We start from the raw sequence: 141,508 nt of genomic DNA on the forward strand, positions 1-141,508 counted from the left end.
TCATGCGCCTTGACCGACTCGACGCAGCGGAGATTCGAGTCCTGCCAAATCTTCAGGCTTGACGCAGTGGAGATCCAGAGGCATTTCTTGTGGTTGACAGCGAGGCAGGTGATTGAAAGGGAGGGGTGGCGAGGCGGGAGAGTGGTGAAGCAGAGGTGGGAGACGGAGAGGTCGAGGGGCTCTAGATGGGAGAGTTTTTGGAGGGAGAGCTTGCGCAGAGAAGATAGGAGCGGAGGGAAGAAAGGGTGAGGGGAAGGAAGGTTGAAGGGGATGCATGGGAAAGGTAGGAAGGTTTTGGGGATGCAGGTGGGTGTCCAGAGAGAGAGAAGATAGGCGAGAGAGAGAGAGGAGAGAGATGGTGGATCCACACTTTTATATATATAAAAAAATTATTTTTAATTTTTAAAATTTTAATTATTAAAAAATATATTTAATTATATTTTAATCCAGTTGGATTAGTGAGTGGCCCTAGTATCTAGCCATGTCAGCACTTAACAGAAAAATTAACAGAAAAACTGACAGATGTATGACATTGGCACAAATTCGTAAGATGAGGTATGACATTGTCATTTTAAAAAAATGAGGTATGAAAGTGTCGTGACACCAATAATTGAGGTAATTTTTTGTACTTTACCCATTATTTTAAATACTTTATTCAAAATTAAACATGAACAATATCTGACGAAAACTAGTTATAAGATGTACGATGAACATACATGTTTTGAGGATCTAGAGAGGATCCTCATTCTTTAGCTACAACAATGCACGAGTTGTTATGCACAACAAAAGGTTCAATAAAACCCTTAATGAATGTATCTCGATATTGAGTTGACCTAACTCTGAACAAGTCTCCTGCTTAGACTAATAGATTTAACACTATGTTTGGATGAAGACATTTAAAATTATTAAGGAGTTTTAAAATGACGGAAATTAAAATGACAAGATTTTATTTTCTAGAATTTGTGAATTTTTTTGTTTGGTTAACCTAAAAGAACAACAATCATATAAATTGAGAAATGACACATATTTACATGGAATTCAAACTTGAGAATTGGAGGTTCCAAATTCCAAGTTTTTTTTCACACATAAATTCTAAATCTCTATGTTTATGAATCCAAATAAGGGAATTGGTGCATGTTAATTTATAAATTTTAACTTTTACCCAAATTCTAAATTTATTTTCAAACATAATGTAAGAGAAATCAGTATATTATCTCTACGAGACACTTTGAGTTAGCAAGGCGTTGTATGGCCCAATCACATGATAGCTCTCAACTGTTGGCATGGCCCAATCACGCATAGGGCGTACTGATGCCTAATGCAAGAGAAGAAAGTCAAGAAGCAGCGTTGCGAGAGACTAATTAACCTGAAAATTTTATTATTTTGACAGTAAGAGCTAACACGTTATTTTGAGAAAAAAAAAAAGATAAAAATCCTCTTACTTAAATATTAAAAACAGATAAAAATCTAATTAAATATTAAATTTGTTATTAATGTGGATCAAATCTAAACCCTCCTACTTAAAAATGTTGTACGGAGAAAAAAATTAGCATTTTGCATTATTCTAAAATATATATCTTATAGTAGTATCCTTTTAAATTTCGTAACACTACGTCAAAAGCTCGAACAAACAATGGCTTGAAGGTAAAGAATTGGTAGGCGAAGACACGTATGGACGACACTGTCGGCCAAACGAACCAGTTCAATTTTAGGCAAGCAGCTTCTCCAACGTTGACCAAACCAGCTATACACTTCCCTGACTCTCTCTCTCTCTCTCTCTAAAACTTCCATTCTCTCTCTCATCATCTCCCTCTCCACTTCCCACATCCTTCATCTCTCAAACCAATCGATCTTTCGACTCTTTCAATGGCGGGGGAGCCACCGTCATCGGGGGCCCAAATGAGAGTGAACTCACGGCGGCACTACAACGTAGTCCACCCAGTAGACATCGAGACGCCGCCGCTAGCCTCCCCAGCTCCGGCCGCGTCTCCACCCGTGTACAGAGAGATCAAGCATTTCAAGAAATGGGTTGTCTGGCTGATTCCTGTCTTTGTTGCTGCCAACGTTGTTATGTTCATCATCACCATGTATGTCAACAACTGCCCCAAGAACTCAGTCTCTTGCATTGCCACGTTCTTGGGGAGGTTCTCCTTCCAGCCTTTTAAGGAGAACCCACTTCTTGGACCGTCCTCATCGACGTGAGTTCGTAATTTCTGCTGTTAAATTTGAATGATTCTGGTTGTTTTCGCTTCGATTTTCCTTTTTAAGCAAAATTGGCAAACGATAGGATAATGTACGCTAAATTCATCTAAACTACGGCCAGTGCGGAAGGGTTTGAACCCGAACACGCAGTGGGTTGAAGAGAAAGGCCCTGTCCACCACTTGCAAACCCTTTGTTTTCAAAATTTCTTACTTTACTTTTCATTGTTCTGTGTTGGGAACATGTGTTCAAGTTTAGAACTTTATTCGAAATCATTTGGTGGGTATTTGGAACTTTGGAATCAGTTTTTCAATTGGTTTGTGAAGTACTAACTTTTAATCTCATTTGGGTCTGACCCTTTAGCTGTTTTTGTTATGAAATTGTTAATTGATTGCATATCGTTAATTTGATACATTTTGTTTGAGTTAGCTCCAATTTTGTGCTTTAAGAAAACCACTTGGTTCTAAGTTTTGCATACTTTCCGTTGTTCTGTTTCCATAAAAAGATGTTTTACAAGTGGGGATTGATCCGAAATCATTTGGTGGGTGTTTGTAATCAGAGTTTTCAATCAATTGGGGTGGGCCCTTTTTGCTCTAAAGGCTGTTAATTGATAGAGATTGTAAGTATAACATGGTATTATGTTGGATTTTCGTTGGTTTAGGTTGCAGAAGATGGGGGCTTTGGATGTAAATAAGGTGGTTGACAGACACCAGGGGTGGCTTCTCATCACTTGCAATTGGTTACATGGGGGTGTTTTCCATTTATTGGCTAATATGTTGAGCCTTTTAGTCATCGGATACCGGTTAGAGCAAGAGTTCGGCTTCGGTATGTATTCGAAAATTAGTTTTTTTAGTCCAATTCCGTGGTATATATCATCTGCAAATTCAAAGAACTTTGTGATCATAAGCATTTTCATCATTCAAGGGAATCGACTGATGATTCTTTGCACTGCAACCTAGTCAAGTTAGGCTTTTATTATCATCGAGTCAAGTCGATTTGGTGATGTAGGTTTTGCTTATTTTACTTCATCTCAGTAAACTTAGCTTGCTCATGTTGTTTGTGCTATTCTCGTGTGTTTCTATTGCAGTCCGGATTGGGTTGCTATATGTCATCTCTGGACTTGGTGGGAGTTTGTTGTCTTCACTTTTTATCCAAACAAACATCTCTGTTGGTGCTTCTGGTGCACTTTTCGGGTTGCTGGGAGCCATGCTTTCTGAACTTATCACTAATTGGACAATTTATGCTAGTAAGGTAATTGTTGAACTACTTTAAAGGAGCTTCATACTTCAGAAAACAAAAATTTGGTGACATTCAGGAACCCGTATCTCATTCGTTATTCTTGTTCAGTTTGGAGCACTTTTCACCCTCCTGATCATCATAGTAATCAATTTGGCAGTGGGGACACTCCCACACGTTGACAACTTTGCTCATATTGGAGGATTCCTTTCGGGATTTTTTCTTGGGTTTGTGTTTCTTATCCGCCCCCAGTTCGGATGGGTTAACCAAAGATATACTTCTCCAGGTCCAGGATATGCCTCATCTCAAACAAAATCAAAGTTCAAGACCTATCAGTGCGTTTTGTGGGTCCTCTCTGTGATCGTTTTAATTGTTGGGTAAGCCAATTTGTTTCTGTGCTTCTGTGCACTTCATGTTTCCATATTTAGGTTGCCATAGTACTAGTAAAAGTATATCAAAGACAAGATTACTACTAACTAAAAATATAACATGCTGACTTGTTTCTACCCAATTAACATTTTTAATAAGTTCTTTTTAGGCGATATACAGCTCCTTTAGGACTTCAGGTTTTGCTAACTTACCAGCTTCAGCCTGGAATTTTTTTTTGTACTTGTATTGAAAGCGAGTTTCTAAAGTTCTTGTACCAAATAAAAAGAGAAACACGCACTTGCCTACATGTTGAAATCTAGCTTTTGGAGTTCAATGTAATCATGAAACAGAACTTTCTCTATTTCAAATACCAGATTAGTGTAGAGTTTCCCATTCCTGGCTGAAGCTTTTTCTTGGTTTCTTCTATCTAGGAATAAGCCTCAAAACGTCGGAAACTAATAATAGAAACTTTGCCAATTTTGGAGATGCTTACATTTAGACTGGCAGAGAACCTTTTCGAAACATGGTAGCAGCTGGAGTAATAATTAGATTGGAGACATGGGTTCTGACCGAGGAGAGCTCTATATCAGTATATTTCTTCGGCGTGATCTTTGTTTCTCTAGAAGTGAAACATGTATACTTGGAGAGGCTTTGCAACACTCAGCACCCTCGTTTTTGTTCTTGCTTTTCTTCTTGGTTGTATGTTCTTCTTCTATTAGTTCATGTCAAAATTGGTGCAGCCGGGGGATATCATATATAGTAAACTTAGGTAGTTAGGATTCATGCCTGGCTGGGAAAGTTTGTGTAATTTGAAAATTTAGTTGTCAATTACGCAGCATAAATTTACAACCTAAACTGATTTTTGCTGATATGACAGGTTTACAGTTGGCCTCGTTATGCTTCTTCGGGGAGTCGATGCCAATAAGCATTGTTCTTGGTGTCATTATTTATCTTGTGTTCCTACTTCAAGATGGAGCTGCAACTCGGAGCCTGCATACTGCACGGTACCTAACACTCTACACCTGCTCCTCTTGTGCGTATAATTTAAGACGCGCAATCAGTTTTACAATCCAAACCATTTTTCTAAAACTGGATCAACTTCTTAAGTTATTAGTAGACGCATATTGTCCAATTCCCTGTGCGTTAAATGGAATTGTTCATTAGAAAGAGTCGGTTTATTTACTATGAAATAATGTTTTGAGGCAATGTACGTATGGCACTTGTGAGCAAAAACAGTCTGTCCAGTACTTATCGTGTGATAACTGCATCGATCTGACTCCTGTGCGCGATGATCTCATTGCAGACAAACCAGATGGGTGATCAAATCTATTTAACATGCTCGAGCAATGGTAAGAACGGGACGTATACGGTTCCAAATGCAAGCAGTTCTCAGATCCAGGGGTTATGTTCTCAGCTTTGCAGTTGATTTTTGCAGTCAAGAGGTTCCATGAGTTGCTCAGATGTATAACTTTGTTATTATATGTATTCATATCATCGTGTAATCTTGACTCTTGATCTTTACTATCAATAGGAATTTGACTTGTGTACACTTTTAAATAGAAGCATTATGTTTGACTCTCATAAATTGCGAGTTTGATATCAAATTTTTACTTCCGCGGCTTAATCCAACTATTGCCACCCATTGTATGACTTATTCCAACCCCCAACTTAATATCATTGCGTAACAAGAATTTATTTTCAATTTTTTATTTTCATTTTGTGTCTTTATACACTTTTATTTCGCTTTCTTCTCCATTCTTAGTTCTTCCCTTCTCCCGGACTTTTCCTCTAACTACAACAGAAAAACTCAAAACGAAATAGTTATCAAACCGATCAAAATTCTTTTTACCTTTGAGAGGTCGTTTGATAATCATTTTGTTTTTAATTTTCACCTTTTTATTTTAAAATTGAAAAAAAAATGGAAATTGTTATAAATAAACAAAAGTTAGAGAGATAACCTTTGCTGGGGATAGGAGAGAAGTGGGTGCAAAATATCACATTGCTTAGTTTTGTAACTATAACACAAAAGAATTGCAGGTAAAAAGAGGAAGGGAGGGATACTGATATTATTGCTTTCACTTATTTTCTTCGCTGTGTATTGTAATCACACACGGAGTGCTCTTTATATAGAGCAACATCCGTGACAAACAAAAATGTGAAATGATAGCCCTTTTTGAAAACATCACACAACAACAATTACATTACTATTGCCCTTTTGAAAACATCACATAACAACAATTACATTACTCTTCTCAAGTCTTCCTCGCTTAAAGCATGTGATCATTTATCCTCACAATTTTACAACAGAAATAGTTATTAAACGGTTTTTTAGTATTCATGTACATATTAACAAACCGAAAAACTGCAAATGACCTCACACTAAAAAAAAAAAAAAAAAAAAAAACAACGAAATGATTATGAATCCAATCGTTTCATTTCAATACAAGAGTTGGGTGTGACAAAACTCAAACAAAAGGGCGAGTGTAAGAACAAACATTTCGCAGTTACGAAGTGGAAATTTTTTTAATTATGACTGGAATATAAATAATATACAACGTGTTTTAATACAAGTAGTGAAAAATTTTATATTTTAAGTTGCTAACTTTTTAGCATGATGTCTCATCGTTAAAACATTTAGACGGTAAAACATGTACCACCTCAACCGGTCACATTGAAATCCCTCCACGAAGTGATAGCCCATTTTATCAAGAAGAAGAAGAACCAGAGCAACCCAAAAATTCGCTCGCATTTCACCAAACCTTTCATCGGCCATGGCGGTTCGAGCCACTGTGGGCAGCTGCTCAATCTTCCGCTCCGCCTCCTCTTCCGCTTCCTCCCCCACTCTCCTTCCCTTCCGCTGCTGCCCTTGCCATTTCACTACTCTCCAGTTCCGCCGACTCTCCAAATTAGGCATTCGCTTCCCGATATTTCGGTCCGGTAAGCTAGCTCCCGGCCATGGCGGCGGCGTTCAAAGCACCTCCGTCCACAGCCTCGTCGATAGCGTCATGGAAGAGCTCGGCGCCCTGCGCAGACGGAGACTAGTTCCCGCTGCCGCCAAGTACCTTCTCTCTCTCCCTCACAAAATTATCACGTTTCTCCTAATTTTCTTCTAATTATCGTTAATTATGAACTTAGAGAACTTGGACTTCGTTTGGCAAAGAGAACTGGATTGGATTGGATATGTGAAAGGACTAAATGTGGCGGGAGATGGATTACTCGAAGAAAACTAATTCATTGTAGGATTAGACGGGAGAACAATCCCATTCTAATCCCCTCGAAATGATCTTCGATAAACCTTTTCAGGTTATCCATTCCAATCCAGTCCAATCCTAGACACCAAACGAAGCCTAGAGTAAAGTAATTATGCGATGTTTGGTTGAATAGAAAGAAAAGGCATATCTTTAATGCATAAATGATATACTGTTGTGAAGGGTGGAGCTGACAAGTAGTGGTGGGATTGTAGAAGATAAGCTTGTGAGCCGGACGCTGCAGCAAGGGTTGCTGCTTGAATTCAAGAAGGATGCAGAGAGAGTGTTGCTGGCCGTTGCGCAGAAGCCCGATGGCAAGAAGAACTGGATGGTGTCCGATCAGGTTCTACTAGAAACACAAAACAACTAATGCGGCATATTAATAGGTTGCTAGGTGTTGGAAAACTCACTGTTCGTTGTTTTTAACTTTAATAAACGCAAAGATTATAGCTTGTTTGCTTTGCTGGTATTCTGAAGTTTGTGTTTTGATTGTTGTACTTATGTCAGAATGGTGTTACATCATCGATTAAACCACAACAGATTACGTACATTGTTCCCGGTGTTGAGAATTTTGACCACACAGAGATATCAGAATTTATTCAGAAAGCTCAAGCTAACTCGGTTGGTGATTTGGTTCCTGCCCAAAAGTAGTTGCGGATAAAATGTTTTTGTTTTCCCTTCTTGTGGTTTGTGTTTTGGTGAAGGATATTAGTTGATTTGGTGCAGGATCCAGCACTGCTTGAATTTGCTTGGGTTGAGCTCCTTGAAAAGAATAAGCGGGTGATGGCAGAAGAATTAGCTGAGGTACTGTGCATTCCAGTTAAAGTTTTTATGTACTACTGCTCCTTCCAGTGACACTATCTCATTCATACAGATGATATTTGGTAGTGTGGAGCCTCTTGAATGCTACTGTGCTCATCTGTTGCTTTCAGAAGATGAAGTATACTTCACTGTTCTGGAGACAAAAGGTTCTCGCTCTATATATGGACCTCGACCTGCTGTACAGGTACGTTATACATTGGTTCAACATCTTGCCCAAGAAAATGGTTCATGTGGGTCGAGAGGCCAATTAGATATGTTGCCTTGGCTTGAACATGTCTATCTTTAGGGCTCCTCATGTTAGATGTGTTTCAAGAAAGAGTGATTCTAGATAGATGTATGCTTGAAGGAGTGATTCTTGTCATATGCTATTTCATAAGAGGGAATCTGCTTCATTGTTCATGGAGAGGGATAGGATGGTGCCCTTGTATTGACCATTTCGCGACCAAGTATTGACCGTAGTGATTTTTAGAGTAAGGTGCTTTTGCCCTGTTTTTGGCCTCACAAGAAAAAAAAAGCCAGTTATTCTTGACACCTGTTAGAAGTAAATGCAAGATTATTGGGTTGAGTTATCTTTGATAACCTTCATCTTGATTACTTGTTTGCTTTTCCAATAATTTTAACATGAAAGTCCCTTTAGGTTGAGGAACTTCTGCGTAGGAAGCTCGCAAAGGAGGCTGCTGAGAAAGAACTGCAGGAGTTTAAACAATTACTGAAATCTGCTAAGGCAATGCCTTTAAATGCTAAACCTCCCAAATCTTCTTGGTTGGCTGAAGAGAAAATCAGACACAAAATTGAGTCTCTTGAAGCTTATGCTATTGATGCTTGCACAAATGATGACCAAAGGAAAACAGCCGGAACAGTAAGTCTGACTTAAACGACAGTGTTTTAGTTTACTGTTGTAATAGGTACTTACTTCTAAGCTCTGAAAATGTATGGGTTTCCAAGAGAACATCCTCATATGATATTTCAGGAGCTAAAGATCTTGAATGATATTATGCCCTATTTCTCTTTAATGCTCTTTGTGTGATAATACATGATGCTCTGTTCCTGATCTGTATCTTATTGTATATACATTTTTGTCAGATCCTAAGAACAATGGGGATGGTAAAAACAGCCTCATCAGCTTTGAATCTCCTCATAGACATTGGGTATTTTCCTGTACACGTGAATCTTGACCTGTTGAAGTTGAACATCCGTACTGATCATTCAGATGAAGTTATATCAGCTGCAGAACATCTTCTGTCAGATTCATCTGATTTAGATGTGGTTAGCCTGTTTCTTTTATAAATGTAGTAAATTAGTAATACTCATGGGGGAAGATATTATACAGTATTACATTTTTCATTTCACATACTTAGTTCTACATGGAATCATTTTGTGTGTGTGTGTGTGTGTGAATAATTAGTTAAATAATTAGACTAATTCTGTAAATGTTCTTACTATAGATTGAAAGGAGAGATCTCACTCACTTGAAGGTCTATGCTATTGATGTGGACGAGGCTGATGAGGTATGTTTTTCACATGCCTAACAATGATATCATACCTCTGCTGTCAAAAAAGTAAAATTTGCTGCATCAAAATTTGACCTCTCTTGTGAAATTTTTTTTTTTTGTAATATGTTAGCTCGATGATGCCCTGAGTGCAACGAGGCTACAAGATGGACGCATTAAAATATGGATTCATGTTGCAGATGCAACTAGGTTTGTCCAACCTGGGAGCATGGTAGACAGGTAGCTCTTGAACAGTACAAGAAAAAATGGATAAATGTTCGTGTTGCACTCATTTCTTATTAATTTATATAGGGAGGCAATGAGAAGAGGAACTTCTGTATTCTTGCCCACTGCTACTTATCCTATGTTCCCGGAGAAACTTGCCATGGAGGGAATGAGTTTGCAACAAGGAGAGATTTGCAATGCAGTTACTGTATCTGTGGTGCTGCACTCCGATGGAAGGTAAAACTTCGCTTTTTGCAATTGGCCCCCCTCTTTGAGATCTCATCCCAATTGATGCTGTATTTTAGTTTAATGGAGTTACACAGAGGGCTTGGGAACCATTACTACTTAAAGGTTGTTGATTACCATGGAATTGGGATTGGAGGTGGTGGTTAGATATATTTTAAATTTGAGTGAATCCTTATTCTACAGAGCGTGAAATGAATAAATCATTCTTGTTGTCAATAAGATAATTCCAAAATCCATATTACGTCCCACCTGGATATGTGTATTATGACCTGAGCTTTATGCCACTACCATATTTATGTCTCTTAGCCAAAATGAATGGCAACCTGTATGTTAAACTTATGTCTGGAAGTTTATAGGAGTTTAAGACATCCAACTTAATCTAGGAGTCTTCTATTACCAACTACATATGTAGAATGTTCCCACCGTTAAGGCTTTTTACACCGCAAGGATTATATAATCATTCGGAACAAGTTGGGTCGATATTTCTTTAAAGCATTATAGCTTTTGCTAATTTGAAGGGTAGTTTTCTTTTTGCCAACTAAATTTTACTAATGAACTAACTCCACCTTCTTTGGGGTTCGACAGTATTGCAGAATATTCAGTGGACAACTCAATCATTAAACCAACATACATGTTGACATATGAGAGTGCATCTGAGCTTCTTCATTTGAACCTGCAAGAAGAGGCTGAACTGAAAATCCTGTCTGAGGCTGCAACTCTCCGGTCAATATGGAGACGAGAACAGGTTGAACTTAAAGAACCAGAGCCAATTTAACTCCGAACCTTTGTAGTGTGATTCAAAGTTCCAATGTATATTTTTGGTGTCTCATGATCCTCGTGATCATGGTTGTACTATCCATAATAACATGGACCCTATAGAGATTCTACTATAAATATTAATACTGTGCAAAATCGTAAGATCACGACATATTGGGAAAAAAATCGGAAACCTGTCAGGAAAAAAGAACATATCTAAAACTCATTTCAAACAGTTTCATCGATAAAACAAACATGCATTTACATTTGTTAATGGAAAATGTTGATTTAAGATCTCAGCAAGGATTGTTTTGTAGGCATGATATGTATCGGTAACCCTCCAATTCTTTTGATAATAACTATATGTGCATTTTTCAGGGCGCAATTGACACAGCCACATTGGAAGCACGCATCAAAGTGGTTAATCCAGAGGATCCAGAGCCTGTGATTAATTTGTATGTAGAAAACCAGGCAGATCCTGCAATGCGACTTGTCACTGAGATGATGGTACTCTGCGGAGAGGTTATAGCCACTTTTGGTTCTAGAAATAACATTCCTTTACCCTACAGAGGACAACCCCAGTCCAACATCGACACCTCTGTATATGCACATCTTCCAGAAGGACCTGTTAGAAGCTCTGCTCTTGTTAAACTAATGCGTGCTGCTGAAATTGATTTCAGAAAACCTATACGTCATGGAATTTTAGGACTTCCGGGTTATGTTCAGTTTACATCTCCCATCCGTAGATATATGGATCTACTAGCTCACTATCAGGTGAGTTTCTTTCATGCAAGTATAGTTCTTAATAATCTACAATGTTAAATGTGGACCTTGGCCTTAATGGGTCTGCTATCAACAAAATCATGTAGTGTTTTTGATCTCTTGTTTGCCTTTTGCAAGTAGACAAACTTTTAAGTGTCACTGCTATGTCGAGTCTATTGTTCAAACCAGACTTACGAAGGTAATCAAATCATATTTCTGTCTATATTCCCTCTGTGGGACAGATTTGGCACGCAGAATGAAAATGCAGGTATTTTATGTATCTACCCTTTTTTAAACTGGTCTTTAGCCATATTCTTCACACGGGGAAGCTTGAACAGTTTTATATGTAATATCGTGCTAGTTGAGCACACATTTATTTAACCTTACTAATTAAATCTTATAAATTCGACAAAGCCAAGGTCAGAGAGTTTAGTGAAAGTGGTGGGGCCAACTGCTATGACTTCTTCATGTTTTATGAAAAAATTTACAATGTATTCAGCCACACTGTTGAGCTAATGTTGTTAATCATTGATGAATCCATTTGTTATGTAGGTGAAAGCATTTCTCGCAGGGGAATCTCTTCCTTTCTCAGCTGGTCAGTTGGAGGGGATGGCATCTATTGTGAACATGAATGTTAGAGTAGCAAGGAGGCTCTTTAGCAGCAGTCTTCGCTACTGGATATTAGAATATCTGAGAAGGCAGCCAAAAGAAAAAAAATATTGTGCGCTGATTCTTAGATTCATTAAGGATCGGATTGCGGCCATATTGTTAGTTGAGGTAGCATCCCATTGCATCTTTTAATTGTAAATGCAGATATTCGTGTCGTGTTATTTGTAGTTTGAAACTTCCAGCACCGTATTAGAATTACATGCTAGGACAGTTTCCAAATAATTAGGTGTACAGTTTCATGATAGATTATATCAACGACTCTTATGGAATATCCTGTATACTCTGCAGATCGAGTGTGGACATATATGGTATATGTCAACTGAGATTATTATCTTTTTTGTGTTTTCCCTTCTATCTTTCCTTCAACTGTTCTTTTATTTGTGAGTGTGATATTCTTAAGCTTTAATTGATCGTGGTCACTTGCAAATCATTGCTGATTTGTTGCACTTATGTCAATTGTGTCCAACTTGAAATTTTGCAGGTGGGACTTCAATCTTCCGTGTGGGTATCCGTGGGAGCCCAAATTGGAGATGAAGTTCTTGTTCGGATAGAAGAAGCTCATCCACGGGATGATGTGCTTTTACTTAAAGAGGTGGTCATTTGAGAGACAAAGAGCCATTCGTTTCACTGGATTTTGTCATCAAAGAGACATATAGTCGCTGATATGACAATGATCTTTATGGGCAAGCAATGTTCTCTTGTTGCACCATCTGTGAGGAGTTATTGTAAGCATCGTCATCTGCAGCAGATGATGCCCAAGAATTATTGGAAAACCGTCAAATATGAGGAACAGGAATTCGCTTCAAGACCTTAGCTCCACATGTGCCCCGTACTCTGCTTGTTTTTCTGTGGGCGTGCTATTGGCATCCAATCGATTGGGATGTATAGCTCAATACATGGCAGAAATCGTAGGTCAGCATTTCCTAACAAGTTTTGTGTATTTCTGGTGTCGAATTTTGGTTGTTTTAGAAGTAAGCATATCTAAATCAGCTGTTCAATTCGTAACTAGCCGAAGTTTGAGAAATAGTATATGAATCAGAAAATTTGAAGATGTCAGGACAGACAGTGGTGTAAGTTTGCATTGCCGAAGTTTTGAGAAAACTGGAGATACTTCCGAATCCTTGTAATAATGAATGTCTTTGTTACTTTTCCGTTCTCAGTCGACCTTCATTGTTTGTGGATTGGTGAAGGCTTGTCAATTTGCACAAGGTTGTAGAAAAATGGATCTGATTGTTTCAGTTTGATACTTGATAGTACCATCTTTTAATAGACCGATAGCATTAATGGGTTAAAAAGTTAGTTGTTAGGGGGAGGAGAAACGGTGGGGATCGAACTTGCACCAGTGTGCATGAGGATGGATGTTTTTCGCCACTCAATTTAACATATGCTTCTAAAATTTTAGAGATGTTAGTGTAGCTAAGCAGGTTTATGTGAGGATAACAGACTTAGGTATAGGTGTCTTAACAATATTATTGGCATGCATTTCTTGCTAAAGAATGACTCATATATTACTCACATACATTTTTTACTAAAGAATGATTCATTTTATATTTTAATCTTATCCGATTCCGTGTAATTTTACTTGAAGTTATTTTAACCAAGCATTCCTACGAAATACCGGCAAAATCAGACAACCTTACCAAATGTCTCATGATGTTTTAGTTTTTTTCGTCTTTTTTTCCCCTCTATTTTTATTTTGGGAAGATCTCGCATCATGCATGTTTAGCTTTTATGGTCAGTAACGTGAGAGGATAAAGGTAAGTAATAATTACCTTCAAACTGCGTACGGCAAGGGAGACATGCTTTTAAACTTGTGTGCTGCTTCATATTTAATTCAAAGAATAATTATATCGGGAAATTCACCCCACAGGGATGAGGGATCCTCCATCATCAGATCGCAAAGCTGCTTTGTCTAGGTTTTCACATGTTTTAGAGGCTAAATTAAGAACAATAGTTCGGGGTTGAAAATTCAACAGTTAGTCTTATTTTTATCTAATTAGATTTGAACACGTGTTTAAATAATTAAAAGTGTAAACACAAACTCGATACATATTTAGATTTGATTAGATGAAGGCAGGAGTGGCCGTTGAAAATTCAATGATCAATTATTGTTCCTAAATTAAAGTGCTAAAAGGTGCATGATATATGGTGAAGAATTAGGGTTTCTTTGTGCTCATATCATGCAGTCATGTGTGGTAGTACTGCACAAACATTGACACAGGATCTCAATGGCCACCAAAGACAAACTTTTCTTGTTTTGTCCCCCATTTGTGGGGCCATACCTAATTGCTTTGACCCCTTTAGGGCATAAATGTGATGGGTTGTTATCTAGGGTTGGTTTCCGTTTGGTCCTCAAATGATCATGCACGATGAGGTAGCTAGCTAGCAACCAAATGAGAGGGTGTGAGCACTTAACAGGTGAAGGACCCTCTCAATTTGCTCATTTATTATCGAATGCCCTAGATTTTTTACTAGTAAATGAAGACAGATGGTGAACCGTATATTACATTGCTCAAAATCGACGTTGCTTTTCTTAATACCCAAGATCATAGCTGATCTAGATCAAGCTCAAAACTTGGTATATACTATTATAGAAGCATGAACAATGTGGTCTAGTAGGACTATAGTAGTTCTCTTCTCAATGTTAGACGAGGTTCTGAGTTCGGTCTTCATTTCTCGATAATAAAAGAAAGGGATTCTTTTGCGCAGCCAAGAGCTATAGCAAGTGAAACCAACTCCAACACAAGGGTTGAGTTGATATCGGCTGATGGGTTCATGCACCGATCCAAAAGAAAACAAAGGGCTTTACAACATGTTTGATGGATTGACATATGTGGGACTTGATAGTGGTGGTAGGGGCAGGCTAGAAACACCGAGATCGAGCCTGTGTTTGGTTCATTGAATTGAAGTTTCATCATCTGTATTACTTCCAGCCTAAGATTCCTTTTGGTTACTAATTTAACGGGGTAATTAGTTGGCCAAGTTGGCCAACATATTTTTTTAGGCTAACTACATTTAACACCCTCAAAATTTGATTGAGATGATTTTTAAATTGGGTCACGAGTTTTTAATTTTGTCACATTGCCCCTAAAATTTTGAAATTGCATCAATTTACACCTTATATATTTGAACGTCTTAGTATCCATTATTTATGAGATTTTAGGCTACGTGGTGAAAATGTAGTTTACATGTCAACTAAGTTATTATTTATGAGTTGTAGGCTATGTGATGCAAATGTAGTTTACATGTCAACCAAGTTACGGGTTTCATACTCACCATATCATCAGTTTATTAAAGATTTAAACAATTCATTGGACAAAATGTTTAAATTAATACAGTTTCAAAACCTTATATAGGGGGCAATGTGAGAAAAATGAAACATCCTGGCCTATTTTAAAAATTGCTCCAAACATAAAAAGTGGAAAATGTAGTTAGCCTTTTTTTTTTTCTTTCAAAAAGGCCAACATTATTGTTCAAAATATTCGGAGTTTATTTGTGGTCCGATCCAAGTTAGAAGTTTGATGGGTACTCTACTCATGTCCTTTTATTTAGCCAGCCTCTCTGCAGGTGTCCCATACTCTGTGCCAACATTACATGCTAATCTGACATGCAAGCACATGTTTTAATTTGTTTGTAAATCATATCAGAAGATGATGCACTCATAATAAAACGACCATACAAGAAATTTAACTCGTATATTCTTTGGGAAAAAAGATGATATTTACCTCAATTTTCTGTTTCTGTCAATAATTCATTTCAATAACTGTCTTCTCAACTTAGAACACTCTATTCAAAGGGGTAACAACCACAGAGCAAGTATAATTGTTGATGGCATAGTTATTGTTAAATGCGTGATAAACAGTCCAATGTATGATAATTTTTTTTTTTTTTTTACTTTTTGTCTGATTCTTTACCATGCTTTTAGTAATAACTACTCCAACAACAGCCGTGCTTGGTTCGTGATTGTTGCTCCATTTTCTTGTAGTGGGTAGAAAATCACACTGAATATAACACACATGCAACTATTAGATTGGCGAGATAACTCTCCTCTAAATACAGGCGCATTGACATCATAAGACTGATGCAATTCGCTCTTCTCTATTAGGGTATAGATTAATCAGAACAACCAAATTGTGTTAACATTCACTACAAACTCACATTGTACATTGTTGGTTCCGTATGCAGCGTAGAACCCTAATTTGAACTAAAAATGATAACAAACTACATATGCATGCACATACAAAAGGAAATAATAAATATGATAAGGTTCGTGCTGTGCGTGTCCGATCGAGAGAGGTCGCAACCGCTCTGGTTAGGTAGAAAACCTATTTGTGCTTGGACAAATTAACGGTTGCAGAGGAGTGAGAGATCACATGGAAAGAGCAGAAATCTGCAAGAGTTCTGTTGATGGATGATAGGTCAGGGAAAAGTGGTCCTTAGAGGACCCCTTGCATACTATCCATTGGTCCTTATTATCCCTCCCTCTGATCGATCATAAGTTTTTTTACACACATGGCATGCTGCTGCCGATCATTCTTGTCACACCATCCACTCCACCCTTTGTTCTTAGTTAAATTTTCATGGCATATTCACGCACCTAGCTCTACCATGTGGGATAGTTTATATAGACTGTTATTCCTGTACTATTTTCCAATGTATTTTTTGAAACTTGAAAGTAGATAATATTATTGGCAAATATAAATTGCGACAACTCTTGAATAGTATTGATTATTTAGTTGACGTTAATTCGGGTTTGAATCTAGACAACAAAATATGATTTTATTTTTAACAATGTATTTGTTATAAGTAGGTGTATTTATATATAGGTTATAGTTTTAAGCACCAAAATCCGTTGGAGCACAACTTGATGAATTCGAGTCAATCCCCATCATTAGAATAAATTTTATGGTTTAAATGTACATTTGCTGAATGGGTAATGCTAGGAGACCATCAATTTAAACCATATTTGTAAACCATATGATATGATTGTTAATGATTGAATTATTACTTAAGTGTTGACTAATGTGCTTAATTCATATTAGTAACACATCACATTGACTCGCAAATGTGGTCCAAAAAATTTGTCTACATAGCATTACTCTTACTGAATTGAGCTAATAATATTAACTATATTAGGATGATTAAAAGTGCCACAATTCTATATTTTCATGAGGATCCCTATGTTAAGGGTTACATATATAAATCAGTTGGCAAAGACTTTGTCATAAACTAGTTAGCTAGTTCGATAAGAAAGGCATAGTTTCCATTAAAAATTACAAATGCTTTTAACAACGTGCAACCGAGAAAGAGTGGTCAATAAGAAATCTGAGTTCTCTTTTATAGATATATAAAGTATTATTATAACTCGCAATATAATTAGCCGTACACATTATCTGTTTCTACAAAGTGTACATTCTTTTTCTTGTTAATTAAAAGTCCAAGGTGGTGTCAAACAAGAAATTATATAACTTAGAATACCGTTACCATTTAGAAATACAAAGTCAAAAATTCGACACTGCATTTATAAATACAAAGTCAATACATGCACCCAAATAATGTATAATTTAGAACACCATTAGCACGTTACTGTGTTCTGCAGATAAGAAAATACTAATATCAATGCTGTTTAATGAAAAGGTTTGTATTATATATGAACAAATGTATGTTAATTAGAGTAATCGATAAGTATAATCACATAATTTAATGATAAGCAGATGATAGCTAACATGAAAGTACGTTTGCTTATAATAGGGTACGGAATAATTTGGAGTACTGTCCCTTGATTAGAAAACAGCAGAATTAATTTGAACATGGTCACTTCCTGCTCCTGATCATACCTAAAATATTAAACAATGGTCAAACCTCAAATAATATACGTTAATACTTTAGCTATATATCATATATGGCCCTTGGCTAACTCACCTCTCATACTATACATAAACGGAACACTTTTGGGTTGCGCTATTCACACACACATTTTTATTTCTTATACACATTCTTTTAATTTTCGATTGTCAGATCAAATAAATTGAAAATTAATGACTAAAAATTAATGTCAACTAGCAGGCCCTTCACGTCTCTGCCAGTCATGCATGGCTGTGTTTAAAAATATTTTTTTATTTTTTAATTAGGATAAAATGTATATTGAATTGGTTTTTTTTTGCATATATAAAGTTTTTTTTTATTTTTATAAGGATCAAAATATGTTAGTTGCATGCATTTAGAATTCTCATTACTCATTATTTCTTGTTGATCATCAACTGCTGTATTTCGAAATGGACAGCAAGCCCCCCTTTTTTATGAATTAGGTAGGCCTAAACATTCCAAATATAAAGTAAATAAAAGAGAATCGATTCTCTTATTGATTATATTAACCAATTTATATATTACATTTGGTGTCTACTTATCAATAAACAAGCTTAGTGTTATTATTTTGAATTTGTGAGACACTTCTTTAACATAGGTCTTACAGGCTGCCTGCCTAAGGATTGGTTCTGCTAAACTTTATAGACCCAGTATGGTCTAGATCAATACCGATATTGTCTCAACTTAATTATATATAGCTAGGTGGTGTTGAGTTTTATCACAAAAAGTCCCAGTGATATTAGGGGTTAAGACTCCCAAATATTAATTATATATATTTTTGTCATATGACCGGTATGAAATCCCATCCTCCAACACGCTCCATCACAAGTGGCCCTACAAGGGGTCACAAGGGAAATCAATTCCCACATCGGGAGGTCAAATCATTATAGTAAAGTTAATGCAACTTTTTGAGAGTCTGGTCAATGGTCATCATTTAGAGACTAGAATCAACACAATTTTCCGAGGGCCCAATCATTCAATATCCTTAAGTTGAAGCTTACACAACTTTTCAAAAACCCAACTTAAGGAGGCAAACTCAAGCTCATTAAACCACACCCAGATTGTGTTGAAAGAATAGTCTGCTGTGATACCATGATAAACTTTATAGGTACAACATGACCCACAACCAATATCAGGATGTTGTCTCAACTTTACCACCTACTACTAGGTCTTGGTTTTTATCACAAAATTCCTCGGTGATATTAGGAGTGAAAACTCTCATATATTAATTGTATATTATTTTGTCATATAACCGATGTAGAATTCTATTCTCCAGCAGAATCAACATGAGATTGAACCGTCTATTCACAACAAAACCCATTAAAACCCAAAACAAAGTTGAAAAAAGAAGAAGAAAATGAACCCAATTAAGCATTATAATGCATACAGGACAATTGGTCAGAGCAAAATACCAAACCTTTATTCCAACGCGTACTTCGTATATTAAAGTGATTTAGGCTCATTTAATAAATGTTTCAATTTTTAATTATCATGGTAATAAAAATTTGAAAACTACAAACTTGTTTAATCATTGTTATCAGCCTTCGTTTAAAAAAAATTGATAAGCAAAGGCTGAAACCTAATACGGTGAATTATCAAATTTTGGCTTAATTTTGAAAGAAAAAAAAAATAGTTATCAAACTACTTCTTTGAATATCATTTTGTTAAAAAACATAAACTAACCCATTTTATTAGCATTGGTTTATTGTTTTGTTTGACTTTGACATATAGTGGGATTTAACTCATATAAAAAATTCATCAAACTAACTTTTGAAGCAAAGTTGATACAAGCTCCCATTAATCGATATGCGATAGACATGATTGGAATCGGAGGCAAATACATATAATCCCCTAAAGGATAATACTTGTGGTTCCCTTTTGGAGGAATGAGTTTATTTTTTCACTTATAAATAATGTATCTTTATTATAAAAATTTCATATTTAGGATGTTAAATTTCTTTTAATCTTCATTTGGAGATCATCCTTATAAAAAAATTATTTGAATCGAAATTCGTTTAGTCATTCAAATGTAGTAGATAAATATACGGTTTGTCATAAATATGTTACTTAGTAACTATATATTATTGATTTATTTGATCAATTTGGATGAGTAAACGAACTTCGATCTAATTTTTTTTTTTATAAGGATGATCTTTAAATGAATATTAAGAAATTGAGTGGCTCCGATGGTGAAATTTCTACAATTAAACTACAATATTGCAAGTGGAGAAATAAGTTCATCCTCCAAAGTGGGAATACAAGTAAGACTCACCAACTCATGTAGGTTCCATCTCTATTGGAGAGATGGTACAAATAGATGATAAGAATATCATTTTTGTATGGAGAAAAGCTAAGAAGACTCTTTGACATCTCACACTTTAATCTCAATTTTCGTACCAATATTATAGAACATAATGCTAAAAATATGAGGTTACAGAAAATTTATAAAAAATCTCACTTTTGACGGAGTCTTCTAATTAGCATTTCTCTTATATATACAAGTGGGAGGCATAGCTAGCGAGAGCAAACTTTTAAAATGTTGATGCGCAGTACGTACAGAGAGCTCATGATTAGGGCTATCTCACTGGAGTGCAATTATTCTCAAAGCCATAAAATTACACCGCCCCAAGATGAAAGAATATTTTCTAATTCTCTTCTGAAATATATAATCATAAAATTGCATGCGATCGTGTTTGGATCCCAAGAAGCTTATTATGTATTCACCCGTACAAAACTACACATGCAATGCAATCATAGTCAACCCTTTTAGAAACCAATCACTCACCATCCAGTTCCAGATGATGAATGAGACAGAGAAATTTTGGAAAACCCAAATCAAATGTTGATTTGGTTTATCAGTTTTATCTTTTGATAGAATTTGATCTATCAATTCTACAAAAACCAATTGATGTTCAAACTTTTCTGTTCGACTCTCAACTAATATTGAAATGTTTCATGTATTGTTTATATTTTGGCCTCGTTAACTATGATTTACATTTTCTTACATTGTAGAGAATCGAACTCTAGATCAATTTTAATCCTAATTTATTACCCACCATTCTTCACTACTTTAGTTTAGGCTTTCACTAAGCACATGAAATTAACTGAAGTAGTGAAAGCCTATCAACCGGCTCATACAGTTAGTTATAAAGTCAGTTCTATTAGTTAGGAGTCAAAACAGTTTGCATTGTTTAGTGGAGTTTGGTTAGATGTTGTTAGAGATTAATTATAGTCTTAATCTATGTCTCAGTTATACACTAAGATATAATATATAAATGATTATACACACTCGTTGTATTCAACATGAACGCTATTATTCTATTCTCTATATTTAAACCTCGCTTATTTGCATCAAATAAGCAACTGTCATGTTATGTGCTATATCAATTTATAAGTTAGAAAAGAGATGGCACTATTCAACGATAGTCTTTTAAACTTTACAATGTACATAGTTGTGCAATTTGTTTTGCATTTCTCAAAATTTCACCCTTCTTTCTTAAAACAGATACTAATAATTAATTAGTTATAAATACATCCAATTAATATGTATAAATAAGAATTAAAAGACAAAGTGATGGGAATCATTAATTTTAAATTATCATGTCCTATGATATCAAATTACACATTAATTAAGCAAAGCCCCATGCATGCATAACTAACTTGATACATTTGAATTACTTAACAAAGTTTGAGTTCCGTACACACAAAAATGAAGGCCGTAAGGCGAGCTGGGGCAGAGTGGTGCTAGCGTTGCACCATGCAGCATGCAGCAGCTGAGTACGTTCTAAGCTAAAGCAACGCCATACGTCACACATTTCACATGCTTCATTAATCCCCCTTACAAATTCACATTAAAACGTGCGTGGAAAATTTGGAGGAGGAGAAGGAAATCGAGATGAAGAGGTAGCTAGAGATCCAAGGAGATCTGGGTGACACGTTCACATGTCTTGCCATGCATGGCATGGGGTTGGTACTGTTTAGTTGGGGCAAAAGCCAACCTTCATAACTCCATTGCCGATCGATTATGATGATGATGACCTGGCAGATTTGCTAGATCTAGTTGGTCGGTGCGCGCATGAGTGGGACACCTTTTAGCTTCCTAACACATTACGTGTCAAAAAGTACAAGCTAGCTGGCTGCACCCACCAGCCCCCACACATGCCCTCTCAACCATATCATCACCAATATGTGTACTTTAGATTTAGGGTTTCTTCCAAACTGTTTAAAAAATAAAAAAATAAAAAAATAAAAAAAATAAAAAATAAAAAATAAAAACTAAAAACTAAAAAGATAACTAAATAGGCTTTTTTATTGTTTAATAAAAACTTTAAAAGTATTTTCATGTTATAAAAGCATTTTAGTGTTGTTTGGAGAGGTACTTATTCATAATTAAGCACTTCAAATTTTATAGAACTTTCGATGTGTAAAAGCGTTTTATAAACAGAAGTGTTTCCTATAACACATTCGGTCCAAACATGAAATTAATGAATGAACACACAATGGTGGGTGAAAGCTGTGGTATGTGAAGGTAAAATAATTATACATTGGTGAAAGAAAAAATCTTACAAGAACTTATAAGAAGTTAGACTACTCCGCACAAAATCAATTGGCTTATAAAATGTGGTCGTGAAAGCAACATATGTGCCCCTTGTGTGACACATTGTCACGTGAGAATGATAAGTAAGAACCAAAGTTTAACAAAAGAAGGGGAAAAAAACACATAACATGCATGCAGGTTAAAACTCCACGTATACAGACTATAATATCGACTCTTTGTGGAATATTCTGCAGAATTAATCCATGCATTAATTTTATATTGTCAAATTTAGTGTGCGGGTATTATCATTTGATCATGTTACATGTTTCTCCATTTATCTCACGATGCTAACATATGTGCTTATATTTATTCAATTTATTTAGCCATATACAGCACATTGTGGCTTTATCATGACAATCTATCTTTTTAGGGGTCGGGAAGACTCACAGAGGCATTTCAGCCTTCTCTTGATTACCATTGTGTGATTCATCAGCGTCAAGAATTGCACTCAGAACGTGCCGTGTGAAATACAGGTCTGGAATTCGTTCCCAACCATTGGACTATAAATAAGAAAAAGCATCACATTACATTACATGTTATGTGCCGTTACTTAATGTTTTCAAGTGATGCTATGTCTACCCACCTAGTTTATTTGATAACTAATATATATGAAAAATGGATGCAAAATGTGTGCGAAAATAAGTTAAGTGAATCGGCATAAAAACACATTAATTTCTTATTAAAAACCTAATGTAAGACAAGTTTAAGATATTTCAAGTACAAACTTAATAATTTATACTCATGGAATAAACAATTAATATATATATATATATAGGAAAATAAGTAGGGAAAAAGAAAGAGAAAGACTTAATCGGTGTATTTAGGGGGAAAATAAGGAAGAAAAATGAAAAGGGAAAGGTGGCAATTAGTGAAGGCACATGCATGCACCATGCAGTGAGATATGGAGATTGGAGAGGAGTCTAGAGGAAGACATATACGGAAAGCAAAAAACGAGGACAAGGATTTTTTCCTCTTTTTTTCCTTTTTTATTTTTTTATTTCTTTCTTTTCTTCTATTTGAACACTCAAGATTTTATCTTTGTAGAGAAAGAAAGAAGAAGAAAGTAAAGAGAGAAAGAAGAAAACAAAACTGTCAGAGGAAGTGCGGAAGCGGAGGAAAAAAGGGTGGGGAGAGAATCCTCATCCAAAAGAGAAAGCAATAATTCCATTCGCATGCAGATATTGAACCCTTTGGATGAGGATTTCAGCAATTATGGTTCAACTTTCAGCTAGCAAGCTTTAAACTTTAAAACTAAAAATTAGAGATCTTGGATTTGAAACTCGTTTCTGGTGTAGAAGCTAGATTTGTGATCAGGAGGAGGTTAAAATACCTCTATGAGTCTTCCTGGCCTCCGAAATGAGTGGATAACCGTGGTTTGCCACCAGTTGTTCTCCTTTAAAAAAAAAAAAAAAAAAAAAAAAAAAAAAAACCTTAAATATTATCATGACTCTTCGGTCTTTCCCTCCCTCCGCCCTCTGACTCACGGCGCCTTATGGTCTTTGATGGCCATTTGCCCTCGTAGCATGGATAGTGTACTCACACCAAATACATAGACCTAACAACCTACAACTACTAATTCTAATAAGGGTTAAAGTTGAGTAGTATCTTAATTAATACACCGTAAATTCATTTAGCATGATATTTTATTGAAATGTTAATACGAGTCATGAATTCCAATCAGAGTTTAGATGGAAGCCGTATATGTAACAACATAATCTGATTGATTCTTAATTGTTAGAATCATGCAAAGATCTCTGCAACCTAACATGACTCGTTAAAAGAATCAGCATGACGATGTTCAATTATATTCATATATCTTTCATCACGAGACTAGTTAATAGAAATCGAGGTTTTCCTCCTTAGATACCTACAAGACACCCAAAGGGCAATGTTAGCCAAATAGTTAAGCTCACACTAGTCCAAAATAAATCCAAGATACAATTGAAGCAATTTACTATATTTGTAAAGTAGCTCTCAAGTTGGGCTTCTCTTCTTGATATATATATGTACATATATTATTTTTTGAATATATTTTATATAAGAAGTAGATAATTGAATTCCCTTTCTCCGGAAATAAATAGATGATGTTTATAAATGGAAAAATAAATGGAGGCAATTAAAATGGATTTTCACAAAAAAGGAGGGCAGGCAGTTGGTATTGGTGGACGTGCCATGTGCGCAACCCAATCATAGGCAATAAGACTATAAGGGAAGACTCTAGAACCCGGAAAAAAGCCTGACCCCGCCGCAGTAAGCACGAGCCATGCACCGTGAACCCTCCAAGGTGGGTCCTACTTACGGTTAGGCTCATGGCCAGTGTGCTGCGCGATAGAGAAGGACTTATACAAAACAGATTCACGTTGCGTCCAAATTAAGTAACAATAAATTCGTTCTAAGTAAATTGTTCTTTGCAATGTGGCTGGCTGACATACAACACTTGGCTCTTTGTTACAATTTAGTATTCATTTATCTGTCAAAGATGACATGAAATTGTTTTGTCATACAAACATTAAAATCAGAATTAATCACTTTTTTTTTATCATCTAAAATATTATTTCAAAAAAAAATTATTCAATTTGGAGATTGTTTAACTGTTCATATTTGTCAAACAAATCAACAATTTTATTTATAACATTTTGATGATGAACAGTTAATTGTAGTGATTTATACAGATGACAAAGCGGTTTCCAAATAGAATGAATTTTTCTTTTGATTATCTTTAAATAATGATAAAAAAAATAAACTATGCTAACTATAACGTGAATAGGAAATAATGTCACAATAATATAAGAATAAAAATAACTCGTTACATATAAAAAAAAAACTCTGCCTCACCCTTTGAATCTGCTTACCCTGCTAACGATAGACGGACAGATTGGGACCCACATTTTACGCGCTTTACTTATCCGTCTCCAGATTGCTATTGGGACCCACCTTCATCTTTCTTATCGTTTTTCCAATTTTACAGTTTTTTTTTCCTTTCTAAATTAAAAAAATTAAATAAAAGGGAAAGATGCCAATTTTCTCAACAACTTGCAGCCATTGCTGATGGCTCAGCTTGTGATACAAGCACAAATGTGACTTCCACTCACTACTATTTTTCCTGTTTTATTCTTCATGAATTTTTGAACAAATCCTATATATATATATATATAGGATTTTCACTGCGATTTTTTTTTTTTAATTTTTGATCGTTTAAGTGTTTGTTTTGGTTGGACTGGGCTTTTTTTTTCCCCAAATTACAAGTTGGGGAAATGTTCATATACTAAAAAGATAAGGGGGAGGGGGAGAGAGAGTGAAAGTACGTATTCTCAAGCATTGTTTGAGCAAAAAGGACCAATAATTCTCATTATTATTTGGTTTTACCTTGATGGAGTTGTTATTTGAACAAATCTCACAATTTAAATAAGACAAATTGTGGATCGATGCTTTTGGTGTGATGGACAGTGCGTCAATACATGTTTTATAATAAACAGAGTTGAAAAATAACTGTATAAATTGATGACTGGGGTAATACATCGATGAAGATATTATCTTGATTACTGAACATCCAAAATTATTATAAAATGGACACTTGTTATCTCTCCATACACCCATTTGTTAATTTTGACGTTTAAATTGAATAAAATATACGAGAACAAAAGACAAGACTATACATAAGTGTATAAACATAGAAAATAAATGCACAAAAATGACATCCCAAAATATTATCGTTACTTGCTTTTTTTTTTTTTTTTTTTTTCCAATTCCTTTTCCTTTTCACTTAAAATGTAATGTTGGATATCACACAACTAATTAAAGAAATTATGTCTACCCATTGGATTAATGATACTTAAGGTTCACACATGATACTTAAGGTTCACACCAACAATGTGAAAATCAAATGGGGTTGGCCTCCTTAACTTCAAAATCTATTTCATGCTAATTAAATCCTAATTTGCTTAACTAGAGATTAATTAGGATGAGGGCTGAGTTTTACAAACTACTTTTAGCCTCTCACCTTATCGAATAAATCAAACAAAAAAATAAATATAATTAAACATAAGTGTATAACAAGAAGAAAAGAGCGTGTATTTATCGTTTCTCTGATCGGCTCTCCCTCTCTCCCCATTGGCCCTTGAACTTGACCCCAACTTCACCAAACAAAATCAACATGAAGAGAGCCCATGTGTGGTGCACATGCACATCAATTCATGTTTCCCCAGTGAATGGTGACCCAAAAAAAAATTACTTGGAAAATAAGAAAATAAGAAATAAAAACAATAAAAATAAATTTTTTTTTTTTTGTAATAAATAAAAAAGTAAATAAAAAAAAAAAAGATCTGAGAGTGGGCATTAATTATATCCAGACCACTGATGCCCTGCTCGCAACCTCCATAAGTACCCCCACCTTCTTCCCGCTTTCTATTCGCCCCAACGCCAATCCTATATCCATCACTCTCTCTTCCTTCTGCTTTCTCACTCCTTTCTCTCCCTCTCTGACTCTCTCTCCGGCAATGGCTTTCCTTCGCATGCTCTGCATTGCTTCCCTGCTCTCGCTCTTCATGGCGGCCAACGCCAGAATCCCAGGGGTTTACACTGGTGGCGCATGGGAGGGCGCCCATGCCACCTTCTACGGCGGCAGCGACGCCTCTGGCACCATGGGTACGTCCCCATTTTCTTTTTCTCCAAACCCCATTTCATAAGTTTCAAAAAAGAATAAACCCATTTCATTTCTGACTTTTTTTCTTCACAAATCTGTCTCATTTCTTCACCTTTTCTCTCTGGTTTTCAAAACCCGTGTTATTTTCTAAATTTCTACTCAAAATCTCTGAGTCTCCTAAAACCCTCATTTCTCTGTTTTTTCAGGTGGCGCTTGCGGGTACGGCAACCTCTACAGCCAGGGCTACGGCGTCAACACGGCTGCGCTTAGCACTGCTCTGTTCAACAATGGCCTCAGCTGCGGCGCCTGCTTTGAGATTAAGTGCGGCGACGACCCCAGGTGGTGCCACCCAGGCAACCCCTCCATCTTCGTCACCGCCACCAACTTCTGCCCTCCTAACTTCGCTCAGCCCAGCGACGACGGCGGCTGGTGCAACCCTCCCCGCACTCACTTCGACCTCGCCATGCCCATGTTCCTCAAGATCGCCGAGTACAAGGCCGGCATCGTCCCCGTCTCTTACCGCCGGTGAGTAAATCAAAACCCCACAGTCACAGTCGGTCTCTGTTTTCTTTCGCTCCTTCTGCGTTTCTTTTTCGTTTGGACGGAAATACCCTCGTCGTTTCTTACTTTTTACCTTTTCTAAAGGAATTTCAACGAAAAACTATCGGTTTACTTTAACGAAAATCATATTTTTATCATATAAAGTCAATCTTAGTACTATTCATTTATCATTTATATTTTGTCATTAAAACTCAAAGTTTTCTCGTTTGTTTTCTTTTTTTTCCTATAAAATCCTGTTTGGCAGCCGATAAACAAGCGTAGAATACAGTGCTCCACTGTTAAGAACATTCTTGTTTTCTATTTAACCAAACAGCAGAAATGTTTTTATTTTCTCGCGAACCAAACAGATCTTAATGTCAGAGCCTTTCTTATGTTAGTTAATCATCCGTCCCGTTTTACGTCGTTTACCCGAAAATAACCAACGGGAACCCGTTTTCCCTTTACCACTTTGCTCAAAATGACTAAACTAGCCTCACCCGGAAACCCTTGTGCCTTGGTTTAGTGTAGAGTGTAAATTACCCAACGCAAGAAGGGTATAGAAGTCTTTTGACCTTGCTAGGGTTACTGTAGATATTTCACGCCATTCGACGCGTGTGTAGAAAAGGTACTAACTTTATGGGAAGTTGCACCACTCCCGCATCAGAAATTTGCCAGTCAAACCTCCTCAATTGACTTTTTAACCGCAGTAATTAACCAAGTCACCGCAGTAACTAAACTTTGACTCTGTTTGTTTGATTTTTTATTTTCTACAGAGTTCCGTGCAGAAAGCAAGGCGGAGTGAGATTCACAATTAACGGTTTCCGTTACTTCAACCTGGTTCTGATCACCAACGTCGCGGGCGCAGGGGATATCGTGAGGGTGAGCGTGAAAGGCGCGAACACGGGGTGGATGCCGATGAGCCGCAACTGGGGGCAAAACTGGCAATCCAACGCAGACCTGGTGGGCCAGACCCTGTCCTTCAGAGTCACGGGCAGTGACAGGCGCACCTCCACTACCCTCAACGTGGCGCCCGCTCATTGGCAGTTCGGACAAACTTTCACCGGGAAGAATTTCCGCGTCTAAAATTAAGGGAAAAAGAAAAGCTTGTCCACTATCTTTAATTTTTTCTTTTTAAAATTATCCAAAGCTTAATTTTCCGCGTTCGGATTTTCCTCTATTTTCCCGGGAAAATTTGGAGTGGTGGGAGCTAAAAGTAAAGTACTAGATGATGTGGGGGTTAAAAGTTAAAATTGGGTGACTAGATAGGTAGAAAAGTGACTTACTTTTCAAGTGTGTTGTGTGCGGCAACTTTTACTTTTTAACTTTTGGTGCTTTTTTTTGCTTAAGTGGGAGGCTGGTAAAAATTAAAGTCATCCGGCCAAATGATATATATGTGTAAAAGGAGTTGAAGCGGCTGCAAAGAATCAACATGCAGCCCGCAGCTCTTCCTATATCCTTTTTAATATATAATATAATATATTTGAGTTTAGTCTATTAATTTCTGTGTATGGGTTATTTTTATGGAAAGGGATCCTCTCTGCGGATCTTTTTCGTTAAATTCATTCAATCACTTAATTCGAACTTTTGAAATTTAACCTAAAGTTATTATAATTTTTAAAGAAGATTTCTGTTTGTACCCGTTGAATTAAATTTTAAGAATCCAGATTAATTTATTGTGTGGATTTGATGGATCCTATTTTTATATTGGTTTTTGGTTGGATTAATGTTGTCTTTATCAAAAAAAAAAAAAGGATTGTATGAAATAAATTTCAACATTACATCAAACCGTCTACAGAAAAATAATTTCAAAAAGGAGAAAACTATTGCTGGCCAAAGCTGCACATATTGTAAACATACGTACGTCATCCAAATTAAGCTCGATTGCTACTTTAATTACCTCGACAATGCAAAACCTGCAACATATTACTAATCATATTGACTGATAATGTTCCAGTTTAATTACCTCATTTTTCGGCAGGTCTTGATTTTATCACAAACCCAAAACAAAAATAGAAAGATTTCATTTAAACAAGGGATTAAGGAAACGGGATTCAGATTCAAAATACAAGGCAAAAGGAATTTTTTTTTTTTCCATGTATTTTGTATCATTTTGGCGGCAATGGTCGAGCGGTAAGGTGGGGGACTGCAAGTTCCTCTAAGTTTAAGAATTCTTTTAGAATACTCTTTTCTTGAATATCATTAAAAAAAAAAAATTTCGGATTGCCTAGTATGCCACCAATTAGTAAACGGAGATTTTAGACTTTTATTAAATGAGAGAGAGATCCATCAAGGCAAAAATACTATAGATGCAAGATATAGAAGGGAAATGCATACCTTTTTTTTGTTTGCCATCTTTCAATTTTTAAAATTTTAATGAATGAATAATTCAATATAAGTTGTAATTTATTCTATCACATTAAAAAATGGAAATAAAAATGATGATAATGTTGAATTGAAATGGATGGAGGGCCATGACGTTTATTGCCTAGAAGGTTGTGATGATAGACGGCAAGAACTGGCTCCATATGAACATATCTACCAGATTGCCCGGAGGAAAACTGCATCACGGTCTCACCTTTGCAACTTCCTCTGCACAGGCGCATTCATGGCCTCTTGGAATTTTGCCCATCCTACCTCCTTTCGGAGATGCTAAGCATACGCATGTCCTTTCTTTCCTTGATTTCAGAAGTTGGTTCTTACCACCTCACTCAATAAGATAATGTCCTTCTCATGAATGATCCGTTGATTACGAGAAGAATTTACATGACACGGGAATGCTGATACATCAGCTAATCAATGTGTCAAAATTTTGTTATATAACATTGCAATTGTATCAAGGCATGAGAGGCTACGATACTAGTATATTTGTACCATGTAAGTTGCTCTCGTCGATTATCCATCAAATTTTATATACATTTTATAAATGCATTGTATAGTTTTTTTTTTTTTTTGGTTGAAAAACGGGGACAAGAGCTCAAACAAACCTATTTAATAATAAATCTAGACCAAGACATCCCTAGTCGATCATCATGAATAAAACGAATTGAACAAGAAGAAAGAATATCAAAATAAAAATGAGCTAAATCTAAATCAAGACTATAACTTGTTAAACTATTAGTCACAAAGTTCTTTTCTCTGTAGACAAACTGAAGTTCACATTGCCAAAATATTGAAAAACAACCTGACAACTTCAAGTTTTTTAAAAGAATACTTCGACAACTCAATTGGAGAAGGGAAAAAAAAAATCCTTTAACTATTCACTTGTCCTTTCCAATTCCTATGTGCCCTTCTTCCAATGCAAAGTATAAAGAGTATTTTTCTACACGTATTAGACAAGGTCATCTTTGAGATTTCGAGGGTCTTGTGCGAAATTTATAAAAGAGCCCCTTCTTAAGGCCATCTCCAACCGAAAGGTCCAGAGGGCCGAAAATAGCCCGAAAACCGTCTCCAACCGAGGGCTAGGCCAGATTACTCGTGGAATCTAAGAGGGCACCACGGAATCTGAAAGGGCTGGTTGGCGCCAGTTACCGTTGGATTCAAAATTTTTATTTATTTATTTTTTTTAGGTTTTTTGGGCCATTTCTCACAAAATTTTCATCATTCCTACACCATTTCAATTCTCATATTTTCCTTGCTCTTTCAAAAATCTATCCTTCAATTTTTTTAATAATTTTGAAATGGCCTCGTCTGCAATGAAGGGTAGGGCTTGGACCCGAAAAGAAGATGAAGCTCTTTGCAAGGCTTATAGATGGGTGTCAGAAGATAGTGTGAGGGGGAATTGTCAAACAAATGACGGTGTTTGGACTCGTATGTCCAAAAAATACTTAGAGTTCTATGAAGGCACCACTCCAGTGAATATTCGAAACCACGAGAGTTGTTCTTCAAGATGGAAGAAACATCTTCAGCCAAGTTTGAACAAATGGCATCAAGCATTGTTAGCAGCCGCAAGTAGACATGAAAGCGGCGCTAATTACTACGACGAAGGAAGTGTTTTCATAATTTATTTTAAATATTTAATTATATTACATTTAATTTCATAAATTAATTTCCTTTAATTTTTTTCTAGGTACGCCAAGCCCAGGAATTGTATATAGATAGCAGCTCAAAACCCTTTCAGTTTCACAGGTTTCGGGAAATTTGTAAAGGGTGGGTGTTATTTGAAGATCCACCACAGAGAGCTTCTACGCCGGTGTTTGGAACTACATCCTCAGCTGCAGATATGGATGAAGATGGATCTCCAACCATTCAACAAACAAGGGTAGAAAATCCGTCTTATGGTGACGGTTTCATACCTAGGGCTATGGGATGAAACAAGGCACGAAGGTTGAAGGAAAAAGGGCAAGGCAAATGATGATTACGCAACTCAACATGAAGTGGCGGCCTCATTGTGATTATTGGCGGAGCAAAATGCCTTTGAGGCGGAAGAAAGGAAGTGTAGGTATGAAGAACGGGCTAAACAAATACAAGAAGAGATAAGATGATAAGAATATGAAAAGGAACACTTCAAATTACATTCCAATGAGTAACGCTTATTTTGATAGGAAAAAAAAAAAAAGAAATTATGAGCCGACGGCAGTTGCTTACCTCTGCCTATATTCATACGATGGTGGATGATGAAGATGATGTTGATTATGGATATTAAATTTAAGTTGTTGTAGTTTTTAAATTTAAGTTAATGTTGTTTTCGAATTTAATTTGTAGTTTTTAAATTTAATTTGTCGTTTTTAAATTTTAGTTGTAGTTTTTAAATATACGTTGTAATTTTTAAATTTAAGTTGTTGTAGTTTTTTAATTTAAATAATAAATTATGTTTGGCCCTATGGCCCTCGGTTGGAGACAGAGGCAAATATGATCTTATACTGTTCATTAAAATATTAATATCTTGGAGGGCCAGATGGCTAAAACGAGCCATCTGGCCAGCCCTCGGTTGGAGATGGCCTAAGATAGTTTTAAAAAAAGTAAAACAATGTATTGATGTTAGAAAATAATCACTTAAATCAAAACAAACTTTAGCACTCACTAATTGTGACAGCTCGTCCCGGATTATTGTACCGCAGATGTGAAATGACGGTTTTGCCCCTAGTGGGTATGTTTCGTTGTGTGGTTGTTTTGGGGTTTTGGTTGGCTGCATTTGGACCACACACACACCCACACTCTCATCCTCATCTTCTTCCCTGTCCCGTGTCTTTCTCTTCTTCTTCTTCGTACAGACAAGAACCAAAGCACTTGAAAACGTTACGGATCGAAGTAGAAAACTATATCTTGGTGTTCGTGAGGTTCATACGAGTTCAACCATACCCATTTCAGGTAGGAAATACTTCGATTTCACGTTAAACCATGGAACCCTGATTTTGGTCACTGTTCATGCATACGTAAAATGTTGTTTTTCAGGGAATTTGAAGCTTGTAGGAAGCTTAGTGAGGTCCTTAGGAAGCTCGGGGTGGTTCGTTGGAAGGTTTTGGACGTCGGGATCGCGAGTTGCAGGTTTGGCCGGATTTTGTGAAGTTTCTTCGACGAGATTCCGTGAATATCAGAGCTTGAAAGTGGAAAGGTTTTGTTCTACTTGTTGTAAGCTTCATTTTGGTGCAAATTTCATGAAATTTGGTTGAAAATCGAGTGAGAAACAAAGGTTTGAAAATTTCCCGTTTTTCCGACGACGGCGACGGCACCAGAGGTGTGCCGGAGAAGATGACGGAATATTCTGTCAGTTTGGACGGAATATTCCTAACGGCGTTAGGTTAACTCTAATGGAATCTGTTAGTTTTAATGGAATATACCTGACGGCGTTAACTGGCGCCGTCAGCGTGCCTGGCACGTGGCCGCGCGTGGGAGGTCAGAAAATTATTTTAAAAATACGGGGATGTTCGTGAGGTTGAGTAGATCACGTTAGTGTATTCACCCACCCCATTTGAGCATTGTATGAGAAGTTATTACCTAGTTTTGGTTATGTGCTTTAAATTAACGTTTTTATAGTTGCTTCGCATATATGTGAGACCTATCCCGAGAATGAGTGCAGTCACTTGAGGCAAGGGGGTTACGACCCTTTCACATACTAGTGAGTTGGCTTTTGGTTTTCCGTATATACCTATATACTTGTGATTTTCCCAGAAAATGATATGGAATGTTTATATGTTTAATTGCCATGCATTGCGTTTGCCTATTTATTTATGCATTAGTAGTTGCATATATGTACATTTGGTGCTGTGGACACACAGGTAAGTGCCAGGTAAGTTATGGTTTATATTTGTGATTAGTAGTGATGTGAGATGCATAGAGAGCTCATAACCTGCACCCCCGGTGTTAGTGCTCCCGCCCAGAGTAGGGCACAATCCTTCAGGTAATGTTCACCTCCCGTACCACATGCTCATCTTGGATCCAAGTTAAGTACACAGTCCTATTGTACAAACCACTATAGGTAGTTCCGACTCGTAGGTGACCTGCGATTATTCGCCCAATCTTCACGTGATCGTAGCACTTGAACGTATTCATTTACACCAATCCTGTCATACATACCACTTTAGGTGGTTCCGACTCGTGTGCAAGTATAGTTAGTGAGTTGGAGATTTGAGCTCTAGATTCAGCCGTACAGGTCACATTAGGTGACTCCGGCTGACATATTACATTGCATTGATTGACATTACCTGGGTTACTTACAGTTTATGTAGAGGCATTCAACATGGCATATTTCTGAGCATGTTTTCAATATATGTGTACATTCTATTTTCTGGGAAACTATACAGGTTTTACGGCGAGGGGTTAGAACTTTTGTTAATGAAATGATTTTGAAAAACTTTGTTTTTGCCCACTCATACTTTCTCTTTTGCGCCCCTCCAGGTTCTAGTTTGGTTGCTCTTTTGGTGGCTCACGAGGAATCCACGACAGGTTCTAGTTTGGTTGCTCTTTTGGTGGCTCACAAGGAATCCACGGCATATATGACAGATTATCACCAGTGTAGGACCACCTCAGGGTGTGTTTAGTTAGTACTTGTTCCTCCGGACTGCACTAGGTTTTCTGTGCTCTGAATATTGTTGTTCACACTTACACTTGCACTTGTATGTTAACTACCCTGTGTGTAGTTTGGTTTTTATTTGTTCGTACTTTTATTATTATTCTTAGCTTTCACACTGTGCATATGGTTACGTCACCCTCACGTGACGACCAACATGCCCTGATTTCGGTCGGGGTGTGTCACTAATTGTAAGTTTACATATATCATTAATTATAATTAAAAAAGCTACAAGCATAACCTTCACTAAATAATCAAAAGTAGTTCAATCTTAAACAACCAAACATGAAAAAAAAAACTTCAAAACTCTAACTTTAAAATTTCACTTGAAAATATGACATTATTATACAATAAAACTGAAAAACCATTGTTTTTTGGGATGTTATTATTGACAATTAGAATATGTCATTGTACTCCAAATTGTTATATTAAGTAATGCTAGGGAAATTAAATTTGTAGACTAAATTTTGTAAATTAGACATATGAGCTGATATACGTGCTTATTTACCCTTTTATATTTAAAAAGGAAAAAAAAAATTACTCTTATAAGGAATGTAATGAGATTTTAAAATGTTAACAATAACCATTTTCTAAATATAGAACATTATTACATAATATTAGATGACAAAATTTTGGGAGCCCCTTCAAATTTGGGGCCACATTTCGCTCCCCCCCCCCCCTCTTCTGGTATTAGATTATGAAAGATTTTAAAGTATGATTTACATGGATCACGAGTTTGATACTTGATTAATAAAACTATGTGCTACTCGGTACAAATTTTTCTAAAATATAAATCAGTGTACATTTACTCAAAAAAAAAAAAAATCCATAATTTTTCTCAAAATTATTGATGTACACCCGTACAACGCCCCCACCATGCCCAAGACCCATAAACTTGCTACTGCGCTGCCCCTTTCATGCCTCGTTGTGCCATCGTCGAACCCACTCTCACTAGAAATAAGTATTGATTTAGGTTTTTGTAGATTTTCATGCGAAATGATTTTGACACAATGTTTTATGGCCATTGGATTGTATAAAATACAGAAAAATTATAGATCAAATATTCGCAGAAGTTATTATTGATGGCTGTTGGATTGAATAAAGTATAGAAAAACTAAAGATCAAATATTCACAAGAGTTTAGAATAAAAAAAGATAGTACAAAAATTATTTCTCTTTTTCTATTATTTTAAATTTGGTAAAATTTCTAGCATTGAGTGTTTGGACTTGGGTTTTGAGAGATTTGGCATAGGAAAAAGCTACTTTGCTCGAATTAAGTTCTGAGAAACTAATGAACCATACATTTTGAGATCAAAGAGGATTCTATCCTAACTTACTGAATTTTTGGTCTAAAAGTTGAAATTTTATAGTGTTGCCGAAGGCCTCTTGTGAATCTCGATAGAGAGATGCCCAAAGACTCTTGTGGCTTACAAATAATTTCTTATATGGTATTTTTACAATAAAGTAAATGTTGGATGAACTCCGATGAGTGCAAAGTTCTTATTCTCTTAATTTTTATTTTATTTTATATAAAAATTCTAATGTTTCAACTCTCTCAAATAAATCAGGTCTCGTAATATCAGTAAATTCCTTTTAAGAAGGAGCCGTTATTGGCAATTCATAGAAGTCATCATGCACTTCAAGTACGTAGAAATATAAGGGAAAAAATTACACTTGAACGAATGCGTAATCTTTTTTAAAGCGTCAATAATATCATCTTTTAGGAATGGAGATAAAACTGAAAAAGGAAGTTTTAAAGCATTTTCTTTAAAATGCTAGGGAGACCATGTTTTGTAGGCCACATGATGTGGCCGTTAATGATTGTGTTTCCTAATTTAATGATTTAAAAAAAGAATCCAACCATCGATCGTCGTAATATGCTCTACACAATATGGTTGAAGTCGATGGTCTCTCTAGGATCATCTATTTTCTTTATAGAATGAGAAAATTGTACAAGTGGCCCCTCAACTTTAACCCAATTGGAACAATGGTCCCTCAACTAAAATTCATGACCATCAGTCCCTTAACTCATCAAAACATAGAACTATGATCATTTCCGTCAACTCCGTCAGAATACCATCAAAATGAGTCATGTTGGAAAGATCATTGCTACATTAGGTTAAAGTTAAGGGACCATTGCTCCAATTGGGTTAAAGTTGAAGGATTATTGCTACAATTTTTTTCATTTGGTTCTCCATTTGCCCCTTGATTCAGCCCCATGTGCGTGACACGTGACAAATTTTGACGGAAATTCTAACGAAGTTAACGAAAAGGGCCATAATTGGACATTTTGATGAGTAAAGGGATCAATAGTCATAGATTTTTAGTTGAGAGACGATTACTTCAAGGGTTAGAATTAAGGAACCAGTGCTACAATTTCCTCTTATAAAATTGAGTATTCATATGTGACTGGTAGATTAGCACCAATCAGTTTGAGGTAGTTAGTGTGCGTGGCACACCTTTATTGGTGAGTACATCTGCTGAATACCATCTACAACTGCCACTCAGACTTGTCCGTAATTACTCTTCTTTTCCTAACCATGTTGTACCACGGCAAATGTAATTTGATGCTACAAAGATTTTTTAATGGTGCTCTGAGTCTGAGGTATCAGATATTTAAAATTTTTTAAAGATAATTTTTTTTTATGAAAAGCATAAAATAAAAATTTAACAATTAAAAGCTTGAGAGCATCTCATACTTCAATGCATCATAAATTTTTTGTTGATGTCAATCCTCAACCTTTGAAATTTTCTCGTCCTAGTTACTCCTTTTACCTAAAGCATCCACAAAACTACCATTTTCCATTAGTTTAAACTTGATTCATGTTTAGCTTGTAAGAGAGCTTGTAACTGAAAGCACTTTTAATAGCACTTATGAGTCGAAATGTTTTCTATAGAAGTACATTCTGAAAAGAACAATTAAAATATGTCCCGATTGCGTTACAACTTTATGCATTTCGCAAACACATGTTGTCAAATGGTTCCTATCAGATGGTCACAGCTTGCTAATATCTTGAATGCCCTTCAATTTCACTCCCCCTTGGAGGCAATTAACATTGGTTGTCTATTTGCTTTCTTGCAATCAATTTTTGTGGTCCTTTTTGTGCATATATATGACCAAAGAGCACACAAAACATCGAACGGACGGTGAAGATTTCATTGAAACAAAACCAAAGATGGATGTGTAAAAGATGCTAAAATTGAAGCTCTTTTATTTGCTTCCAAAATTAAACGCTCAATGCTTCAAAAGCAAACCCTAGAGGGCGGTGCTAGGTTCCATGTAGATGTGTAGAAAACGTTGGTGGCATTTATACCTTATCCACCACATTATCTCACAACTTTCGGTGTAAGAAAAGAAACTCCATTGGTGCAAAGATTTTTGCAGTTTAGGATGTCAATTGTTAACGGTTTATATTCTTCTAACGTAGCATATGTTTGCTAACTTATGGCTGATTTCGTGTTGCTTAAATTTTTTTAAAAATAGCTTTTTAAAAAAATTGGAGCCTTAACATGTTTGGAAAATGAGGAAAAAAAACGTTTTTGTTTCAAAATCACAGGTCCAAAACAACTGAGCAGCTTTACAAATGTTTCTCATAAAAACCTTTGTTTTCATTGGAGGTAAGTGAACAATACCAATTGATGAAACTTTCATATTCACAAACTTAATAGCACTTTTAGGACTATAGTTTATTGAACACTTATTTTGCTTTTTTTTTTCTTTTTTTTTTTCACAGCTGTTTATTCTCACAACACAACAAAAACAATTTTTAGAAAAAGTATTGCGACCCTAGACTAGCCGTTGGTTGGTCAGAGCAATGTGTTTTGTCTCAATACTTGAATTTGAAGTGCCGTTTCTGTAAATTAAAGTAATTTAGAAGAAAATATTGTTTTGTAAAAAGCAGAATTGTTTGACCTACTCACATATAATCCCTTCTGTATGCTTTTGGTCAAGTAGTCACATATTTGGAATCTTTATACAAATTGGATTTTGAGTTTGTGAGGGCTGATCTATATCATATCCATGGAGATTGGTAGAATACGAATGTATATACTTGGGAATCCTATCAAAAACTTGTTTCTTCAATTTTACAATTTACAGTGCAGCCTACGCCAATGTCAAGAGGCCACGAATTGCTTGTAAGGCTACCTATTTTTTACCTTATTTATATTATTTTAAAATTTAAGAGGAGTGATGTTCGCTTTTCTCTAGCATTTTTTAGCTATTGAATTGAATAAATGAAAGAAAAAGTACCGAATTAAGCATAAAAGTGTAGATAAAAAAAGAAGTGTGAAAATAATATTTTCAATAACAATCTCAACTATTTGGAGCTCATTTGACAAATGTTTTTAAAGGACTAAATGCTCGTTTGGAAATACTTTTAAAATAATTGAAGACACTTTTGACAAAAAAACACTTTCAAACGAGCTTTAAAGAGTTGAGAAATGAGGCCTAAGCACCAATGAATTTAAATTTTGTCCAACATTTAAATTTAGTGAAGAATTTTATAAAGGGCGGCCCAACATAATCTTTCTTTTGTAGCCCAATGGACCAACCTTAGAGCAAGTCCAGTGGGACCTTTAGCCCGATGGACCGTGGACAGAATAGGACCAAATCGCTGGGGAGATCAAGTCCAGCCCATGCGGGCTTCAACGCCGGAGGGGGCCTGAGCGACAGGCCCAGCACAAATCGCTGGCCTGAGAATACCGGAATATTTGCCAGGGATTTTTCCCGATTCTGATATCGACTTAAAACTCCATCAAAAATTGTAATTTAAGCACAAAAATGATGCTAAAATGAAAAGGAACAAGATTCTACCACTGTGAGTAACAACCATGGTCGAGATTGGCCGGGTTTGGTCACAGAGCTCACCAGATTTTGGAAAAACGAAATAGAAAGCATGCACAGTGAAAAGAACAAAATTTAACCATTAAGTCTTCACTCGGAATCACAACACCAACAATAAAATCCGAAATATTTAAAGGAACAAGGAAATCTCACCTGAAACTACAAGCTAGAGCTTGAAGCTCTAGGGTCTAGGATCACTGCACTTCCCAGTGCACCGATCGTGCATGCAAGGACCCAGTTATGTTCCTAAAGTTGCCAGGAATCCAAATATACAAGTTCGAAGTTCACGATGTGAAGAAATGGTAGGTAATTATTGTGATGCTCTCGGTGCTTTATCTGAAATTACAAACAAAATTATTTTGTATTATTTTATAAAATAAAAAATATTAATATTTTATTATTCTAGTGCTATTCAATTTTAGGGGTAAAAATGCAAAAAGTAATTACTATTCACCTGATGGATTCAATAGTGAATAGCCAGCCCTAAGGGGCCTTTGCAAGGTTGGAGTTGCTTTTATAGTTGTCTCAGATAGATTGGGCCTTATTTTCTTATTCTATTTAAATGAACCCAAAAAATAAATCACAACGCCGTCTGTGGGAATCGAACCCACGACCACGTGGTTAAAAGCCACGCGCTCTACCAGCTGAGCTAAGACGGCTTAACGGACATTTAAGCAATAATGATTAGTTATTCGTGAGCTGAGAACATTTGGATTTTGAACAACAATTTGCTTATGAATTTAAAGTGAAAGTTAAAGCAACAGAGATCTCTCCGGCATAAGTCTTGTCTTGAAGGACAACTCTGTGCTTTGCAGATCGAAGTTCAGCCTTTCCTCTCTCTGTGCCCAACGCTATCACATCCTTCACGTACACCCTGCATGCCAATCACCAATTATAATACAGATGTTATGTTGCATGTACTATATCCAACAATTGGTCTATTCGCGTTTAGTCTTTAATTTATTTGAGAAAGTTCTGAATTCAAATCTTACGTTTGACAATTAATATAATAAAAGTAACAATGATATATGCATAGGACTTTACTTAGATTCACCGACAACTACATCATAGTCCAAGAGCTTTTGGGTGTCCATGATACGAAACCAAAGCATATATTTGTGATCTGCGCCTTTAGGATATTCCACGTTGAATGTAAACTTTTCATTCCATATTGGTTTCGTTCCTGATCCTGCATTTGAATATATAGTACTAACCCAATTAATTTCATTTGCGATCATTAACCAAAAACATGCGAACGGGACAATTATTTATGGTCCTTATCCTTGATTGGTCGGCACATATGAAATCTATCGACTAGCAATATGAGCATAAAATATGTCATGAATTGCATTTTAGTCATGATTCCGACCTTTGGCCACGTTGCTTGTATGCTTTTGATTTCCACATTGGATTATAACGTACGTGTTCATCTTTACTGCAAATTTCAAGAATATATGAACACAATAATTAAACATGGAAAAAGATTTGAGGAAAAGCAATACTGAAATGATGGAATTATGCAATTAAACAAACCAAAAAAATCCATGTTCTTGAGACCCTGAGCTTCAACCAATGTGACCTCCAATACACCACCTGCCATCTCTCTCTCCCTCTCTCTCTCTCTCTCTCTGGGAAGTTCAAACTGGATCGATGGTTTAAGCTGTGGATAATGGAATCAGAAGTCATGGTCGTCCCATGCAAATTGGTGTTATATATATATAACTAATTAATTCTTTTTTCCGGCTGTGCGTTGTAATCTGTTTTGGTACGTCAGAAACTTCTATGGCATAATTGCTTTTGAATTTGGTGCTGTTTAATAATTGTTTAATATTGCCAACCAGAAGGATTTGATAGCAGGTAATTTTTAACGAAATTTTACCTGGTTGCATGCGATAGTACCAGAATTGACTTTTTAGTGTAAAAATGTGGTTTTTCGTTAAAGTGAATAGTACCGGAAGCTTATCGTTAAAGTTATTTAAAAAAACCCTCTAATCTATTTTTCCAAACACGTAAATTGCAAGGGACTTAACTTTATGTTGGTTCGGTTAGCTGGTCTACTAAGAAATGGAATTGATGAAAGTCAATGAGAGTGATTGGGAATCCAAAGAACTACCACCCTATGCGACCAACCTCCCCCACCTCGCCCTCCGCGATCCTATCCACCACCCGTCAACTCCGGTTTCTGCACACCCCGTCCTCCACGACCCATCCCACTGATGCCCGACCTGAATCTCAGAGAGAGAGAGAGAGAGAGAGAGAGAGAGAGATACCAGCAAAAGAAGCAGCGTATGTCGTTTGTATTAGTTAGAATTTCATGGGTTTGTTGGGTAATGCATGGGTATGCTTACCCACTCCATTAAGAGATGAGCGTAATGAATATGGATTAAGCCTTAAAATTTGATCCATTTGATTTGAGTCAAAATGACTTCCAAAGGGTGACACAATAATTAAGCCTTAAAATTTATATAAATGTTGTCAAAATTAAATTCCCCACACTTTCAATCTTCCTAATATTTTCCTTTTTCATAAAAAAATAAATGTTGAAAAAAGAAAAACGGCAATTCCGCTGCCGGGAGTCGAACCCAGTTATCCGTTGTTAGATGTGCTACAGCGGATTCATGTGCTTACATAAAGAATCAAAAGCTATATAAACGATTAGGGAATAATCATAGATTCTACATAGCTTATATTACCTCCAGTTAGGTTTTTAATTTTTTTGGGTGCGGTTTAAGTTTTGAGTTAATTAAAAAAAATTAATTTCACTGTCGGATTTTTTTTTTTTTTAAGAAGAGTACGATATTTCATTCATTGATAGAAGAGCATTACACATACAAATTATGAAGAACTAGACCCAAAAGGGTCCTTGCAAACTAGATCGACAAATATTACAATAAAGTATCACTAATCGCTCGCAAAGCAACAAGTATACTTCAAGCACTCGTAAGAGCTCATCAAGAACCACACAATTACACATATCAATAAAACCGTTAAACTTTATGTTACATGGAGATCATGTGAGCATGATCTAGAACACCAAATGAAGTAGATCTAGCAAATCAACCAACTCCACCCTTCGCACAGATATCCAAAGGAGGTAGCGCACCAAATCCAAAGTTAAAATCAAGCACTCTCCTACATAGAGCAATCAAATCAGCAAACTCTCCTCCTGGAAATTATTAAATGATAACAAAATAAAAGGATAAAAGGATAAAATCATGTTGCCACTCCATATCCTTTGGAAATCCGAAAGGCATATCACTGCACCAGCTAATCCTAAAGTGTCATACCGATTAAACATGATCCCAACACAATTCAACATCTTCCATGGCCTCCAATTTCAACCCTTTATCGAAGGTGATAATTGGATCCAAAACTTTGTGTTAGTTGTGTGCCTGGGCATAAGACAACAATTATCATAGTGACCATAGCATTTCACGATGACAATTCAACACCAGATAAAGTAAATGAAAAATGAGAGAAAAGAGACCAAAGATAATTTTTAAGAAGATTGCCGCCGACCTCAAAGCCAAAAGCATGGATCGACGGCAAAGAATTTTTCCTTTGGTTTTTCTCAAGACGGCTAGGGTTTCATTTGGATCTTTAATAGGTGTTCTAATTTCAGGCCATGGAAACAATGGATTCTTGTTGAAGTATGAATAAAAATTTATACAACCGCTGTTCGGAGTTATAATATCTCCGATGCACCGGGAGCTTACGACTTACATGTTACATTTGGGAATGAGACTCCATATGAGACATTCATGGAGGATGTTATGAAGGTCACATAACTTCGAGATATACCAAAAATACCCGAATGAGCTGAACCTGAATCACACTTCTCATACACATGTTGCAATTCTACATTTCTTTTTTTCAGTAACCAGAACAGAATTCTGCACCGTCGGTGATTCTGTGAGTAAATCACCGCAAAATGCCGTAAGGCAATAGACTCGAAGACATTATACACAATCACTACACACTACTTGAACAATTCTTGGGTATGTACAACAAATTTGAACTCTCAAGATTAAGATTCAAGACTTCACACCTTTCCCCATATCTCGGGCAACACGAAAGCTTTCTCTTCAAGCAAAAAGTGGGTTTCTGGAAGGCCGGGGATAAGCAGTCACGCTGAGAGCGTCGTCAACACTCCTTGTGCTGGAGTCAGGCGCACCGTTAGGAAGGCCTTGACTAGTTGCATTGTGCTCTTTCTGTGTACTTTTTGGTATGCCCTTTGTGTCCTGAAGTTCCTCCAGTATAGTTACCACTTCATTCATGTCAGGTCTGTACTTGGGATCTACAGCAAGACATTGAAGTGCAAGGACGGCAGCCTTTTGGGAACGACTGACTGAGTACTGACCTTCAAGGCGAGGATCAATGACACGGAAAACTCGGCGTTTGTTTCTCAGGTATGGTTTTGCCCATTCCACCAGATTGTGTTCTCCAGTTGGCCTGTTCTTATCTATAGCTCGTCGTCCAGATAACATTTCTAGAAGAACAACTCCGAAACTGTATATGTCACTCTTGGTAGTAAGATGACCTGACGAAGAAAACAGCAATTAGATAAGCGGTAACTGAACTTTGGTTCCATTAAATTCTTAATACCTGAACTTTGGCAATCGCAGCCGCATTACAACAGTGACCGACAATTGAACGAAGGTAATTTGACAGATTATTTTTAGGCGTTTGATGCATTAAGAGACCAAAATAAGAGAAGGCCGTGAAACTAAATGAAATCACCCCGCTCACATTCTCTTTTAAGATTGAAAGGGCCATTATTTTGTGAGGGTAATCTTAAAAACTTAATTTGAAAGACTATTGTCTTGTGAGGTATAAAATTTGAATTCTTTTGAAAAGAGCCAGTTATTAGCTCCGCAAATTGAAATATCATCTAAAGCATGACATTCGACCCGAGCTTGGTTTCTAAAAGCCAAAGAGGTTCAGACAGGCAAAGGGTCTTAGAGAAGAATGAAGTATGAAAGTAGCACCTGTGGCTAAATACTCCGGAGCAGCATATCCCTGGGTTCCAATGACCCTAGTAGAGACGTGGCTCTTGTCACCAGTTGGCCCATCCCTGGCTAACCCGAAATCAGACAGCTTTGCATTGTAGTTCTGAAATTAAAACAAGATGTCAGTGGGGGGACCCTGAAACGTGGCACATCAAACCATACTTGAATCTGATGAAAATAGGTATCAAGTTACAAACCGAGTCGAGCAAAATATTCGATGACTTGAAGTCACGATGTATGATTTGTCTTTCAGCATTGTGGAGAAAGGCAAGTCCCTTTGCAGCGCCGAGGGCAATTGTCATTCGGAGGCTCCAAGAAAGTGGTTGAAAGTGAGAACTTCCTGTTGCAACAATAGCTAATGCTTCAGTAACAAGGTATCATATGCAACTTGCAATATGCTTTCTCTAAGGAGAAAAAGGGGGAGGAGAACTGTTGAAAAAGAATGCCGCTAGGGAGGATGCAAGGAACTCACTCCTGAATAGATGGTTTTCCATGCTGCCCTTAGGCATGAACTCGTAAACCAAGAGCCGGTGATCATCCTCTAAGCAATAACCAATGAGTTTCACAAGATTGGGATGATGCAGCTCACCAAGATAGTTGATTTCTGTCTATATGTCCAACAATGTAGTACTATTAATCACTCTGGTATCGAGAGATGCTCCGAAAATAATGCAAAATCGACAATCTATAATCTAGCCAAGAATTGCAAGCATTAGCAGAGTCACAATAATCTTTACGGATAATTTCAAATTGCATTCTCATAAACTAAGAGAAATAAACTACTAAGGCAGCAAGTTATAAGTATACAATTCACAAAGAAGATATATCAGACCACTGTCAAAACTCATAAAAATGAAAACGAGGTAATTGGATTTACCAGCCATTCCTTGTGACCCTGGAATCCATCTTGGTTGAGTTTCTTCACAGCGATCACCATGCCAGTCCCGGCCTTGGACGCTTTAAGCGAACTTTCATCCATCCAACCTTTGAAAACAGAACCAAAACCCCCATCTCCAAGCACACTGTCAGGACGGAAGTTTCTTGTGGCGGTTTTGAGCTCACTGAAGCTGATACTCTTCAAAGTAGTGGATTGTAAGATCTCACCCTCGCTCCGAGGAGTCAGGGGCATGGAAGTTGACGAGGCCCTGCTACTTGAACCACTCCCATTTTTCGAATTGAATCCTGCAGAGAAAGCAACCCGATTGACATATATCACCAAAGATTCACTTCACAATGTAGTGGTGAACTCATACTATACAGTTATAAACCTTCATTGTTCATCACCAAAACAATTTCGCCAAAACAAAACCTTTAAATACTCATGATTTCTATATTTCTGTCAAATTTGAGAAGTCCCTAAAACCCCATCAACAAAACAGATGAACTGATATAAAAGCAGTGAAATTATTGCCTCACTAGAATACATTAAGCAAATATCAACCAAAAACATATAAAATTACCTCAAAAACTAAGAAACCCATCTGGTCAAACAAAAAGAAGACATTCAGGAAAAATAAAGTTCAATAATTTCTGAGGTAAAATCAACAACTGACTTGTTTTGTTTCCAGAAAAATATTAAAAATACCAGTATTGGAAGGACTTTCAGCCTTGATTCTGTTGCTCCAGCAAACCCCCATCAGACAAAAGTTTCCCAAAATCTCTCTCTCACCAAGGTCTTCAAATCCAACATAAACCCTAAAAATCCAAACTAAAAGAACCCCAACAGCAAAATAAGCAAAGATCTTCTTTTCCCTGCAGACTGAGATTTTGTTTTCTGGGTTCAATCTGCCAGCAAGATTCTTTCCTCTTTCCCCAGAAAAAACATAAATACTAAGAACCCAACCGCAATTCAGACACGAAAAATATCTCAACTTTTTACTTTTCAGATATCATAGCTAGCGGTAGCTGATAGCATAGACCACTGATGCTTTTGGGTTGGTTCCCTTTTACTTTTTTTGGGTTTTGTTTTTTGGATGAGAAGCTAACAAACTTCTTCGGTTGCCTATGTAGACCTTCGGGAAGTACACAGAGCTAGACGCGGTTGACTTGCCTTTTGGTTTCTTTGTCTTTTTACTCCAACAGAAGCTTAAAAATTGGATAATATTAATATCCTCTGGTTTTGCTTTTGTGTGTGCTAATTTTTCCATTTCGTTTTTGGTTAGTAGATGGGGTTTATTGAGAACGACATCTTAGAAGAGAATCAGTCAATGTTTACATAATTAGAAGCTGGAATCAATGTTCATATGAATTTTTGCAAAAATGGTAGTCCGTACAGATACTTTGATATCTTCAAAAGAGAGAGAAATCATTGTTCTAGTGTTAAAATGTTAATTCTGGAAAAAAGATTAGTGTGGAATTGGTTTTTTCATGACAAATGATTAAAATGTGTACAAAAATATTTTAAAATGGGAGGGTTAATTGTAGCGATACAGCACATTATTAAGTTTGAAAACTAAAGAAACTAATATGAAACTTCATGGACTAAAATTAAACTAGGAGTAAAATTTGAAAACCATGATTACAATAAGCCAAAATGGGACAATAAATTGTCAATAAAGTTGCGGCACTATAATGGGATTAATCCCAATCAAGTATCAATTTCATCATAACATCATCACAGCATCAATATGAGTCAAACTTTGTCTAACTAGCTGAAGACAACACACAATAGACTTAGGGCATGTTTAGACTTCTGAAATGAGTAAGGTAATGCTTAGGATTCAGACGAATGACTAAAAACATTATTACCACGTTTGGCTAAAAACTTGTAAGTGCTCTAGCTCATAGCGCTTTTTAAAGAAGCACATGGCAGTTACAGTAACAATGTCAATGGATTCAAAATTAAAGGGAAAAAAACCATTAACATTGTTATTGTAACTGCCACAATACTGCCACAATGTCAATGGGTTTATGATAAAAAGGCAATCTTGCATAAGTGCTAATGAGAAAAGAAGCGTATATAAAGAAACAATATCAAACATGCTCCCAAAGCCCTTTTTGGCAACCAAAAGAAAATTTGATTAGGCATGACAAAAAATTCAAGGGTGTTTTTGGGTGATAGAAACGTTTTCTTAGAAATGCCCTTGTCATATACTTTTACGAGAGTACTTACAAATGTTTGTTTAAGAAGCATCTAGATTTTAAATAAAAATTTCAACGTGTTTTTAATAAAATCATTTTAGAAAAAAAAAGAGCTTATATGAGCATAAGTATTTCTTAAAAAGTATCTCCAACGAGTCCTAAAGGCTAGTCAATTTTAGTTCACTACTCTCTGTCTCTATCTCTTTTCTCAATTGATGATTACGTAGAAAAAAGTGTTCTATCTCTCTTCTCAATTGATGATCACGCAGAGAAAGTGGTTGTGAAGGATTGCGCGCGTGCATGTCGGCTGCGTCGGGGGTGGGGGGGAGGAGGAGGGGTGGTGTGGAGAGGAGAAATCAGTGGATAACAAATCTGCACTAAAGTAGACATGATTGTTTTCGCCACCGTGATTTAAGAGTGTTTTTTTTTTTTTAATTAATAAGCCAATTGATACTCATTACTTATGATATTACGATGGCTGTGATGCAGGTTCATGATACTTAGTGTGTTGCTGCATGTCTAGTACTTAAAACTTGTCACGCGGATGCTTGAATATGTTGTAATCATTGAAGTTTGTCGGTGTGTGGTATTTGTGGTGTTGTTATATTCTCCTCCATTTTTTAATCAAATTTAAGACCATTTCCTTGTCTCGATAATATTTATTATTTATGTGTTGTGTATGTAGTCGAATTTAGGTCACCATCCTGTATTTATTTAATTATTTGATTAAATCTAGTTGATTATTTTATACATTATATTAATTAATTTCTGACCATGTCGTGGAATAAGGGTCTCATTTTTCAATTTGTTGGTGGAGTTTATTTATTTATTTATGGAAAACTGAAGTTAGAAAATATGATTTCAATTGGATTCTAAGAATTTTGAGGAACAGTATGGGAGGTATAAAATAATAAAATGGTGATCTTCTGGAAATTTGGAGTTTCTAGAAAGGGAGGTTAATTAACTAAAAATTCATAAGTTGATGGGATTTTCGAACTTATTTCTTACTTTACTTGCCGTTTATTATTTTACATTGGTACAAAAAAGCGATTTTAATTCTTTTTGCTTTCTTTTTAACTAGCATGAAATTTTCATATCTAATACTAATATGGTTTGATTAGGATAAACTGATAAAGAAATAATATGATTGCTCTTACTTATAGACCAGAGTCAAAGCTGACCCTGAGGGGAGTTGGAAGAGGCGGCCACCTAAGGCCATCTCCAACCGAATAAGGGTTAGAGGGCTCGTTATAGCCCTATAGCCCTTCAAGAAATTAATATTTCAATGAACAGTATCATGCATTATTTATTACCATCTCCAACCAAGGGGCTAGAGAGCCATAGGCCAAACATAGCACTAAGACAAAAAATATCTCCAACCGAGGGGGCCAAAGGGTCATAGGGCCAAACATAATTTATTATTTTAATTGAATTAATATGGTTACTTGAATTAAATAACCTTAATAATTTTTCGAATTGGAATCTCAATAATTTTACGTCTCGGAATTTAAGTGCCACGTGTCGGATTTGGAATGTCAATAAATTTTTTTTTAATGTTGTTTAAGTTTTATGTTGTTTAATGTTACTTAATGTTATTTAATATTGTTTAATGTTGTTTAATGTTACTTAATGTTATTTAATGTTGTTTAATAGCTTAGGAAGTTATAGGAAAAAAAATTAATTTAATTTAATTTTTTTAATTTTGTAAATAAAAAAAATTCAAGACGTTAGTAAGTGGTCGTTAGGATTCAAAATGATGGACTGGCTGGTTGGTTTGGGCTAGCTGGTTGGCTCAATTCTCCAATTGTGGTCCAATGGGGGCCATGAGCCATTTGACAGGAACTGAAAAGTGGGCTATAGCCACTGATTTCGGTCATCACCAAGTATGAGAAGGGTTCGTTTTTAAGAATTTGAAGGGATTAGATAATTCATAAAATCCAAAATATATGAAGCTAGAGACAAATGATTTTTTTTATTTTAAGAGATCATAAGAGGATTAGATATGAATGAAATTTATCTCTTCTAATTTTACCATTTAACAGGAATTGAATTTTGGAATAGATAAGAATAGATAACTTTTGTTATGAGTATTTACACGTCCAAATTAGACGTAATCCATTCTAATCTAATCATAGACACTAAACAAGTCCAAATTGGGGGTCAATGATTTTCTTGAAGGATGGCAGCGGACGAAGAAAGAGGTGGATGTCGAGGCATTGCTGCAACAGGTGGTGTTTGGGTTTTGGCACATTTGGAAATGTCTGAATGAGGTCGTGTTTAAAAGGGTTCGAACTTTACCCCAAGTGGCTGTTGAGTTGTGGCAGCAGCATTTGGTAGAAGTGATGCGGTGGGAGAGGGATGTGATGTTTTAAGGGTTAGGTTGTCTGGGGTGGGGAATGATTTAGGGGATAACCGGGGGGAGCAGTTGGGAATTGGGGAGTGCACGGGGGTTGGAGTTGGATTTCAGAGGGGGATAGGAGACAGGGCGGGGGAGGGATGCTAGCAGAAACCCAGTTTTGGCGCATTGAAACTAAATTGCAATGCGGCATGGATGAAACATTCGAATGAGGGAGGGGTTGGGTGGGTCCTTCGGGATTTTGCAGGGATTCCGAAGCTAGCGGGAGGGGAAGGAGAGGGGTTATTTGGGAATGCAATTATGGCTGAGGCTGAGGCAATCCGCAAGGGATTGGAGGCGGTGGTGGGTAGTGACGTGGGAACTAGTGCTAGGTTGGTGGTTGAGTCGGATTCTAAGGACTTGATTCAGATGCTCAATAAAGCGGTTACGGTTGATGTGATTCTTGAGATTTATCTCCAAGATATTTGGAGACTGCCAAGCTTATTTCAGTCGGTGAGGTTTTACTTTACCCCTCGTCATTGTAATTGTGCAGCTCATTTGATTGCGGCGTTGTTAAGCATAGCGAAAGATTTGGTTGGGATGAGTTAGGTCATGCGTTTCTTTTTAATACTTTAGCAGAAAATGCTCATGTAACGATTTGAATTTAATTCAATAAAATTCTATCTTTTGACAAAAAAATAAAATAAAATCTTTTAAAACTTTCTAACATAATTTCACTTTACTATTTTACCCTCACAGTCATAAACTAAAATGAATAAGCTTCTTGATAATCAGAAGACATGATGGTTGGCGGTTGGTAATGAGTTTGTCAATTGTGGTGACAACAATATTAATTAAACAACATTATTATGCTCCCACGTTTTATTTATTATATTTTTTGTGTTGTATCATGTTTGATTAATGTCCCAACACATGGCCAAAATTCATGGCTAATGTGTTTCCCAAAAGAAAAAAAATTCATGGCTAATGTCCTACCTGCCGTCCACCCAGGCTTGCATATAATTATGTGCCAAATTCTGCGATTTTCAACACCAAATCTACCTCTTGTTTGATTAGGGCACGACATTAAAAACGTGGTGTGCAAATTTAGCAAGTGTGATGTGAGGTTGAAGAAGGTTAAAAGGAAAAGATTTGAGATTTAAGTTTGCTAAAGATCAAAGCTTAAAATTCAACCAAAAAAAAAAAAACGGAAGAGATGCGAAAAGAGAAGCGAAGGATCCGCCATAAAAGAGAGTTGAGGAGAAGTGAGAGAATTTGTCAATTCCGCTTGCTTAGGTGGAACATACAAACTAGACTGAGCCTCCTTAAGTGCCCTCTAAAAATCTCATCATTTTCTAAATTCTCTCATTCAAGGTGTAAAACGAGGTGCCATTTGTTACTACAGTTTAGTGGTATTAATTTTCATTTGCAAGTGAAAGGTCTGAGATTCGAATTTCGTAGAGGGCGATTTCAAAACTAATTTATTCTCCCACCCCCCATAATGTAAATATATCGTTTGCATACAAAAAGGTTGTAAAATGAGGTACTTGAGTCTTTTGGCATTTCTAAGTTCTCCAAAAGCCAAAATCTCTTGTCCAAATTTCTATCCTTAGGTTGTCTTCAAGGGATGAGTGAGAAACAAAAAGAACCCAAAATTTGGATCCAATTCTTCTTCAAGTGGTGTATTTTAGGGTGATAATTTTGGGATTTTAAGTTTGGAGGTCGGAATCTGTGTTTGCTACCCCTCCCACTCCCCCCGATGGGTGGATCTGTGTTTGCTCTCCCTCCCCCTTCCACCCACAACCCCCTCCCTGCGGGGGTGGATTTCCACCCACACCCCCCCCCCCCCCCGATGGGTGGATCTGTGTTTGCTCCCCCTCCCCCTCCCACCCACACCCCCCTCCCCGCGGAGGGTGGATGAATAAGGTAACATGGGGAGAGGAGCCGACGTGAAGACTAGTAGCAGAGGGCTTCTATGTGAAGACCATCCCACGCAGGCCCAACACAAGTTAGTAGCCTAGGGTGGATAGATTGGCTGTGGAAAAGCGCACCAGTGGTAGGCTTTCTACGGCCCAGATTGGCGTGCCGTTGCCATCCATTGGCTGTGGTGCCTCCTGGGTTTTGATCCAGTGTAGCGAACCCAGCTACATCCTTTTTAAATCTAATGACTCAAATTCAATTTAATTAATTTTAGCGGTAATAAAAAAATATCCTATGGCTCAAATTTAAATCAAACAGTCAAAATTTTATTAAAAATTTAAATCAAATCCAACACCAAAACTCCTTCAAAACTCTACAAATACAAATCCATTTGTACACTAATCCACAATTATCATACTTTGTGTTGTATTGTATCAATGTTTGATTAATGTCCCAACACATGTCCAAAATTCATGACAAAATGTCCCACCTGCCGTCCAACAAGGCTCGCACATGATTATGTGCCAAATTCAGCGAATTTCAACATCAAACCTACCTCTTGTTTGAATAGGGCATGACATTGAAAACGTGGTGCGCTAGTAAATCTACCTCTTGTTTGATTAGGGCATGACATTGAAAACGTGGTGTGTTGAAGAAGGTTAAAAGGAAAAGATTTGAGATTTAAAGTTGCTGAAGATCAAAGCTAAAATTTGTCGAAGAAAAACGAAATAGACGCGAAAAGAGAAGCGAAAGATCTGCGATAAAAGAAAGTGGAGGAGAAGCAAGAGAATTTGTCAGTTCCACCTCCTTAGGTTTGAAGAAAGTTGAGGTTCAACCATAAAACCAATTGGCAATATAGGGAATAGTTCAACCTCTTATAAGCCCATGCAAGGTCCCTCATCCCATCAATGTGGGACTTATTTTCAACAGAACTTACAAAGTGAATTGGGCCTCCTTAATTGCCCGCTAAAAATCTCATCATTTTTAAAATTATAGCATTCAAGGTGTAAATCAAGGTGCTACTTATTACTACAGTCTACTGACATTCTTTTTCATTTGTAAGTGAAAAGTCTGAGATTCGAATATCGTAGAATGTGATTTTAAATTCGCCTTCTAGATATCCTTCTCTTCCTATTTGTTTACTTCGTCAACTAAACTGCTAAATACGCAATTCCCCTTGCAAAAAAGAGCATAAAAATTTGGGCCTGAGAAAATTAGCCCATTTTCTGTTGGACAATTTACTACCAACATGGATTTTTCTAATTTCGAATGACAAATTCTGTTAGGACCATCAATCTTGGCCTTTAATGTTTAAGAAACAGACGAACAGAACCCCTAATCTTAAATGATTTGATACCAACATTATTGTAAAATCATCAATGTTTTTTTTTGTTTTTGTGTATTTTTGTGCAAGTTTTTATGTTTATTACCGGAACTGGAGGACGCCATGCCTGAGTGTCGAAGAACCTTACACTGAGAAGGCCGGTGGGCAATAAGATAGAGCCTGAATAGGAGGCTTAGCGCCCGAAAACTACTCTAAAGGTATATTTAAAAAAAATTAATAGTTTGAACCCGAAACACAGTAAATTTACAAAAAATATTTACCAGCAAGGACAATTCACCACTTGATTTGTATTTTAATGCAGATTGTTTTGGGGAAGGGGGTGGGGGGAATTTGTAGAAAGGGATCTGAAAATGCTTCATATTCACCCAACCGAGGTTAAATGGACTCCCATTTTTTAATCTCATTCAATTTTTTTTCCCTCTCACCGATTCCTATTCTCTCATTTCCTACCACAAAATAATCTTGTAAGTTTTCAGGAAAATTCAGATGTGGGATCAGGGGCTCAGAGGGACTGGAGGATGAGATTGTAGGGGTGGATCTCCCTCAATTTTATACATTTATGTCTGTGTTGGTTGATGCCCTTGATGTGTCACTTCAATTTCTTTACTTTTTTTTTTTTTTTTTTTTCTAAGTGCAAGTTTGCCTCGAGTTCAATTTTTATGTCACGAAATCAATTTCCATGTCACTACTACACTATTAATATGATCTCTTTTGGTAATGCAATGTTATATAAAACGTTGGGTTTTTGTGGTGCTCGGCAACATTGTATATTTTTGGATTTTAACTGTTATATTGTATTTTAAAAATATAAAAATTAAGATTAACGGTTAAAAGTCTCGGAGTATAAGATATTCTGATACCCTGGAGCATTATAAAATATCTGATGAAAGAAACTTGTACATAATTAGGGGTGGGTTTGGTTCACTTTAATTAAATGAATTTTCTGTTAGATAAACAGTTCGGGCTTTTTTCTATTTTGATTTTTGGTTTTCCAAGCCTATAACTAGCGATATCAGTATACTCGTGTCATGAAATATTTGTTTTTTCTTCTATAGCCGCTGCATATACATGTACTTGTCTCTCATCAAAGACGAGCAACCCAACCCTTCTGCTCTAACCTCAGTACACTCCCACCAAGCAAAACGATAAAGAAAAGGCAGTGACTTTCTGCAACAGTGTTCTCTCCCAAGTTATATGTATCTGCACAGTAAAACTTTAATCATCCCAAATCTCCCAAAGGGATCAAAAAGTACTAAAAGAAAAGTGCATAATTTCGTTTCTAATCGTTACACTTTTTTGAGTAGTCGTAAAAATCCTTGTCTATGTAGAGATTTTTCGTATGAACATGAACATATCATGTATCAAGAGGGCGGATCTTTAGTCATTAATCTTTTACTGAACATTCAGTCATTCATTCACTCGATATACATGCTACGAACCGGTTTAATCTAAAATTTCCGCTCTATGAACGGGCACCATCCTTGTGATGAACTTAGATGACGGAAATGTTGCCCTAATTGTCTGCCATTGCCTAAAAACTCCATGCAATCGATGTAGGAGCGTAATGAAACGGTCTCTTTTTGACTAATTGATATGTGATTTTCCTAATCTATATATCCTAGTATAAAATTCGAAGTGAACAAGCAGTGAAAAAAAAGAGTGTTGCCCGTATTAGGGTTTTGGATTCGTATACAAAAAAGACGGAGAGGATTTTTGTAGGACCCAAGAAATAAATAGTAAGGCAATGGAATCTGAGGTGTGAGAAATGGTAAGTTGAGTAAATAATGGGTTGGTGGGAGGGGCAGATTTAGAAAAGAAAGAATGTGAGAATTGAGATGGTAGCAGCGGCTCAGCCGTGGCTGGCATGCCAGACTGCCAGTGGTGATATCATTGCTTGTTAGGGGGAAGTGGAAAGTGGTGGCCTGTTGGGTTTTTCCTCACTGCCGCTGTCACCCCCAAAACAAAAGATCCCCACCACCACCACCACCCCCCACTGTATTACTGCAGCTGAGGTAGATAGTGCAGTAAATAAACCAAAGGACATGTATTGCAGTTGGAGTCCCTCTAGTTTATTTGAGTTTTCACTTTGGTTCTTGTAACTTTTTTGTTTCCATTTCATCTCTGTAGTTTCGTTATGCTTTCATATGGCTCAACTAAAGATTTGTTTGGTTTGTAAATAATGAAAATTGACAACCAATAAGTGGAGGTCACCCATTTAACTTTTTAAACTTTTCCTTTTAATTTTCAAATTTTCTAAAACTAAAAAGTAAAACTGAAAGTTAGAAACAAAATCAATTATCAAGCAACGCTAAGTTTGTATAAAGAGATTTTACCTCATTTGACAAAATGAAAGTTGGCGGCGGCGGTGTAAAGCTATAAGGAATGAAGCTCACACACATCGGCTAATAGAGGGTGGGATCATTAGTCGAGTCACTTCATTAGTCTTGGACAGTTAGATCTAGCTCTATCTTGATTTGCCAGTTTTTCTCCGTCATTCTTTTGTTTACTCAAAGAATCACGTCACTCGTTGCTTGTACAAAATAAGCGTATCACTTGTATCGAAGTTAATTAAAGTAGTTAACGATGGATCTCACTATGGAGAATGGATACGATTTAATTTCATGTCTGGGAGTGCAAGTAACGTGATACCTATGATGAACACACGATTCGTTCAATTTGACATATTAGACAACGAATAATGCAGACAAAACAAAACTATAAGGATCAAAATGCAAACAAAAAGCAAGCTGTGAGGACGAAAATATAAATAGAGAAGAGAGAGCGTTTAAAATTTATAATTTTTAAGAAAAAGGGGGAGAAAAATGGGCGTGGGACGCATCACTGACATCTGAGCGGGGTTTCTGAGCGGAGCAGAAGGTCGAGTCTCCATCACATTCGTCTCCTTGTGCCGCGAAACCCGGACTACAGTCCCCTCCACATCCCCACTGGGTCCCATCACACCTCCTCATGATGGCATTTCCCTCCTTGATATTTGATCCCCTGCTACGCCTGCCTACACAACTACCCCTGCTCTACTCTACTCTCTTCTAATCATCACTAGGGTTTATAAATTCATCACCAGACACGTGATGTTAGCAGTCTTACCCGATAGAGGTTTGTAGCCAGATTCTATTTATGAGGATCTTAAGAATTTTTTAATCCTATCCGTTCATCGTATATTATACAATCAATTTTTATTAGATATTATTTATATTCAATTTTAAATAAAAAATTTACAAATTTTTTTTATCGCAATATATATGATAAACAGATGTAATTTGAAAGTTCTTAAAATCCTCACAAAGAGAATTCGGTGAAAATCCTCACTCGTCTTACCCTAGCATAGATTTTTCTATTTATTCATAATACACGCCGGTACATTATATATTATAATATAAATATTGGAACGACATATATTTTATTGTTTCTTCATTTTCATAGTGAATACCGCAAACCGATTTAATCGACTATGGTTAAATATTTTTAGGAATAGGACAAGTTGATTGGCCCGCGACCTCGTGTGTCATGTTGAGAGATCTTATACGTAATATTAGGTTATATCTAATGGAGATTCGATGCAGTGGGCTAAAGGTTTAAAAGTAAAAAAAATGATCTATATTTTTAACAAATGGGTGGGCTATAGTTTTATAGAGCTCTCGCTTAGTCTTTGTTTTTTTTTTTTGAAGCTCAGCCCCTCACTTATAATAATTAATCCAAATTGAACGTCTAGATTTGAAAATTTTCAATTGTAATTTAATTAAATTAACTAATAAATTTAAAATATAATCTTAAAACTAAAAAATTATTGAGAGGTATATGTTTAGTCCCCATCAATTGGAGATGGTATATGAATATGATATGATATTGTTTATTTAATAATAATATTTTGTAAAATTATAATTCTAGACATGATTATATTTAATTTTTTTAGTTAAAAATGACCTTACATTATTGAATTGAAACATGACGGTGACCGTAAATATATCTCATATATGAATCATTGAAATTGAAAAACTATACTCAAGATACACTCTCTGTGGAGTAAAAAATAATCAAGAAAATTATGGAGGTGACACTTTGACTCTTGGATAAAAAGACAAAATTACCCTTGAGGCACATTGAAGCTTCTACGCGCAAGCAGCGGACAATCACAATTCAATCAAGGTCAAAACTGATCAAATAGGTAATTATTCAAAACCTATTTCATCTATTCTCATCAAATCCTCCCCACAAGGTAATTCTCAAATTATTTCTTTCAAATTATATTAATGGGCTAATTAATTGATTTATCACTCAATTAATTCATTAATTAACTAATGAATTGTTAATCACACCCAAAAAACCACTAAAGTGCCCGGTTCCCATCTCTCCCAAAGGGACTGGCCACACCCTATAAATACCACCCCATTTTTTCCTAAAAAAAATACTAAGTTCAACACTTTTGTAAAATTCTTCAAATTCTCTAAACACTTTTTCCTCAAAATTCTAACTTTGACATCAAAGGTTCTTCGGCCAAAGCCCTGCATTCATCGTAGACGCGTAAGGCTCTTAACTTTGACAAAAAATATTAAATGTTTTATAAGTGTAATTTTGTCTAAAAAGAAAAATATGAAAATTTGTATCTACATTCTCGTAACCTCCAAGACCGGTGTGAATGAAATGCTTTACCTAAAAAAACTTACACATAAAGTTATATGATTAGCAAAAAAAGCTACAGTAACAGAGTATCGTACCATAAGTCTTTGTCGTTATCGTGATTAGATGGGTTCGTAGGGTGAGGGTGCTAATTAATACGGTGTGAGATAAATATGCAAAAGTGGAAGCAACAAAACAACCCTAGCTATAGCCCTGTCTCTTCCGGGAGGATCCTGATGTCAATGGATTTGGAATCTGAGGATTTTCTCTCAAATCGTTCTTGATATCTTTAACGGACGGTCAGATATGCAGCAAGCACGGGTGCTCTTAATTACATTACAAAACAAAAAAAATTAAATAAAACAAGCATAATTGAAAATAAATGTTGAGATTAAAACATTAAAGATACTCTCATTTATAGGTACCCGTAAACATTCTTTGGTCACTTGAAAATATTAAAAAAAAAAACATTTCTGTTTAATTCGCACAAATGAACATGAGTTACGTGAAATAGTGTAGTCATTGTGCACTATAGAGATATGCTGAATCACCTTAATACTATACATAATGTTGAAGTTTCGGTCTCAATGGCCGATCTCAAATTCTAGTCCGAACTCCTTGTTGCTGCGTACTTGGTCGATGGTGGCAATCCTCTTCCTCGGAACTACTGCAAGCGAGAAGCGGAGAGAATTCTGGGATGTGAGTGTTGTGCGTGAAGAAGTAAAAAAAATTTCTTACCATAAGATCTATTTTAAACGATTAGGACTTTTTGATCTTCTGGATAGGGATATATTTGATCCGGAGAGGTTTCTCTTCCATGTTTTATAATATTGACACGGAAATTGAAATTAAATTTTGAAGTGACAGAGAATTCGTAGATGATTTCACTTTTAAGAGAGATGTCCTTAGCAAACCACTCATAGACCAAAAAGGGCCCAAGGTGCCAGTGCCATTGATTCACTCACCAACTGCGGCCCTAGTTGTTGTTGTGTGTGTCTGTCTCCATAATTCAACATCCATGTAATGTAGTGTAATGATATTTTATATAATTATTATTTGCAAACATTAAATGAATCAAAATAAAGTAAAGATATTATGTTGCTGGAGAGCATCCCAAATGCCGCTTGAGTGTTAACGCAAGAAAGTAAAATAAGCTAAGTCGATCAATATTGAGGCCCAATTATGCATGCTATCTTCATCGTGCTTTATACGTCTATTTTTTCATCAATGAATATTGTACTTATTTTTAAAAAATTATCTATAACAATGCATTATTTGCACTCATATTTAAAATTTTATTTTTATAATTAAAAGAATTTAGTGTGAATTATGTTATTATAAGTAAATAAAAAAAATTAACGCAGGAAGATTTGCATGACACATGAATGATATGATGTGTAATTGCAGGTACTGGTATGGTATAGTTAGTTGGAAGAGAAGAGGAAATGCTAACCCTAAACCTAATCATCATGTTCTTATATTACTCCCGCAAAACACTACATGCGGTGGGGGGCGCAATATAAGCGCTGAAATCGAGCGCGTACGCGTCTCCCTCTGCCTACTACATTATTATTCATCCACCAATCACTCACATTCTCTCTCTCTCTCTCTCTCTCCCCTCTCTTGTTTCTTTCTCTCTCTCGACACAGCAGCAGTAGTAGCCCAGCAGCTTTTTTTGAACTGTCATTTGAGGCTGCCGACGGTGTTGGTGGAGCTCAAAACAAACACAGCAGCATAAATCTTTTCCTTTTCGATGTTTTTTTAGTTTAATTTAATTTATTTCTTTGATTTTAGTTCAATTAAATTCCTCCTAATAAAAATAAAAACGACGTCATCGGCTGTATTTGCCTCCTTGGCTCTCCATTCGCGTGCCCTTCTTTTACGCTCTCTGTCAGATTGCTCCCTTCCTCTTCGTTCCGTCTCATCCCATCTCTCTCTCTCTCTGTGTCAACATATAAGTCTCGTCTCTTCTGTCCGTTTTCTTCACTTCTCTCTCTAGCCCGGGATTTTTTTCTCTCTCTAGGGTTGTTTTTGGAGTTTGAGCACTCTCTCTCACCCTTTTCTCTGTCTGTTTCAAGAACACAGAAAGATCACATCTTTCTCTATTTTATCATCATCCCAATTCACACTGTTATCAGTCTAGGCGGGGATGCGTCGTATACGAAGTGTGGTTCCGTCGTGCACTTAAGCAGAAATGTAACTCTCTCTCTCTCTCTCTCTCATCCTCCTAATTTCCGGATTTCATATGATTTTGCAAAAAGTTCTGTACTTTATAGCTTAAAAGTTTCGATTTTCTTCGACTCTGCAATTCGGTTTGTGGGGTTATGAGGAAAATCATTATCTTTTACCGAAACAAGATATTGGGTTGTTCTTAGTTTTATCTGCAATTACAGTCTCTATTTTATTTAAAACTAAAAGAAGTGCTTTTTAATTGTTTTGCTGGTTTTCTTTTGACGAAACTCTGCTGTAATAGAGTGATTCAGTGGCAATTGTTTTGCATGGTTTGTTTGGTGATTGGAATTTACTGATTTTTAAGTGTGTTATCTCATTTTTTATTTTAATTCTTGTACTATGATATATTGATGAATTTGATGGGGGTAGGAAAGTATATGTGTGGTAAATTTTATCATATTTATTGATTAAATTTTCATGATGGTAAATTAGGAAAAAAAAAAAAACACTCGATAATTATGAGTTTTATACTAAAACGCTATTCTCTTGTGATGCTCTAGAAGTTCATTCGGTGTCATTCTCCCATCATGAAGTCTATTAATTTTGGAGCGTTTTTCTTTGAAGTCTGATATATTCCTGGGCTTAGATGTGAATTTAACCCATTTTATGAATCTGAACTTCGAAACAGAAAAGAAAAAGAAAAATCAATTGGGTTATTCCCGTACCATAAGCCATCGGGGTTGTTTGACTTCTTAATTGGTTGATTATTGACACTCAAAAAGTGCCGTGTCACTTTCGGAGAAATTTTTAGGTATAACGGGAGCACAGATGATATATTATTTGTTATTTATGTTAGTGATGGAAAATTTTATTTTTTAAATTATTAATTTTATAACACACATATTCTACAATTTATGTAGCGACACGTGATGTATCATCTTATGTGATGATCATACTGAAAAATCTCTCTCATTTTTTAGTGTTTTTAGTTGTTGGAATTTTGGAAAGAATAAATAAACTACGCTAACATCAATATTGGATAGCTAAAAAGGTCTATTCGCTGCCCAAACGTGAATATCAGTTTTCATTTGTCACCTTGTTTTGTGAGCAATTGGGTTTCTTGATTTGATTTCGGAACCCTAAGATCAACTTTTGAGCATTGCTTGTTAGTGAGACCAGTTTTCGTTTTTCACCTTGTTTTTAATCAATTGTGTGTCACTGTGCTTATTGTTTGTTAGGAAAATGTTAGGGATCGAGATCATAATTTTAGATCATATTTTGTAAATCACATAATGTGATAGTTGATATATGAATTTCATTTTTAATGATTTAAAGAGGAATCCAACCATTAAACCTCATATTATTTGATCTATTAAATATGGTCTAAAATGATGGTCTCTCTAATCTAGCATCACCCTGTTTTTTATCGTCCATTTCCTGTATATTAAATCACCGGTTAATAAGTGCACTATAAATTGTAAATATGAAAATAATTGACTTATTCATCTTCTTGCATATGTGAAATATATCATGTTATAGTTTGTTATGTGAAATATGAAAATAATTGACTTGTTCATCTTTTTGATACACATGTCAGACCTGATCTGCTCTCTAAGTTTAATGATGTGGCCGAAGAAATGGAAAATTGTGTTCGTTGAATACCAACTGCAATATATTTCACCAGCTTCGGCGATTCGAAACTCTAATATAATGCTAGTTAAATCCATCAGTAACTCTCAGTTTGTTATTTTGCTGATGTTTCAACCGTTGAACTCCAATGAGAATGCTCATCTTTTTAATATTTTGCCGTCTCTGTATTTGGCTATTAGCGGTTGAATGGCTGGTGAAGGCACTTGGAATTTACGGAGTTTCCATTGTTGCTGCAATTTCATTCCTTTAAGGAAAATTGATTGTTTGATGCAGACGTTAGCCTCGTTATTTCTATCAGCTGGTTGGCTTATCTGCTTCTTATGTTTCATAACATTAGCTATTTTAGTTTCGTCCTATCCAGATGTTAATTTCGTTTTGGAGGTTAACGTATCATTGCATGACAGTAGAAGATGGACTAATATAGTGACTTGTTGATTCCAGATACATTATGAGGAGTTTCGGTTTGAGGCAATGGACAGTTATACCTGCTCCTGGAAATGAAGGAGAGACAACGTTGGAGTGCTGAAGAGGACGCTTTGTTAAGTGCATATGTGAAGCAATATGGGCCAAGGGAGTGGAACCTTGTATCACAGCGCATGAACACACCCCTAGACAGGGATGCCAAATCTTGCTTAGAAAGGTGGAAGAATTATCTCAAACCTGGCATTAAGAAAGGATCCCTAACGGAAGAGGAGCAGCGCCTTGTCATTTGTCTTCAAGCCAAACACGGAAATAAGTGGAAGAAAATTGCTGCTGAAGTCCCTGGTCGTACGGCTAAGAGATTGGGCAAGTGGTGGGAAGTGTTCAAAGAGAAGCAGCAGAGAGAACAGAAGAATAACAAGACAGCTGACCCGATTGTGGAGGGTAAATACGATAGAATTCTTGAAACTTTTGCTGAGAAGTTAGTGAAGGAGCGTGCTGCCCCAACCTATCTCATGGCTACTTCAAATGGTGCCTATCTTCATACTGAAACGTCTTCTCCAGCACCAACGATTCTTCCTCCTTGGCTTTCTAATTCCAATGTGTCCTCCAATGTGAGGCCACCATCTCCTTCTGTTACCCTGAGTCTGTCCTCGGCAGTGGCACCCTCTCCTCCAATCCCTTGGCTGCAGCAGGATAGAGGATCAGATAGTAGTTTTGCTTTGGGAAATTTGCCACATCATGGGGTAGTTCCTGCTTCTGGGGAGAACCTAGTGATATCCGAGTTGGTGGAGTGCTCCAGAGAGTTGGAAGAAGTGCACCGTGCTTGGGCAGCGCATAAGAAGGAAGCATCGTGGAGGTTAAGAAGGGTGGAGTTGCAACTGGATTCAGAGAAGGCTAGTCGGAGGAGGGAGAAGATGGAAGAGATTGAGGCGAAGGTAAAGGCTCTAAGGGAAGAGCAAAACGCTGCTCTTGACAGGATCGAAGCAGAATACAGGGAACAATTAGCAGGGCTAAGGAGAGATGCAGAAGCGAAGGAGCAGAAGTTGGCTGAGCAATGGGCCGCAAAGCATTCGCGTCTCTCCAAGTTTCTCGAGCAGATGGGAGGCAGACCAAAGATTGTCGAGCCTAATGGTCGGTGAGAAATATGTGTTATACATGTTCATTGTGGACGTATGAGGTCCGAATTTCTGTTTTCTGTTGTCTCTTTTCTTTTGATCTCGTATGTTTCTCTTCAGAAATGCTGTCATAGGTGTCTAATTGCTTATACCGACTGCCTATAGGCCTGGACTGAAGGACTGTATTATCTTTTCGCAGCTATTACAATTATATTTTTACCTGTTTCTCGAAAACTTATGCTTCCGTGTTAGAAACTAACTAAAAATGATCTAGCTCTTTGTTTTAAACAAATCTAACCACGAGGAAGGGGATTTGAACTCGTCGTATTACAAGGACAAGTCTAACCGGGCATTGAGTATCCTTTATTTTTTTGGTAAAGACATTGAGTATCCGGAAAATTAATGAAAATGGCTTGAAAACTTTGAATTTTAACGATAAGGACAAAATAAAAGGTAAAGTGAATAGTATTAGGATTGATTTTTTAGTGTCAAAATGTAATTTTTTGTTAAAGTAAACAGTACCAGAAGTTTTTCGATAAAGTTCTTTTTTCTTTTTTTTTGGGTAAAGACATTGAGTATTGAGTATCCTTTGTTGGGTTTCCACAGAGGACTCCATATATCAATCTGTGGCCTGGAGTCTTTTTATTCTTTTGAACGTCTACCTAGAGGAGGGTTTTCATGTCTGAAGCCTGAATGGACATACAATAGCATCAATGCTTAATCTTACTTGAGGAATTTTACCGTCGTGCATGCAAATCACTTAATACGTTCACGTACATTGACGACTGATAACCATCCGTGTAGTGTTGGAAAGAAAAAACTTTCTTGGGCATATAATCACTATTCTTCTCACTCATCACGTCATACTCGTGCATGCAATCACTTAATAAACCCACAAACATTAACGACTGGTAGCTATCCATGTAAACATGCAAAAATAACTTTTCTATGTTGATAGTAAAATAACTATTGCCCTCTCAATCATCACATCGTGCATGAAATCACTTATAAACCCACAAACAACAACGATGAATAACCATACAAGTAAAAATATGCAGCAAAAAACTTTCATATGTTGGGAATATAATCCAATTGCTCTCTCACTCTTTCCTTGTAAACCTAGATAATGTCTATAAAGTACACTTCATAAGACCATAGAACAGTCACGAGCAATTGTAACGCCTCAGGTTCCTGTTTGGTTTCTGTTAATGCTGATGCACGTCTCAACTACCTTTGGGATTCCGAATAATTTTTGGTATTTTGGTACGTTCGGCAAATAGATCAATTACAAAGCAGGGGGTGTTCCCCTCCTTTCACAGAGAGGTTCATACATATAAGGTTGCTTCCTTCCTCCTCCGAAAAGATTAATTGATTCAAACTGACAAATCCAAATAATTCAAAGCAAAACCCTAGATTTCGAAAATAATTCGAAATAAATACCTCGATTTGGGGCTTCAGAGTTGCGAGAGAGAGAGAGAGAGAGAGAGAGAGAGAGAGAGAGAGAATCAGAGAGAGAACCGGAAAGAGATTGTAACAGGTGTGTCCGTGTGCGTGTGGTTTGCCTGTGGTGTGGTCGAGAGAGAAGTACGATGTGGTGGTTGCCGAAGTTTAGACTTGGAGAAGTTGGGCGAAGTTGAAACACTGATTGATTCTGAAGCAGACCTTAACCGTATAAATGAAGGAGTTTTACCACAAAGTACATCTCAAAAACTTCTCACGATCTTCGAAATACAACTGACCAGCCAATGAGTATTCAATACAAGTGTCAGATGTAGATGCTACAGGATGAGGTAAGTTTTGAAGGGAGGAGGATTCTCTTTTCCTTTTCCTTCCCTCCTAATCTCTTTCATCTTCTTTTCCATTCTATTTGAACGATTACGGTTTAGTCACGTCAACATCTTATATTAATTTTTTTTATCAAGACAAAAAAACAATGTGTAAGAGGAGGGGAAAGAAGAGGATGATAATATGAAGGAAGAGAATTCAACTCCGTTTTGAAACACCTTTTGTTACGGTACAAGGTCTAAACCATGATGTGATTTTAGAAACTCCCTTTATTAACATGTTTTGTACCCATTTAAAGTTTCTAAAAATGGCATAGAAACCAAAGTTGAAGGTGCTAAGGAAAAATTTGAATTCTCTAGAGAGGCCCAGACACAGTATGTTAACTCCATAAAAAAAGAAAAGAAAAAAAAAAATTTCCTTTGTTCTTTGAAAGAAGAAATACACTTTAAAAGGATTAAATAACAACTTCATACTAAAATAGTTAAAGAACAAGTTGAGTCCATATAAAAAGAATTTGAAAATCAAGTGTGTGCATAAATTCCTAGTTCTTTTTGGGATGGTAAAAGGCACATTGTTGAGTTCCCTTGTGAGCCTGATTTTGATAAAAAGAAGATTCCAACAAAGGTTCGACCCATTCAAATGAATAATAGGTTAATGGAAATATGTCAACATGAAATAACTGAGCTTCTTGAAAAGAAGCTAATTTGTAAGAGCTACTTGCTGTGGAGTTGCTCAGCTTTTTACGTGGAGAATGTGGCTTAACTGGAATGAGGAGCTCCCTAATTAGTAATAAATTGCAAGCATTTGAATAAACCTCTTAGGTGGAAAAGGTATCTCATTCCTAATAAGAAGAATTTGTTAGACATGCTGAATTAAGTAGTAATATTTTCAAAATTCGATATGAAATATGGTTATCGGTAGATTCAAATTGTTGAAAAGGATAGGTATAAAACTGCATTTGATGTGCCATTACATTACAAATGCAACATAATGTCTTTTGGATTGAAAAATGCTCCTCTCGAATTCCAAAATATTGTGAATGATATTTTCAATCCTTATACTACTTTCACTATTGTTTACATTGATGATGTTTTGGTTTATTCTAACTCTTTGGAACAAAACTTCAAACATATTAATATCTTCTTGAAAGTGGTGAAGAATGAAGGTTTAATTGTTTCAGCCAAAAAGATGAAACTCTTTCAAACAAAAATTCGATTCTTAGGTCATAATATGCACAAGGGGTTAAGTTACCCATTGATCGAGCCATTACTTTTGCTGATAAATTTTCAGATGAAATTCTAGATAAAAAGCAACTACAAAGATTTTTGGGAAGTCTTAACTATGTTGGTGACTTCTATAAGGATCTTGCAAAAGATAGCAAGCTCCTATACCAAAGCTTGAAGAAAACCCTTGCTCCTTAGACTGAAAGTCATACTCAGGTTGTTCGACTGTTAAAAAAAAAAAAAAAAAACTCCCAAGGATTGCCATGCTTGCTTAGCTCTAGCTAATCCAAAAGATTTTTAAATAGTTAAAACTGATGATTCTGATGAAGGCTACAAATGAGTTCTGAAACAAAGAACTAGAGATGGAAAAGAACGGTTGGTTTGCTTTACTTCTGGAGTCTGAAAAAACCAGCGCAAAAGAATTAGTCCACAGCAAAGAAAGAAATTCTATCAATTGTCAGTCAAAAAATTTGAAGGTGACCTTCTCAACAAACGATTCCAGATCACGGTGGACTGTGAGGCAGCAAAGGATTTTTTATTAAAAGATGTCAAGAACCTGGCTTCAAAGCAAATATTTGCTAGATGACAAGACATTTTATCTGTTTTCGATTTTGACATAGAATGTATAAAGGGTGAATCTAACTCGTTGCTTGACTTTTTAACTCGTGAATTTTTGCAGGGTCAATACAAGGAGAACGGATTGGGATCTAGTTCCTTATAGAGGAAGCTCTGCTGCTCTCTATATGGACAAGCCTTCTTCCTGCCAAGCAAATCCAAATCCCCTTTCCACTGCTCTCTCTTATTCTAAGGAAGCTTTGCTGCTCTTTATATGGTAATTGTGGAGTAAAAAATAATCCAAAAAATCATGAAGGTGACAGGTGGACTTTTGGGTAAAAAAAAACAAGATTACCCTAGAGGCACACCGAGATTCCCAAGCACATGCAACAGACAATAACAGCTCAATCAAAAAAGAGTTAAAGGTGATCAATATGAAATATTTCATATTCCTCTCATCACTCCTCATCAATCCGTTATTGATTTTATTTAAAAGGTAACTTCCAAAACTTCCTATTTAATTTAGTAATAGTTGTCATGTTAATTGTAATATATTATTTCACATAATATCTAACAATTATTCACCCCAATTACACCATACATGGCTGTCCACTCTCCACCAAAAGGGAAGGGCCACTCTCCTATAAATACCTCTATCATCCCTCTAAAATGCTAAACCATTTTGCTACCCACAAACTCCTAAACATATTCTTTTTAGAATTCTAACTTTGACATCGGAGATTCTTCGGCTAAAGCCCCCCATTCATCGTGGGCGTGTGAGGCTTCTGACCTTAATTTTAGGTGTTATTACTTTGCAGGTGCATTTTCGTCGAAGGAAGAGACGGCGGAAATTTGCATCCACAGTAATGTTATTGGTACTCCAAAAATCTCATCATGCATTTTCATAAGTATATATATTTTTTTAAATATAGAAAGTTTGAAGTGCACAATGAGATTTTTATAGTGCCAATAACATAAGAGGAGGGAAGTTGACACATATGTATGGAAGGGAAATCCCAGCCCTAGATTTATAACAAAGATGGAATCTTCATGATATAAAAGGCATGTACAGTGAGCATGGATCTTCAGAAAGAAAATATAGAATTTATCGCCGGGGCTATATATTTGGATATTTTTGTCAATTAGGGGAGTTTGTGGGCGGGTAAAATTAAGGGAAAACTTGTAAGAAAATATCTGGCTCAAATTTTAGATTATATGTTTGCATTCAATGTCCCAAATGTTCATTCATAATTGCCCTCCAGTTGTTATGACTCTGACTCTAGTAATTTGAGAGTTGGCGACACTGTTGTCATTGTGCTTTGGCTTCAAGATGTAACAATAGAAAAAGAAAGACACCTAATCTTTTAAAGTTAGTGCATGTATGTATTTAATGCTCTCTTTCATACCTCTCTTTCTAAGCAAATTACTTAAATACATACAATACAGTGAATACACCCAATGCAATTTGAAAATATTCGAGTTTTATGCAAAAAGTTGTGTATGCTTTTAACATAGGGAGTCTTAAGGAAATACTTCTGATACTGTTCACTTTTAATGTTAAGGATATTTTTACTTTAAAAAGTCACTTATGGTACTATTTACTTACAACACTTTTTTGTCATTTTGCTTAAAACTCAAAGTTTTCAAGCTCATTTCATTAGTTTTCCTTTTAACATAAGAAGAAATCTTTAATGCAATCAGACAAGAAGGAGGAGTTAATCCTGAACAATAGTACCAAAAGTAGCACACCAAGGGAAAGGGATCTTCTTCGGATCCCTTCTACTAAATACACCCAATTAGTCAATCCGGACCCTTGAAATTTGATTCAACAACTACAAACAGGGAGCCTCTTTAAAAGGTATAATAACTTTAGCCGTTTAATCAAATTTCAAGAGTCTGGCTTAGGTGATTGGGTGGATTTGGTGGAAGGGATCCGAAGAGAATCCTTTTCCCATACCAAGAAGCCGTAACCATGTTTGAGAAGTTAGAGATATTTGGCTTCAACAAAAAGATGTCCATGTTGGTGAGGTATTATGTACCCGCAAACTCAAAGATGCGGTATCAACTCTAAAAAGTTAAAGCAAAAACAACTTTAGAGAAATATATTAGTTCATTTTAAACTTTAAATTATGACATTGCATATTATTTTCATACTTATTGATAATCATTACTATGTGGAGACAAGTTTCACTAAGACGAGACCTAGAAAATATATAACTTATTACAATGTGGAGTTTACTCTTATACATAACCATGGACGGAGCCAATGAAGGCTCACTAGGGGCAGATGCCCCCACTCAAGTAATTCGTTTGTTTAGTTGCAGACTACAATTATATAATATATACGGGTTATCTTTAAAGAAAATATATGTATCTAATATCCAACATACATTCATTCTACTTATACTCTATATCAAATATTATATGAGCAATAGTGCTCTTGTTCTGTCATTCAAACCGAAAAAATCCTCTCCTGCCTATCATGTACTTATATTTTTCTCATCACTTTGCCACTTTCCACTACTATATTGAAATTTTTGTAACATTGGAATTGTGATACATCATCATTTGAAATCATTCTTAATATCATATTGCGTATAACCATATTATAATAAAATTTTCTTCGTTGTTTTTAGTTGCCCCTACTAGAAGAAATTTCTGGCTCCGTAACTAGCCCAAGTTGAGACTATAATTTTTTTATGACTTTAAGGTTATCAATTGATAGAGTTATGGAGAGGTTTTACAAACGTGTTAAAAAATAACCACATTTGATAATTCGTTGCAAATTAAACTGTAATCATCAATTCCTCACCTATAATTTTGCATACGATTCATGTTGTTTCTTGACGGGGGTCATTGATGCATTCCATGATCGATTATGTGCAAAATATGTAGTTAAAAAATATGATAAAAATGACCAAATGAATGAGTCTTGCCCTTTTAGATTCATACATTTTTTTATACAACGATATATTTAGATTAACAAGTGGCAGAATATATTAGTATTGAACTCGCTATTTCATATATCTGAACTTAATGTCTTTCACTTAATTATATGTGACAGAGAAATATTACTAGACCATAGTACTAAATAGCCAAAATATTATAGTCTTATGATTAAACAAACTGAAAGTAAAAAGAACTTAATAGTTTTGAATCAAAACATTCTCATTTAAATCTCATGCATCGAGATCACCAGGCAATCGGACAGAGATACATCACGGTTATACTAAGGTCCTCCAAGTTGGGACACATCTTGTGATTAATCATCTCGCACCCCTCCTTATAGGCGATTAAGTCATGTCAACTCTCAGTTCTTGTTCCCGCTTTTTCTATCGCTTCTGTTTTTTTTCTTCAGATTGGGGCACATTCTGCATCTGAAGCTTTTCTCTTCCTTGGTGCTGATCTTGTCTCATCCTAAACACAAACAAAGAAATATTGTATACTGAACAAAATCAACTGTTTATATTATATATATCTTAAAGTTTTACATGTCAAAAATATATACATATAGATGTGTATATAATTAAATTGCTGGATCTAACTCACCTCGTCATTAAATCCTCCCAAATTTCTTTGGGCAGTCCAAATGACACCATGTCCTCACCGATCACCGTGGTCGGCGATCTTGCTGGCTTGTCTTGGACTTGTGCTACCTGTTGATATGCAAAACAAGTTAGGTAAGAATGAAACATACACACACACACATATTATAGGGTTAATTAAACGAATGAAATTATACATGGATGTTTGGTGTCATATTCATGGGGTCAGCATCTTGAGGCGGTTGGTATACTACAATCTGCATGTTTTCGGGGTTTCCACTGTCTGTATTCTCTGACCACCTCGCCTTCACCTCTGCTGTTTTTGCCTGTGTAAACTGAAAATGTTCCAACAATTACCGTATAGTCAAATTCCAGTTAAACCAAGAGTACTTTTTAATTAGAGGTGAGGGGCCAAATTAGCCAAGAGGCAGGGACTTACAGAAATCAACAGGGGCCTGTATTTCATGGTTTTCAAAGGGTAGGACTTCTCGAAATACCATTTGAGGTGTGGAGGATGGTGAAACAAAAAAGTTTTGAACATCATTTGAGGTTAAATTCAAAAGATCTTCAAAAGGTATCCTGATGGCATACTATCACATGAGAAAGACATTTTGGAGAGGAGATTTAGGGAGAGATAGAACTACTTTGTGAAAGGAATAGAAGCAAGAGTACAAGGACCGATGGAGAGACTGTATAAAGTTGTAGGGAACAAATGCTAGTTCTAAATTTATAGCGAAGAAGGAATCTGCTAGAAGGCAGGCACATTAGGCACGGAGATGTTTTGGAAAAAAAAAAAAAATAAATTTATTGCGGGCCTTCATTTGGATAAAGGATTGCCAATTAGGAGAGTTGACGGCCGATAAAATTATAGAAAAAACCATTATATAATATCTGGCTCAATTTTTCAAATTACAGGTTTACATTTAATGTCTGAAAAATTTATCTATTTTCCCGGTTTCAGTTTTCATGACTCTAGCGGTTTGTGAGTTGGTGACATTGTCTTCGTTGTGCTTTTGTCGATTATGAAAGTTGGTGGGCCGATAACAAATGAAACGAAAAATATTAGACAACATTTCGTTCAAAATTTTAAATTGATTCTAGGATTTTTAGAGTTGGTGGTATTTCTTTCATTAATCTTTTCGTCTATGGTTTTTTCTTAGCTTAATCACTTTATTTTAAAGCCTCCAAAAATTTGGGTTGTTATCAAATTGATTTAGGCGTTCTTTGAATCAATTTGATAAGAGCATGTACATTGAACACAAAGGTGTTTTGAAATAAAAAATTACTGCAGGCCTTCATTTGGACAAAGGTTTGCCAATTAGGAAAGTTGACGGGCCGATAAAATTATATAAAAATATGGTTAAATACTTTAGCTTCTTTTGGTTCAATTGTAATTTATGAAATTTTTAAAGAGCAATTTATGGTATTTTGAATGTTTTATCATTTTGGGTGCTCACTTTATATATATATATATATATATAGATAAAAAACCGTTAGCAATATCTAGCTCAAATTTTCAGTTTACATGTTTACATTCAGTGCCTCAAAAATTCATTCATATGTCCCGTATACAATTGTCACGACCGTATTGTTTTGTGAGTTGGTGACATTGTCCTTGTTGTGCTTTTGCCCATTATGCAAGTTGGTGGGCCAGTAACAAATTAAATGAAAAGTATTAGACAATATTTGGTTGAAACTTTTAAATAGATTCTAGGATTTTAAGAGTTGGTGACATTTCTATCATTCTTCTTTTTCTGTGTTTTTCTTAGCTCAAGCACTTGATTTGAAAGTTTTCAAAAACTTACATTTACAAAATTAATTTTGTTCTTATCAAATTGATTGAGAAAACTTCTCAATCAACTTGATAAAGGTACATTGAGCACAGATGTGTTTGAAATAAAAAAAAAAAAAAAAGTTATTGCGGGTCCTCATTTGGATAAAGTTTTGCAAACTAAGAAAGTTGACGGGCCTATAAAATTATAGAAAAAATTGTTAAACAATATCCGGCTCAATTTGTCAAATTACATGTTTACATTTAATTTCTAAAAAATTCATTTGTCCTCTAGTGTTTTATGAAAGTAAGGAAAAGGTAATAGACAATATTTGGCTCAAAATTTTAAATTGATCCTAGATTTTTGAGAGTTGGTGGCATTTATGTCATTGACCTTCATATCTATGCGGGGTTTTTGGTGAAATCCTATCATCAAAAGATAAAGCGCGTCAATTGAATATATATATATCATTTCATAAGGCAAGTTCTACGAAAGAATGTGGTTAAACTAGTCTACTGCAAGACAGAGGAACAATTGGCAGATATTTTTACCAATGTACTGTTAAATGATTGATTTATATATCTCAGGGAAATGCTTGGAGTTAAGTCAGTAAGTAATTAGAAGGGAGTGTTAGAGATTAATTAGCTTACTGAACTTGCTCCAAGAATTTTGTCGTATTGTCCTTATGTTTTCATTTGCAGGATAGCATCTTGAGATCAGATGCCCAAGTTTAACTCTTAGATTCATTCCTAGTTTATGGCTTAATTACATGCTATTCGATCTCCATGTGTCACAATCTCATGGTGTCTTGTATTGGGTTTGGATTTGTGCAAGCATTCTCTTACATCAAGGAATATAGCCGTTTTGAGTTGATGATGAATATCCCACAAGAGGCAGGCATAGATCGCCGAGAGGTCGACGCTCAGATGAGGTAGTGTTGGTGGCACGAAGTCCACCAGATACAACCCCTAAGCTTACCTAACTCTCTCTGTGGTGCCAAGGTTGGAGGAAGAGGGGGTCCAACAAAGTGCACAGGCTAAGTGTGTTGCATGTGGAAAAGGGAACAAAATTTTCTTTACGTCTTACCTTTTCGCTCTACAGATTCCATGATCCACATAGGATCGTTTAATTTGAGCTGGAACTGTTGGGCCAGCTTACTGGACCAATAAGAAAATCGAATGAGAAGCTCGAGTCAAAGCATAGCACAATCGGTCGAGCCTCCCGTATGAATTTCGAATTTTACAAGGGTGCGCTCGTAAAGATGCCGGAGAGCAACCCAGGCTGGAGCTCGTCCATCAATAGTAGTCCACGAAGATAAATTGTTATGATCAACATGGATAAACTGGATTTTATGAGTATATGTTGTTATGCAAATTAAATTCTATTAACTAGCATAAAAAAATTCTTATTTAGATTAATAAGGAAATTTAATACTCCGTTGTACTAAACAATTTTAATAAAAATTCGAATTCTAATTCCTTCTCAATCCAACTTCTATTCTTTTCATTTCTTCCAATTCTAATAATGAATCAGTTCGCATGCATATTTCTTCCAATTCTAATAATGAATCAGTTAGCATGCATGCCATCAATTTCATAAACAATAGAAAATTTGAATAAGAGAGATTCAAATTGTCGTTATCGTCATGCAATATCAAGGCTAATCTATATAGCATTGGCATATGCAATAATTCTATAACTATGTCAATATTCATATAAAAAGAAGAAGATAATACTGCACAAAAAACTGTCTGGTATTTTACATTCACCTAGACACATAATGATCCATAGGTGTTAAAATCCAACAACTAACAAACCAAAGAAAATTGTCTGCTGCAAGCCTGCAAGTGGTGGATTCTCTTGATGGTTAGTGTCTTTCTCTTCGACCCACTGCGTTTCAGGTTCAAACTGCCCCTCCCTTTAGTGTAGATTAGTGCAGAATATCGCTTGTAATTGAAAAATAATTGTATATTAAATTTCTGGTAGGTTGAAATCTTTCCCGTTTAGCGGCCTGAGTCCTTCGAACAAGCCCTCATTATCAACCATTAATTCCTCAGCATTTACTTCCGCCTTCCTTTTCTTTCGTCTATCAGATGGGTATGCTTCATAAAGTACGAAGGTAACCACTTCAACTCCTAGAAGATAATTCATTTGTTCTGTATGTATAACTGCAAAGTAAACATTCATTTTCAGAAAAAGAGAACTACTCATAGAATTCTTGCAGTTAACAAGTACAATCAGCTGTAGAAAAAATATGCATGTCATGATATAGATCACTTTCTATACAGAAAAGTACTTTGCGTTCTCAATGTCGAGACCATCCAGAGGGAGATCTTCCGGAAGCATGAATGAGTCGACAATATTTATCCCATCCAAAGTAGTGCTGGCTTTCTTTCCTTCCTGTTACATGAAAGGCAAAGAAAGTTATGTGAGAGTCGTGAGAACATTTCTATATTTCTCTATATATATGTATATCAAAGTCAGTTATATGGTCACTATATGTACTGATAAAAAGATCAGATGAGCGGGCCACCTAGCATGCATGTTCAAATTCTGGTTTAATTATTAGCATTTGAAGGTATAAAATAGATCCTCTAAAACTCATCTTATACATATATATAATTTGTACATACCAAACTCAAGCAGGGTTTTTAAATTAGCTAGAAGAAAGAGTCACAGTGACTTACTTGGAGAATTTGATTGTACAATGCTTTGTGAAGATTGACTTGCAACTCATGACTTTGGTCATTAGAACTAGAGCCCTCAACAACTCTAGCTTCCATTTGTGCGCTTGATCTCCCAGCCCTTGATCTAAACTCGACAGAGTTGTCTGCTGATGATATAGTTTTCTTACATAGAAAAGACATTTTAGACGAGATCTAGAGAGAGAGAAGGAAAGGGAGAGAGTACTTCATGAAGAGAATATAAGCAACAAAAGTACAAGGAAGAGGAGAGAAATTGAACACAGATGTATGGAAGGGAAGGGATGGGTCTAAATTTATAGCAAAGACGGACCTTGCAAATTAAAAAAGAGTTTATTGCGGGCCTACAATTGGATAAACTTTTGTCAATTAGGAAAGTTGGTGAAGCTGTAAAATTAAATATAAAAAATGTTAGATAATATCTGGCTTAGTTTTTATTTTAAAATATTTTTTTACATTCAATGTTCAAAAAATTCGTCATATTTTCCCAATCCAATTGTCATAAAACATGCAAATAAAACAGAGGTATGAAACAAATAAAACATAGAGGTATAAAACAAATAAAACATGCATAAAAGGCATGGACAATGAGTAGTAAGCATAGAGGTTTCTTGAAAAAATAGAATTTATTGCGGGCTTCATTTGGATAACTTTTGCCAATTAGGAAAGTCTGTGGTTCGATGAAGGTTAAAGAAAAAAATGTTAGAAATATATGACTCGTTTTTTTTTTTTAAATTGTAAGTTTACATTCAATGTCCTAAAAGATAATTCATATCCACCAATTGTCATGGCTCACTTGGGTTTTCAAAATTAATTTTGTTCTTATCAAATTAATTGAGGTGTTTGCTCTTAGAAAGGCATTTACAATGAGCATATATAGCAGTCTCTTGAAAAATAAAATGGATCTCATTTCTGGCTTTTTTTCTTATCAAATTAATTGAGGTGTTTGCTCTTAGAAAGGCATTTACAATGAGCACAGATACCAGTCTCTTGAAAAATAAAATAGAACTCATTTCTGGCCTTCTTTTGAATAAACTTTTGTTACTTATTAGGAAAGTTAGTGGTATGGTGTGAATAAAGAAAAAAGGTACACTATTTCGCTCAAATTTTCAAATAACAAGTTACGTTATTGGGCTATGACAGAGGCCGCATGGGGGTTTTCCGGATGTCCGCTAAGTTAGGGCACGCTCATCTCGGATAACTCATATCGACTGTAAAGTCCTGTAATCTCTCAGCCGTTGCAGTTGCTCTTACTTCTATACCACTGAACATAGAAGGACCGGAAGGACTGTTAGCATGTCCTTCTCGAGAAGAACTGCAGGAAAAAATGCTTGGTGGAGATGGGTTTTGCTGCGGAACCTTCACAGGTTTTCTTTCGGTCTCCATTTTATGAATAACTTTCAGGTTCGTCAAGTTTTCATAGGCTGACTTAAAAAATTCTGTCACCCTTTCTTCTGTATAGGGTTCGCCATCAAAACCCTGCACATTTTCCTCTGAGATTTTATTGTTGTAACAGTCAACATCCGAAGCTTTTCTCAGTCTCGGTGCTGAACTTGTCCTTATCTCCTTAAAATAAACCAAGAAATATTGTATAGTGAGCAAAATCAACTGCGTATATTATTTATTTCAGAGTTTTATATGCGAAATATATACAATATATATAGTGAATGAAATCAATTACGTACATTAAATTGATCAATCTAACTCACCTCGTCATCTGAGCTTGCCCCTCCTTGTTTAGGGAATTTCTCATACATCATAAATCTAACCGCCTCGACAATCGATCTCATCAGGCAAGAGTTTGATTTCTCATGTCTATAGAACTGCATGAAACATTTCAATTTAAAAAAATATATGACATTACTTTAGTCCAATGTATTTTAAAGATTTTAATCAACAGTTTATAAATCTAGGGTTTTTAGGGGAAAAAGAAAAGAAAACTCAGTTTTCAAAATTACTTAATGAATTTCTCCAACAAAAAAAAAAAAAAAAACTCAATATCTGTATTATATATAAAGGGAATGAATTAAATTACCGTGTCCTTCCCTCCCTTGGTTCGTCGTCTTTGAGTAATCCTCCAGCCATCTAGTCTTTCAGAGAAAGAAAATCGGTGAGGAGGCCCCTCCGGTATCAACTGTAGCCATTCACAAACACATGATATTATTATTAGACATTTCACACTACAATTAGTTGATATAATAGTAAAGCTATATGTATATATATACCGTCTTTAAATCCTCAGAGAATTCTGTGGGCAGTTCAAATGACACCACCTCCTCTCCGATCACCGTGGTCGGTGATTTTGTCGGTTTGTCTTGGACTTGTGCTACCTGTGGTTGGATATGCAAAAAAAGTTAGGTGAGAGTGAAACGCACACATATATATTCTAGGGTTAATTAAACGAATGAAATTATACTTGGAGGCTTGGTGTTATATTCATGGGGTATTTAGGTGGTTGGTATACTACAATTTGCATGTTTTCATGATCAGACCACCTCGCCTTCAACTCTGCTGTTTTTGCCTGTGTAAAATGAAAATGGTGAGACAATTAACATATATTCAAATTCCCATTATACCTAGTACTTTTAATTAGGGATTGAGGGTCCGAATTAGTCAAGAGCCTGGGACTTACAGAAATCATTTTCCGAAGCAAGCGTTTGACTTGTTGCAATTTTTGCTCTCGGATACTACTACTATAGCCCTCCACAGGTCTAATTACTACTTTTGGATCAACACGGGCTTGTATCTCATGGCTTTCCACGAACTCGGCTTCTGGGAATTTAGAGAGGTCATTTTCAGATTCAGTAAATACATCAAGAGATGAGGGTTCTGCGGACATAGACATCTTGATGAAGAAAGTAAGAGAGAACGAGAGCGGAAGAGCGAGAGTTTTAAAGGGACTAAAAGACAGAGAGCGATAGGAGGCGCATAGCAGAAGGGATGGGATGGGGAAGAGAAAGTGTTACAGTTTTATAGGGCTGAAAGAGGGTCGACCTTCATGCACCTTCAGCAAACAGTGCCTGCAAAAAAGGTTAGGTGAAAGCTTTCAGTTTGTTACCAATTACGAAAGGTATTGGCAAATGGAGGGAAAGTGCCTGATAAAATCTGAGCCAGATTCTCTTGTCACACATTTACATTCATTGTCCCAAATCCAAATATGAATATGTTGCCATGTATATACCATATTGCTCTAACGTGATTTTCCCAAGAGTTTACCCCTAGTAATCTAATTAAACCATTCATCGTTAGGGTGCGGCCCCTAAACCTGGAAACTTTATTTTTTTTTTTGAACAAATGCAAACCATTTAATTTAGGCTTAAATGTTAAAATGGTCCATGTGTCTTAGTCATTGAGTCAATTTAGTCCATGTGTTTTAATCATTGGGTCAATTTAGTCCATGTGTTTTCAATTTGGCCAATTTGGTACTTATGTTTATCTTCATTAGCCAATCAAGAACATTTCCATCTTTTGTAAAAAAAAAAAAAATAAATAAAAAAAATAAAGTTATTATAAAATTATTTATTTGATTTAAAATATTAAAAAATGAACTAAAATTAAAAATTAAAAGAAAAATTATTCTCCTCCCAATCTCCTTCCTAACATTACCCCTCTCTTTTCTATGTCACAACTTTAATCATTTTTTAGATTGGAAGTTTTATCTCTTATATGTGTTATTTCTCATTAAAAATTTGCATTTTTATGTAAAGAGACAGGGTAATTATATCTCATATAATTTTTCTTATGAATTTTTTGAGAGAGATTGAATGAAATGTCTTTAATTGGCTAAAAGAGACAAACATGAGGACTAAAATTGCCAAATTGAAAGCACGGGAACTAAATTGACAATATGACTGTAACACATGGACCATTTTGACATTTAAGCCTTTAATTTACATCACCAAAATTGTCTGAAAAGTTGGTTACATTTTTTATTTTGAGAGGGCCAATTGATAGTCAAAACTCATCAATTCACTACATGATTAGGCCATTATATTTCCTTATATACTGTGGGCAAATGAAACCAACAACTGACATTACAGTTCATGAGTTTTTTTTGGGCTGAAATGAATCTTTACTCGGTGTTTTTCTTAGGTCTGACATAGAGTCTGGTTGTGTACCGTTGAACCTTTTACCCTCCCAATTAAAATGAACAGAAAAAAAAAAAAAAATTCTTGTTTGAAAATCAAATTTAAAAAAGCAGAGTGCTAGTAATCTTTGTAACCCGCACTTGAATCTTTTCACTTCTTCAAATGACACATGTCATTTTTTTTTACAAAAAAAAAAAAAAAAAAAAAAAAAAAAAAAAAAAAAAGGTTCTAATGTTTTTTGCTAAGAATTAATTACAAGTTTCAAAAAAAAAAAAAAAAGAATTAATATTTACAAATTGAAAAATATAATTTCAAAAACATTAAATGTCTTTTTCTTGTATAAAAAATAACACTACATGTCATATTGTCACGTGAAGAAGTGAAAAAATTCAAATGCAAAGGCTAGTGCAAAAATTGCTAGCATGAAAGGTGCGTTTGTTGCATCGAACTATCTCGAACTATACTAGCTTCAAAGACTAAGGTGGACTGGTTTAGAATAGACTAAACTGAACTTATTTAGTGAAATGTTTAATGCAATGTCAGATTAAGAAGCAAGATTGTAACATTTTTGAACAAACGAGCAAGACTACAATATTATATTATTTAATCTATATCCTTTAATATTTTATTATTAATTTAGTATATATCAATTAATATTTTATTATGACTTTATCTTTTTCGTTTTTTTCCTTCTAGAATCATCTTTTTCTCCAATCTGTATAGCCCTCATTTTTTCCTCTGCCTCTGCCTCCCCTTTCCCCTTTTTCCCCTTTTTTGTCCCCTTTTTTTTCTCTTGTTTCACCTATGTATACTGTCCCCTCTCCCAACGCTCTATTTGTATTTGTTTTTTCATTTTCTTCAGATTTGGTACTTGTGTTTTTTGGGCAAATCATAGTTGGTCAAGAAAAATCATTCAGAATCACTGCACCTGATGCTAAAGTTTTCAATCTTGCACCCAACCTTTGCTCGAAATTTTGCTCAAAATCCCAGGTCACCATCTTTGAGCAACAATGCTGTTAGCGGAAGAATCTGGGTCACCATGAGCAACGAGGTAGTTGTTGTCCAGCCACCATGGCTGATGTCGGCGGTGGAAGAATCTAGGCTACATCTGAAGTTTGAGCAGAGAGAGAGGAAATGCAGAAAGAAAGAAAGTAGGGGGGACTGGGTAGGGGCGAAGCTAAGGAGAAGAGGTCTTAGCATTCCATTGCTTCTCAGGGAGGGTCTCACTAAGACCACTTAGCGAATGTATTAGTCAGAGTGAATCCCACCTAATCTCAATAAACTTAGTCACTCTTGCAAACAAACACTAGACTACACTAACTTTTAGTCCAATTTAGTCTAGTGAAATTTAGTGAAGCTAAACAAACATGCCTAAAGGTACTAAATAGTAAAGGTTGTGATGATTAATCTATTACTGAATAAGGCCTTTCACAATGGCCTGAAAAACCGAGTGTGAAGCCAATAATATAGAATTCACTCCTACAGTGAACCTGAAAATCTTAGCAATAAAAGTGATTCTTGTTTTTGAGTTCCATATTTTGAACTCATGAAGAGTGATACATACAAAATTTGGGACTAAGAAGAGGGGGTAATGCTAGACAGAATCAATGGTGAATCGCACGATAATAGACAGGGGAAGATTGAAATGCTTCTGTGAGTCTTCCCGGCTCCCGAAAAGGTGGACTGCTTTGGCAAACCTAGTCCCCTTTTATTTAAAAAAAAAACTAATAAATAATGTTACAAGAATCAAACGATCACCTATGGAAAGCCCTAAAAACAAATAAAAAAAAAATTACTGAATCCAAAGGTCCATCATTGACATTGAGTTATATAGCTTTTTCTAAGGACAAAGTAAAGATTCACTAATATAATATACTCTAGTTCTCATTTTCTTGGATAAATATATATTTTTGTTGGATAATATATCTCTACTTATGTTTAATTACATTATTGTCCCAAGTGGTTTGATGGTACTTTGGATTGAAAATTGATTACACTTGCGCGTTTCTTCTGTTTTGTTCCTCATAATCATATTAGTTTTCCTTTTTTCGTTTTCAATAATGCATCTTATTAAAAAAATAAGACAAATTACGCTAACATCAATAGGATAACTGTTATTATATAGGATATTGAAGAAAACAGCTGAAAAGCATTCTGAATGTCTAGTGATCATTCACATCATGCCAATAATAACAGATGCTTCATACATTTCTTAAACTGACATATAAAAATGTGTCGGCCCAAACATTCTTCACCAGATTCGGAACCATAGTATCTCCCACAAACGGCCTCCATCCATCATTCTCAGTGTCAGTGAAGACCCATGTTATGTTTTCAAGTGTGTGTGCAAAGTCAAAGGACATACGTTTAGTTGCTTTCTTCCTTCTAGTGCTACCTAGAGGAGGTTCTGAATAATAACGAAAGTACAAGTGTTGAATATTGATTGGTTAGGATGTAATAAGGAAAGGTGTAGAGGAGTGCCACATAGGCAAATTAGTTAGGAATGGAGTGTTATAAAAGCTATTGTACAAACGTTTACAATTCATTCAATTCAGTTGGTTCTCCTTTCTTCCGCTGTTTATCTTCTTTCTCTCTCTAAAACCTTTCTTTCTCAAGCTTCTTGAATTCTTCGATCTTCTCTGTTCTTCATCTGCTAAGAGTGAAGTTATCATGGTATCAAGAGCCAGCGATCGTGCGTGGGTTTGTGCTCGTCGGAATCAGTGATGGAAGCGTGATGGTCTGCAGATCTGTCTGGTGATTTGGAGTATTTTTCTTGGCGATTTGGGGCTTTCTATGTGCAATCAGGGCGAAGCAGGAATTTCAGGTTCTGTGTTTGGTGTTTCAGTATAGTGTTTTTCGTTCTCTTGAAATGTTTTTTGGGCGATTTTGGTGGTTTTTTTTTTTGAGTAGTTTGTGTTCCGTCATTTTGTTTGATTTGCGAAGATGAAGTTCTAAAGGCCAAAGCCATTATTAGATAGTTGTTGAGCACTGGGTAGTTGAGAAGGCCAATGCCATTACTCTGTGCTAAGAAAGAGTCTAAAGGCCAATGCCATTGATTCAAGAAATTTGAGTTAGTCAGGAGTCTATTTCAAGAAAATTGTTGTGTTTTTCTGAGAATTATTCAAAGAATTGTTAAAAGGTTGATTCTTGAACTATATTTGGTATGGCTCCCTCTGTGAAAATTGAGGGATTGTTGGGCATGTTGACTATTCATCTTGGTGAGCACAATTACACCAAATGGTCATTTCAATTCAAGTTTGTGTTAAAAGGGTACAAACTGTTCGATCATTTTGATGGTTCAGCTTCTTGTCCATCGAAATTTGTGGTTAGTACAGAAAGTGGGGTTACCAAAGAATTGATTGCTGCATTTCAAGATTGGGAGACCACAAATTTGTCACTATTAAGTTTGTTGATAGCAACGTTGACTGATGATGCTATAGAATATGTTATAGGTTGTAAGACTGCTGCTGAAGCTTGGACAAATCTTGAGGAAAGGTTTGCATCTGTGTCTAGGACAGGTGTTAATCACTTGAAAAAAGAATTACATACAGTTCAGAAAGGTGGGGATTCAATGGATAAATATCTGTTACGGATCAAGACAATCAGGGATCAATTGATGGCTGCTGGGGAATATGTATCAGATAATGATGTGATGATTGCTGCTCTTGCTGGGTTACCCAAAAAGTATGCAACTATTAGGACTGTTATACTTGCGAGAGACTCTAATGTCACTATGAAGGAATTTAGGGCATTATTAATTGGAGCTGAAAGGGAAAATGATGTAGTAATGAATTCATTGACTCATAATATGGTTGTTTTGTATGTGCGAAGAAATAGTGGTGGTTCAAATTCTTCTTTGTATACTAATGGTGCATCCAGTTCCAATTCTTCTGCAAATGAACCATATAGTACTGGAGGTGTTCTTACTGCTACTTCGCTACCACAACAAATGTCATTCTTTCCACAGTCTCAAATGATGCAACCTGCTTATGTTCCTAATCAAAGTTCTTACGGCTCAGGTGGTGGTTATGTTGGTAACTTAGAGCAGCATCCACAAGACAACTCAAGGCAACATCAATCTTCAGCACCGTTTCCTGAAACTCAACAAAGGTTTTACAGTGGAGGACAGTCAAGGGGAAATAGTACTTATCGATCAGGGTTCAAAGGTAAAGGGTTAAATTACAGGAACAATAGTGGTTAGAATGGAAATATTGAGTCCAGAACTACATTACATCCAGAATGTCAAATCTGTCAAAGAAGAGGGCATACTGCTCTGAACTGTTTTTATAGAACTGCTCAGAGTACTTCACCACATTTTAATACTGAATGTCAGATTTATGGTAAAATAGGACATAGTGCTCTGGAATGCTATCATAGGGGAAATTACTTCTACCAACCCTCTGGGCCTCCTGCTTCTCTTGGACCTACATTTCCTGGTCAATCTTCAGTGATCCCTCAATCACAGGGTTTTGTTCCACAGCCTCCGAATTTTGCTGCTCATTATTCATATCAGGGGCATCCACCTGTCATGCAAGGGATGAATGGTTCATAGAGCATACATGAACCTGATCTTTCATATCAAGTCTAACCTGCAGTGCAAGGGATGAGTGTTCAAGGTTCACCATCATATTCCAATGCTGCAAATTGGATTGTGGACACAGGAGCATCACACCACATGACATATGATCTTGCTAGCTTACAACAAGTTTCTTTTTTTTAAGGTTCCGAGAAAATTAAAATTGGCAATGGTCAAGGTTTGCCAATTCAGAATACTGGTTCTGCAATTATTAAAGCACTTTCTCATTCTATTATAATGAAAAATGTGCTATATGTTCCATCTCTTGTTGTGAATCTAATGTCTGTAAAGCAACTGTGTAAAGATAACAGATGCTAGTTTATCTGTGATGACGTCAATTTCTTTGTGCAGGACAAGGTGACAAGGGAGATCTTGTACAAAGGAAGGAGTAGACCTCACGAGTTGTTTCAGATTCCTATGTCATCATGGACAGTTCCAAGGGCTTTTATTGGATAGTTGATAAAGTCTTCTCTCTGGCACCAACGGCTAGGGCATCCTACAAATGAAGTCATGGCAGTTATGTTAGCTAAGTCTCATATTCCAGTCTCTATGGATAATAAGCATACCATGTGCACAGATTGTATTCATGGGAAGATTACTCGAAAACCTTTTGATAATGAGTCATCTAGATGTATCTTACCTTTTGCTAGAATCCATTCAGATGTTTGGGGACCCTCTTCAGTTAAGTCTATAGAAGGGTATAGATTCTTTGTTGTATTTGTTGATGATTGTACAAGATACATGTGGATTTTTCCACTATATAATAAATCAGAGGTGTTTTCGATATTTGTCAAGTTTTACAAGTATATTAAGGTTCAGTTTGGAGCCCAAATAAAGTGCTTACAATCAGATGGGGGTGGTGAGTTTGTCAGTCATTCATTTAAAGAATTTATGCAATCAAAAGGAATGGTTCATAGAATTTCATGCCCATACACTCCACAACAAAATGGATTGGTTGAAAGAAGACACAGGCATGTAGTTGAAACAACAATAACTTTGATGAATGCTGCTGGGTTATCACAGAAGTTTTGGTATCTGTCTTGTGCACATGCTGTGTACTTAATAAACAGAATGGCTTCTAAGTCATTACAAATGAATTCACCTTATTTCTGTTTATATGATAAGCATCCATCCTTGAAGGATTTGAAAATATATGGCTCAGCTGTGTTTCCATACTTGAGACATTATAATGACAGTAAATTTCAACCTAGATCCTCAATGTGTATATTCTTAGGATATGCTTCGGGTTACAAAGGGGCTATCTGTTACAACTTGCAGACGCATAAATTGGTCTTATCTAGACATGTTATCCATGATGAGTCTGTGTTTCCTGCAAAGTGTAAACCCTCTGTGATGTCGAGTAGTCAATATGTACCACTCTCGGTCAACTCTACTCCATTTATAGTTCCATTCAAAGCTTTAAGTGAACATGATAGTATATCTACAGAGCAAGTTCAGTCACAAAGGCAGGAATCTGGAACGCAGGAATCTGGAACACAGGAATCTGAGTTATTAAGCTCACATCCTATACAAGATCTTTATCAACCCTTGTCACCTGTCTTAGATCCAGCACATCCTCTGGTATTACTTCCTATCTCTATGAGTGATTGGAATCAATCCTCTAGTTCTATTCCTGCTAATACTTCTAGAACACACTCTATAACAACAAGACTTCAAACTGGAGCAATTGAGAGGAGAGATTATGCTGCTTTTTATGCTAGCTTACCTGAATTACTGTCTTTGGAAGTTGATGATGGGTCTATGTGTTATGATGGATTCTCTTTTTTGGCTGAGAGTGTTGATTATGAAGAACCAAAGACTTTTAAAGTCGCAGCTACAAATTCAAATCGGCAGCAAGCTATGCAAGATGAGTTTGATGCTCTTAAAGGGCAAGGGACTTGGGTTCTTGTACCTCCTCCTCATAACAGAACTATTATTGGGAGCAAATGGGTATACAAATTGAAGAAGAATCCTGATGGTAGTATATCTAGATACAAGGCACGTTTGGTGACTCAAGGTTATACACAAGAACATGGTCTGGACTACTCCGAGACGTTTAGTCTAGTGGTACGACACACTACAGTGCGATTAATCCTTGCACTTGCTACGAGTTACAAATGGGAACTTCGACAACTTGACATCAAGAATGCATTCCTGCATGGTGAGTTGCAGGAAGAAATATACATGAAGCAATCGCAGGGTTTTGTCGATTCCAAAGCACCCAACCATGTTTGCAAACTTGTTAAATCCTTGTATGGTCTTAAACAGGCTCCACGAGCCTAGAAGGCTAAGTTCACAGGTGTGTTACCATCTATAGGGTTCACTGTTTCTCAGTCTAACACAAGCCTCTTTATTAAGATAGATGGCGAGGATATTATCATTTTACTCCTGTATGTAGATGATATAATACTTACAGGTTCGAATATCACCAAAGTTTAGGTTGTGATTACTGCTTTCAGTGAAATATTTGATTTAAAGGACATGGGAAGGCTCACATACTTCTTAGGGCTACATATTTAGTATAAAGGCAATGGAGATATGTTTATTAGTCAGACCAAATATGCACAAGAGCTTATAAAAAGAGCAGGAATGGAGAATTGTAGGCCTGCACCAACACCTTCAAAGCCTCATACTCAGTTACTTTTATCTGCGTGTCAACCTTTGTCTGATCCAAGTGTCTACCGAAGTATTGTTGGAGCACTTCAATATTTGACCTTCACTAGGCCTGATATTGCTCATTCTGTCAATGTTGTGTGTCAATATGTGACAACTCCAACTGATGCACACATGTTCCTCATAAAACAGATACTAAGATATCTTCAAGGGACTCTATAGTGTGGAATTACATATCATTCAGGTGCTGATATTCACATTTCTGCCTATTCCGATGCTGATTGGGCTTCTGATATCAACACCAGGAGGTCAGTCACTGGTTATGTAGTCTTCTTTGGTTCCAATCCTATTTCGTGGCAATCCAAGAAGCAATCGTCTGTGTCTCGAAGCTCAACAGAAGCTGAGTATAAAACTCTAGCTAATTGTGCAACTGATGTGTGTTGGATACAGTCCCTAATGAAAGATCTCCATCGGTTCTTACCTGCTCCTCCTGATTTGCACTGTGATAGTATCTCAGCATTGTCCCTTAGCACAAATCATGTCTTCCATTCCAGAATTAAACATCTTGACATTGATTATCATTTTGTTTGTGAACGGGTGTAGAAGAAAGATATCGTGGTTCACTATATCTCCACAGACAATCAAGTGGCAGACATTCTTACTAAAGGACTTCATAGTCCTGTGTTTGTTAAGCACTGCATCAATCTCAGCCTTGGTGTTCCTGGCTGCAATTGAGGGGGGGGGGTAATAACGAAAGTACAAGTGTTGAATATTGATTGGTTAGGATGTAATAAGGAGAGGTGTAGAGGAGTGCCACATAGGCAAATTAGTTAGGAATGGAGTGTTATAAAAGCTACTCTACAAACGTTTACAATTCATCCAATTCAGTTGGTTCTCCTTTCTTATGCTGCTTATCTTCTTTCTCTCTCTAAAACCTTTCTTTCTCAAGCTTCTTGAATTCTTCGATCTTCTCTGTTCTTCATCTGCTAAGAGTGGAGTTATCACTGAACTCATTGCAGCCTGCATGAGAGCAATATACCATAATACCAGTCACATCAATTATTCACGACTTGGTGAATGCCATCAAATAGTTGTCAACTATCTTAAACATTACATACGTCAACAGTCAACAACTATCTGTATATGCAGAGATAGAGGCTTCCTTGAGTAATTTGTTTTTTTTGGAGTTTATCACACAAGTCTGTGCAACCTATTTTCTTCGAGAGGTAGGTAAACTCATGAGCTCACCTTAGAAACATCGGCTGCTTGGAATGCCTCATGTGGCTGCTCACCTCGATTTTCCTTGATCCACTTCTTAGCAGCTACTAGTGATCGGAACCTTTTTCCTGTTTGACGATGGAGGAAAGTCTGCAATTAGGACAACCTATGTTAATTGGCTACTGTTGACTAAGGATTTGAATATGATTGTGGTACTTAAAGTGTAATTAAGATAACGAGCAGTTACAAACACCAACTATTATTATTTAGGCTTTTCAATCTAGGATTGAAACGTAACCATAGTTGCAACTTGATGCATCAATTCTATAATCTATGCATGTATCTATATAACTTCATTTATGTCGTCATCTAATCTGTAGCTAGTCATGATAATTTCTTCAAGTCACTTGTTCTCACATAAACTTAAAAAGTGTTTATACCAAATTCATTAACTTTTTCCTAAGCCAAAGAATAAAAGGGTCATACAGATAAACAGAGCAAGTTTAAGGATGTGGTAGAAAAAGGGCAAAGAGTATGGTACGCAATTACGCATAGTTTCATATCTGTAGCATTGTCACCACAGAGGTAAATTAAGAATCCCAAGTAATCACACAACTCGGGTAAATTAATAGACAAAATCGCCCTTCTGCAAATTACAACCTAGAAAGGAAAAGAAAAATTAGTTCCATCAAAATGATTAACCACTGGGGGTACCCTTAGTCTCGGGATGGCATTTGTTACTTTAAAATCTCCGGTCAAATTTCCTGATTTTGCTTTCATAGTCTCCATCCCAGTTTTTGGTGGCAGGAGTGATGAATTGCTCTCTTCCATTGTAGCTAGCTAGGTTTGCATAACCAACATAAAAAATTTAGGGTGTTAGTACAGAAAAATTTGATGTTGATATTTCCGCAAGAAAAAAAATGAGATTGATATGTTTTCCAGGTGTCACAAATATTGTGCATGAAGTCCATGTGGATGAGAAAATCTTTAGTCCGAACTCCACATGATACAATCTATCATTCCGTGACATAGTGTAGAAGGGTCGGAATGCAGGGGTTGAGATTTTTCAGTGTGTCGTAGTGATGAGGTGGTCTGCAAGGTCAAACCTCAAAAAAAAAAAAAAAAAACAAAAACAAAAAAAAACAAAATCATGTTCAAATACTCTAATACTTTCAATTCACCAACAAATGAACTCCCCACTAGCGAGAAAAACCAAAAGAAAACTCCAAATGAAATAATTAAAAGATCTGTAAGAGTAAAAAAAAATTACATGTATCATCACCCTCAGGTAGTGTCTAGTACGTAGGTATGCACCTTACCAAGTAATTAAGATATGTGTTCAACTCAGTTTCCTCAGAGGTTAGCGCTTGCTGACACCAATATATCTTGATGAGCGACGAGAACAAGAGAGCAAGAGATACAATAGATGGTTTGGAGGCAGAAAAACACAAGGAATGGGATGAGGAAGATAATGTGTAACGTTGTAGATTTGTAGCATGAAAGGTCATGTACATTCACCAAACAGTGCCTGTAAAATAGGTCAAGTGGGAGCTTTAATTTCATTTTGTTACCAATTATATGAAAAGTGGTATTGGCAAAGGCAACGTATTCTCTCACATTAGACATTTACAATATTCATTGTCCCAAATCCAAGTAGAAAAACTTGCCAAGTAACATTTGCTGTATTACTCTCATGGGTTTTCCATAATTTAAACCATTATTCTTCTGGGTACTCCCTTTACCAACAACCTAAATGCATGACACCAAACCTGCAATCAATTAAATTACCAAATTACATGTACGACAAGTTGGCACCCTTGTCATTTGAAATTTAAATATACCCAACTCCTAACATTAGTGTAATTACATTTCCTTACATATCGAAATTCATAAGCAAAAGTGGTTTAACGGTAATTTAATTATGTTAACATTTGGCAGTTAACCGTTAATAACAGATTTTGTATAAACTATATACTTTCGCGTATAATTATTAACAAGATTAAATTGATCAACTTTATCATATTTGTTTAAATTATCAGTTGATCCATCTTTTTACATCAACATTCGTATTAGAAGAAATATTCAGCTTTAACTCTAAGAGGTGTGGAAATCATTTTCCTAAATCGGTTGATATAGTTTGTCACTACAAAAATAATAAAAACATTTTATGGACAAAAAAATTTAGTCGGGCAAAATAACTTTTCGTTGCCTAAGGTTTTGCTCGACAACACTTCGTCGGGCATAGTTCGTCACCCAAAGCTCATTGCGCGAAATTTTGCCCGATGAAAAAAGAAAACTGTCGTTTAAAGGTTCTTTGCCCGACCAATCTTTCGACAACAATTTCGTTTAGTAAAAGTGCGTTTATCAACTTTACTTGACGCACCTAACATAGCGACCAAATATTTTCATCGGGCAAAGTTGTGTTTTATGGAAGATGATAATAAAATACATTTAACTAACTAAATTTTCATCGGGCAAGCTTTATAAAGAAAAAAAATATAAGGGAGATATAAGTCCAATTTTTTGAGCCAATAGTAGGAATATTCCAATTTATTAAAATAAGTCCAATTTGTTATATTTAATTATTTAATTATCAATAGTTATCTGTTCAATGATAAGATTTATTATAAAAATCAAATTTCTTCCCAATTGTCTCTTTACTTATTTCTTTTTATTTATCTTTTTGTTATTTCTCGTTCTTCCTCCTGCTTTAAACCCCATTTATAGATTTTATTTTTAATTTTTATAATCAACCTATATCACATGTTAATTATATTTATCTACCTATATGACATATTCTTTTTTTATAATCAACCTGTCACAGATTAATGTGTCTTGCTCGTAGGTATGTTATGTTTTTTCTACCTTTTAATTACGTTTCATATCTCACGTATAGGTATTACATACATTCATATATTTGTTACTTGAGTTAGGCTAGAATGTTTTGCAGATAAATTTATGTTAGTATATTAGTTTTTTTTGTTATAAGATATTAAATATATTTTTTTGGAGTTGGAAAATGCATAATATTAGAAGATTTTAATTAATTTTTAATATTTTTAGAAAATATAAAATGATTATAAAAGAAATAAAACCATATAATTAGATAACTGAACTCACTCCTAAAAACACTCTAGGTTTTTGGACCTGAATCTAAAAGCCCCAAAAATATATAAAATACTCCACGACATCTTTCACCAGGAAAACATTTTTAAATATTTAAAAGAAATAATAAAATTATGTCTAATTTAAATTAATTAATTTTTTGTTATATTAATCTCCAAAGATGTCACAATATAAAAAAAAAAATATTTAATTAGTAAAACTAAAATGTTCGTACAATTATATTAAAATTTAAAAGCAAATTGATTTTCGATGGCACATTGTCTCTAAGATGTCCAACTGCTTCACTCTGGAAGACGTCCATCTCTAGAAATTATAAGTTCTAAAAATAACCACATAACTAGTGCCACTCGTCTATCCTATGCTCAAAATCTTGGGGTGGATAGGTCAGAGCCTCATCATGAGTTTCAAAAGTCTTGTAATGCCGTGCAAGTCATGCATCCATGCCTTGAACCGCTAAGTCCACAGCCGGTTATAAACGGACATAACTGGCACTTTCAAGTCGATCTCAAAGTCGTTGTTCTAAAATAGACAAAAAGTAAGTGTTAGTTTTAAAAATACACTAAATAAGTAATTATCTCGAATAAGAAAAATTATTAAATTCATAAATTCTAAAAAACTACACTTGGTGAGAGCGCTGCCATCATCGCCTCCTTCACCTCGAGGGAGATATTCTTCCATTTAGAAGCTTTCATAGGGTACCTCATGCGGATGATGGCTCCTATCTTGGAAGTCAACTGCATTTGGACTATAGGGTTCGCAAGCATATGTTATGGGTTGTAAACGACCTTGATTCTTCCTTGCCTTATGCAGATAGTAAGCTATCTTGACATTAGTGGAAAAATTGCGCACATTTTAAAACAAAATATCAATATTTCCTAATAATTTCTAGCATTTCGTACAAACTTAAATGTATATGAAAAAAAATTTCTAATATTTCTTAAAAAAAAAAAAAAAAATTAATATATCAAAAAATTGTAATTTTCCTAATATTTTTTTTAAAAATATTTTCTACAAATATAAAAATATCAAAAATTCTAATTAATATTTTCTTAAAATTTATAATGTCCTACAAACATCTAATATTTCCTAAAACAACAGTGCATATCATGTCCTGCTCGTCTCACCCTCCCCCACGCTCGTCCCTTCACCACACCACTTTCTCCACACTTGTTCGACCTTATCCCCATTTCTTGCATGCCAATATAAGTCTTCATGGTGCATTTTTGATGTTCCCCTGATAGGTAGAGTTGTTCCCACCAAGTTATTGCAAACATTTTTCTAAATATACATGACATCAACAATGTGTCTGATTTTCAACTTTGACCAGTATTCCAAGTCAAAGAATATACTATCTTCTGTCAAATTAAACTCTTCCACTAGTCTTGGTCCTTCCCAAAATTGTAGAGTATTCAACTCGGACAATAGCTCATCTGCGGACCATTCTCTTGGTCTTGGCCGAAACTCCTTTTTCCCATTAAGTGCTTCAAGCTTGCTACGCCACTCGTGATCTTAGGAAATCCATCTTTGGTGGTCCATGTAGAGTACCTTTCTAGCATGTCCAAAGGACGAGGTGTTCTCACCGAATGTAGAGCATGCCATATAACATTTTTGATCCAACCGAATAGCATATCATAAGTTGGAAATCATTAATTGTGCACGTAACTGTGGCTCACATAGTGAACATTTTCCCTGTTGACTTCTCATACATTTGTATACCATTTTTCCATAAATCTATTAACTCATCAATCAACAGCCAGATAAACAGCAATTGAATCGATCACCCGAAAAGGATAACAGATCGTATAACTAGTATCTTGAGGATTAAATTTTTGTGTGTAATTCGACTTGCCTAATCTCTCATTAGTCTTCAATTTCTTTCTTAGGTAAATTACACTTTACCATCTCAGGTTTGAGGTCTATTACAACCTCATACAACATCTTTAAAAAATTTCACTTTCATACCTCACGTACTATTTTATTTCAATATAATACCTCCGTTACATTTTCCATCTATTGGTCCATTAAGAGCTGACGTGGCATTAGAGCAGATCCACCAGAGGTTTTTTTGCCCAGCACCTAGTCCAATTAACAGCCTGGCACCCTATCCAAAAGCTCCAGCCCGTGAAACAGCCTGGCACCCAGCCTATGCCAGGCAGCAGGCCAGCCCATTTTGGACATACCCAGAAGCCGGTCCAAAACGCTGGCGCGTGCACAACACTCGCGACTGGGTGCGAGTAGGAGACAGCATTGCAGGCGGCGGGCCCCGCGTCTCAGCCCAACTTGGCTTCGAACAGCTGAGGGCTACGTGGCCCTCCTCAGAGTCGTTGGATTTCCAACGGTAAAAAAAATTTAAATTTGACTTTTAAAATAGACCGTCCCATCACAGATCAACGGTCCACATTTTTTTCACCAAAAATAAAATTAAAAAAAAAAAAAGGCCCAACGGTCAGAATTTTGATCGTTGGCCACGTGGCAGCTAATTGGCTGTTGGATTTGATTATGTTTCAAATCCAACGGTCCAGATTAATTACAACATTAAAATTTATTAAAATTGTGAATTTTTTTTTAAAAAATACAGAAAAATTTTAAAAAATTAATTTTTTTTCTATAAATACCTAACCCTCATTTTCCACCTTACACTACATTTCAATATTTTCTACACTTTCTACACTTTCTACATTTGAATATTTTGTACACTTTGAGAGAAAAAAATGACTTCGTGGAAGCTCATTGAAGATGTTACGTTGTGTGAATGTTGGGTTCGCACTACTCATGACCCGATTACGGGTAATGAGATGGATAAGCGAGAAACGTGGAGTAAAATTACGAAATCGTTTTGCGATGTACATGGAAAAGATGCCAAATCTAGTCAAGGTCTTCAAGGTCGTTGGAAAAAACTCAACGCATCCTTTACTTGTTGGAAAAACGCCATTTCTCATGCTTCTGGTAATCTGCGTAGTGGGACAAGTTTAGCAGATGAGGTAACAATATTTTTATTTATTTATATGCATTCCACCCACATCAATATTTTAATTTATTTAATTTCTTATGTAATTTCTATGTAATATGCATTCCACACCCATCAATATTTTAATTTATTTATTTGTGTTACACCCGTATTTTTTAATACTATCTTATCCCATATTTTTATAGACACTACAAGCACAAGCATTCTACAATGCAAAGAACCGTAACAAATCATTCAACAAATGGGAATGTTGGCAAATTGTCAAAGATTGCCCTAGATACAAAATTGTGGCAACCGGTCCAGAAGTTGTCTTGCACGGTATGGGTCTACACAGTTCGCCAGAAGTAGACACAGTCGAACAAGAAGCCAACACATTTGAAGACACGGAAGGGACGCCTGAAGAAGTGCCAGAGACCCAACCGACTTGTCAGTCCCTCAAGCCTCAAGGTAAAAAGGCATCAAAGAAAAAAGGTAGTTCTTCCAAAAATGACTAAACTAAATATATGGAGGAACTTGCTCGTCAAGGTGAACTGAACATGGCATGGGAAAAGGCTAGAGATGAGGAAAAAGCTACTGCTATGGCAGCAATAATAGCAGCTACTGAGGCTCGTGATGCGGCGGCTGAGAGACAAAGAGAAATAGTTAATCGAGAGAACGAGATGATTAGAGAAGCACTTCATCGAGAGAATGAGATGCTTAGAGAAGAAAGGATGGCTCAAACAGATCGTGACACTATGAACAAGTCTCTAGTAGGACTGTCTCCGAATTCAAAATATTTTTGGACATCAGAAAAAAGAGATGTCGTGCGAATGAGGCGTGCAAGAGATGCTGAAACAAGTCAAGGGGGTTCCAGCTACAGAAATCCTAGCAACCAAGATCCTAGCACCACATATCCTAACTCCACAGACTTTGTATAATTTCGCATTTATTTGTACTACTTTATTTAATTTGTTATGTAATTTCTTAACATTTTTAGAACTTTATTTAATTTCTTATGTAATTTCTTATTTATTTTTAGAACTTTATTTAATTTCTTATGTAATTTTTGTACTTTATTTAAATATTTGAATAAGATTACATAAACTCACCAAATAAACATTTAAAAAAAAAACACCAAATAAAATTACATAACCTCACCATTTAAACTTAAAAATAAAAAACACTAAATAAGATTACTTAAAAAACAATACACTTTATTCTTCAACCACAAGCCTTATTTTAATTATCTTCGCTTTCGTGCAATCCCTATTGATGGTCAATCAAGTCATTCTGGCGGGTTATGTGCCAGTATGGCTCTTGCAATGAAGTGTACCGCTGAACGATCAATTCATTGTAACGTCCATCCCGTTCCAACGGCTCGTGTTGCACGGGATCTTCGGTCCGGTCATGAGCATAGTAGATTTGGGTTCTTGAGTTGTTCATCGGATCCGGCTCGTATTCATCGACGGCATCATAATCATAATTGTCTTCAACAATCATGTTGTGGAGAATAATACACGTCATCATGATGGATCGAAGAGCCTCGACATCAAACATTCTAGCTGCAGCCCTGACAATGGCCCAACGAGCTTGCAAGATATCAAAACAATGCTCGACATCCTTCCTACACCCTTCTTGACACTTTGCGAAGTGTTTCTCTTTTTCACTCTGCAGATGTGGCACTGTTTTGACAAATGTTGACCACCTTGGGTAAATACCATCTGCAAGGTAGTATGGTCCCTCGTATTTATTACCATTAACCCAATATGTGCATCTCGGCCCATTTCCTTGTAGCAGTTCGTCAAACACTGGAGATTGGGCAAGGACATTTAGGTCATTCTGAGCTCCTGGAACACCAAAAAAAGCATGTCAAATCTATGTATCAAAAGAAGCCACCGCTTCCAAAATGATGTTTTTGGCTCATTTTCTGTCGCCATAAGCTCCTTGCCACGCACTTGAACAATTTTTCCATGTCTAGTGCATGTAGTCGATGCTTCCAATCATGCTAGGGAAGCCTCGCATCTCACCCTTCCTCAGAAGCCTTCGCATGTCCCTTGGCGTGGGTTGCCAAAGGTACTCATTGGTGTAAAGGGCTTCAATTGCAGAGCAAAACCGCATCAGGGACTCCAGAACTGTTGTTTTTCCCATCCTTGCGATCTTATCCACTTGATCTGCAGATGCTCCATATGCAAGCATTCGCAAGGCAGCCGTAATTTTTTGCTCAGGAAGAAGACCTAGAACATGAAAAGCATCCTCTTTTTGCACAAAATATGGATCATGGTTGCAAACATCACTCATGATTTTATCGAACAAACTTCGTTGCATTCTAAAACGATGTCTAAAAACATGATCAGGGAAAACGCTGTTGGGAATAAAATAATCTTCCAAGAGATCTTTACCTCGTATTTCCCTTCTTCTATCGATGTTTGCTGCACGTCTGGGTTTGGCTATCTGACCCATAGCTTCCATGATACGGCGGGAATGTGAGGTCCTCCGCCTTCTACGGTGATCATCCTCATCCTCCTCCATTGCGAAGGCCTCATCTCCACCTCCACCTTGGTCAAGATTGACCAATTCTTCCTGTTGTGCCAACAACCTTTTCTGCTGCTCTTGCAACTGTTTATACGCTCTCCTTGAAGAAGACATTGTAAGAACTCAAGATTTGAAAACGATAAAGAAGAATTCTGAGCTAAAAAAAAGGATTGAGTTTAGTGTGAGGATGGATGTAGGGATGTAAGGTTTATACGGACAAAAAAAGAGAAGATGAGGTTCTGGACAATGCCATGTGGCACTACGTGATTGGTTGAAAATTTTATCGAAATCTTGGCTAAATTATTGTAAACAGGAAGTGACACATGGCGTGTCGGGATTGGTTGAAAATCTTATCAGAAATCTATCTACAAAATAGTACGTTCGGATAATGACACATGGCGTGACAAGATTGGTTAAAAATCTTATCGAAATCTTGCCTAAATTATTGTAAACAGGAAGTGACACGTGGGTTGTCGGGATTGGTTGAAAATCTTAGCGAAAATCTATTCACAAAATAGTACGTTCGGATAATGACATGTGGCGTGACGAGATTGGTTAAAAATCCTATCCGAAATTAAAACTATTTTTTTATTTATTATTTTATAAAAAAATTATTTAATATTTTAAATGGACTGGGTGCCAGCGCATTTTGTAGGGGTGGAGATCGTTTGTGCTAGCGCATTTTTAGACTGGGTGCTAGCGCATTTTTTTTGGGGTGGAGATGCTTTGGCCTATTACTGTTCATTAGGGTCTATTACTGTTCACTGAAGTGGATAAATAGGCTGGGTGCTGGCGCAAAGTCTTTAGGGGTGGAGTTGCTCTTAGTGAACCCCATTACATGTCAGCCCATTCCCTCCAAAACTTGGACACGTAGATATCCATCTAAACCCATGGGACCCATAGGAAATTTGTCGAGCTGTTGAAGAGTAGCTTTCTAGGACATCTCAAATTTTTAAAGGGCAATACCCAACTCTTCCATGGAGATTTTGAGCTTGGATGGGTCAACTGAACCACATTGTCCCAATGTGGATCTGCCCCTGACCGTCGCAACCCTGCCTTCGGCCTTGTGGTGACAATCGCTCTTTGTATCTTCACTTTGTTATAGAGAGCCTTCATTATTGGACACAAAATCTATCCCGGCCATATAGCCATAAAGCTGAGGTTTTTAGGAACTTTTCGTCCATCTGATTGTTGCTGGTGCGCCAACTCGTGGTCTAGGGACTGGGCGAGTAAGATGTGAGTGTACTTGAATCTAACTTCTTTCAACACGGTTGTGAACTGAGGAATGAACAATCTTAATTAAGGTTTCCATGTCTCACCTGCAAAGACGTTTAAACGAGCATGAAATTGGGGCGGCGGACATGAAGTAAACGTGCCATATGTGGTAGATGTGATAAGTGTGTTGTCCGTGGCGGATGTAAGACGTGATGTGGATTTAATGATTGAGTGATAAACGAATAAATGACAAACAAATAGGTTGAATGGATCGGATCGATATGTGGTTAGGATCGAAATATCAAATACTCCTCCTCCAATTTAAAGAAAAAAAATGAAATTGTAGTAAATTAAAGTTCTAGAAAAAAATATTCTAGGTGTGAGAAAATAAAACTATTAGAGACCATGATTTCTAGGTCCAAGACATGTGACACCAAGGTGGTCAGAATGACAGGAAATGCCTTATAAGAAGATCTAAATTTGAATGAATTTGCCAGAGCACCAAGTTGTCGAACCAACAATCCAGTCGGAAAACAGGCTATAGGTCCCTCTGGCACAATAACTTGGTCAGAATGTTATGGTTGGTCAAACATCCTTAATCAGTCAGATTGGCTTAAGCCCATTAAAGAGATTTCTTGCCCATAAAGAAGGAAATCCTAATTTATGTCCAATTAAGATATTTGGAAATTACACAACTTAATCATAACCCTACGAGGATTTGATATCTTATGCAAGATATTCTCCTACATTATCTCTCGATTTAATATGCCAAATACATGCTCATACAAGCCTCACAATAACGAAGACCTATCTCACTCACCAAGGATGAACCTCAATGCAACACACAAGATCCCATTCTTATCTAGAATTGCACCCACACCCATGTTTTGATTCTCTAAATCTGAATTCAATCACACCCCCTAAACAATCTTCATTTACCCCTCGCCGGTGTTCATGGAGGATTCTGACGACTATTGTAGCCGCCTGCGGTAGTGTGCAAAATTGGTTCTAACACCTGTCTTTTCTTTATACTTAGAGAACCCCTTTATAAATCTAGGGAAATTGTTATTGCCACTCCAAGATGGTCAAATACATGCTCATACAAGCCTCACAATAACGAAGACCTATCTCCCTCACCAAGGATGAACCTTGATGCAACACACAACATCTCATCCTTACCTAGAACTGCACCCACACCCATGTTTTGATTCTTCAAACTATAGATATGTAGGCAATTCCATCCGAATTCAATCACACCCCCTAAACAATCTCCATTTACCCCTCGCCGGTGTTCATAGAGGATTCTGACAACTATTGTAGCCGCCTGCAACAGTGTGCAAAATTGGTTCTAACACCTATCTTTTCTTTTTACTTAGAGAACCCTTTTATAAATCTAGAAAAATTGTTATTGCCACTCCAAGATGGTCATTCTAAGTTCATAAAAACACAAGAAAAATTATATTAAAAGAAGTGTACGAAGAAATTTTTAGGGTGCCCATAATAGTTCGTTAATTTAATGAAGGTATAATTGACACTTTGATGAAGGCGGTTGACAAAATGCCTTAAACGTAAGTTTTGGGTGGGCTAGCCTCACATCAAAACTCACACATAGCACCACATTCTAAGTTTGAGCTAGCATGTAACTTATACAACCTCACAAAGCAAAGAAACATTGTAGTCCCTATCGAATTACAAAGAAATGTTGACAAGTTGCGTGGATCTGGTTCCCCCTTGTGTTGCGGAAATTGATGGGTTCAATTGTATCCAGATGTTCAGATCGGCAAGGATATTGTATGGTGAAGCCCTTTTATGTTGTGGTGTCATTATTTGGCACTAACAATTATAAGTTTTCAAACCAAATCTGCGCCATTGTTGGCATTTAGTGACTGAGTTTAATTGTTTCTACTTTTATGTGCTGGCTGTTGTGCAGCCAGTGAGAACATTAGTTTTGATCTTATTATGTTAGTTCAACCCTCCTCTTTGAACTACTTATTGTAATTAGGTATTTTTTTTTTGAAGTGTTTTAAAAATATTTGAAAAAAGTTTTTCTTGAAAATGTTATTAAAATTAATCCTTAGTAAAAATTCAAATGCGGTCTGGAAAAGTATTTGAAGTGTTTCCTGTAAGAAGCATATCAGTTGCTTCTTCCAAAAAACACTTAAAATATTTTTTAAACCAAAAAATCAATTTCACTAAAAGCACTTTTAATTATTTTAAAAACACTTTTAAAAGAACTATTAATCTTTTGAAACTAAATTATTGAATAAAATATTTTGCCGCAAAACATGGAAATGGATTTCAATATTTAAATTTTATTTATTATTGTTTTTCGTTTCATTGAAAATATTTTCTTCTTCTTGTTAGCATATTTTTTTGATAAGATGTTTTATTAAACATCATAAGATAGTACAAAATGATAATAAAATGAACTATTCGCAACCTAAACGTGAATATCAGGAACTAGAGCAATGTCTTAGTCAAAAGATTCGCTGCTTGATTACACATGCATTAAAAACTGATAAAAACTACTAAATATAAGATACAAAGTCTTTCTTAAAACAAACTAGACTATGTATACCAACGATGTGGGCCTTAGATTAAAAAACCTGCACGACGAAAAAGGGAACTTTAACGAAAAGCTTCCGGTACTGTTCACTTTAACGAAAAACCACATTTTTACACTAAAAAGTCAATCCTGGTACTATTCACTTTACCCTTTATTGTTAAAACTCAAAATTTTGAAGCCCTTTTCCATTAGTTTTCCTGAATAATAATTCCCCATGCCTGATGCCAGCCATCGAATTATGTTTAGGGTTTGGACTCAGATTTCTCCTACCCGATAAGAAATTCAAAGAAACATAACACATGAAGAAAGCAATAGCAGATATAGAAAATTTTGTAGCCAAAATCATTCTACAGGCCTGCAAGTATGTGAGAAATGAAATGTTGGTTTAGCGATAGAGGTGAAGAGAGCTTTGCGTACACTAATGTGAAAGAGGTGAACACGGTTGACAAAAGTGAATTGACTATTTGACCTCTCGTGCAACCTTTTGAAGTGACTTGACAGGAAATTTTAATTTAGGATTTAATTCCTAAGTCCAACCCCTCATTTTTTAGACCATCTTCAAACATTGCATTAAAACTTAAAATTCTTGACCTAGAAAATTTAAGTTTTAACCAAAAACGATTTTTTTTTGCTCAAACCCGATCCTGGAAAGGGTGGATAACCGTGACTTGTCACTAGTTGTCCCCCTTAACCTAAACATATTTAGATTCTTATAAATATTGAAAAATCACTAAACCGATACCATAAAACTCATAGAACATTATAAAGAATATGATACACATGAATGATTTTTTTTTTTAATTACTCTAGTCGTTAGATATAAAGTTGGATCATTAAATTTTTTTTTTTTTTTAACTATTGGATTTGATCATATTAGATCTTAGCCGTTGGATTCAATGAATTTATAAGTACAAAACAAACAAAAATACACATATATGGTGGGTTTGTTGCCACTAAGCTAAGATCAACTCCAACCCATGACCTAAAACTTATAATTCCCCCTCTATTTCCTCCCTCCCCATCCATTCGAACCCAAATTTTAATTTGGACCTAAAACCTAAAACCTAAAAAAGCCAGATTTAGGCCAAGATTAGTAGTGGAGCCCCCACCCACATGGGTGTGTCTCCCACTTGTCTACCAATAAAATTGAGCCCAACGGCTCTTTTGGTTGATCAACGGCTCATATTCAAATGGTCTGTTGGTTATCCAACAGTCCACATTTAATTTAGTTAATATTTATATATTTATTGAATCCAACGACTGAGATCGAATATGATCAAATCTAATGGTAAAAAAAAAAAAAAAAAAAAAAATCTAATGGCCCAAATTTAAATTCAATGGTTAAAATAATTATAAAAAATAATTAAACTCAAAATTCACCAAAAGACTCTATATATTTGTTGAAACGTCCACACAAAACTCACTTTTCTTTTACAATTCTTCCAATTTTTCTTTCTACCATCTTCCAAAACCATGTGTTTGCTCATGTGTATTGTGTTTATGCATCTCTATCATGTGTTTCATATTCTTCTGAAGTGTTTCATGAGTTTCATGTATCGGTTTAGTGATTTTTCAATGTTTATTAAAATTTAGATATTTTTAGGTTAAAATGTTCATAAAATTAATTTAAGATAGTCTACATAATTTTTTTTAAAGTTAATTAAAAAAAAAAAAAAAAGCTTAAATTCATTCTTTAATAATCTGGGACTAAAGTTTTAGGCCAGAAGGGTTGAAGCAGAAAAAGTTGTTTTTGGATTAAAACCTAAATTTTATGGGCTAAAAATTTTAGATTTTGGGTCAAGGGTTGGAGATGGTCTAAAGAGAATCCTGACCTAAATTTACCCCAAAAATAAGTTTTGATTTAGAGGTGTGCTATCCACGCACCCCTTTTTACTTCTCACACACCTTTTGTTAATTTCTGTCCGTTGATCTTCTTTAATTCATCCGATCCGACGGTCGAAAATTAGAAGGGTGTGTGAGAAGTAAAAAGAGGTATGTGGATATCACACCCCTTGATTTAAAACTCATTATTTGGCCAAAAGGTTAAAGCAAGTTGAGATTGATTTAAAACCTAAAATATCTTTACATAAATAATACCGTTTACTCCAAAAAAAAAAATCTTAATTTTTTCTACCACAAGAATTATCTTCCGAATACTTTGACGCCCCCATCATGACGAAGTTGGGCTGGCCTGTTAGTGTCCTCCACCCAACTCCATGGCCTCTCGATTCCTCAAGTTGGGGTGGCCTGCAACTCCACAGCCCATACATCCACAAGTTATAAAAATGTGAAAATTAAAACAAGTCACAAGAATCTGTGAAAAACTACAACCACCGCTGCAAAGCATATAAATAATTAAAATAATTAATAATAAAAAATAAAAATCCAGCCAAACAACATCGAAAGATTAACTGTGAAGAACAAAATTGATAGTTTTACACGCAATCTGTGGCAAAAATTCAATCACACTCCATTATATTCTCAAATCTTCTGTCTCTCTCTCCGGATAGATTCTTCGCGTCCTTCTGCATAAACCGCCAAGGGAGAGAGAGAGAGAGTTGGTTGAGTACAATTATTTGTATATATTCGACTCTCGGATGGTGAATTAGGGCTTGGGGAATTCGATTAGGCTGTCGAATTAGGAAGAATTATTAGGCTTTACTGCTCTAAATTATTGTGGTTGTCAAGTAATCCTGGGGAGTGAAAGCTCTGGGATTACGCGTTGTTTGTGCTGCGTGGGTTAGCTTGCTCGGTGCTGGAGTTCTGATACTATGGAAGTCGATTTGTCTCCTGAATCCATCCACATCAAGCATCGTGATCGAATCGTGCGGGTATGAGTTTTCTGCTTCTGATTATCCTTTTTTTTTCCTGTCTTTTTTCCGCAGTTAGTTTGTTGAATTATAGGGTATTTGGTATAAAATTAACTGTTCATGTGTAGTTGAAAGTTTGTTCCTTTTTAATTTTATTTAATTTTTTTTTGCAATTATTGATCATTTTCCAGAGCTAATACCATAATACTTGTTTGAGGAATTGAGTGAAATTTCTGGGGAAAAAAAATACTACCTTTTAAAGTATATGTGCTTTTGGCTTTCTTTTCGTATCGCAATTTTACCCATATGGGTCAGAAAGGTTCACATTTATGTTTTTGTTTTATTTATGCCAGAGGCTTGCTCAATTGGGAGTGCCAAATGAGTTTCTTGGTGAATACCAACGAGGGTTGGTTGCTTATGTTAAGAATAACAAACACCAGATACGGGAACTGGTTTCCGCTGTTCTACCTGCTGATGAGGAAGTGGCAGAAGTTTTAAATGAAGCTAAACCAGGGAGTAAGAAACAAGGTGTAACCAGGAAAAATAGATTCCGTGAAAACATGTCGTGGTTGCAGTGGTTGATGTTTGAGGGCGAACCTGAGGCAGCCCTGAGGAGTCTCTCCAAAATGAGTGTTGGGCAGCGTGGTTTTTGCGGAGCTGTTTGGGGACATAACGACATTGCGTACAGATGCCGAACTTGTGAAAATGATCCAACCTGTGCAATTTGTGTTCCGTGTTTTCAGAATGGGAACCACAAGGATCATGATTATTCAGTTATATATACTGGTGGCGGTTGTTGTGATTGTGGTGATGTTACAGCTTGGAAGCGCGAAGGCTTTTGTTCAAAGCATAAAGGTGCAGAACAGATACAACCTCTCCCAAAGAAGATTGCAAGCATCGCAGGGCCTGTTCTTGATTGCCTGTTCGGTATATGGAAAACCAAGCTGGTTCTTGGTGAAACTATCTGGCGGGAAAATGCTAGAGCAAGTAACCAAGTTGGAGAGCGTAGAAAGGTTGAAAATGAGTTAACTTTTGTAGTGGTTGAGATGCTTCTAGAATTCTGTAAGTACAGTGAGAGTCTGCTAAGTTTTGTATCCAAGACGGTTTTAGCATCAGGGGATCTATTGGGGATTCTTGTGAGAGCAGAGAGCTTTTTGAATGACACTGTTACGAAAAGGCTGCATGAGTTGCTACTGAAACTGCTGGGAGAACCAGTTTTCAAATATGAGTTTGCCAAAGTATTTCTGAGTTATTACCCAGCCGTTGTAAGTGAAGCCATAAAGGAATTAAGTGACCATTCTTTGAAAAAGTATCCACTGCTCTCTGTATTCTCTGTACAAATCTTCACGGTGCCAACTTTAACACCTCGTCTTGTTAAAGAAATGAACCTACTGTCTATGCTGATGGGATGCTTGGAAGATATTTTCATTTCCTGTGCTGGGGATGAAGGTCGTTTACAGGTAATGCATTGATTTTTTGTTTCTTTCTTTAAGTGCTATACTAACCCCGTGGCACATGCCCACGTGTGTGCCAATTGGCTTTTTGTATGTTTTTTTTTTAATTTGAAAAGGTGAATTTACAATTGGTTATTTAAAAGAAAATTTCAAAGATAACTAATCAGGAATACGTGGGATTCTTCAATTTTTAGAGTTTTTACTGAATTTTTTATTTACTTCCAAATGTGATCTTTAACTAATTTACCACCAATTAAATTGTTTTCTTTTGAAAATCTAATTAGGGGTGGACAATTGTTGGTATTTTGAATGTTTCACCGATCTCCTTTTATTTATATAATAATCTAATAAATCTCTATAGGTTGCGAAACGATCGTTACTTCTCTGCACATTGCTTCCTTGTCCCTGCCACCTTCATTATGGAATTGATAACCCAACTTAGATTGTGTAGTTATGTTTTAATCTAAAGTCATGTCGTGCTTATTGGTGTTCTAACCAGGGTACTTTTTATGCTCCGGTTGTGTAGTTCTTTCTTTCTGTTTGTTTGTTTTTTATTTTTATTTTTTATTTTTTATTTTTTTTATCTCTTTGTTTTTCCTTTTTGTGTTTTTCTAGTTCATTGTGATTGAGTACCTGATGCGTTTTCTTTTGCTTTATAAAAGTTCCTATTTTTTCATTTGTTTTGGTCTCATGTAGTAAAATTGTTGGTTACCCTTATAGGTTACCAAGTGGTCAAATTTGTATGACATCACGATTCGTGTGATTGAAGATATTCGATTTGTTATGAGCCATGCTACAGTGCCCAAATATGTAACACATGACCAGCAAGATATCTCAAGAACTTGGATAAGACTCTTGGCTTTCGTGCAAGGGATGAACCCACAAAAAAGAGAAACAGGCATGCATATTGAAGAAGAAAATGAGAATATGCATCTGCCATTTGTTCTAGGTCATTCAATTGCCAACATTCATTCTTTATTGGTGGATGGGGCATTTTTTGTGGCTATTGACAAGATGGATGAAGACTCTCTTTTCAGAACATATAAGCAGGATATGGATGACAGGGATAGCCTAAGACATTCAGAAGTAGGACGGCTGTCCCAGGAAAGTTCTGCATGCAGTGCAGTGGGGAGTAGTAGTTCATTTGCGTGTGAGTCGAAGGTTTCTGAAGATAAATCAGATGCTCTTTCTGATTTGTTGATTCCACCGTCTGTGATGTGGCTAACATATGAGTGCTTGAGGGCAATTAAGAATTGGCTGGGAGTTGATAATACCTCTGGGACTCTTCTTGATGCCTCTTCTCCAAGTACCAGCAATTTCTCTGCTAGCAATTTTTCAGCATTGAAGAGAACATTATCCAAGATCAGGAAAGGAAAATATATTTTTGGTAGACTTGCCAGTTCAAGTGAAGATCATGGCAAGCAGTGTTCATCACATGGACGTAGTGATTGCAATATGAGTATTGACACCCAAAATGGCAAAAGTGCAGGGCAGGAGAGTAAATTGATGGTTACTGACGAAATTGATTCAGTTAATGTCTGCAATCCTGCAGGATTTGATGATAGTGCTATGGAAGTAGATGGTGCCATGGACTTGGATGCTCAAAGCGTTCTGAGTTTGTCTGATTGGCCAGACATAACATATGATGTTAGTTCGCAGGATATATCAGTTCACATTCCTTTACACCGTTTACTTTCCTTGCTTTTACAGAAAGCATTAAGAAGATGTTTTGGTGATGTGCCAGATCTGGCTAGTGTTACTTCTACAAATTCATCATCAGCTATTTTCACTGACTTCTTCGGAAATATTCTGGGAGGCTGCCACCCATTTGGATTTTCTGCCTTTGTTATGGAGCATCCCCTTCGGATCAGAGTATTTTGTGCTGAGGTTCATGCTGGAATGTGGCGGAAAAATGGGGATGCCGCCCTGTTATCTTGTGAGTGGTATCGTTCAGTTCGCTGGTAAGTGATTTATGCTTAATCTGTGGCATGCATTTTAGGGGGAAAATGTATCTCTTGTAATTATTGATTTTCTTTTCATTCTTTTGTCCCCTTTTATTTTCAGGATTGTCTCTTTATCATATGGTTAATTTTGCAGGTCTGAACAGGGTTTGGAGCTTGATCTGTTTCTGCTTCAGTGCTGTGCTGCCTTGGCTCCAGCTGATCCTTATGTTAACAGAATTGTAGAACGCTTTGGCCTGTCCAGCTACCTTTCTTTGAACCTTGAGCGCTCTAGTGAATATGAAACTATTCTAGTGCAAGAAATGCTCACTCTTATTATACAAATAATCAAAGAAAGGCGATTTTGTGGTCTTACTAAAGCTGAAAGTTTGAAAAGAGAGTTGGTTCATAAATTAGCCGTTGCAGATGGCACTCATAGTCAATTGGTGAAATCTCTTCCGCGTGATCTGTCCAAGTCTGATCAGCTACATGGAATTTTGGAATCCATTGCCATGTACTCCAATCCCTCTGGCTTTAATCAGGGGACTTATTCACTACAATGGACATTTTGGAAAGAAATGGATTTGTACTACCCTCGTTGGAACTCAAGGGATCTGCAAGCTGCAGAAGAAAGATACTTGCGTTTTCGTGGTGTTTGTGCATTGACCACTCAGCTACCCAGATGGACTAAGATTTATTCTCCTTTCAAGGGGGTAGCTAGAATAGCTACATGTAAATCAGTGCTTCAAATTATCCGTGCTGTGCTGTTTTATGCTGTTTTTTCTGATAAATCAAATGATTCACGAGCTCCCGATAGTGTTCTCTTAACTGCATTGCACTTGCTCTCATTAGCATTAGACATTTGTTCTCAACATAAGGAAGCTGGTGATAAGTCTTGTTATGATGGAGATGCAATTCCAATGCTAGCTTTTGCTGGGGAAGAAATTACTGAAGGACGATACTTTGGTGCTGGTCAACAAAGCTTACTGTCACTTCTTGTTATCTCGATGAGGATGTATAAGAAAGAGAATGTCAACAATTGTTTGGAAGCTGGAAGTTGCGATCTCTCTTCTTTAATTGGAAGCTTATTAAAGAAGTTTGTAGAGATTGATTCCGGATGTATGACCGTATTACAACAACTTGCACCTGAAGTGATTGGTCACGTATCACAATCTTCTTTAAATGGTGATGCTAAGACCTCAGGTTCAATTTCTGACTCTGAGAAGCGCAAGGCAAAAGCTAGAGAGAGACAGGCTGCCATATTGGAAAAAATGAGAGCCGAACAATCTAAGTTTATGGCCAGTGTTAATTCCACTGTGGATGGGGGTTCAAAATCTGAGCAAGAGGTTTGTAAACTCAATATTGAAGATGACTCGGAAGAATCTGAACAAGTTGTTTGCTCTCTTTGTCATGATCCCAGTTCCAGAAATCCCATATCCTACTTGGTTTTACTTCAGAAATCTAGACTCTTAAGTTTCATAGAAAGAGGTCCCCTGTCATGGGAGCAACCACCTTGGACAGACAAGGAGCACATCTCCATTACTACAAACAAGGTGAGTGATCAATCTGGATCAAGCACTTTATCAAGTGGTTCAGGACCAGAACTGGTGCCATCTTATTCTTGCAGACAGTTGGTTCAGAATGCAATCGCCAAATTTGCCTGTCATAGACAACCTAGGGATGTTGCTGCTCTTATAAATTTTCTCAAGGGCCAGTTCCATGAATTAAGGAATATCCAAGTGCCACGTGAATCAAATGATGATATGGTGAAGACTTTATTTACATTTGAGACAATGGAAGACGATATGTACATCTCCATCCAAAGGGAAACGCGCGATAAGATACTTCATTCTAATCCTTTAGAGGATAAGGGATTTTCAACTCCTGAAGGGGATCAAGAAGAAACTAAGCATGCTGAATTTATGTTACTTGGAACATATATAGCTGCTCTTTCTAGAGAGACAACAGAGATTCCTTCATCTTCTGAAAGTGCTCCTAACGAAAGGGTGCCAGTAGATTCTTCTTGTCTTTCAGCGCGTGACAGATTTGGCCCGACAGATTGTGATGGAATTTATCTTTCTTCCTGTGGACATGCTGTACATCAGGGATGCCTTGATCGTTATTTATCTTCGTTGAAGGAAAGGTAAATCCTCTCAATAATAGAAATCTTCAATCCTTAGTAATTTTGGTTGGGAATTCTTGATCACTTCTTAATCTTAATTATGGAATTTTTTTTTTTTAATTATTTGCATGAATAGTGGAAGTTGTATTTTGTCAAATGTAAACACTGTTAAAATATTTGTTAAGAGGGAGTGCCTTCTCTGTTGTTGTATTGATTGCTAGTTAGAGTAGTTACACCTTGTGCAATGAACTTGGAAGGGCAATCCGGTAGCAGAAACTTTTGGAAAGATGGTTTCAGAATACATTTCTCTTAATCTCTTTGGCCTTGCTTTTAACCTTGCAAGTGGAGTTGCATTGTTCTTTAGGAAGACCTGTGTGAACCTTTAATCTTGCCTTGATGATTTTTCATTCAGTTTTTATTTATTTTTTTGGTTCCTTTATTTGTTCTACAAGGGGGTATGGTGTGGTTTTCCAAATCGATGGATGCTAAAAATGAAATTTCTGCTTTTATAGTTATGATGCATTGCAACAACTAAAGAAAAATAGTAAGATATATCATACGCGTTGCTCTGGAAGATTATTGATATTTTATTGAAAATGGCCTAACTTGTTCCATCTTATTTGTCCATGCAGGTATCTCAGAAGAATTGTTTTTGAAGGGGGACATATTGCAGATCCGGATAAGGTACAAGGTTTCCCTGCACTTTTTTTCGAACTTTCGCCTGTAGTGAATGGATGAGGGTTCTATTACTAACCTTATGCATGTTTGTTCATTTTCCCATAGGGGGAGTTTCTCTGCCCTGTATGCCGTCGACTTGCAAATTCTGTCTTGCCCGCATTGCCAGGGTTCCTCCAGGTCACCAAGGAGCCCTTGCATTCAGGTGTTAATTCATCACATGCTACTGGTCCATCGGTCAAATCAGTTGACAAAATTAATTCTCTTCAGCTTCAACAAGGGTTGGCTCTCTTGCAATCTGCAGCAGAGGCATCTGGGAAGGTTGGAAGTCTTAAAGGTTTCCCCCTTCAGAGATGTGGGAGAATGACCTCAGACCTTGAACCAATTTTTCGATTGCTCAGTAAGATGTATTTTCCGACTAAACAGGATAAGATATCAGGATCTGCCAGGGTTAACCACCCAATGCTTATGTGGGACACAATTAAGTACTCTCTAGTATCAACAGAAATTGCTGCTCGTTCTGATGGGAAATATGCAACACCAAGCTATGGCCTTAATGCGTTGTATAAGGAACTTGAATCAAGTAGATTTATTTTGTCCTTGTTGCTGAAAATAGTCCAAAGCAGAAGAAAGAATTCTCTTCATGTCCTTCAGAGATTTATAGGAATTCAAAGCTTTACAAAATCTATTCTATTTGGAGTTTCCATAGACGTTCGCAATGAAACATGTGGACAAGGTATTCTTATTGCTACCAGTAAAAGCCATTTACTTCATATGTTTCTTGTGACTTTCTGTGAATATTTGTTTCTTGCTTTCTGATTCACTAATCAGATGCCGTTCAGAATTACAATTAACATCTCTACAGTAAGATGACAGAGTAGATTTAAGAGTTATTTTCCATCCTTGTTTTTTCTTTCAAAGGATGAATTTTACGAAAGTTATTTTTTAGGTGATCAATACTCTGTTTAGCCCAACCTTTTACGTGGCATTCTCACATTGGATTCTAAAACATTGCTGCATTTCTTAATGCAATGATGTGGTGTATATATCATGTCTGATTGGGAAAAAAAAAGTTGAGAGAAATCTGGGATAAGTAGCACTATTCATTCGTATAATGGAGAATGCTGCGGCTGGTTGAATTCTTGGACCCTATTGGAAGTCACGAAAGAACTATTAGGCATTCAAGTTTCACATGTGCAAAATTTTAGGTGTTATGCTTGCCAAAATTTGAAGCATTTTACTTTATTCAGTTAAATCCTCATCAATGCTATGTTTCACAGGTGCTATGCTGCGTATCTTGGAACATGCTGATCTAGCGGTATCGTATCCTGATATTCAGTTCTGGAGTCGAGCTTCTGATCCTGTCCTTACTTGCGATCCTTTTTCATCATTGATGTGGGTTCTTTTTTGTCTTCCATACCGATTTTTATCATGTGAAGATTCATTGTTGTCCCTAGTGCACTTATTTTATGTTGTCTCTGTAGTTCAGGTATGTTAGCAGCACCTCTCTTTTTTTTTCTTTTTTTTTTTTTTTTCTCTCTCATAATTCTTAAGTAGCATTAAAACATCTAGTGGCCTAATTCATTATGGTGAATGCAGGGCATAATGACATATTGTGGGAAAAATCAATGTGACATTAGTGGATTAGGTATTGATGATTGCCTGGTTACTGACCTCTCTAAACTTATGGAAGAATCTGGAGCCACTCAGCAATTTTTCGTTTCAAATTATATTGGCTCTTCTCCTAATATCAAGAACATAGTTCGTAGCCTGAGTTTCCCTTATTTGCGGAGGTGTGCATTGCTGTTGAAGCTACTGAACTCCTGTTCCCGAGTACCATTCCATGAAAGGTATAATGTCTTGGATAGATCTCGTGCCATTGGTGACATGATGGACACCACTTATGTTGCACTAGTGGAGCTAAATGATGTTCAAGAAATAGAAAGCATGTTAAAGATTCCTTCTCTGGATGTTATCTTTAAGGATAATGTGGTACGTTCAATAGCTCAGAAATGGTTCCATCATTTTCGGAAGGAGTTTGAAGTCCAAAGATTTCAAGGAAGCATGCACTGTATCCCTGCAGTTCCCTTCCAATTGATGCGTCTTCCCCAAGTTTACCAGGACCTATTGCAGAGGTTAGTTGAATTGCTTCTTGGTTTGTTACTGGACTTCTTGTCTTTTAAAAGGATCTCTTGAGAATTAAAATTTACTCAGAAAGGTTGTGTTTTCGCAGGTACATAAAACAGCGTTGTCCTGATTGCAAAAATATATTTGATGACCCTGCATTGTGCTTGCTTTGTGGGAGATTATGTTCTCCAAGCTGGAAGTCATGTTGCAGGTATGTATTCACTAATATATGTCGTTATTATCAGATAAATTATCCATTTAGGTGCATCCATCAATAGAGAATGTTTATGCCCCATTGCTCCATCATTGCTAAATTTAACGTTTTATCTTAGGGAAAGTGGATGCCAAACTCATGCAGTGTCCTGTGGTTCTGGTACTGGTGTATTTCTGTTGATCAGGGTATGCATTGTGGTTCCTTTTTTTAATAATTATGTTTGGAATCCTGTCTTTCAGATCTTTTAATTTTGTTTCTACGTCTATTCTTGTTTGCGGAGATGATTAATTTTTTTTGCTGTGAATCCAGAGGACAACAATTCTGCTGCAGAGATCTGCACGGCAAGCTCCCTGGCCATCGCCCTACTTGGATGCTTTTGGAGAAGAGGTAATTGGTTTCTGCTATTGTATTCCTCTATTTCTTTCATCATCTTCCCTTGTAAACAATTTGAAATGACAAAATAATCATACCATATTCTAGTGAGCCCTTGTCTATCCATCTTACTCCACTTGATTTTCTCAATTTGAAGCAATTAAGAAGAAAATGATGGTTAATATTTTTTCGAGACTATTTGTATTTCTCAAAAGCAAGGTGCCTTTTCATGATAATTTCTGGAAAACCTTGCGGGGAAAGCAATGTTAGTGAACATTTTCCAAAGGGTAGACAAATTAGCTGCTCTGATCCTGGAGGTCATACAGGTTTGAGCCTAGGGTCCTTAGAGAGATATTTTGCATTATGGGACTTTTTAGCAAGTCATTCATCTTCTTTATGGTTTCAAGGGCTTACTTGTGAAATGCCTTTTATTTTTATTGCTTTGGCAAGAGGAGACTATAGTTACATATCTCCTCTTTCAGTTTGGAGTTTTACATCTATAGAATGAAGCAAAAGAATGTTTGATACTGCATTTCATGGAGCTCCTTTCAGGCTGTTTAGATATTTCCCCTTTTCTGCCACTTGAACTGCTGTTTAATGGTATTCCTTTGCACTTGTAAGTGGGAGGTCTCAGGTTCAACTCCTATGGGAAATACCTAATTATGGCTAGCCCATTGTGTGGCTTAAGATCAAATCTCCAACCCCTAAGTCAAATAAAAAAAAGAAAAAAGAAATTTCCCCCTTTTATTGCATACTGTTTTTTCTGAATAAAATGCAATAGTCGCTTTGCAGTTTTATTCTTCCATCAGCCCAAAACCCTCAAAAAGAAAATGTAAAATGGAAGCCGAAGATGTTAGAAGTATTACTTGTGGACGCTCCTGTTTTTATTTGTGCTTTTAGTGCATTCATTGATATCTAGGGGTTTATGCTTTCTGTGTATCATATTGTAAATTTTGTTATTGCAGGATGTTGAAATGCACAGAGGAAAGCCACTGTACTTGAACGAGGAACGCTATGCAGCTTTAACTTACTTGGTGAGAATCTTTTGCTGCGTTCTTAATTTTGCATAATGTTTTCTTTAATGTAGTAAATGTTGAAGAAACCCATTGTCACTCAACAGTTTATGGTAATCTCGTTATTCCCATTGTACCCTCATTACTCATTTAAGAAATAAATATGAAAAAAAGAGTTTGGCCCCCTCTCTCGCGCTCCCTTCTACCCTCCACTTGGAGCCCTTTGCCTCACGCCCACCATCCACTTGGAGCCCCTTGCCTACCCCCACCATCCATGATTCGTGACTAAACCTTGTGTTGAAATTTCTCAAGTGAAGGGCATGTGTTGAGCTTTGTCTGCAAGTTCATATTGAAGAATCCTTAATTTATACGTTCCAAACTTCAAATTGAAACTATTTCTTGGTTTGGCTCTAAGTTTTATGGTAAATGGTTTATGTTTTGCATGGAAGGTTGCTTCTCATGGCCTGGATCGAAGCTCCAAGGTCCTTGGACAAACTACAATGGGTTCTTTCTTCATGGTTTAGTTTGGATTTTTAGGTAAAGACAATCATGAACTTCATGGATGGTAGTTCATCATGTTACCAAGTTCCGTGTTAGTCCAATTTTATACACGATGCTGAATGTTCTCTTTTCGCATCTCAGGTGGTATGTATGTTTGACGCAGATTGATGGCAAAGGATTCTTGATAACAGCAGAGAATATCCACTTCTGACAATAAATCTGGACCTTGGATCAATGGTTCAGTTAACTGCACATTGAGGTTAGTGGCTACTGGTGATCCTATAATTATTCCAATTCCGAAAATTATGGAACACTCTTGTTCTCTTTATCATCACCGTTGCTTTTAGTTTGCTTGTTAAATCGTATTGTTACTAAATATCTTGTTACCTACACCGGCAGATGCTTGGGGTATTCCTCTCAAGAGTTTGAAAATTTGGTCCCAAGGGAAGACCAGTTTGTCGGCAGCAGGTTGTTTCATCCGTTGTTTTATGCATGTACAGTTCGATATGATGCTGAAAGCTGAAGGCTGGCTGCAAACTATCTTCACAGGGAGTTGTCCATCAAACGGTTGTACATAAAAGTTATACCATCAGTCATGAGCCACTGATTTATGGGTAGCGGCATTTGCATGCTTTGCTTAGGATTTGAGGTGTCCATCAAACGGTTGTACATTGGTCGCTCGTTCTCTCACTCTGTGGTGTTATTTAATTTGTTAAAAAGCATTCTTTTTATCTCCAGAGAGCTAAGGGGGAGGGAGGGAGGGGGAAGATGGAGAGTGTGACTTGTGTACTGTTAATAGAGACTTCTAGTTGTTAAAAGGCATTCCTTTGATTTCCCTTAAAAAGTTTCCATAGCTAAAGTTTGAAAATAAAAAGGATTGCCTTCGGTGTAGTAAATAGACACAAATTTCAAAAGGCATTCCTTTGATTTCCCTTAAAAAGTTTCCATAGCTAAAGTTTGAAAATAAAAAGGATTGCCTTCGGTGTAGTAAATAGACACAAATTTCAAAAGGCATTCCTTTGATTTCCCTTAAAAAGTTTCCATAGCTAAAGTTTGAAAATAAAAAGGATTGCCTTCGGACACAAATTTCAAAAAGTCGGTGAGCAGAAACTGCACCAAAAAGGAACTGTATTCATGGTACGACCAACTCATTAACATTTATACATTTTATTGATTAAATAGTATAATCTTCAAATAAAGCATCACGGATCAAATCCCCGGGATTCAAAGGGAATCATGCTCATTTTAGCTAATCCATTTTGAATGAATACTAATGATAAAGCAACCGTGTTGATAAAACTTCTTCTTTTTTTTTCTTTTTTTTCTTTTATTTATTTATTTATTTTTACTAATGAAATTATAGTGTGTTCAAGGGGTCACAATCGTAGATTCCGCACGGACCCATAAACCTAGGTCGGAACCAATGTAAACCTAAATCAAAAGAAAAAGACACACATTCACTAAACCCAATAGTACCTATTTTCTACCTCTTGCATGATATACCATCAAAACAAAACCAGAGAAGAAGCAAATTATCTAGTGAGAAGGTTAGTGAGATTTCTTCCACTTCTTAGCCTATTAGAATATGACCAGGTAGCACAAGCAAGAGCATTCGCCACGCGAGTAATGTAGGGCTTGACATAAGCACATTGAGAGGTGAGAGGGCCTTTGCTTCCGATGTTCATGAGGTCCACGTCAGTCAACCCGACTCCATCACACGGTATTTTTCTACTGCACATAAGCTTGACTGCAACTGGGGTTGCAGATGAGCCCTTGATGTTGGTGAAACTGATGTCGCTTATCTTGACTTTGGATGGATCATCTTTTCCACAATAAGTGTAAGGGCAGTACTCTTGGTCTATAGAAATAGGGTTACTAACATTTACCATCTTAATATCTTGAAAGTGAATATGCGAGGCAGTTGTAAATGTTGGAGAACCCGGCCATGTTTTGATTCTCACACCATTTTGTGTGTTAGTGAGCGTGCAGTTCGTCACTCTGACTCCAACCACGGGCTCTTCGTTTGGATACTTTCCTAGGCTCCCGATGCTTATGCCATGCCCTGGTCCACAAGTAACGTTGGTCACAACAATGTTCTGGCTACCGTCACCAAGAGAAACGCAATCGTCACCTGTTCCAATTGTTGTGTGATCAATAGTGATTCCAAAAGATCTCCCAATGTGAATTCCATCTGTGTTGACGCTGTCTCCAGGTGCGGTGATAGTAACATATTGGAATGTAACATTGCGACATGCAAAAACATTGATGTGGAAATTTTTGCTGTCTAGTGAAGTTATGCCCTCGATAACTGAATTTGTGACAAAATCAAACCTCAAATTCTGCATTACGAAAACAAAGCAAGTATTAACGACATATAATTAAATAACCGATTAAAAATCGACTACATTAAACAAAAGCAAGGATTGATTACAATGTCCTTACAAATACTCTGTTGGATTGGCAACTTTTATATTTGTGGCAATTACTTTGGCCGTCAAAAGTTCCACCACCAAATAAGGTGAGCCTGTCAACGTATTGAAAGCCAATCCAAGTATTCTGTTGAAGGAGTTGGCTGCTTTCTTGTGGAGCACGCAAATACCCTTGAACTTGAACCTCAATGGGAGATTTGCATGGACCACGCAAAATTGCTCCCCTTAAGTAGTATTCCCCTTCTGGAATAACAACTTTGGCCGGCCATGGCGACGAACAAGCATCTCTCCAAGCATCAGCCAAAGCAAGCGTAATATCGCCGCTAGGGTTTCCTCCATATGTTGAATTTGTTACATAAAAGACTTCGGCCTTCGCATTAGCAACAGATGCTAAGAATAAGAACACAAATATCCAATAGCCAACTGCATTATATAAAAATAAAAATAAAAATAAACAATTAGTATATAATTTTCAAATCGAATTTCAAAGAAAACGAAGGGTCAAGCAGACGTACCCATTAAGTTAGAGCGACAGGAGATTGAGGTTGCTTGAGAATGCGAAATAGAGCTGCTTTGCATGCTATCTGAACTGTTGTCGACAATTCTTTGTAACTTTGGATGGACTGTTGAGTTCACGCAAGGTACTAATGAGAAGGAAAACTGAATGTATTTATAGGAGTTGAATCCTCTTTTTGTTTTTTAAATCGAGAATGCTATGACTTAAATGGAAGTTTAGGGTACGCAACAAAATAATATAAATAATAAAATAAAAAAACACGGTTTGGAATAAGAAAATATGGACAAATGAGTAAGTTAAGTCCTGAAAGTGCTTATTTCTTCTCTTGCAAGAAAAGTTCTTTTTTTAGAGAGTTTTTATCTTGCTTATTATTTTCCACCTTTAAGAAAAGTGTTTTGATTGTGTTGAAGCTCGAACAAGAAATTTTCTCCTAGAAAGCTAATTAAGTGATTCATCCCGCGATAAAAGATGGGGTTAAGTGGGATATGCTTCATATCCCTCGGAAGAAAAAGACATTAAATGATGGGAGCTTTCCTAACTATGTGTAAATTCATGCCCAAAACCTAAAGAAGTTGGATAATTACCCAATTACACTGAAATAAAATAAATTTTTATTTTATATGAGATATGTTGATGCACAAAATCAGTGAGACTTTGAAACAACGTAAAATGTCAAGTTTGTGACCTTCGCTCAGTTGCTCTGGTCACCTGGTGTGAATGATATGTAAATAGATCTGCACACACAAGATGTATATGGTTCATCCTAAGTCTGGCTACGTCCACGGATACAATAATGAAGGGTTTACACAACTACATAAGTTTAAGCATAATTATCATCAATGAGTTCTAATGACTAGTTTAAGTACAATAATGGCATTTGGAATTAACTGTAGGAGAATGGTATTCTTGTATAGTTGATGAGAGTCTCCAGCTTTCGTCCACGATCGATGTGGGACTCTATGAGCTTTATTCTGACGTTGACATGTGTCGTGCTGTGATTGGCCTCTTGGTTGAAGGGAAACTCTTGGCGCTTTGGTAGGGATGCCTTAACATGAACTTCTCAGTTGGTCAAGTATAATACAAACAAGATATAAAAGTTAGCTTTCTTATTTTTTGCAAAAGAAAAAAGTTATGACTCGAGGAAAACTCATGTTTGTTACCTAAAATTTTTATTTGTTGGTGTTACAAGCATTACTCATAGAAGTCATTTTAGAAACGCACAAAACATGTTTCACTCCATGTAACAAAATTTGATGTCTAGGGCCTACCGACTTGCACCGGCCCATGCAATGCCGTGAATTCAGTTCAAGCTTTGAGACCATTGGACCACCCTAGAGACCCACCGACCAAAAAATTAGAGAAAAACTAATGAAAATTGCTTGAAAAGTTTTAGTTTTAATAAAATAAAATAAAATAAAATCATGTTATAAGTTTTGTTTAATGATTGGTACAAGGCCCATATTAAAGCAGTCCAACTAAAAATGGTCTAACTATAATAAATTATGATTTTTTTATTTTACCCCTAACTTTTTCAGGTTAAGTTCTAGATTTTCGTCGTTAATAGAGTTCATTGTTGTTTTGCAGACCTTCTTCTTTTTCTTTGAAACCAAAATATAGATCCTCATGCTATTTAATTTATATTTTGTATTATTTTGTTGAAATGTGATCGTCGTTATTATTTATAGTGTATTCGAGATACTGTTTTTCAATTTTTCTTCATCAGTGGAGCTCATCGTTTGTTTCTCCAAAAAATAAATTTGAGATCTGCATGTTATTCAATAATAATGACGGGTCACTGTTTCTGGAATCTAAGTCACTGTTTCTGGATTTAAATGAAATAGACACACTATTTCTTAAATGTAAGCTAGAAAATAAATAGTGAAATTCACTGTATTTGGATTCAAAGCAAAATAAGCACTATATTTCTTAAATACAATCAACTAATGCATGAAAGAAAAGAAAGAGTCAAATGTTAAAACATAGATTGTTTCTGGAATCTAAGTCACTGTTTCTGGATTTTCGTTTTTTTTTTCTAGATACAGTGTTTGTTTGTGCACAGACAAAACAAACATTGTATCTGATTTTTTTTTTTTTTTCCAGAAACATTGTTATGTTTTGGATTCTCCATAAATAGTTTTATGTTTTGGTTCTTTCTATACATTTTATACAAAGAAAAATGATGAGACTAAGACCCAAATGTTCTAATCTATCATGATTAAGGACAGAGTCAAATATATAATGGCTTGAATTCAAAATTAAATTGACATGTATAAAATAATGTAAATTTGTTGTTCACTTAAAGTCTGCATTTTGAGAACCTGTGAGGTCCTCAAAATAAATGCCTTCACATTAATCTAATGGTAGATTAACTTACAAACTTAAACCATTATGATTCGAATTTTGCAACGTCATTGGAAAATTTGAATTCTCTTTCAAGCTTCTCTAAAAGGACTTTGCTATATATAGCCACAAAATTCTAGGGTTTCGGTATACAATTCCAATCCAAATGAATAGATGGAGTACGGATGCCTTTATATGGTTTGTTTTGCGTAAAGGTTCTTGGTGGTCAAATTAAGGTTTCTTTTGTGGCTGGAAAAAAACTCAAAGAGAGAGAGAGATGGGGTGAAGATTCTAGGATTTTGATTTTGCGACACGAAAAGTTTATCACTCATGGAAGAAGCTCTGCCGTTGGAAGTTGTTCACGCTTGAACTTCTTGGTTTCTCCCGCTGGAAGGATTTTGGTTTAGATGCTTTGACTTCTTTCTTTTTGTTTTGAATGGTTTTTTATTAAATTTTGAGCCATTTTGGTTAAATAATATTTTGAGATGGTTTTTGGTTAAATATTTCTTGGTCCAAATCCTTTTCATTAAAGCTCCTAAAAAATAATCATAACTTCAAAATCGTTGAATAATACTACGAATTCTCTTATTTTTCACCTTTTTATAAATGAAAAATTTTGGCAAATTTGACCCTGAATTCCGGCTAGGTAAGACTGACCCACCTTATACGCATGGATGCGCCCAGAAAAGTGGAGGCTACAGTAAGGTAACATGCCCATCACACGAGGGCTGACTGGACGTGGGGCTTTCCCCTGACGAGAATGGACCCCCCCCCCAAAAAAAAAAAAAAAAGGGAGCCAACAACTCTTTTCGAACCGTTGGTTTTAATTATTGGACCGTTGGATTCAAACCTATTTAATTTTTGGGTTAACCTCTGTTTACTACTCTGTTTAGTACATAAAGCTTTTTCGTCCCAGAGTCAGGTGCAGAAGAGAGAAGGGAGGGTGATGGTCAGGTGCAGAAGAAAGAAGGGAGGGTGGTGGTGGGGTTGCAGAAGAGGGAAGGGAGGGAGAGGGTGCAGGGAAGAAGATGGGTACGGACGTTTTAATTTTTTTTTTTTTTTTTTTTTTTTGTGTTTTTTTTAAATTTTTTAATATTGAAGTGGGTCCATATTGACACGTGGCGGTCATTAATTGTCCACGTGAGCATCACATTATCATTTAACAGAAGTTCTAATAGAAAACTTAAAAGATGTATGAGACTGTCCCAAAATTAACACTTTAGGTATGACTCTGGGACGAAAAAAACTTCATGGATTAAATGTTGAAAACCACGAAACTTAAAGATAATAAACAGAAATTAACCCTTAATTTTTTTTATTTTTAAATTTTTAAATCCAATGCTGAGATTGAATATGATTAAATTTAATGGTAAAAAAAGAGATCAAACAACTCAAAACTAAATCCAACTACTAAAACAATTAAAAAAATTATTTAAATCAAAATTCACCAAAAAAAAATCGTTGGGGTCAATTCAATGAATTTTCAAATTTTATTAGAATCTAAATATAGTTAAAATGTTAAAAAAAATATATATAAATTATGATAATCTATATAAATGTTATTTTAAATTTAGTCTCAATTGATTTAATAATTTCGAGCTAAAATTTTAACCCATAACCATTGGAGAAGAACAACTGTTTCTGAGTCAAAAATTCTAGGTTTTAACCCCCTAAAAATTGAAGATGATCCAACAACCAAAAAAATAGAATGGATATCAAACGAACCCTAAATAAAAAATAATTGGAGCAATAAAGAGTAACCCTAAGATTTCCAGGACCACTTAATAAAAAAGATTTCTACGCGTACATGTGTCTCCATGGGAAATTAAGTTAAAGTTGTAACTATAAACATTGATAAAGAATGACAGGAGCTAAGCTTTCATTGAGAAATCCTTCAACTTCAAGGATGAAGCATCATGGCTCCTTGATGAGGGGTTTTCTGTACAAATCCTGATACAACCAATATATTTTCACAAGTATTTGGGGCCTATCATTTTTATTCTACACATAACAGAAGCCCCTGCCACTGTATTTTGTCAAGTTGGCGTGCCGAAAAACCGCTCTCATGTAACTAATAACAAGTGGTGTATTTGCATGTTAATGACTTGTAAGGCATTGAAGTGAGACCAGAGAATGGTCGGGTAAATCGAAGTATCACTCTGTTCTAAAGCTCTGTAGACTTGGAAATATCACCAGTTCAACAGTGTCAGCCAACGTCAAAAAGAATCGCCCTCTCTTTTGTCCCTGAATTAAACCAGAGGAAACCAAGTCAGAAATGAAGAAGGAAGAAAAGAGATTTACAGCTGACAGTGAGAAAATAAAAACTGCTTCATGGAAACGAAAGAAATATACACACTTCCAATCACTTCGGATTCTGGATGTCGGATTAACTGATTCAATACCACCAATGTTTTAATGGACTTTACAGATCTTTTTTTTTTAATTTTGACTTTACTGTAAGAAAGTGCAAAAGATTGCTTGGCTCTTTTCTAACTTTTGCAACAAAGGCTACACAGCGAAATGAACGAGGAAATAGATCTAACTTAAAAATCCAGAATGAAAGAATGACAACTTTGATTCCTTTCTCTGAAAACCAAAAATCTATCAATTACTTCTGCAAGCTTGTCCTTTATCTCACAAGGTATGTAATTCAAAATATAATGGTAGGATAAAATCGAACGACCAGATAATCTACAATCATAATTCACTCCTTGGCTAAGCAATTCTATGTCATATAGCGATCTTGCATTCAGAGACGTCTAAAATAGAAGAACAGTTTACCAAGTGCGAACAATACATACTAATTATAAAAAGGACGACACCAAAGGTCATAAAATTTTATTTGATGATAGCATTTTAAGAAACTAGATCAGAGACAAATAAGTTCAAGAACAATGATAAGAAAATTGTACCTTACAATGCATGCCCTAGGTCACAACCATCTTTGTTAGCTGCCATTTGCAGATAACTCCACGGACATAGAATTAGCATCATACTCTTCATCACATGTAAACTCAAGCTGTTTCTCCACAGACTTGAAAACGGCAGTCCTCCTGGCTCTTAACCGGTATGGTGGAGATGCATTAAACGCCTTACCATTAGGCCCAATGGTACTGATACCATTACTAGTTGGACTCTCACATAAACTTCCATCTTGAGATCCAGAAACTTCTGCACTGTTTTTGTGTTCACTAGAAACATTAAGCATTTCCCTGACTGATTCACAATCCACTATTGCAACTTTATTACGAGGCGATTGTCCTTGGCCAATGGTCTTTCTCTTTCGCAAAATGGAAGGAGTATTGGGGAAGGTCTTGGCAGCTATTTTCAAAATTGATTCAGGACTTTGATTACATAAACCACTGCCCTTCACACAAGGAGGAGTGAAGAAACTTATAGGTGATAAATTTGGACTAGAGGTGTAATCATTCTGCAAGCGATGCATGCTTGAAAAACCTGAATTGAATTGGACAGAGCTTTCCAGCGGTGGTGGCTCATAGTATAAGGAACCATAGCTTGGAGTTTCAAACGGAAAAGATGTTGTCTTAACCTTGTCTTCGTCCATTTGGTTGTTAAATCCACAATTCTCAGACTCTGCCCGGCCATTACTGACAGAACTCTCAATCTGAGGCTTTCTTTTTACTCCAAAATTATCATACTTTGGCCCTGAGTCTGAGTTAGAGCAACTAAGATCCATAAAGGATAATCTCAGGTTATCACCTTCAGAATCTGCAAATTCATTTGGGTGAACACTTAATGAAGCACCCATATCCTGAGGTGGGGCGGCGGACTCGAACTGATCCTTTCCATCTTCATCTAGCTTAGACATGTCTGCATTTCCAGATGATGTCTGAGCAGTTGAATCTGATCCTTTAGTTGAACAAACAAGTATTTTTTTAGTTGCATTGGATCTTGGCTCTTTGGCACCACACTTTGGAGGTGGTGGAAGTGTCCCAGTAGTCAAATATGAGTCAAGTTTTTTCTTCAAGGAACTATTCCAATGATTCTTTATTGCATTATCAGTCCTGCAAACACATCGTTAAGTTACATACAACATTTGGCATAGTAAACAATGGTTTCCAAGTTATATACAACAAAAATAAAGAACTTGGTAACAGTGGTTTCCAATTTATAAGATTAATTTTTAAGGTAACAGTGGTTTCCAGACGGCAACATTAGCACTACTCATTGAAATTGGGAGTTTCCCTCATAAAGTTTTAACCGAAAGTTGGGTATAAGACCACAATTCAGAAGTTTTTGATGTCACAATTTAGCAATGATCCTTGAAATTTGTTATATCTATATGTTGCTGCTCTAATTAGCACCTCAACTTCATTCGTAAACGACAAATCAAACAAGAAACATACCTTCCAGGTAAAACCTTCGCTATTTCGGCCCACTTGTTCCCATGCATCTGGTGGGCCTTCATAAGAGCTAATTCCTCTTCCAACGTCCAAGCCTCCTTCTTTATATCAGGATTCAAATGATTGTGCCACCTGAAGAGAAAAAATGGTTCAATGTTTATAAAAGCAGTGACCAAGCCAACGGAAAGAAAAACATTAAAATTTATACAGCATCATACAAAACTATTTAAGCAACAAATGGCATAAATGTTAATTCCAGAGCAAAATAGCACTTTTAGGAACATGTGATCAGTCAGGTAAGTACAATAGTGGTCAAAATTTCCAGGATCACATATGACAATAACATAAGAACTTATTAGTAACTATAGGTCGATGGTATCAGACAAAAAGCATCATGATAATTCAAAACTTATGAAGGTTACCTCTCTCGGCATTGTTTCCCTATCCGACCAGGTAAAGACTTTGCTATCAATGACCATTTTGTAGGTCCATACTTTGCTACCAGTTCAATTATTTTATCATCCTCCTACAAACCAAAACATTTTAGAGAAAGTTGAAATTTTGAATCAAAACTGCAAGAATATATTAAGAAAAACAAGTATGGTATCAGGTTCCAACCTCTTGAGTCCACGGTCCTTTAACAAGTTCTGGATTAAGAACCTTCTGCCATCTATGCAGACACTGCACTTCGGATCTATCAGGAAAAAATTCAGCTGCATACACATTGTTCAATTTCAAATATTAGATTGGTTTCCTGAATATTAGGTACAACAGAAAATTCACAACATAGGTAAATAGAAAATCAGGCAATTAAATGAACAGTCACGTTTCAAACTCTTGGGACATCTATCATGGGTTTGCTTTGAACTTTCAGAGCTCTGACTATATGCTTATCATTCGACCAAAATTAGATTTATTTTAATTTATCAAGATCTCTATTACTAAAAAGATTAGGCGAACACATTGCCTGAGCAGACTAACTGCTACCTAAAAACACCATAGCTACGGAAAGATGTAACTACACAAAATCCACCCAAAAGATGCATTCTAAAACTGTCTTGGAAACCAACAACGTAAATCAGAAACACTACTCAGGCAACAGATGTACCTATTTTCTTCCAACTCTTCCCATTGAAAGCAGCAACGGCATTCCTTAATGTCTCGTCCTGTGGTCATCCAACATTTATTAAAAGTTAGACTCATGCAATGAAAAGAGTTGTGACTAAATAACCAGGATCAGCATGCTAATCCATAACTGTAACTGTTTAGTCAAAACAACAATTTATTTTGATCTAATTGCCCAGTTTCATTTGTTTTTTGTGGATCATAGCAGCAACACAACGTATGAAAACGGGTGCTGATAACAAAAGTAATACAACCAGTTAGTCTAAAAGCAATGAAAGATTCAAGAATTTCAAGATAGATGTTTTGATGACCGAGTAATGAACGTCTCCCTCCAGTAACAAACACGAAAAACGTACATGCTTCTAGCTGACAATACAAACAAGTGAATATAAGTACAAAATGAAATGCTGACCTCTTGTGGAGTCCAACCGCCTTTGGCTCTCCTAATAGGACCACTAGTTCTCCTGAAAGGTGAAAAAACACATTTCAGTTCACTGGCCACAAAACTTTCAATGACAATTATAAGCTATGCATAATGGTCAAAAGGAAAATTAAATTAGCAGATCGATTTCCAGCTGGTAAGGATACAAAAATCCATTGAAAACCATATAATTTCTAAAAGCAGATGCATGGAACTAAAGATGAACATCGAATTTGTAATTGAATTGTTTTCAAATAGAGAACGTCAATATAGTTGTAACTAAATCACAGCTATTAAGGATTGAGGGAAAGTACCGTTGAGTTGGAGAAGCAGATGCTGGGCTGCAAGCCTCTGTGGACTTGATAATAGCACTGCCACTGCCTTCAGATACAGACGAGCTCGATGTAGCCATGGATTGCTTATTCTCAAGGCAACACTCCTCTAATTTTGCCCCAGCCATCTCCTCCTAAAAATAATCTCGAAAATCCAATATCCCAATCAATAAATAGATACACAAACACACAAATACAAAACATAACCTCCAAGAGAAACCCCTAAACCAAATCGAAAACACCTAACACCCCCGAACTTAACTCCAAAATCTCCAAAACCCTACCGCCATAGACCCAAACAAGGAAGACCCAGATCTTAAAAACTCGTGTTCAGATAAAAAAAAACTGCAAATTAACACAATTCTTCTAGGGCTTTTATTGAAAACCCAAAAACCCCAACACGAATCAAAGCAACTTGAAGTCTAAGAAATCGTAAAAACTTGATCGAACCCAGTGGAAAATCATTGAAAAGCAAAAAAACAAAAACAAGAACAAGAGTTTTCAAAAACAAAAAAAAAGGATTTTTCTGAAAAGGTAAGAGTTACCTCTGCTTGCGAAGAAGTGGCGGGAATCGAAATCGAGCTCATCGATTAAACCCAATAGAATTTCAGAACCCTTCTTCTCTGAAACATGAAAGAGGAGAGCTTTTTAGTTTCGAAAAATCCTCGCCCGTTGAAACGATGAGAGAGAGAACAGAGGTTAGAACCTAGAGGAAATAATATTTAAATACTTTAAAAAAAATGTTTAGAAAATTTTATAACGAATATGTATGCACCGACGTCTCCGTTAATTACCGTTACCGAAAGAGGTATGAGTTTTTGCGAGGTTTAGGAAACCCTGTCAGTTAACGGCGGATGACGGCGTGCTGGGAACGTTAGCCAAAAGTTTGAACCTCAAACGGCACTCTGAGCCCCTTTGTTAAATGTCGAACACGTTTGGAGCGGTTGGATGAGGGGTTTGATTGCGCGGGGAGTTATGGACCGTTGGATTGGGGAATAAATGGGTCGTCGTTTAAGTGGGTTTTCTTTGGAAAAGAACGTTTTAATTATTAAATGGCGGGTTAGCGTACTAAATGTTGGCTGGAACGCCAGATCAATGGGTGAATGAACGGTGCCTGATGCTGTTTTTTTCTCTCTTTTTGTTGGGTTGTATTATTCTCGTGAATCTGGACCGTTGGTTGGCGGGAAAACCCTCAACGTGACCAATTATTTTGTGCCAGTAGCTTTTTTTTCTCTCTCTACTTTATGTTCTAATTGCACCTTAATTCCTACTGTAATTTTCTGACCATGTCAGATTGCTCCAATTCAAATTCGTAAAAATTGATGAAACTTGAAGCAATCAAACACGTTTGGAAAGGTGTATATATGTTTTGTTGGATCATCTAAGTGATTACAACATTTTTCTCAAATCTGTTACTTTCTGGATTCAAACTTTTTCCGTTTCCCCTTCTCTTATTAAGATTAGTATAAAATATCACTTGTATTCAAAACAAAAAGTATGGAACTGAAAACACCATTGTTTATTTATGATGTTTGAATTAAATAAAATAAGAAGAATCAAATGACATAATAATTAATAAACAGAGATGTTTACAAGGAGAAAATGATGTACAAAAATCGTTTTCGTTTCAAGTGAAATTGTTTTCAAAGCGATTATGAATGGAAAAATGAATGTCTATTTGAGTTTTTGGTCAAAGTGAAGACAGAAAATGGATTAACTATGAAATTGATCCCTTTAATTCCTACAGAAAATGGAAGAATTGGTCAGAATAAGTTTTTGTCATAGCTTAATCCATATTATACCTTTATTTTGACATAAAAATGCAAGTGGACATCTAATTCTTCATTCTGCATTCACTCAATCTGATGATTTATCTTATACAAGCTAATAACCCTAGACATCAAAGAGGCCTTCAAGACTAGAAGTGTTTTAACAAAAATTTGAGAGGGCTTTAAATGCGAAAGTGCTTTTTAAATAGAAGTGCTTTTCTAAGTTTGTTTTTTTTTTTTTTTTTTTTATTTATTAAACAAAGTATTCACTTGGGTTTTTAATGAGTTTTTAAAATACCAAAAATCACTTGTGAGCAAGAGAACTTCAAACCATAAGCATTTGACATCTTTATATCCAACTACTTCCCCACAAAGCATCATGGAATCTTTACCAAGAACAACCTCCATCCTTCCTTCAATAACACAACTCAACGTAAAAATTCACATTATCGAATCCCAAATAACAAGCACTAGAAAATTGCATTCCAAGACAATCATCGAAGCACAAAATTGCCTGCATCACAGCATGTTCAATTCAATCCCCTACATCTGCTTGCTCACATTTCTGCCTAATTGCTCATCAAGTTCAAGCAGGGATCTCCACGCCCGGGAGACCAACTGGCAACTCCTTCATTCACTGTAGGTAATCTCCCTTCAAGTTTCCCTTTCCTAGTCCTAAAGATACTTTCAGAGTCACATCGTAATCTTTATCATCCTTGGCAGAAAGGGGAGAAAGCTCAGAAGTCGACGATTTTACAAACCAATTTTCTTCTCATCCAAATCTAAATCAGTTGGTTGCCTCACTATCAAGATCACTGCCAACCGAGGTCAAGTTCTAAATTAAGGGGAAGAATGGAAGGATCTGTAATGAAAGGTTGCATCAAAGTCTATCAATCCCAAATCCTATATTCTTTTTTTCGCAGTCGGGACTTCATCAATGAACAAAACTACACAATCTCAACTTCTACACTTGCAATGCTGCAGAGGCAAAGAGCCGTTCCTCCTTAACTTTCACAGTCTAACATGTACACAACGAATTTACCACACCAGGTATGATACGTGAATAAAAGGGCAAAATCATAAATCATAACCAATTCATATCCAGTTCCAGCTAACTGTAAAACCTCACAATGAATATTTTTTCTTTTGAAAATGTACAAATCTAATCAGTGTAAGAAACACAATTCTAGAATCAAGGCTAAACAAATTGCAACTTCCATAAACCAATTCGAAAGATTTTCAAGACTTACATACCAAAAAGTGATTCATATATAGAGCTTAGCTCAATCTTGAGTACCAGCTCCTTGATTAAGCTCTGCAAACCTCATGCCAACGCGCATCGAGTGCTTGAGGAACTTCTCAGCGCACCTACGAACGCACGTATCCTCTTGCTTCGTCAGCGCTTTGCGATAAAAGGTGTCTACGCAGTCAGTAAAGCACCTCTCCACCAATGAATTATACATCCTCAGACTGCATTTTTGGACAAACACAACCGAAATCAGTAGGGATGGGCACAGTTCGGTTTGGGCCAGTTCATCATCAAAACCGTGAGCCAAACCCAAGACATATATCCGGTTCGATTCGGTTTTCAAAACATATACTTGATTACATTGGAATCACATCATAGTTTCAAATTTCCTGCTAACAATTAAACATTTAATTTGTGGGTATTTTTCTAAGACTTCAATCTATCATGCACCGTATCAAGAACATGCCTCACTAATCACAAATTACTGAGAACAAATTCAATATTTTCAGGAAAAAAAAAAATTAAACAAAAACACTGTATTCCAAAAAAAAATTTCAGAAAAACCTGTCTCGAATCTGGAGCTGATCGATCAAGGTGGCCATTCTGTGCTTGTCTTCTTCGGGAAGACCCTCCAAGTCTGCAGACAGCATGCCCTTCTCCATCTTCGTCTTCGTTCGATTTCCCAAAATTTTGGGGTTTAGGGTTTAACGCATATACTATTACGGTCTCTGTCCTAAACCCTTCACATACTTGCGCCGCCTTGCTGACAGGTCCTCAAACGTTTCGGTAATTGAAACTCTGACCAGGGGGCCATTTGGGCCTGGTTGGGAGAGAGTTTCCCTCCGCCGGTCGTATGCGGCTTTGTCTCACAAGTTGTGGCTCCACGGTGGGGGCCCATAGACAAACCTAATTCATGAGAGCAGCTTTTTTTACTTCGAAAATTCATGAGAGCAACTTGAAGGCATGGTTATACGGATGAAGATCCTCTCCGGATCATTTTTGTGGTGATTCTAAAGTTCCTCACGTTATAATTATTTATTGTATATTATGCAGTTATTGTTTGTTAGGTACTATTTGTGTTTAGTTTTAAATAAATAAATTCAAAATAATTTCTGACCGCATGATGTACGATAAACAGTTAAAATGTGAGAATCTCTAGAATCCTTACAATTTGAATCTGAATGAGATCCAAATCCTAGTTATACTATCAACAACATGTGTTAATGATACGATGCTATAAATAAAAATTTACACACGTTTTTATTATTTTGACACCAAATGTCAAGATAGTGTATACTTATATCATAAAGGTCTTTCTTCTAATGCAAAGACAATACGACCATACTTACTATGGGCCTCATTTGATCTCAACACACAACGGGGAAGAATTTATCATTGTTTAGAAAGTAGTTCTTACTGCCACATAATACTACGATCTAGTGGTATTCTCTTTCATTTGTAAGTAAAATGTCTTATGTTCAATTCTGGCTAAAGCGAATTTGAACCATATTATCTGCTAGCCTTTTGTGAGGCTAAACCCACCTCCACCCAAAAAAAACAAAAAAAAAGAAGTAGTTCTTGTATTTAGAAAGAAAAATACACTTGTAAGGAGTGTAGAATAAAAATTTTTAAATGCCAATAACACTTTTCATACAAAATTGACATAATAATTGCAGTGCTAATAACACTTTCTATACAAAATGGACATAATAATCGCTTATCCTATTAAGCTGTCCTAAACGGCAAACATTCCGAAAGAGTAAGAAATAGGCCCCACCACACACGAGGCCCAACGGCAAAGTCCGCACCCAATCCAAAATTCAAACTGAAAAAGCCCCAACGTTCGACAAATAGTTTCGGACCTCCTCTTAATCTTTATCTCCATCTTTCAGTTACAGACCGCTCTGCAATTTCCCAATTCTCTCTCTCACTTGAAATCCAAGCTAAGCTCTTTCCCTTGTTCCAATGGAGGTAGGTCGAGCTCTTGACAGTTCTTCTGCAACTCCAGCAAAATCCACGAACCCCAGTTCAATTTCGAAGGTCAGGGTGATCGCTCGGGTGCGCCCTTTTCTTCCCCAAGAGATCGCTGCCGGTAACAGAGATCCGACGCCGTGCGCTTCCCATATCGAACAAGAATCCGAGTCTGCCACCGAGGAAGTGGTTGTTCGTCTCAAAGATAAAGTGACAAGGTGAGTAATTTTCTTGCTTTTCAGTCAGATAATTCGGAGATGAATTTTCTGATTTTGTTTTTCGGGGTGTAGCCGAAACGAGTGCTATCGGTTAGACTCCTTCTTTGCCCAAGAGGATAACAATGTTGGCCGGATCTTCAGTAGAGAAGTTTGCCCCTTGATTCCGGGACTCTTTCATGGCTGCAATGCGACGGTGTTCGCCTACGGAGCTACTGGAAGTGGAAAGACTTACACTATACAGGTTTGAAATTTTTTTACTTCTTTTGGCAAAAATTCAGTTTTGAATTTAAATTCTCGAAAGATATGAACTTTTTTTCGTTTCTTTTTATATAATCGATGTTCCATTTTAATTTTTAAACTAATCTAAACTGCCGGGAGGGGGAGCACATCCGCTCTACCCAATGTGGCTACACATTGGTGAAGGCATTTTATGAAACATTAGTGAAGGCAATTTATGATTAATAAATCATTAATCTGGATAATCATCTGTAATTATCCCCGGAAAGAAATGAAAATTGTGAATTATCATAGGTTAAAGTAATTAAAAGCAGCTTTTAGTGTTTGTTCTGAAGCATTTTCTTCTGTAATGTTAATCCAGCATGGGATTTTATGTTCCAGGGCACGGATGAGATGCCGGGTCTAATGGAGCTGTCCATGTCCAAAATCCTGTCTATGTGCCAGAGCACAGGAAGCTCAGTTGAGCTTTCATACTACGAGGTCTATATGGACCGGTGTTATGACCTGTTAGAGATCAAGGCCAAGGAAATTACGGTTCTGGATGACAAAGATGGGCAGGTTCATCTTAAGGGGCTGTCTCGGGTCCCTGTAAAGTCCATGTTTGAGTTTTATGAGGCCTTTTCTTGTGGGATTCAGAGACGGAAAACCGCCCATACGGGTCTCAATGATGTCTCTAGTAGGAGCCATGGTGTCCTTGTGATTGCCGTTTTAACTCCTCTTGATGATGGTTCTGGGGATGCTGTTACTGGGAAGTTGAATCTCATAGATTTAGCAGGTCTTTTCCCACCCCTAAACTTTTCCCTATAACTAAAGTAAAAATCAATTGGAAATTAGATTTGTTTATGGTCTTTGTCTTTTCTTTATTTAATCTACATGTGTATTTCAAGCAGGCAATGAAGATAATAGAAGAACTTGCAACGAAGGGATCCGTCTCCAAGAGAGTGCAAAGATTAACCAGTCCTTGTTTGCATTATCAAATGTCATTTATGCACTGAACAACAACTTGTCCCGAGTGCCCTATAGAGAGAGTAAATTGACTCGTATTTTACAAGACTCACTAGGTGGGATGAGTCAGGCTTTGATGATTACTTGCTTGGTAAGAAGTTTGAATTAGCGTTTGAATAGAAGTGCTTTCGTCTGGCCTGTACTTATTATTATCTTTTTTTTCTTTGAAACTTATATTGGAAACAATTTTCTTTGATAATAGAATCCAGGTGAGTACCAGGAGTCTGTTCATACTGTCAGCTTGGCAGCTCGGTCACGCCACATTACCAACTTTGTTCCTTCAGCTCACAAGCAAGAAACCCCGAAGGTTAAAGTTGACATGGAAGCCAAACTCCGTACTTGGCTTGAATCAAGAGGAAAGACAAGGAGTGCGCAAAGAATTGAAGCATTCAATTCTCCCTTGTTGGGGAAAACTCCAAGTTCTTCTATTGCTAATGTCAAGAAACCCAACATCAACCTCAGTTCTATGAAATCCAAGGTTAATACAAACAGAAGCACCTGCTCCGTGAAAGAAAGGTACAAAGACAAGTAACTTGTTGAATTGTATATCCTTCATGCTATGCATTAGTCACTTTTGTTTGATTGTAAATTTTTTTGCAGGACAATCAAAAGGCCTATCAGGAACATATTCGACAACGAAAGTCTAGTTGATTCCAATTTGGAGGTAATTACTAAATTTTAGGGAGTACATGGATGGAAAATGATAAAATTAGAACCACGTTATAGTGTATTCAATACATTATTATTCTTCCTCTATCATGTAGTGTGAAACTTTATTCATCACATTAGGATATTCATAAGATGGCATATTATTTGAAAGTTTGAGTTTAGCAGTTCCACTTGGGGATGAGAAGCTACTGAATTCATTCCGAATTAGTTTATCTTGCGTTTGATGTTTATGTCATTGTGTATTTATGAGTTGGAATTGCTTTCCAGAGCCTGCAATTCGCCGCTAAGGATAATAAACAAGTGGGCAAGGCTGGAGCAGGTGGATCCATTTTTGAATCAAATACAAGTTTACCTGGTATGTTTCAGCTCTAAATGGTTTTATTACTTACTATGCTCCTTCAAACACTCTAAACAAATTGAATAATTGCACTATTTTCTTGTATATATGCATAGGTATGCCATCAAACCAGGAGGAAAACTCTGCAAACGACTCATCAACCATCAGTGCGAAGAAAAACACACCACAAAGTTCCTTGAGAAAAGCTCTCTCCCCGTTCAACACCAATATAAATCAAAATCCCCTCAGTGAACCCATGTTCACAAATGGAGATTGCACCCTACTCTTTGATCCAAAGACTCCGAAAACTCCCTCTTTAGCGACCTGCCCGAAAAACATGTTCCAAAGGACAGGCACCCCACTTGATAAATTCACTGCTTGCGGATCAAACTTGAAGGTACAATCATTACATACAACTCTATAAGTTTAAGTTCTAGCTTTGTAATGTGATTTTCATCTGTTTTTCTCTCCTTGCACAGAAGTTCCTACTTCAAGATTATATTGACTTCTTGAACACAGCCAACAGGTAAAAATCTAATCATCTCTTAGAAGCTTCTTCGTTTTTTCGTTTCTTGCATTTTTCACTAAATCATACCAAATGAACCTAATATTTTGACTGGTTTTCTCAACTGCAGGGAAGAGCTGCTGGAGTTAAAGGTTCATATCAACTGCTGCATCTTTGTGTGTTCTTAAAATAATTAGTTGCATTCTGATACTTTCTTTTTTCGTCGGGTTCATCAACCAGGGAATAGGAGTCAAAATGGCTGAATACATACTCGAGCTCAGAGAAACGAGCCCCTTAAAATCGGTAAGCAAGTTTATCAAGGTTTAGGAACAGATGAAACTTGAATTACATTTGTTTTTTCATGGACTATCCAATAAAATTGGAATGGTACAGCGAAATCGGAACTAAATTTTTGAGTAACTGTGATGTTGAACGTTGCATGTTTCAGCTGAACGATTTGGAGAAAATAGGCCTCTCAACTAAGCAGGTGATCCCAGAAGACAGTTTCACTACAACCTTCCCCGTTGAATGATGAATGATTACTAATCTGCTCTAATTAATTTCTTTTAACAGATTGTCAACCTGTTTAACAAAGCAGCGATAGGGGTACTTGATAAGGAAATAAAGGCAACACCCAGCTGCTCAGATATTTCACACGTCAAGCAAGTGTGAATTTGGATAGGATGTCTGACCATGTCAACTCTAAAACCTCTTGTATTTTAGTTTTTAATCTATCCAACCTCAAGTTGGTCAAACCCCCGTGTGAGAATGCAGACCTATGGAAATTTCTCATCCAAGTAAAGCCTTGTGGACTTGGATTGTACGTGTCATTGTAAAAGACTGAAAAGACCTTGTTTGTGTTGATTTGTAAACTAGTAACGAAGATTATTCATGATTTCAAATGAATTCCGTCTATTTGTTGTTACAATCTTGAACCGAATGAAATTTACAAAGCCTTATTGCCGAGTCATTGATGCTGCAAGTCACTTATGCTTCGTCATATTTTCGTTCCAACAATTGAAAGACTTACCTCACACACCGAAATATTACACTAATATGACATCCAAGATGTTACACTAATATAAGATGTCACAGTGAAACTCTTTTGACCAACATGTGAAGTGCCCAAAAGCTGCTCCAAGCATAAAAATATCCCCCGTCCAAAGCGTAACGTGAACCACAACCATACAATAAATATCAGAGCGAGGGTGAGTTTTCAACAAAAAATTGTGGTTGAACCCCAACCAGATAATAAACATTGGTTGGGTGAATTTTGAAAAAATGTAAAAGGTCTCGATATTTCGAACCGCTAAATTTGCTTAACAATGATCACAAACATAACAAAATTTCAAGCCTCTATTTCGGACCGGTAAATAATCTTATCACTAATTATTTCTTTTTATTTTTTATTTTTTTTCTTCTTACTGTGGAACGAAATAAAGGAAAGGGTTGATGGTTCTCCAAATACATTGATGATTATTTTTTGGAGTCTTATTAATGACTAAATTATTATCCCAAATACATAGCTACAGAAATTATTTTTTAAATGTTTGGTTTAGTAACTGATATAATCTATTCATCGTGTGTTTTCTCCATATATATGACTTTCTACTCTAATTCGAACTACCAAATTCTCCGATAACCGTTAGATGTTTGACAAATTCTTAACGGTTAATACATCAAAATATCTTATACTCTAAATTTATCCAGAACATCAACCCAAAAATTTAGTTGTTGGACTTGTTCCACTCCTTTTCCTTGTCAATCAACCCAAAAATTAAAGTAAAAGATGGAGCAAGTTTTTCATTAATTTCATCAGAAACACATAATATGATCCACCAAGTTAACACAACATATAAATATAAATACTACTACTTCATGTACAAAGCAAACAAACAAGCAGCAGCCATAACCTAGGATCGCCCTCATGAGATCCCAGAGCCCAATAGGACCTGCAGCTCAGAAGAAGCCATGGCTGCTTTATTCTAAAAACACGGCCTTGGTAAATTTGGATCATAATTACAACACACACATACATATTAATGATAAACACATAAGCCCACCCCGCGACTCTCTTGCTTCATCAGAAGGTGACATCTGTCCCTCACTTGCAGTTGCAGGGGTTGCAGGTGCAGTTGTCTCCGCACTTGCATCCGTTCTCGGCAGCAACTCCCATCTCAGATGCCTCCAAGTGACTGCACATCAAAATTACAAAATAAATGTTGCAGCGCTCCGAAACAGAAGTTTACTCTAAAAATTATAATAACTTTAACAGTTAGATTAAATTTCAAATACACGAATTCCCTAATTTTGGATTGGAGCCCCTTTATTGTCGTTTTATAACTTTTATTGTCGGTTTGGTGTCCATCTATTTCTGTTTCTCCGTCTCTCACAACATTATAACCACAACATCTGCAAATTACAAATTTCAAATATAATTTGGGATTTCATTTCTGGGAGATGATAATACGTACGACTTCTGGGGAGCAACTCCCATGACGAGGGTCTCAGTGGTGGATCCCTCCATGTAGCTCAGATCAGGAGCCATCCCACACCTGAACAAAAACCCACATAGTCAAAACCCAAAACAGAGCAGAAATTTTCTAGGATTTTCTTTTTCCAGATTCTCGGGAAACAAACAGAAAGTTAGAAAGATTACCCGTTGCAGCCACTGCCGCAGCTGCAGCTGGACCCGCAACCACATTTACCACCGCAGCACGACGACATTTTTGGTATTGGAGATGGAAAATTTCACAGCGGAAAGTTTGATTGAATTGATGATAAAGAAGCAGATAACCACAAGCTCTGTTTTGCACGACTACTCAAGAGAAGCCATGACCCTCCATTTATAGTGCGGTGGAGGAGAGAGAGTGGTTGATATCCACCGTCCACGTGGTGTGATCGGACGTCATGTCTATCCCATGCATTTAAGTCCAATCCCTCTGTACCTGTTTTCTTCCACGTATCTGTCGTTTCTCCCTCAAATAGTCTCTATGGCGGTTTTACATAATTAGGCGTGGGGTGGGGGATGTCTTTGGTGTGTTCTCGAGTGTACCCTTTTTGTAAGTGTATCCACCGTTGGATTGTTGATTGGGGTGATTGAGAGGTGATCAACGGGTGCGATGGAGTTGATTTGTATGATTTTTGTGCCATTATTGCTTTACCTCTTAAATCATGACGAGGATGGAAGAACTTGTTGCGTGTATAGAAAATATTTCATTTAGTATTATTATTTTCACGTATATATTATAATATGTGTGAACCATATTTATATGCTTTTATAAAGTATTTTTATAAAAAATAATTACACAAGTTAATATGAAAATTATGGTTAATTTCAATTTACTATTCTAAAGTTTCGTGATTTTCAATATTTGGTACATGAAGTTTTTATCATCTCAGATTCATACCTCAAGTCTTAATTTTGAGATAGTTTCATACATTTGTTAAGTTTGTTATTAAGTCAGCCGTTAATTGATGGCGTGACACCTACGTGGATAATGACTATGTGCCATATGTCATTAAGGGCCCACTTGAAAAATAAAAAAATTAAAATTAAAAAACTATCTTCCCACTACCTCACCCCCGCTCCCCCTCACTCCTTTCTCTCCTCTGTGCTCAACCAACCCTTCTCTCTCCACCGTTGTTGTTGGCGTCACTTCCCGCTGGCCCCAACAACCTGATTACCTCCCCCCAAGTCTGAATTTTCTCTTTTTCTTTCTCTTCTATCTCAGTTTCTCTCTCTATCTTCCAGGGCCCTCCTTACCTCCACCCCTGGCCCTCTCTTTATCTCTCTCTCAAGACTTTTGGTTGGCGGAGATATGAACGGCGACGTTGCGAGAAAATAGGTGCGGCGGAGGTGCGTCGCAGAAAAACACCACTCCAAAATTTTCAATGTTCTCAAACAATCACATGGTTTAGATTAACTCAAATCAGAGGCATAGGAAAACAAACTCAACCTTAGATTGACGGATCTATATTGGGATCCATGGATTGAGCATGGATCTGATGGTTTTTGGATTAGATGCAGTTTTACCTAATCGTGGTGAGATCTATGGGACTCGGGCATGCAATCCCGACTCTCTGAGCTTTTCATGACGATGGCAACAAAAATTTCTACGTTTTTCGAAGGCATGAACGCAACAGTAAAACTCGATTCTGGACTTCATTCTAAACCTGCTTGGAGCTCATGTCTCATCCTTGTGTTCCATCAAGACCTGCGGCATTGGCATAGGAGTCGCCATGTTCGCCAACAAGTTCCCTGGTACCACTTGTCTCACCCCCTTCAACGCCCAAAACTTCCTCTTTGTATAACTCCAACGTCCTCGCTGACTCCATCGACTTCGATTCACTTGAGAGGTCTTTGATTTGTTGGCCTGGGTTTTCGCGTAGGCTTCGCCAGGGTTCTGATTGACGCCCTTTCGAGATGAGAGTGAGAGAATCAGGGAAATAAAGATAGGAAGGAGTTCGTCAGAATTAGATGGGGATAAAGGTTGTTGCTCTTGCCGCCGACAATGAGGTTATGGGGATTAGGGAGGGTTTGGCCTGTTTGGGTGGCCGACACTCTTTTTTTTTAATTTAATTTTTTATTTTTCACGTGGGCCCTTAATGACACGTGGCACATAATCTTTGTCTATATTGACGTCACGTCGCCAATTAAAGGCTAACTTAACAGCAAGCAAACGGATGTATGAGACTGTTCCAAAATTAAGACTTAAGGTATGACTCTAGGATGAAAAAAATTTCATGTACCAAATGTTGAAAACCACGAAATTTTAAGGTAGTAAACTAAGATTAACGCTAAAAATTTAGACTTACTTCAGCAATGGAAATACTCCCTTGTAACTAGATGTAACAAATTAGTCCATTGGATTATTAATAAACGGTCGTTAAAACCCGTTTAATTTTATTTCACCTTACACCATCATCACCATTACTAATCTCACATTTACATTATAGTCATATCAAATTTAAGCAAGTCTTAACATATATCATTAATAACTCAATGAATTAATTTGTCACTTCTACTTGTAAGTAAAGAAATCATTAACCTCTTGGACGAGTGGTGTTCTTTTTAAACTTGTGACAATCATCTATTAAATGAGTGATTTCATGAGGACTGTCTTGTTTCCACGGTGGCTGGGGGAGGTATGGCAACCTCCAGTCTACGTATAATTCCTCCCATGTTACTGATGATGAGAAGGTGTAAAACGATCAGTAAAAGTATGTTAAGTCCAAACATACAATAAAATAACAACACCACGTGACTGTGATTCAAATACAAAGATTGGAACATGCCATACATTATTGAGTGTTGAACTTGAAATGTAGCCACAAACAACCTAGCAAGGATAGTAAATATTATATACTTAGAAATATCTTTGTTTTTTTTTTTTTTTCCCAATAACAACCACCACCACCACCGGCAGGAATTCTATATTAGCCAAGCCACAATGATTGGAGATCCAAATTAAATAGTAACCTTAATTTGGATTATGATGGTAAATGAGGGAAATGGATTCTCCCCAGATCTCTTCCACTAAATTCATCTATTCACCTAATCCAAGTTCTTGAAATTTGATTCAACGGCTAAAGTTATTATAACTTTTAAAGAGCCTCCTATTTGTAGCTATTAGATCAAATCTCAAAAATATGAATTGATTGATTTGGTGGATTTGATGGAAGGGATCCGAAGAGGATCCCTTTCCTTAAACGAGTGGTGATAAGATAATAGTCAAACTAATTTTTATTAATTAAAGCGAGTGTGACATTGTATGTTGAATGTTGACTCTTAAGCCTACTGAGAAAGACTTGCTACCTAACCTAATCTCACATCACCAGTCATCAAACCAAACATAATAACAAATTTTGGTAACCGACTTAAAATGTATGATGTAAATCATTCAGTATTACGGTCTGTATATTTTTTTTCATTTATAAGTGAGAGATTTTAGTTTCAAATTTCGGGGATGACGAATTCGATATCAAATTAGATTGTCTATTATGTGGCTCAGCCAAACTTCTCTCTGTCCAATAGTGTAAAATATATTATTGTACTAAAATAAAACGTATGATGTAGAATTCAATTGTGATTATGACATTAAAAAATGATGTAACAATTTTTAAACACAAATCTCATGCAAACGGATGCCTTGAATTTTTCCTCTTATGAGGGATTGCGACTTGTGGAAAAGGATCCTCGCGGGATCATTTTTTTAGGGATCCAAAGGATCTTATGATCGTGATCATTCATCGTACATCGTGCGGTCAATTTTCGTTAGATACTATTTATATTTAATTTAAAATTTAAAATTTAAAATAATTTATGATCACACAATGTATGATGAACGGTTGTGAGTCCTACTTTTGCTATTTTTTGCGGTATATGATTGCAAGCAGCTAATTAATCGTAAGGTTTTTATCGAAATCTGAATAAATTTTTTAAGGTTATGGTATTAAAAATAACTAGTGTTGGGTTCTTCAACTCTAACATCTACATCCATGGGAAACATTTAAAATTATTGCACCAAAATCTTGTCTATTTGTAATAGATATGGGCAAGTAAAGGTTCTCAATTGTCAGCTGTTCATGTTGTGAAAAGAAGAAGTTGCAAATCCTAGATATTTGTTGTATAGTATAATATAATTAAATTAAATTAATTAAATTGATTAAAAATTAGTGGCCAATGAAGTTTCTTATGTAACCATCACTCTTTTTAAGTTTTAAGTTGGATTAATTTAAATAATGTGATTAAGGAGTCATAAAGTGAAAGAACCAAAGATTCTCTCAATCACTTTGAATTGATCTTAAAAAGGATGGTTGTCTTTTGCTTCTGTTGTTGTACTTGTGTCACCCTCATTTCATATAATTTCACTCTTGGTTCCAAATTGATCGAATTTTATCAACTAACTCTTAGTCTAACAATACTTCGCGTATCAAAATATAAGAGAGGTTTCCACTTCAGATCTCCTACTCGTATCCTATGCATATAAAAGAACAAACTCATGACTTAATTTGAAAAGTGCACCACATGGGCTAAAAGACCTGTCATTGTTAGTGCCACATGAGTCTTCTTTTCTTACATTGGGAAAGCCCATCAAACAAGACTTGACAAGATTTGGGGCCACGTCTTTTCACCGTAATGGGCAGTCTACTGTGGTAAGCCTCAAATGCAGTTCATCCGTTTGCTAGAAGAGAATTCTCACTATGCTTACGTCATATGTCATTATATAAGTAGATGAACACTTGAAAAATTTTAAAAAAAAAATTTTCCTCCACGGATAATGACATATGGTGTACTTCCTCGTGTTCCGGCACATAAAAAAGGCTCTCCTGAATGATAGTATCTTTGATCTTGTAATAGTGCACTTTTGATGCTCACTAGAGAAAATTTAATGGAAACTTCTTCAAAAGTGTCATGGTAGCTTTTCAAACTTATCATGCGTTATTATGTGTTCTAACTTTTTCACATTACATAGATATTTAGTTTGATACATTATCATCTTGGCTTCTCTTTGTTTTGTGTATGTCCTCGTAGATTAGAGATGACAATTCAAACCGTTAAATCTGATAACCGTGGATAGGTGCCCAAAAAGAACGGATTTAGGGGTGAAATTCGAATATATTTTGGATATGGGAAAAAACTGGAAATATTATTATGCTATGGTTTCAAATTTGGATATAGGGGTCCTCAATCAGTATCTATCCCCGAATCCGTCCTAAATAATACTTATTAAGGATATAATATAATTTATACATAATATAATATAGTATTGTATAATATATATATATATATATATATGTATATTAACCGAACCCTTTACTTTGAGCATTACAAAAGTTGCATTTTGTGAGAAAGTTCAAAATTTTGAATCATAACCAATGAGAATTCAACTATACTTATGGAAGAGTTCAAAAATTAGCCAACATTATCAATGCTTTGATTTTGTTGCCACAAGTTTCATAATTATGTGACGATTTGTTTTGTGTTTCTTCTTTAGTGGTTGTTGTATTTGCTTTTGTCATCCTTTTTTTTTTTTTTTCATTAGACTAATTTATCATATTTGGCTTATTGGTTAGACATGGATATTTAGTGATGAAATTAGTATCTGTTACATATAATGTGTCAATTGAACAATATATTTTTTATATTGACAAAAATGGATATAATCGTTAACCGATAAAGAATCTGTTTCTCGATGGATATGGTTATGAATAATCTTCGATAGTTAATTTGCAGTTATAGATATAATTAATTTTCGTGGTTATAGGGATGAATATAGCATTTTCGTCCCCAAACCGAACCATTGCCATCTCTGTCATATCCCAAACCAGCTCCGCCGTAGCACGATATTGTCTAATTTGGGTTTACCATTCCCTCACGGTTTTATTTATGGGAACTCACGAGCAACTTCCCAATGGGTCATCCATCTTGGGATTGCTCTAGCCCAAACTCACTTAACTTCGGAGTTCCGATGAAAACCGAAGTCAGTGAGTTTCCAAAGACCTTGTGCTATAGGAAGGGGAGTATGTACATATAAGGCACATTGCCCCCTCTCCATTGATCGATGTGGGATGTTACAATCCCTATCGTAGATATGCGCTTAGTGAAGTTCAGTTTCTCATTAAAAAAAAAAGATCAAGTTTTCATTGGCCTCTTAACCTATACATACATACATATATATACATACATATATATATATATATATATATGTATGTACACACACACACACAATACAATAAATGCTCAAAACTTATTATTATTATTATTATTATTATTCCTGTAAAATGTAACTTTTTATTATAAACACAAACTTTACATACAAGCATTGCCCAAAACTAACCTACGAACAACAAAAAATGGGCCAAAACTAAACAAAATACAAACAGATCCAAGAAAGAGTTAAGCCCATAAACCAGAACATAGTAACAAAACCCAGAAACTTCTATTGCTTTTGCCCCCACCATAGATCTTCCCAATCCATCCAAATCCTCTTCCACAACCAAGCAATGCCTAACCAAACGCCACATCTAACTCCAATCTGCTTCCCGAGCACATCCATAAAGTAAGGATAGCCATCAACTAAACAAGAGAAGCCAACTATCAAGATGAAGTCCATGGAAATCC

The 141,508-nt window shown here is 36.3% G+C and overlaps 14 protein-coding genes, 1 long non-coding RNA gene, 1 other non-coding gene and 1 pseudogene across 19 annotated transcripts; 7 read left to right on the forward strand and 10 right to left on the reverse strand.

Moving 5' to 3' along the window:
• Nucleotides 1-1,603: 1,603 nt before the first annotated feature.
• Nucleotides 1,604-5,390, forward strand: LOC137744696 (RHOMBOID-like protein 1). Its single transcript, XM_068484464.2, has 6 exons — nt 1,604-2,198; nt 2,862-3,025; nt 3,288-3,451; nt 3,548-3,813; nt 4,683-4,809; nt 5,109-5,390. The coding sequence occupies exons 1-6, from the start codon at nt 1,867-1,869 to the stop codon at nt 5,229-5,231; spliced, it is 1,176 nt and encodes a 391-aa protein (XP_068340565.1). The 5' UTR covers nt 1,604-1,866; the 3' UTR covers nt 5,232-5,390.
• Nucleotides 5,391-6,441: 1,051 nt separating this feature from the next.
• On the forward strand, nt 6,442-13,267 carry EMB2730 (Ribonuclease II/R family protein). Its single transcript, XM_068485204.2, has 14 exons — nt 6,442-6,863; nt 7,237-7,396; nt 7,561-7,674; nt 7,780-7,857; nt 7,928-8,059; nt 8,513-8,734; nt 8,959-9,141; nt 9,321-9,383; nt 9,499-9,605; nt 9,678-9,827; nt 10,422-10,581; nt 10,971-11,366; nt 11,907-12,131; nt 12,505-13,267. The coding sequence occupies exons 1-14, from the start codon at nt 6,577-6,579 to the stop codon at nt 12,625-12,627; spliced, it is 2,400 nt and encodes a 799-aa protein (XP_068341305.1). The 5' UTR covers nt 6,442-6,576; the 3' UTR covers nt 12,628-13,267.
• Nucleotides 13,268-26,866: 13,599 nt separating this feature from the next.
• On the forward strand, nt 26,867-29,165 carry LOC137744848 (expansin-A4). Its single transcript, XM_068484656.2, has 3 exons — nt 26,867-27,129; nt 27,334-27,652; nt 28,441-29,165. Exons 1-3 carry the CDS (start codon nt 26,982-26,984, stop codon nt 28,748-28,750), a joined length of 777 nt encoding a protein of 258 aa, XP_068340757.1. The 5' UTR covers nt 26,867-26,981; the 3' UTR covers nt 28,751-29,165.
• Nucleotides 29,166-40,104: 10,939 nt separating this feature from the next.
• Nucleotides 40,105-40,177, reverse strand: TRNAK-UUU (transfer RNA lysine (anticodon UUU)). Its single transcript has one exon. It is a non-coding gene; the product is annotated as a tRNA-Lys (tRNA).
• LOC137744873 (elicitor-responsive protein 1-like) lies at nt 40,178-41,194 on the reverse strand. Its single transcript, XM_068484682.2, has 4 exons — nt 41,052-41,194; nt 40,888-40,953; nt 40,563-40,707; nt 40,178-40,392 (listed from the first exon to the last, which is right to left on the reverse strand). The coding sequence occupies exons 1-4, from the start codon at nt 41,116-41,118 to the stop codon at nt 40,251-40,253; spliced, it is 420 nt and encodes a 139-aa protein (XP_068340783.2). The 5' UTR covers nt 41,119-41,194; the 3' UTR covers nt 40,178-40,250.
• Nucleotides 41,195-43,333: 2,139 nt separating this feature from the next.
• LOC137744957 (receptor-like cytoplasmic kinase 176) lies at nt 43,334-46,663 on the reverse strand. The gene is made up of 6 exons (XM_068484782.2): nt 46,113-46,663; nt 45,405-45,709; nt 45,000-45,135; nt 44,725-44,867; nt 44,507-44,630; nt 43,334-44,058 (listed from the first exon to the last, which is right to left on the reverse strand). Exons 1-6 carry the CDS (start codon nt 46,162-46,164, stop codon nt 43,604-43,606), a joined length of 1,215 nt encoding a protein of 404 aa, XP_068340883.1. The 5' UTR covers nt 46,165-46,663; the 3' UTR covers nt 43,334-43,603.
• A 3,496-nt stretch (nt 46,664-50,159) lies between these two features.
• On the forward strand, nt 50,160-50,552 carry LOC137744326 (uncharacterized). Its single transcript, XM_068484164.2, has one exon. The coding sequence runs from the start codon at nt 50,160-50,162 to the stop codon at nt 50,550-50,552; it is 393 nt and encodes a 130-aa protein (XP_068340265.2).
• Nucleotides 50,553-59,263: 8,711 nt separating this feature from the next.
• LOC137745704 (transcription factor AS1) lies at nt 59,264-63,437 on the forward strand. 2 transcript variants are annotated; one of them, XM_088681803.1, is made up of 3 exons: nt 59,294-60,039; nt 61,845-61,966; nt 62,107-63,437. In XM_088681803.1, the coding sequence occupies exon 3, from the start codon at nt 62,163-62,165 to the stop codon at nt 63,225-63,227; it is 1,065 nt and encodes a 354-aa protein (XP_088537929.1). In that variant the 5' UTR covers nt 59,294-60,039; nt 61,845-61,966; nt 62,107-62,162; the 3' UTR covers nt 63,228-63,437. The 2 variants fall into 2 exon arrangements, with proteins under 2 accessions (XP_068341802.2, XP_088537929.1); XM_068485701.2 differs by lacking the exon at nt 61,845-61,966 and having other exon boundaries at nt 59,264-60,039.
• A 6,456-nt stretch (nt 63,438-69,893) lies between these two features.
• On the reverse strand, nt 69,894-70,978 carry LOC148692274 (uncharacterized). Its single transcript, XR_015953863.1, has 3 exons — nt 70,509-70,978; nt 70,316-70,422; nt 69,894-70,183 (listed from the first exon to the last, which is right to left on the reverse strand). It is a non-coding gene; the product is annotated as an uncharacterized LOC148692274 (long non-coding RNA).
• Nucleotides 70,979-73,669: 2,691 nt separating this feature from the next.
• On the reverse strand, nt 73,670-75,040 carry LOC148692275 (uncharacterized). The gene is made up of 3 exons (XM_088682144.1): nt 74,770-75,040; nt 74,379-74,482; nt 73,670-74,250 (listed from the first exon to the last, which is right to left on the reverse strand). The coding sequence occupies exons 1-3, from the start codon at nt 74,947-74,949 to the stop codon at nt 74,211-74,213; spliced, it is 324 nt and encodes a 107-aa protein (XP_088538270.1). The 5' UTR covers nt 74,950-75,040; the 3' UTR covers nt 73,670-74,210.
• Nucleotides 75,041-75,810: 770 nt separating this feature from the next.
• On the reverse strand, nt 75,811-77,913 carry LOC137744658 (uncharacterized). The gene is made up of 6 exons (XM_088680721.1): nt 77,417-77,913; nt 77,201-77,305; nt 77,010-77,114; nt 76,820-76,918; nt 76,494-76,607; nt 75,811-76,350 (listed from the first exon to the last, which is right to left on the reverse strand). The coding sequence occupies exons 1-6, from the start codon at nt 77,627-77,629 to the stop codon at nt 75,973-75,975; spliced, it is 1,014 nt and encodes a 337-aa protein (XP_088536847.1). The 5' UTR covers nt 77,630-77,913; the 3' UTR covers nt 75,811-75,972.
• Nucleotides 77,914-102,041: 24,128 nt separating this feature from the next.
• On the forward strand, nt 102,042-113,737 carry LOC137744710 (E3 ubiquitin-protein ligase PRT6). The gene is made up of 15 exons (XM_068484496.2): nt 102,042-102,496; nt 102,829-103,935; nt 104,650-105,890; nt 106,027-108,012; nt 108,624-108,675; nt 108,775-109,402; nt 109,947-110,155; nt 110,266-110,801; nt 110,900-111,004; nt 111,126-111,192; nt 111,317-111,394; nt 112,345-112,413; nt 112,842-112,929; nt 113,035-113,152; nt 113,293-113,737. The coding sequence occupies exons 1-13, from the start codon at nt 102,437-102,439 to the stop codon at nt 112,914-112,916; spliced, it is 6,213 nt and encodes a 2,070-aa protein (XP_068340597.2). The 5' UTR covers nt 102,042-102,436; the 3' UTR covers nt 112,917-112,929; nt 113,035-113,152; nt 113,293-113,737.
• Nucleotides 113,738-114,313: 576 nt separating this feature from the next.
• On the reverse strand, nt 114,314-115,841 carry LOC137744328 (exopolygalacturonase pseudogene; annotated as a pseudogene). The gene is made up of 3 exons (XR_015953917.1): nt 115,838-115,841; nt 115,336-115,745; nt 114,314-115,232 (listed from the first exon to the last, which is right to left on the reverse strand). The product of XR_015953917.1 is annotated as an exopolygalacturonase pseudogene (transcript).
• Nucleotides 115,842-119,920: 4,079 nt separating this feature from the next.
• On the reverse strand, nt 119,921-125,223 carry LOC137745742 (transcription factor MYB3R-3). 2 transcript variants are annotated; one of them, XM_068485745.2, is made up of 9 exons: nt 124,967-125,223; nt 124,404-124,555; nt 124,081-124,132; nt 123,652-123,709; nt 123,162-123,256; nt 122,966-123,069; nt 122,547-122,675; nt 121,092-122,204; nt 119,921-120,423 (listed from the first exon to the last, which is right to left on the reverse strand). In XM_068485745.2, exons 1-8 carry the CDS (start codon nt 125,006-125,008, stop codon nt 121,127-121,129), a joined length of 1,710 nt encoding a protein of 569 aa, XP_068341846.1. In that variant the 5' UTR covers nt 125,009-125,223; the 3' UTR covers nt 119,921-120,423; nt 121,092-121,126. The 2 variants fall into 2 exon arrangements, with proteins under 2 accessions (XP_068341846.1, XP_088538205.1); XM_088682079.1 differs by having other exon boundaries at nt 124,404-124,566; nt 124,967-125,115.
• A 2,020-nt stretch (nt 125,224-127,243) lies between these two features.
• LOC137746268 (mitochondrial import inner membrane translocase subunit Tim9) lies at nt 127,244-128,267 on the reverse strand. The gene is made up of 2 exons (XM_068486343.2): nt 128,004-128,267; nt 127,244-127,660 (listed from the first exon to the last, which is right to left on the reverse strand). Exons 1-2 carry the CDS (start codon nt 128,099-128,101, stop codon nt 127,474-127,476), a joined length of 285 nt encoding a protein of 94 aa, XP_068342444.1. The 5' UTR covers nt 128,102-128,267; the 3' UTR covers nt 127,244-127,473.
• A 1,022-nt stretch (nt 128,268-129,289) lies between these two features.
• Nucleotides 129,290-133,309, forward strand: LOC137745593 (kinesin-like protein KIN-10B). The gene is made up of 13 exons (XM_068485568.2): nt 129,290-129,628; nt 129,701-129,869; nt 130,247-130,640; nt 130,756-130,961; nt 131,073-131,386; nt 131,471-131,534; nt 131,807-131,894; nt 131,993-132,273; nt 132,356-132,402; nt 132,512-132,533; nt 132,622-132,684; nt 132,830-132,868; nt 132,955-133,309. Exons 1-13 carry the CDS (start codon nt 129,405-129,407, stop codon nt 133,051-133,053), a joined length of 2,010 nt encoding a protein of 669 aa, XP_068341669.2. The 5' UTR covers nt 129,290-129,404; the 3' UTR covers nt 133,054-133,309.
• An 849-nt stretch (nt 133,310-134,158) lies between these two features.
• On the reverse strand, nt 134,159-135,211 carry LOC137745594 (metallothionein-like protein type 2). The gene is made up of 3 exons (XM_068485569.2): nt 135,041-135,211; nt 134,856-134,936; nt 134,159-134,576 (listed from the first exon to the last, which is right to left on the reverse strand). The coding sequence occupies exons 1-3, from the start codon at nt 135,106-135,108 to the stop codon at nt 134,486-134,488; spliced, it is 240 nt and encodes a 79-aa protein (XP_068341670.1). The 5' UTR covers nt 135,109-135,211; the 3' UTR covers nt 134,159-134,485.
• Nucleotides 135,212-141,508: the final 6,297 nt, after the last annotated feature.

The sequence above is a fragment of the Pyrus communis genome, chromosome 12 (assembly GCF_041283825.1).
Source record: "Pyrus communis isolate YQ-2024b chromosome 12, ASM4128382v1, whole genome shotgun sequence".
NCBI classification, from domain to species: Eukaryota; Viridiplantae; Streptophyta; class Magnoliopsida; order Rosales; family Rosaceae; genus Pyrus; species Pyrus communis.

Coding starts and splice junctions, on each gene's coding strand:
- LOC137744696 (XM_068484464.2), top strand. CDS start 1,867: ATGGCGGGGGAGCCACCGTCATCGGGGGCCCAAATGAGAGTGAACTCA. Junction 2,199..2,861: donor CTTGGACCGTCCTCATCGAC/GTGAGTTCGTAA, acceptor TCGTTGGTTTAG/GTTGCAGAAGATGGGGGCTT. Junction 3,452..3,547: donor GGACAATTTATGCTAGTAAG/GTAATTGTTGAA, acceptor ATTCTTGTTCAG/TTTGGAGCACTTTTCACCCT.
- EMB2730 (XM_068485204.2), top strand. CDS start 6,577: ATGGCGGTTCGAGCCACTGTGGGCAGCTGCTCAATCTTCCGCTCCGCC. Junction 7,858..7,927: donor TGGCAGAAGAATTAGCTGAG/GTACTGTGCATT, acceptor TCATTCATACAG/ATGATATTTGGTAGTGTGGA. Junction 9,828..10,421: donor GTGCTGCACTCCGATGGAAG/GTAAAACTTCGC, acceptor GGGGTTCGACAG/TATTGCAGAATATTCAGTGG.
- LOC137744848 (XM_068484656.2), top strand. CDS start 26,982: ATGGCTTTCCTTCGCATGCTCTGCATTGCTTCCCTGCTCTCGCTCTTC. Junction 27,130..27,333: donor CGACGCCTCTGGCACCATGG/GTACGTCCCCAT, acceptor CTGTTTTTTCAG/GTGGCGCTTGCGGGTACGGC. Junction 27,653..28,440: donor GTCCCCGTCTCTTACCGCCG/GTGAGTAAATCA, acceptor TATTTTCTACAG/AGTTCCGTGCAGAAAGCAAG.
- LOC137744873 (XM_068484682.2), bottom strand. CDS start 41,118: ATGGCAGGTGGTGTATTGGAGGTCACATTGGTTGAAGCTCAGGGTCTC. Junction 40,954..41,051: donor CAAGAACATGGATTTTTTTG/GTTTGTTTAATT, acceptor TGAAATTTGCAG/TAAAGATGAACACGTACGTT. Junction 40,708..40,887: donor TACAAGCAACGTGGCCAAAG/GTCGGAATCATG, acceptor ATTCAAATGCAG/GATCAGGAACGAAACCAATA.
- LOC137744957 (XM_068484782.2), bottom strand. CDS start 46,164: ATGGGGGTTTGCTGGAGCAACAGAATCAAGGCTGAAAGTCCTTCCAAT. Junction 45,136..45,404: donor AGGGTCACAAGGAATGGCTG/GTAAATCCAATT, acceptor TTGGACATATAG/ACAGAAATCAACTATCTTGG. Junction 44,631..44,724: donor CGAATATTTTGCTCGACTCG/GTTTGTAACTTG, acceptor TTTTAATTTCAG/AACTACAATGCAAAGCTGTC.
- LOC137744326 (XM_068484164.2), top strand. CDS start 50,160: ATGAAACATTCGAATGAGGGAGGGGTTGGGTGGGTCCTTCGGGATTTT.
- LOC137745704 (XM_068485701.2), top strand. CDS start 62,163: ATGAAGGAGAGACAACGTTGGAGTGCTGAAGAGGACGCTTTGTTAAGT.
- LOC148692275 (XM_088682144.1), bottom strand. CDS start 74,949: ATGTCTTTTCTATGTAAGAAAACTATATCATCAGCAGACAACTCTGTC. Junction 74,483..74,769: donor TGTACAATCAAATTCTCCAA/GTAAGTCACTGT, acceptor TTCATGTAACAG/GAAGGAAAGAAAGCCAGCAC. Junction 74,251..74,378: donor CTCGACATTGAGAACGCAAA/GTACTTTTCTGT, acceptor TTTACTTTGCAG/TTATACATACAGAACAAATG.
- LOC137744658 (XM_088680721.1), bottom strand. CDS start 77,629: ATGTCTATGTCCGCAGAACCCTCATCTCTTGATGTATTTACTGAATCT. Junction 77,306..77,416: donor TGCTTCGGAAAATGATTTCT/GTAAGTCCCAGG, acceptor CATTTTACACAG/GCAAAAACAGCAGAGTTGAA. Junction 76,919..77,009: donor TCTCTGAGGATTTAAAGACG/GTATATATATAC, acceptor GAATGGCTACAG/TTGATACCGGAGGGGCCTCC.
- LOC137744710 (XM_068484496.2), top strand. CDS start 102,437: ATGGAAGTCGATTTGTCTCCTGAATCCATCCACATCAAGCATCGTGAT. Junction 102,497..102,828: donor ATCGTGATCGAATCGTGCGG/GTATGAGTTTTC, acceptor TATTTATGCCAG/AGGCTTGCTCAATTGGGAGT. Junction 111,193..111,316: donor GTGTATTTCTGTTGATCAGG/GTATGCATTGTG, acceptor CTGTGAATCCAG/AGGACAACAATTCTGCTGCA.
- LOC137745742 (XM_068485745.2), bottom strand. CDS start 125,008: ATGAGCTCGATTTCGATTCCCGCCACTTCTTCGCAAGCAGAG. Junction 124,133..124,403: donor TCTGCTTCTCCAACTCAACG/GTACTTTCCCTC, acceptor TTCACCTTTCAG/GAGAACTAGTGGTCCTATTA. Junction 123,257..123,651: donor GAAGAGTTGGAAGAAAATAG/GTACATCTGTTG, acceptor ATGTGTATGCAG/CTGAATTTTTTCCTGATAGA.
- LOC137746268 (XM_068486343.2), bottom strand. CDS start 128,101: ATGGAGAAGGGCATGCTGTCTGCAGACTTGGAGGGTCTTCCCGAAGAA. Junction 127,661..128,003: donor CAGCTCCAGATTCGAGACAG/GTTTTTCTGAAA, acceptor CCAAAAATGCAG/TCTGAGGATGTATAATTCAT.
- LOC137745593 (XM_068485568.2), top strand. CDS start 129,405: ATGGAGGTAGGTCGAGCTCTTGACAGTTCTTCTGCAACTCCAGCAAAA. Junction 129,870..130,246: donor GAAAGACTTACACTATACAG/GTTTGAAATTTT, acceptor TTTATGTTCCAG/GGCACGGATGAGATGCCGGG. Junction 132,534..132,621: donor AAGAGCTGCTGGAGTTAAAG/GTTCATATCAAC, acceptor TTCATCAACCAG/GGAATAGGAGTCAAAATGGC.
- LOC137745594 (XM_068485569.2), bottom strand. CDS start 135,108: ATGTCGTCGTGCTGCGGTGGTAAATGTGGTTGCGGGTCCAGCTGCAGC. Junction 134,937..135,040: donor TGCGGCAGTGGCTGCAACGG/GTAATCTTTCTA, acceptor GTTTTTGTTCAG/GTGTGGGATGGCTCCTGATC. Junction 134,577..134,855: donor GGAGTTGCTCCCCAGAAGTC/GTACGTATTATC, acceptor TTTGATGTGCAG/TCACTTGGAGGCATCTGAGA.